Genomic DNA, 102,680 nt, shown 5'->3' on the forward strand with positions numbered 1-102,680 from the left:
CTTCAAAGCTTTAACCTTTTTCTTTTAGTGAGTAGTTTAGAAAAATATAAATGAGTTCCATCCAACATGCCCTGCAGCTCCACAGCCAATGGAGCTGGAATATTGGAAGACATGAATTTCCCTTTTTTTCCCCATTCCTCATTCCCTTCTCCCTCCTTCTCCTCTTTTTCTCCATCTCCCTTCTCCCTCCCTTCTTTGTCATTATGTTGTGCATAGTGGCATATAAAGCCCACCTCCATCTGCCTAGGTGCCCTGTGGGAACTTTTCAGATCTTGTAGCCATGAAAACTATTATTGGTATTCCTTGAAAGACCACTATATACAGAGCAAGCTATCTAGCCACTTTGTAGAATGGAGATTTTTTTCTCAGAGCACTTTAGACAACTGCACTCTCTTCTGAAAATAATCACACTTAGTGCCTCACCTCTTAATTGTGCAAAGTGGTATCTCTCCTCCTCCACTCCACTCTTTTCCCTTTCCGTCTCCTCCCCTCCTCTTCTCTCCTTTCTACTCCCCTGTTACATGTACCCAGGTCTTTACATGTGTTGGGGATCAGTTGTGGCTGTGAGATCATTTTACAGCAGTGCTTCAGGACTTATATGCCCAAAAATTTAATTTACTTTGGTTTAAAATATTTTAGGAAATAAGTTCAGATCTGAGAAATCATGGTGGAATGGGCCCAACCAGAAGAAGATATTCCAGACTTGTGAACGGCATAGACGGCTCACTGATAGCCCCAACTCCAAAAGTCCCAGACACACTTACTCATTCTTCAGAAAGATTTCAGGCTACCAAAAGGTACTGTACCTGGTGAGATGGAAGGAGGGATACTACTTAGAATAACAAAAGTGTCCTCTTTTAAGTCAATTAATAAATAGTATTGGGGGGATTGAAGGAGTCTAAACTCTCAGAGTGACTAGCATCTTATATAAAGACCTTGTATGAATACTGAGAGGGCTCAGCTCCTTCCAATATACTCCAGTCAATAAAGGACAGTGAACAGTTCCTCATTTTAACCCCTTCTCTTTTTCCTCCCCTCTTCTCTTTTCTCTTTCACTTCCCTTCTTCTCTCTCTGTATATTTTTCAGACTCCAAAGAGTGTATATCACAAGGAAGGCCTTTCCAAATTCTCCAAATCTATTTAAATTGAGAAGCACAGAACTGCCCTATTTTTTTTTTTTAGACGGAGTCTCGCTCTGTCACCAGGCTGGAGTGCAGTGGCACGATCTCGGCTCACTGCAACCTCCACCTCCCGGATTCAAGTGATTCTCCTGCCTCAGCCTCCCTAGTAGCTGGGATAATACGCACGCGCCACCATGCCCAGCTAAATTTTTTGTATTTTTATTAGAGACAGGGTTTCACCATGTTGGCCAGGATGGTCTTGATCTCCTGACCTCATGATCCACCAGCCTAGGCCTCCCAAAGTACTGGGATTATAGGTGTGAGCCACCGCACCTGGCCCTTTTTTTTTTTTTTTTTTTTTTTTTTTTTTATGATGGAGTCTTGCTCTGTCGCCCAGGCTGGAAAGCTGGAGTGCAGTGGCCTGATCTCAGTGCACTGCATCCTCCGCCTCCCATGTTCAAATAATTCTCCTGCCTCAGCCTCCCGGGTAGCTGGGACTACAGGCATGCACCATCACACCTGGCTAATTTTTGTATTTTTAGTAGAGATGGGGTTTCACCATGTTGGCCAGGCTGGTCTTGAACTCCTGACCTCAAGTAATCTGCCCGCCTCAGCCTCCCAAAGGGCTGTGATTACAGGCATGAGCCACCGCGCCCAGCCTGTCCTCACTGTTCTAACAAAGGTTCTAACATTGCTTAGAATAATAGGATGGTGAATTATTGTCAGAGAGGCACGACCTCTCCAGAGACATGTCTATAAATCAGAGATGCCCTATTCTGTCTGGATCTCTTCTCACCATGAGAGAGAAAGAGAGACATTCATACTCTATAGTATGAATTACTTTGTAATACTCTGTATGATACTCTGTCTGAATACTCTGTAAATCATACTCTGTAGTATGATTAGTCTGAGTATTTTATCAGGGCCTACCAATGACACTGTACTTGAATTCTGGCAAATTTAGAATAAAAAATAATAACAGGCAAAGCAACTCTACTACTCAAGATGCTGTTAATCTGACATATGGCCAGAGTTCAAGTGCATTAAAGTCCACATTTCCAATGTGTGGATGGAAGATTTAAGACCAATATGTCTAGTCAAGAGGACCCTTGGGAGGCCACTTCAATCTAAATATCCCTACAGTCAAGTCGAGGAGAATGCAAAGGGAGATGGGTAGTACAAATACTGGGCTTAGGACTGAGAAAGGACTGCTGAAGCATGCTTCAGGCACAGAGGGTCCCCAAGCAGGATGGTGACACATCCACATCCCTGGTGAATAATCAGAAACACCTGAAGCAGGCAAGAACCATGGAGGCACAGCCACCTGCCCTCCTGCTGCAATGCCCAGTATACACATTGTCTTTCTGATCCATGTCCATATACCTCCTGGCTTGGGCTCCCATGTTTCTGTTCACTTGTCAGGGCTCCAGAGGCCTTTGTGTCTATTCAACTGGAAAAGGTGGGGCTGCGGGACATGATGCTGAACGCCTTCCTCCTGAGGAAACAAACCATGGCCGACAGAACGAAGAGCCCTGTGAGTGTGTAGTGAGAAATGCTGCCTAAAGCTCTGGTCCTCTTTTGCATTTGAGCAAATGAAAATTCTTCACTTGGAATCTGGTGATCTGATGCTTTCAACCTATTTGGCTAGGATCATTGAAAATATATTGTAAAGAAGTGAAAAGGGAAGTTCAATAAGAAGTAGAAAGGAATCAGTTCAAGTGGATTACAGTCATGCTTTAAAAATGTATGCATTTTCCCAATGCTGCATTTTGTTTTGTCACTTTCTAAATGAACTAGTTTCAGCACCTGCACTGGAACATTAGCCTACTCTTGAGTGACCCACAGGGGTTCAGGGATTAGACAAGGTAAGCAATGGCTCTTACCCATCTGGTCACCTGATAACCATCTGGTTATCTTGGTTTTTCAGACACTACCACTATGTTTGTATTTAAAGTCTTTATATTAGCCTAATCTATTGAAAAATACTAAAACTCAAAACTTTAATCAGTAAAAATTATTCCTTAATTTTGTGAATATCATTTCATTATTAATTTTTTGATGAGAAAATCATTATGGTAATACATTGTTATTTAGGAGAAGAATGATAAGATTTATAATTCTAGGCTTTCTTCCCTGCTTATGACTTTAAAGGAAAGACATAAATTTACCTAACCTAGTTCTACAGATGGGATATGACGAGGGCCAGCAATTACTGCTCAGCCATAATAGAAGCAAAGGGTCCCTTCTAATAAGCAATTCTCAAAAAATATTGACCAAGTGGAAAAAATATAATCATTCATGAACTGCCCTTCAGGATTATTCAACACCTATCAGATCAGAAAGACCTCAGGCAATATAATTACCTGTATTAATTTTGTCAGGGTCTGGGGACTACTTACTGGCTAATAAGTTAACCTGTTACCGTTCCATGGATGCTGGCAGAAGGCACACAAGACTCCTTTGTCAGAGACAAAGAATTTTGTTATGCACAGCAGAGTAGGCAATGTGATCTTCATGTTTGTGTCAGTCCCACGGGGACAGTGTGGAGGAGCCTACATGCAGGTAGTGGCTTGTGTCACAAGTGAAAAGCACTGAGCTTGGGGAACCCACCTCTTTTATAATAAGCTTGCTCTTTTTCCTGGAGAGAGACATTACCTTATCACTCAAGATTGCTTTCTGCAAATACAACCCTGAGAAATGGTTGTGACGTAAAGTGTGGTCAGGGACTTGCATCCTTGGCATACTCAGCAAGATGGGTAGGAGCGGGAGAGAGACACAGGAGTGCCTCCCAACAAGCTTAACCCAGAAAGAATGTCTCAGCTCTGTAGCCTTTTCCTGCTTGAAGTCTGCTTTAAGTTTGTACACATGTACTAGGATGGGGAGTTCTTATAGCCAATTGTCTACTAAAACTATCATTCTCTTTTATCACAGGATGAAATTGGAAAAGTCTAGAGAGATGTTATAGTTGAATATTGTCAGAAGTAAGTATAGTATATGTGAATAACACATGCTGATTTCTCTGACTCTGAATGTAATAACTGGCAGTTTTATTGGGTAAAACCAAGTTAAACTGTCCTTTGACATGCAGAGAAGCATCGGAAGTGAAGGATAGGGGTCGTTATGAAGGGGTTCATACCTCTGCCTTCAGGCAACAGCCACCTGACCCAAATGGAAATTCCTTCTTGATAGAAGTACTCTCTCTTTGAAAAGTCCTCCAGGGATGTAGATTCTGGAGCTTCTGTGAGAGGTGGAAGAATTTGGATTCTCCTTCTGGACATCCTCTCTTCTGACTTTCAGGTTTAACCACCGCATGTCTCACTATGCTCTTCGGGGTCAGATCATGGCATACTGCAATAGCCTGAGAGATCTTCTGGAAGATTTTCCTACCATCAGGGACACCTTTTTCATGGTAGGGCAACCACAAGAGAAGAAGGGGTTGAGAGACTCCAAGGAGGGCCTCAAGGCTGACCCCAGGTGCGTAATTTGCTTCAGTGTTTATTACTCTCCTTCCCTGGCCCTACTTCTCCCTGAGGAGAGGCATGTTAAGTTTAATATTAAACCTTTGCTCCCTTTACTGCACTTGACCTTGATCTTCTTGTCCAAAAGGGCAAAAGGAAGAGTTAATACTCCAAGAATAAGAGTATCTTTGTATTTGAACCCAGAAGGGGTTCTTTGTTTATAGGCTGTTTGCTTTTTCAATCTTTTCGTCTAATGACTGAGGAAATTGAAGAAGCAGCTCTCTGAAGTTAAACATGTTATGATTCTTGGTGCTAAGTTATCTAGAGCATGATTGCAAGGAATAGGACTGCTGAAGAAGTACTTTATGGAAAGGGGCCATTTTTAAGACTGCTCAGGACGTGGCAAATAGGAATCATCCCAAGCCAGAGTTAACTAGAGATGAAGGGACAGAGTTGAGGAGTGAGGGCCATGGAGGAAAGAGGTCCTCATCTCATTCATAAAATAAGGGGTTGAGTTAGAATGAAGATAAGAAATAAGGTTTACTCTAAATGTCATTTCAAACAATGCATTAGTGGCCCTGCTGAGGATTCTGAGGCATCTCAAGTTTGTGAGAGTAATTGTAATTGATTGGCAATGTCTGCCATGCTCAAGGAAAGGCAGAAAGGTAATTTCCATGCTATGGGTTTGCCATCCTTGACTAGAAGAGCCCGTAAAATTCTATAATCCTACTTAATTCTGCAAAGGCTGTAATGTACTGTGTTTGGTTTAGCAAAGATACCCCTGTCCCGGTAGAGGAGGAGCAAAGGGGAGCCCTCTTCCTAAGCAGGAAGTCCCTTGAGGCTTCCATTCCCTTCATGGCCCAGAGGAGACTGGAGTCTGGGGCCTAGGATGACACTTCAGTCCACTCCAGGAGAAGCTGCATTTGCTGATGAACAGAGAGAGGATGCTAACATTAATTGAGCCCTTACTTTGTGACAGGTAGAGCCACTGTCATCCCATACAGCTACTTTGTGCAAATTAGAAGGCAGCACCCCTTCCTCTGGGCAGGTGTGGTCTCATCCCAGGGAAAAGCCTCTAGCAAGTAAAGTACAGGTTGGATCTTGGCCATCGCTTGTTGCCTCAGGGTACAACCTGAACAACAGTATATGGCAGCCTTGGTATCAAGTGCTGGTCCTTCCGCAGCAATGGGAAATAGGTAATTACAGTACACTGTGATAAAGAATAAAGTAAAATAAATGTTTAATGAAGGCACCCACCAAGAAACAGTATTATCTGAAGGATTGGGTTGATGGAGATGGGGAGCAAAAAAGGCTCCAGGGAAGAGGGGATGCTTAATGTGGGTCTTGAATGACAACTAGTGCTCCAGGGAGACAGGGAAAAGAAATTCAGCTCAAGCCGGGAGAATCGCATGTGCAAAGGAACAGACGTGTGAGACAGCATGTGGACTTGTGCGGGACTCATATCCAGAGTATGTGAGGGCAGCAATGGGAAGTAGAATGTATCGAAGGGTGAGGAAAGAGCCAGAAGGCTGTGTTTGTCCTTCAGGTCACTGGGAGAAGTGGAGCAAGATGATTGTCAGTGACATTATGTAGGAAGCTACTAAAATTGTACAGACAAGAGACGGTTAGAAGGTGAAATCAGCTAGGCCAGATGGCGGATATAAGAAGAAGCTGAGGGAGACGGAGGAATCTAGGATGTCACTCAGAATCTCTGGCTTGGGTGGATGAAAAGATAGCAGTGCCATTATTGTTTAATGGACACAGACTTTCAGTTTTGGAAGATGAAAAAGTCCTGGAGATGGATGGTAGCGATAGTTGCACAACCCTGTGAATGTACTCAGTTCCACGGAACTATACACTTAAAGATGGCTAAAATGGCTGAGAGGTGGGCCCTGGGGTGGCCAGCTGGGCTCGGAGCTGAGCAGGGTCAGGATAGACGAGGACGTGCTGACCACCCTGAAGAGCCTCATCATCGGCGAGAGTGGGGTGGGCCAGTTCAGCCTCCTCTTGAGGCTCACAGATGATACTTTCAATCCAGAACTTGCAGCAACAATAATATGATTAGCAAACAGTATGATTAGAACGTATGCCAGGTGAAACAAAGGGATCACTGTCATAGAAGTTGCCTCAAATTCCAGCTGTCTGGAAAGCAATGTAAAGTGGACCACCTGCCACAAAAAATATACTCAGTGAGCTCCAAGCAAGTTTTGGGGACTTCCCAAAACCAACGAAAACTTCAACTAAAAGTAGAATTTCAAAGTATTGTAATTTAGTTAGAAACCAACCTCCCAAATCAAACATGGACATCAATGTCTGTACTGAACAGCCTCATATGCTGGACACAAGATTTGTGTTATCGACCTGAATGTTACCAAGGATTCACGATTTCTGGCATCCATCGGTTTCATTTATTTATTTATTTACTTACTCATTTATTTATTTTGAGACCGAGTTTCGCTCTTGTTGCCCAAGCTGGAGTGTGATGGCACGATCTTGGCTCACTGCAACCTCTACCTCCTGGGTTCAAGCAATTCTTCTGCCTCAGCCTCTGGAATAGCTGAGATTATAGGTGTGCGTCACCATGCCTGGCTCATTTTTTTTTAATTTTTAGTAGAAACAGGGTTTCACCATGTTAGCCAGGCTGGTCTTGAACTCCTGACCTCAGATGATCCACCTGCCTCAGCCTCCCAAAGTGCTGGGACAGGTGTGAGCCACCATGCCTGGCCCCAACAGTGTTAATTTAAGAAAGTTGGATTGGCCAGGTGCAGTGGCTCATGCCTGTAATCTCAACACGTTGGGAAGCCAAGGCAGGTGGATCACCTGAGGTCAGGAGTTCAAGACCAGCCTGCCCAACATGATGAAACCCTGTCTCTACTAAAAATGCAAAAATTAGCTGGGCATGGTTGCGGGCACCTGTGATCCCAGCTATTCGGGAGGCTGAGGCAGGAGAATCGCTTGAACCTGGGAGGTGGAGGTTGCAGTGAGCCGAGATCGTGCCACTGCACTGCAGCCTGGGTGACACAGTGAGACTCGCCTTAAAAAAAAAAAAAAAGAAAGAAAGAAAGTCAGATTAAGTACCAAATACAGTAGAGCAAACCCAGCTGTGAGGCAAGGACCCCATCAAGTAGTCATGCAGTGCTTTGTTAGGGTTCTCGGAGCAAGTCTTCCTCATCCCTCCCACATCCTCCTGACCTCCCTGTAAACCTGAACTACCAGGTACCTCGATTTTCTTCAAGGCCAGACTGTTCTTAATGTTGCTAAATTGGTTGAGGGAATGGGTGAGCCATCTTGCTCTGCACGTTGTCCTCAGGGTGCTCTTCAGGCAGTTCAGCAGCCACATGGCTTTGGACTGCAGGAGGAACTGGCCCATTACCTAGGCCAGTTACATCCCAAGATGTGTCCTCCAAAGAAGCCGATCAGACAGAGGGATGCTCACTGTGGTTGTAGCTCAGGTCGAACGTTTTGTCCACTTGCCAGACATCCAGGAACGGGTTGGGGGACACACAGAGCCTCTTGTACCTCACGCACACCTGCTCGTACTGGATCTGGCTTCCTTTTCCCTGTGCCACACGTAGATCCTGCACCGTGCTGTCCAATTTACTGACTTTGCAAAGATGTCCGGTTCCAGCAGTGGGTTGCTGTGGGAGCCCACCAGAATCCAGGTGAAATTGGCCTGAGTGCACCTCCTGGAGGTGGAGAGGCGGTAGGAATCGTTGGTGGTGAAATAGCCCTGCACAAAGCGTCTCTCCGCCTTGGCCGGGCTCCCCACCGGGATGCACTGCTCCTGCAGATCTTCCTCTTCGTCCTTGGGCAGGTGAAGGAAGCCGGCGCCCAGCACGGCCGTCAGCATCATGGGCGCCAGCAGGAAGATCCAGGGGTGCGCGTCCACCTGCCACCTCGGCCACTGGAAGAAGAGCGGCGCCTCCAGGCAGTCGGTGTGGCAGTGGCGCCAGCAGACGGGGTCTCCGGGGTTTCCACCTCTGGCAGGGGTGCGTTGTCCCCCTCCAACGCCGGGGATGGCTGTGGCCCCTGCCCCTGCCCCAGCGACGGCCGCCGCTGCGAGGGCTGCCCTGAAGCCCCGCCCGGCAGCGATTCCGGTTCCTGATCCCACTCCGGGACCTCCCCGGCCCCGAACCTTGTGACGTCGAGCTATGCTCTGTCTGGGACCCCTGCGGCCTCTTGGAGCCTGGCCCTGGCCCCGGCTTCCCCTCTGACTCGGACTCCGGTTTCAGCTCTGACCCCGGCCAGACCCAGGCCCCGTTGCCCAGTCACGCTTCCTGGACGGCGACTCAGTCTTGGGGTCCAGCTGCGCCACGACCTTAGAGGAGCTGAAGCCCATTTCCGGGAAGCACAGGCGGCGTTCTCACTCGGCACAGCCGGTGAAGAAGCAGCTGCTGGCGGAGCTGCCACCTCTGCCCTATCCAACGGCTTCCTGGAGAAATTCTAGGGGAGCCTGTGTGAGCGCGCCTGGAGCAGAGGCGGCGTGGGGAGCACGTGGTTGGCCCTGTCGCTTAACTAATCTGAAATGTGTTGGTGGCATGCCTGGCCTCTCAGGGGGTTCAGCAAATACAACGAACACTTCTTCAAGGCCATCAAATGCGTGCCTGTCCTATGGGACTCGCAATGTATTGGGAGAATTTGAGTGTTTCTCCCCACAACACATAAACGGCACATAAATTCCACGTGTCGTGAGTAACAGATTTTACCTTTCTTGCAGTTCACCCAGTAGCAGTTTGAGGTCAGACAGGTAATGCGACGACGTTGTAACAAGGTTCGAGAATAGCACATCTCACACACACGTGTGAACACCCAATCATCAGGCTCATGAACTACAAACGAATCCTCAAGTCTTTTAAATAAACTTCCACTCCTGCTCTGAAAAAAACAAAAACAAAAACAGGCTAAAACGGTAAATTTTGTGTTATGCATATTTTACCACAATTTCTTAATGGAGGGGAAAAGACGGCAATGTCATTGGGACAAAGGGATATGGAGGGAGATGAGAAATCACAGCTCAGAAGCCTCAGCTGTGAATTTCTTCCACCAGCCTCCCAACAAGGCTCAGGTGCTTCTTGTTGGGCGTCCTCTGCACTGTCATAGGCTTCCATTAGCCATGCTGCTACCACAGTGTCATGGTTCCCAGCTGCCTCTGGAAGGTAGGAGCATGGAGGGCAGAGGCTGTCTTCATTTTGTATCCAAGGTGTGCACCTCTGACTTTGACCCTGGTTGAAAGGGAGGGTGTGTGTGTATTAGGGGTGGGGGTTGGGGAAATAGGCCATCAGGAAAGGGAGGGAGTTCCAGCAGTGGCCTTTAATTTGATCATGAAATAGCAGACCATGTCATCATCTGCTGGCAGGAATTTGGTATGGGGGCCTTAAAGAAGGCTTGGAATTATGAAACAAGAAGATGGGCACGAGAGCTGATCAAAGGAAAGGAAAAGGATTGTTCCAGGGTGACATACCTCAGGCTGGAAACCATTTCCATCAGTATAATTAGCAGTGTGATTTCCTCCAGCTGTGCTTAGCAGCATGCCATCAGAAACAGCAAGCTGAGTAGTTGGAGGGACCCAGAACTGGGGCTTTGATAGGTAGGTGGGTTGTGAGTACAAAGCAGCAGAGAATTGAAGGTGCTGGGGAGAGAGTGGTTCGCATGCTTGACTGTGAGATCCAGTCTGGGTAGGGAAGGGAGTGAGGTCAGAAAGGAGCTGACAGATGGAAGGGGAGACCAGAGGACTGGATGATGCCAAGGGACCTATTTTGGGGGAATAAAGGAAGGGAAGTTTAGTGAGAGTGGATGACTCAGAAAACTGGAGGAATAAAATATGGAGCTGGGAAAGTTAAGACTTTGGAGGTGATATGGTTTCAGAGGATAATAAAGTCTTGGGTGTGGCCCAGAAGTGGTCAGCTGAAGGGGAATGAAAAGGGACAGTGTTGAGCAGGTTGGGGAACTGCCAGGCCAGATAATTGGCAGGCCATCCACAAGGGGCAGGGGCAAGTCTGCTTGTGGGGCTGAGAACGAGGCTATGCTTCATGTACTGAGCACCTAAAGCTTTCTGCAGTCATCCCTGCTCTTCTCAGCCGATGGCTGCTCACTGCAGGCAGGACTGGAAATGGCAGGAAATAACAGATAAGAAGTAGAGGATAGCACTTGGTAGACAGCCCAGTGGCTCCAGGGACACATATGCTTCTCAGAGGCCAAGGAAGGACTGGTTCAGTCCTTGCTGCTAGCAGCACCTGCCAGCATGTGGATTGCAGTCCCATGTGCCCGGATGCAGACCCTGCAACTTTTTAGTTTTGATATTCATTGTTACCTCTGGGCAGGAATGAGCATGGTGAACTGAATAATAGAGATGAGACTGGATTACGCTGGTTTTGATCTGTTTCAGGACAGGAATTGTTTGACTTTGTGGTTGCTAAAAGAAAGGCAATTCTCCAAACTAAGACCATACTTTATTCCTGAGTTGAGAATTAACTGATTAAAATCCTGAGACTTATGTTTATTGTAGCACTATTCACAACAACCAAGATATAAAATCAACCTAATAACCCACAAATCAGTCATTTGCAGCAGCACGGATGCACCAAGGATTTTCCACCAAAAAAACCCAAGGAATTGATAAATGTAAAATTAATCAATTTTAATTATTTAAATTAAATAAATTAATTAAATATAAATAAATAAATTAATAAATTAAATAATTTAATCAAATTTAATTATTTAAAATTAATCATCAGGATGGTGGTTCATCTGGGGGCCACCAGTGAAGTGCACATCAGGCTTCAAGGGTGCTGGCAACATTCCTTTTCTCAGGCCAGGTGGTGGGTACCTACCTGGGCTTGTTTGAATCCTTAAACCAGACATATACGGACAATATGTTTGTATATAAACCTGCAACAAAGAGATGACTAAACGAAGAGATGACTAACCTTATTAAGAAATAATATGGTATTTAGAGGAGAAGAAAGAAGGAAAAGAAGACCAGAAGCTGGAGAACCTGGCAACAAATGTGATGTCAAGGCAAGAGGAAGCAGAGCCTGGTTCTGAAGCCCAGATTCTACAGTGGGACAGATAGATGTGCATTTGAATTCTCTTTTTTGTTTGTTTTGTTTTGTTTTGATACAGAGTCTTGCTCTGTCACCCAGGCTGGAGTGCAGTGGTGCGATCTCCGCTCACTGCAAGCTCCGCCTCCCAGGTTCACGCCATTCTCCTGCCTCAGCCTCCTGAGTCGCTGGGACTACATGCGCCTGCCACCGAGTCCAGTTAATTTTTTGTATTTTTAGTAGAGATGGGGTTTCATCGTGTTAGCTAGGATGGTCTCGATCTCCTGACCTTGTGATCCACCCACCTCAGCGTCCCAAAGAGATATTCATTTGAATTCTAACTTTGTCTTTTAGGAGCTGGGTAGATCTCCATAACCTCTCAGGGCATCAATTTCCTCATCTGTGAAAGAGGAACAAAAATAGATCCATCCTGAGGTTGCCAGATGAATTAAGTGACATAATATATGTACCACCTAGTGTGGTGCTGTCCATCTAATTAATGGCCTTCCTGTCCTTTCTTACCATGCCTTTTCCCTCCCTCCATCCCCACTCCTTCCCCCACACAGCTCTGGCTAAAATCAGCCTAACTGCTCTTCTTCCTGTTGAGTTATTTATAAACTGGCCACCTGGGAGTGGCATGAAAAGGGCTGCTGCCCTGGGGCGTGGATGCTGGGCCTATGGTGACGGGCCTGTGTGACGGAGGGCGGTGATTCAACAGGGTCATTCATGATGCCTCTTGTTTAGAGGGCAATGCGTGCTATGGGTCCTTTTTTCTAACACTTGCAGAAGATTTCAGCCCCGGCCACGATGTTTGCTGTCAGCGGATGGAAAAGTCTTCCTCAGTTTATGGTTCATACCCCATTCTTCTGAAGTGCTGGTTATGTTCAAAACTCTGCCAGAAAAGGTTTGTATTTTTTTGCATGTGTGCCAGAATGGAAACTGGCTGGTTTTTGTCTCACAGTTAAACATATCAATTCCAGAGAACATCCCTTCTTTTATTCAGACATCTAACTACTGAAATCTTTTCACAGTAGCCTTTTCTGCTTTATTATAATTTGTCTTGGGCCTCACTATGCTTTGATTTCTCTTTCTCCCTGGTCACTAATGAACATTAGTTCAAGCCTCTGACATTTCTTATTAATCTTCAATTTCTTTCCAACCCTTCCAAAAAACCCCACTGGTGCTCTGAAGTTAATGAGAGGTTGAGATCACACTTGTAACTTAGGGTTACTGTTTTCTGAGGGGTGCTCTGTGTAACTCACTTACTGATCAAGGGCAATGTTGGTAACAATTTTTTTAAAAAAGAAAACACAGAAACACATGAAACGTAAGTATTTGCTAAAGAAATAAAATACAATGTTGAAAATGGCATTTGGGAATATTCTGATTTTTCTTTGTAAGTGAAATCTTGTTTAGCAACCTTGGTTTCTTACCCCTACTTTCATTGAAGAAGTTTCAGATTTTTATTTTTAAAATATGGAAATACTACCTTCTGCAGTTAGATCATAATTTTTCACTTTTCCTCCACTTGGACATTGATACATAAGATCCATGGTTTGATTTTCAGTCATATGTTGGTTTAAACAATGTTGATAAATATCTATACCTTGCTTACAGGTATTCTCTCAAGATTGTTGTCTGAATATGAGTCCCTTCTATGAGTTGATTTGTGACCCTTGTAATTCATTGACGGCCATACAAACATTTTGATGTGTTCATGGCCTTCAGTGACTTTAAACAAAGAAACACATTGCTTTAACCCCCCACAGGAGTTCCCTTGTCCAAGGGCATGTAACCTTGGTTCATGAATAGGTTTATTGTTCTTTTTCTGATATTATCCTGTATATACTGTGACAATGTTTATTGAAATATTCTTGTTTAAAGATATCATCCCCATTCAGTGTTCATATATTTTTATATGCCTCTTAGAAACTTCCTAAAACGTATTTCCTTGTATTAATTTTATCCACAGGCAGCTTTTAAAGCCTTAAAGCGAACTCTACAGCTGATAGCTCCTCTGCATGATATCGTGGCCTACCTTGTCAGTTTTGCTAAGCTTGGCAATTGTTCAGCATGTTTTGAATTTCCTCGAAGTCCCAACCCTTTGAGAGGTGACTGGGGAGGAACTGAGGGCATTGGTGAGTGATTAAAGGTGATTCAAATCACCTTCAATATTCACTGGAAGTTCTATGAAGCTCTTAATACTTGGAAAGACAGAACTACAATATACTCTCATAAATGACAGCAATCAGAAGGGCAAAGGAAAAGTCCAAACTGTCTTATAGATTGTCTCCACACTGCACAGCTATCTGCTTGATTCCGCATTCACGGGCTATACCCCAAAGTGTACCAAGTTGGGAGTCTGGAGGCCTGGTTCTTACTCTGCCTCTGCCACTTGGTTACTGAAAGCTGGGTACTTTACTCTCTGGGTCTCTGCTTGTCCATCTATAAAATGGGGTGATAGTATCTGTCTCATAAAAATGTTCTGTGGATTGAAATTTATGTAAAAATTCTAGGATATATAAGCCCCCATTAAATATTAGTTTTCTTTCGTTCCCGTTTCCTTCCTGGCCTTCATAAACTCACATGGCAAGGTCAGAGCCAATCACTCCCTATTAAGAAGCTTGTAAACAGCCCTTGGTTAGCTATCAATGACCTAAAAGTCTTTGTGGTAAGAATGATTGAGGCTTTAGTTTTATATGCCCAGTGCTCATCAGCACAGGTTATATTATAAGATAAACACATGAGGTGAATTAAAGACACTAAAATGTTTACTAAGCTACATTTATCAGAATCAGGGAAAGTAATCTTGCCTTAATAATGTGACTACCATCCAAATAATGTCACTGGTCATGTAAATATAAATTAATAGCAAAATACTATAGTAGCCAGGGATTTTAAAGAACAAGAAGAGCCTAGGAAATGAGGCAACATGCCTATTTAAACCTAATTGCTGTTAAAACAAATGTCAGAGAATCTGAGGATATTCCCCTGTGGCTGGTTGGTGCATAAAGGAAATACATTTGTGGGAGACCTTGGAGCTGGTGGCAGGTATATTTGCATTGTGCTAAGGAACACTGAAGGGCTCTGTAAACATTTAGATGTAGACATAGGGAAGGGCATGAGTGCTGATCTGGGAGGAGGATAACGCCTGTGTCTAGGAGTGGCAGGATGAAGGGAGAGTGGTAGTGGTGCCGCCTCAGCAGAAGGCACAGAATTGTTGCAGACTAATGAGCTCTCAGAGTGACTCACAAGTCTTCAACATAAGCATCCGATTAGAGAAGCTCCAAAGCACTCTTAGGTCCTTTCCTTTTACTAGTTTGGGGACTGTTGTAAATGGGTCTTACTCAGAAAATAAGCTAAGACACTCTTAGGAGAGCTATTGGATGTCAGGAGGGTGTGGGGGCTGAGCTTTAGCTAACGCACAGGAAGAAGGAGTGTGGCCAAGAGAAATGTCCTGCCTGCCGTTGAGATGGGGAGGCAGGTGTTACATGGAGATGAGATAGAACTGAGAGAGCCAGAGCCATGTTTCCTGGTGAAGTCACTACTTAGGAAGTCCTACAGCAGCTGGGAGTAAAGGGTGCCCCCAGGCAAAACCTGCAGGGAGGTGATCTGGGGTGCTTCCCAGACTGAAGAGGAGTGGACTTGGATCAGTGTAGAAAATAGGAGGGACAGTCCTAGCAACATAAGAAAAGGACACTGGTGAAAGCAGCAGGCAGAACTGCATGTGGCCAGTCCAGAGTTGTGAACCTACCTGTGAACGAACCATGAGTATGGCTCTGAGGAACAATGGGAAATGAGGCCAAGTTGAGGACCTAGAATTCAGGAAGAAGGGAATTGTTTTCTTGCCATTTCTGCATTGTGAACCCAGAAACCATTGAGATATGTGGGGCCCAGGCTTTCTGAAGCATGCAGAGAGGCCCACATTGTCATGTTACACATTTGTGCTCCAGGGAAAATGTACAGTTTTGCATGCTCTGCTTTGCTCAAAATAAAGAGCAAACTTAAAAAAAAAAAAAATATCCTCTCCAAGATAATCTTTTTAAAAAGACCAGGCTGCTTAGTTCCTGGCCTGTTTCCCAGAGGAGGCAAGAAGAACTAAGGGAAAAGATGAAATGAGAGTCTCTTTCTTTAAGCCATCTCAGAACAATTTAGAGTTCGTTCTAAATTGTTAGTTCTAATTTTTAGTTAGTTCAAATTACTTTTGTGGATTTGTATGCTTTAAAGTATTTTTAAAACAAATCTTGAGGGAAACTCAAGATTTCAGCTTTTGGTCCTCCCCTTGACTAACGAAAACAGCTCTTAGACACTGTGGACCAGCTCTGTGTATACAGCCAATTCTCTCCTTCCCTGAAAGCCAGTAACTCCCTTTGAAGTCCACGTGAAGCAGAGGATGTAATCAGAATGTGGACGTTTACACTGTGACTTCCTTTGCAAAGGATAAGGAGGCCAATTAAAGCCCAAATACTTCACACTGAACTTAGGGTTTCAGGAACTCTCTAGACAAACGAGGAATGAAGTGTACGAGCTCTGAGTCTTCATTCAGAGACAGGGCCACTGTGAATCCTCTCTCTCTCCCTCTCTCTCTGGCTGCCTGGCTGTCTGTCTTCTCTGACTTCCCAAATGGGACCCTCTTGGGAAAGACATGAGCAAAGGCTCCTTTCCCGATGTTTCCTGGCACAGGGTTCACCCCAGCCTCACCACCATGGCTGCCTGCAACAACCCTCTGCCCTGTCCCCACCGCCAGGCTGCTTGTCCTGCCACCGCCCCTCCCACCAAGCCTCTTGACTCCACAAAGGAAGGAAAGTCAGAAAGAGGATTTAAAGATCAGTAAAATAACAAAGGAAAAGCAGTCCTGCCTCCACATCTGTATTTTAATGATAATACTACATATCAACATACAACAATTTTGCTGGGAAGCGATCACCTGCCAGTAGTATATAAACGATGGAAATGACAGAAAAAAAAATCACCTGTAAGCCAGCCATTCTAACAAGTGAAATAATGTTATTTATCTTTACTCCCTTCCAGCCCATGCCCAAATATATTCCATATTTACATTTTACCCAGCTTTAACCATAGGGTATGTGTAATTTTATATTCTCCTTTTTTCATTGTCGTTGCAGAGGATTAGAAAATTTTCCCCTGGTTACTGCGTAGCCTGATAGAGTATATTACTTTTAGACAGAACACACTAGGCCTTGAACAAATGAGGCTCCCTGACCACCTCTCCTCCCTCCCACCACCACAAAAGTTCTTGTACAATTCACTCTAATATGACTCTTTTTCTGGTGAACTCTTCAGTCCAATAGAACTATCAGATTTAGAGGAGTCATAAAAGAGTTTGCTGATTGGACTCTATTATTTGGGGCTGGAAACAAAAATAAAACACATTTTTTATTGTATAAAACAGCAAATGGATATGAAATCTGGACTGCTCATCTGTTCTTAAAGCCAAGAGCACATGTTATACATGTTAGCAACCATTCTCAGCCCTGGATCTGCCTGATCAAGCTCTCATGGACAGCTTCACCCTCCCACAACTCTCTGCTTTCTCAGTCGGTAGATGCTGGAGCCCAGTACTTGGCTAGGGAGGAAAGAAGGCTGCTTGCATGTGGACCAGCTGTCAAGATAGAACATCTCCAGAAATGCCCTGTGGGCTTCCTGTCTCACTCCTGCCTTGGACTGCATGTCGAGGCATTGTGATCAGTTTTCACAATCCTAATAACAGGGATGTCCTCTCAGGGTAGAAAACGATCACTATGTTCACAGGGATATTTCAGACCAGCTGACATTCTGGTAGCCCTGTAAGTGTGAGCCCAACCGTGTTCCCCAAGGGCTCATCGCTTTCCACTGTGCTATCCTGTTCTGACTAGCTCCTTCTCTATGCCAGTAACTAGGATATACATACCTAGATGCTAGGATGGTCATCCAGACTCAGGCTGGGTTCCACATCCCAGCACTGAGTGACCCACAGGCCCCTAAGTTAGATTTTTACCCAAAATGAATACAAATCTATGTATATGTAGCCTACTCTTGCAGTAAGGGTCTAAGAAATAAGGCAAATATGGATCCCTCACATTTACTCCTAAAATAACTAGAATCTCCTAGAGGGATATGTATGCGTATGTATATGCATGTGTATGTATACATATGTGTGCATATCTTTATATATACACATATACACGTGTGTTTTTTACTTGCTTTAGATGGTCTTGAGTCTTCTTTAATCCATGAGCCAGTGACAGGGAGTGCTGATTTGGATATAGCATGGCAATGAGAGATGAGTGCTGATTCATAATCTCTGATCGTTTCAAGTGCCTAACAGATATACTGAGGACTAGACTTTCCTATTCCTGTCACTTCTCCTTTTTGTTCTATTTCAAGACCATAGCCTTATAAATTTTAAAACTTTCTTTCCATGGCGTGCTCTTATTGTACTGAAAAGCCAAGCAGATTTTTATCTTCCTGAGGAAGGAAGGAGACATAAATCAGACCTTTGATTCTACAGCATAAGTCTTTGCTGGTCTTGCAAAACATATAATTAGTATACCCACAAACAAAACAAGGGAAGTCTGATTAGGTGACAAGTATGGGACAAAATGTTGGTTTACTGGTTTAGCTATAGTAGCCTATATTTCACACTGTCAGACTAAAATGTTGTCCATCTTCTAGGGTCTGAGCTTCAAGAGCTGCAGAACATGATTGACAGCCTCCAGAGCCCCCAAGACCCTACCCGGGTGGCCCAGGCACTCCTCCTCCGGAGGGAGGTTATGTTTTTGCAGTTTGATGCTGCAGTAAGGCATCTCATCCGGTAAGGGCTGGAGCACTAATCCTGTTCTAGTAAATTCTGCAGCGGAGGTGTTTGCTGAGTGACCATCTAGGGAGGCCACTCTTGGCAAGGTTAGATAATGAGCTTAAAATAGTCATGGGCACAAGCAGATCCAGAACGCCATGGCTACCAAACATGACCTGCCGCAAAGGCTGTCTGTGAGAATATGTTCTTGTTGGCTAATAACACTCTTGATTTTAGCAAATGTAATTTCAGAACAGTTCATATAATGATTGCTGCTTTCAGTGTACAGGGGGTTCTACTGGGAATAACATTTTTATACTTCTAAAGATGATTAGGGTTTTTTTTTTTCAACATTTGTTTACCTTTCAAAAAGACAGAATTTTTACTGCACCTCTCAAGCTAATGGAATTGGCTACCAGCGTTAAATTTATAAATAAATCCATCTACCTCTAGCCTTGTAGGCACTATTGTGTTAAGTACTCCACATACAAAAGGAATGTTTCATTTGGTTAATTAATCATGGTGCTGATGGGAAAATTAGCTTGGATTAAGTTTCATAATGTTTCCAGTATAAATAAGTTTTGTATGAGAGGGAAGGAGGGTTAGCCCTAAAGGTCTCTGCTTGTTTTTTAATTGTCAAAATTAACTTTTTTGGGTTAGCTCCCGGTGTGAGTATTTAGCCACTGAGAGGGCCTCAGAGGGCTGTCTGTGCTCTTACCTGTAGGTTGCAGCTGCTTTCCACTGCACTTGTGGGCATCCATGGAGAATGACAAGGTGGGGGTTGCACTAAACTGTCTTGTTCTTTTTCTACTCTCAATCTTCTTTACTCTGACATCAGAGGACTCTTGGATTTAGAATGTAAATTCAGCAGGACAAAAATCAGGCTAATTTGTTTTCTTTATATTGACAAATAGCTTCCTGAGCTGTAGCTTAGTCAAGCAGGTAAGATGTAAAGCCTCAGACAATTATCAGGATGGCCATTTGTTAGTCCTCTGGGCTCTGAAAGCCCAAGGTCAGAATTTGGAAGGATTTTACATACTGGTGAAAAAAAGTCCTTTTTGGATTTCAGCTATGAAGGATTCTGTTTGGTACTGCTCTCCCAGGGGAACCACTCTGCTTCCAGGAAATCCCCTGGAATTGCTTTGCCGGGGCTTTCTTTGTCCTCACACTCGGTCTACAGAAATGGAGGGCATTGTGTCCTATTTCTGGTTTTATGTAGTTTTCTGTGACCCTCTGGAGAGAATCACCCAGATGGTTCACCCCACTGTGTCCTCCACTGGTTATATTTCCCCAGCCTTTTTTCTTCAGAGCTGTTCAGGTTGTGTGTGTTTGGAATTATACAGCTAGTAAGTGGCAGACTAGAATTAGAACCTAGGTGTGTTTGACTCCAAAACCCGAGATCTATGATGGAGACCAAGCAGCAGCATGGACAGAGAAGAGGATGCTGAAGAAAAGGCAAGAGGCAGGAGAAAAAGAGAAGCTAAAAGATAAATGTCATCCTTCTTGATTGTTTTACTTAGTGCTGAACTTGTAAACAAGGGAAAGTCCTTAGAGAATGGAAAGAGATAGGAAGCTTGGGACAGTTCCCTGACCCTTCCTGGAGCTCACCAAGACTGAGCAAACCTGACTGTTTACCCCAGGAATTTTCTGCCCATGTAAGCTGAAGGCTTCTCCAGAATTTGCAAAGGAAAAACTGGACTCTTACCTGGAATAAGGGCGGCATGCTTCACAGATGAGGGTGGGGTGTAAGGGGGAGGAAGGATGTTGCTCAGGGATGACAGGACAGTAGCCCTGTAAAGTCGCTGAAAATTTTCCTCCTGCTTCTCTGTGGCATAGACCATCTTGGGTACTGGCTATGTGCATGTTTCTAGGCACAAAACATTTCACTCTGCCCGTCTCAACCCCCCTCTACTAGCCAAAGGGCTGATGGAAATTGATAGCTGTCCTCCGAAGGGTTGGATCACACTGACCAGGGCCCAGCATTCATCTCTGGACATGTCCACCAACCTGCAGGAGTTATTGATTAGCCAATTCAAGAAATGCCCGAGGATTGAGTTATCTTTAGTGCCAGGTGAATTAATCATTTGCATTGAAGGTAAATGCTTGGGTGACAAAGCAGTTCTATCCGATCTCATCTATTTAAGTAAGGAGTTGGCAAACTACTGCTGGAGGTCTCTGCCGATTTTTGTATGGTCTGTGGGCTAAGGATGGCCTTCCCATCTTTAAATGGTTGAAAAAAAATGTGTAAAAGAATAGTATTTTGTGACCCATGAAAATGCTATGGAGTTCATATTTCCATGTCCGTAAATGAAACATTGTTGGAACACAGTCATGCCCATTCACTTACGAATTGTCACCGCTTTCACACTACAACCACGGAGCTGATTAGTTGCCACAGAGTCCGTAGGGTCTGCAAAGATGAAAATATTTACCATCTGGTCTTTTAGGAAAAAGTTTAGGCTGGGCGCGGTGGCTCAAGCCTGTAATCCCAGCACTTTGGGAGGCCGAGGTGGGTGGATCACAAGATCAGGAGATCGAGACCATTCTGGCTAACACAGTGAAACCCCGTCTCTACTAAAAATACAACAACAACAAAAAAAAATTAGCCGGGCATGGTGACGGACACCTGTAGTCCCAGCTACTCGGGAGGCTGAGGCAGGAGAATGGTGTGAACCCGGGAGGCGGGTGAGCTGAGATCTCGCCACTGCACTCCAGCCTGGGCTAAAGAGCGAAACTCCGTCTCAAAACAAAAAAAAAAGTTTAGTTTTTTATCACCTGATTTAAAGAATACAATTCGTTTGCACTTTAGGGGTAGAAGGAAAGAAAGAAGTCCCTCAAAGTTACTCTATAGCATGGTATAAAATATATAGCATGAAACATGCCTCTAGTCTGAATGTATTGTTGATGTTCAGGGTGATTAGGGTAAAAAGGTGAAAGCTGAAGAGATATCCTGATAATATAATCCTTCCTGCAGCAAGCCTGCTTTAGGAGTACATCAAGGAATTTCTAAAGAAAACAACACGAGCCTCTCATTCCTTGAATGTTTGTTGCTTTTCTCTTCATTTTTGTTTTTGTTTTTGAGACAGAGTCTCACTCTGTCTCCCAGGCTAGAGTGCAGTGGCATGACCTCAGCTCACTGCCACCTCTGCCTCCCAGGTTTAAGTGACTCTCGTGCCTCAGCCTCCCGAGTTGCAGGGATTACAGATGTGTGCAACCACACCTGGCTAATTTTTGTATTTTTCGTAGAGATGGGGTTTCACCATGTTAGCCAGGCTAGTCTCGAACTCCTGACCTCAAGTGATCTGAGTGCTGGGTATAGGTGTGAGCCACTGCACCCAGCCTTCTCTTCATTTTTGAATGTGTTTTTATTTTCATGCTCACTTACTCAACTCTCTCTAAACATGCAGATATTTAAGTGTGCTTTGACAGCTAGGTGTGGTGGCTCACTCCTTTCATCCCAGCACTTTGGGAGGCCTATGTGGGAGGATCCCTTGAGCCCAGGAGTTTGAGACTGTTGTGAGCTATGGTTGTGCTGCTGCACTCCAGCCTGGGCATCAGAGATCCTGTCTCTAAAAACAAAAAGAAATAAAAATTTAAAAATAAAGTGTGCTTTGGGTTGTCTGGGGATTCCTGGGAGACACAAAGGAGCCTGGGCCCTCACATGAGCAGTGCTGAACTCATGGCCACGGCCCTCGTTTTTGGTATCTGATAAGCAAAGAGCTTTTGCCTGTCCTCCTCTGGGCCACTTTCCAGGTTTCATTATGTTGTTACCTGGAGGAAAACTCTAGCATGTGCCCTGTGAGTTCCCTGAGGTTCAAAATAGCTTTTACTGATGGCAAGAAGATTAAACTTTCCAATGCCACATCACTGACTCACACTTGGAGTTTAAAAGTGATCCGTTTGAGATTTAAAATCAGTTAATTCAAGATTCTCCCTCTTCCCCTTTGTTTTAATCACCTCTTCACTTGCTGGAGAGGGAAGGGTTCTGCCTTAGGGTCATGGGGATGGCTGAACACACAACACCCGACCCTGGACAGATGGGGTGAATGGTAATTTATTAGTCACAGACACAATCCAGAGGAAGAGGACACTGCCCCCCTACACAGGGCCACTTGGGAACAGAGTGAACAAGCAAGGGCTGTGGGAGGCAGGTTTTGTAATATCAGGAGAGTGTGATGTTCCGTGCTTCACACAGGAAGGGGTGATTGATTTGAATAATGCTGTGGTCTGGCAGGGAACTGAAACCGCTACTCAGGGATAAGCAGGAATTGCACCTGGTTCCTTTGATAAGGAAGGTCGTTAAACCTGGAGACCTTATCTGTGGGAGCAGAGTGGGGAGTGGGGAACTTTGTGGCTAAGCTATTTGAGGCCTCCTGGTTTTGCCAGAAGTCAAGGCAGCACAAATTTTGGACCTTAAGTTTAGGGCTCACACGACACTCTTCTCGTTCTTCCATCCGCTCAGAGGTGATCTAAGTTTCTGGCAGAGCTTTCAAATCTTCCTGGCAGTTGGGAAGACACAGCCACTTCCATTATCTCTGCTGTGGGTGAGCTGGCCTCTTCTGGTTAGCCTGCTGTTCAGCACCCCTCTGGGTACCCACGTGTGGGAGTCTTTCTCCCCACTTTGAGGGGCTGCCAGTCTTCCTGGGAGGCCACCTCACAGAGAATCCAAGCAAAAGGGACCTTCTGCTCTGGGATACCCTCCTCCAATTTATCCAGCATCTTTCCTTAGGCATCCACTAGAACTAAGCTCTAGAAATAGTCTTTCCTTGTTTAACTGTTATTTCCTTTAAGGCAAGAAAAATCATTCTAATCTATCATACATACTTCCTTCTCTCTGACTTATGGTATAAATTTCATGCTCCAGTCTTCAGGGTTTGTGGTTCTTGATATACAAAGCCACGTTTTGTTTAAAACCAAACAAGAACTTTTCTCCTCCAAACCCCAAGGAGGCTTAAAATTTAAAATTTAGTTTTTATAAAGAACTATTGTCTCAGCTGTTGGTCTTAAAATAATTCATTCAATAAACAATTGATAGCTTTTTTCTAGAGCTACAGCTGCACTATTCAGTTCAGTAGCCACATGTGGCTATTTAATTTACTTTAATTAAAATTATTATTAATTTAAATGAAAGAAAATTAAAAATTCAAGCTGGTCTGAGTGCAGTCGTGTTTACAACTGATTGATCACAACCAGTCGCAGATTGCTTTATTCTTTCTCCACTCACACTGCTTCACTTGACTAGCCTTTAAAAAAAAGAAAAAGAAGAAAAAGAAAATTAAAAATTCATTCTCTCAGTCACAGTAGTCACATTTCAAGTGTACAACTGCCACACGTGGCCAGAGGCTACTCTACTGGACAGTGCAAATATAGGACATTTCCACCATTGCAGACTCTTCTGGCAGACATTGCTAGTCGAGAGTATGCCAACCCTCCCCGTGAGGGCTACGAACTGTGAAAGTTGAGGGCAAGGGGCATGGGGGTTGATGTGGCTGAAGAAGGAACCTGTTAATATATCAAAATGTTTTCTTGCTTCTCTAACTTTGAGGAAAGTTTTGAACTTTAGAAGTGTAAGTAACTGGTTTTAATGAAATGCCCCCCCCATGTTTTGGTAGAAGAACATTTTTGGCAGCTGGAAATGTTCCTGCCTACCAGTCTGTCACAGACGGCATGTGCCATGGGCTACCAGCACTGAGCAACTCTCTCAGGAAGAGCATTTTTGCCTCGCAGCTCAGCCTGCCCCAGCCACTGGATCCACGGAGCCTCCAGGTGTGTTTCAGATGTATTTTTATACTGTAAATGGTGTGCGGTGTGTAGGGAATCTAGTCAGTTTGTTTCCATTTGGTTTAGATTCTGCAGGGGCTTTCAAGACTTTAATGCCCTCTGTCTTCACTGGCTCTGCTTCACTTGCACAGTGGAAGAGTCTGGGCCCCAGGGCCAGCTGTGATTCCCAGTCAGGGTCTTTGTCTCCAAACACTCAACAGGCTGATCGGGGCAACAGCTTGTCTGTTCACAGTTGATAGCAAAACAAACAATCTTCTCCACTTAATAAATAGTCATGATAGCAATTGCAATACATAAATGACGTCAGTAGCTGGGTTTTCAATAGCCCTGGTTATAGCACCTGTTATTGAAGGTAATCCTGGCAACTATTGTTGCTCCTAGGCAGGAACAATATTACCCACCTTCTACAACCAAAGAGTTCAAGATTCAGGAAGGCCAGAGATCAGACTATTCCAGAATCATGGCAGCACCAGGTTGCAAGCTGTATTAGTTACTTATTGCTGCACAATGATTTACCCTAAAGTTTGGCAGATTAAAACAATAGACATTCATTATCTAACATAGTTTCTGAGGATCAGGAATCTGGGAGCAGCTCAGGTGGGTAGTTCTGGCTCAGGGTCTCTCATGAGTCAAGATGTTGGCCAGGGCTGTAATCATCTCAAGGCTCGACTGGAGGACAACCTGCCTCCAAGCTCACTCCTATGGCTGCTGGTGGGCACCAGAAGATCCACTTCCAGGCTTATTCACATGGGCTTCTGCACAGAGCTTCCTTGCAACACAGCAGATGGCTTCCCCCAGCACAAACAGTCCAAGAGAGAACCCAAGATGGAAGTCGCAGTGTTTTTATTACCAGATTTCAGACTCTCCATCACTTCTGTCATATTCTTTTCACTGGAAGTGAGTCACTAAGTCCAGAACACATTCAAGGGGAGGGGAAGTAAGCTCCACCTCTTTACAGGAGGAGTGTCAAAGAACTAGTGGATATCTCTTTCAAACTACCTCACAATCCCTGGTCTTTTGACTCCAAAATTTCCAGTTTAATATTCTGATTTTATAATGCTAAGCCAAGGGACACCAATATCAACCTCAAGCAAGTCCCACATTTCTACCTTCAGTGGCTGCAAGACAGTGACTTTTGGCCCAAGCCATGGCCCTCATTTAGACCCAGAAGACAGGGTCGGACCGTGACCATTGGATCTGCTCTTGCTTCCTTTGGGTGTTGCCTGGGATTAGGTGGATACAGGAGTCCCGGCTCCTTGCTGTCAGAATCAACTCCAACTCCAGGACTTGACTGAAACCAGAACCAGGTCTGGAAGTGTAGAATGGAGTCAGATAGGCAGGCCCACGGGTTCCAGGGCTGCAGATGGTGTCACAAAGGACAGAGGATGCCTTAGCTGTTGGTTAGTGATATGGAGGAGCCAGAGACTCACATGTAATAATTTGTGGTGCTGGTCTTGAGTTGTTACCGAGAATTGGAGCACAATAATGATGAAGGACAACTTTTTAAGGTTCCTGATATTGAGAGCATTTGAGTAAATTTATTTTTATTGATTTTAAATATGTCCCATTGGTGTTATACTGTTCTGGAACTTCTGAACACTAATCAGTGTGCTGATTAGTTACACTGAAATCTTAAGTACTCTTCTGTGTTTCACCATCTGCTGAGAAAACAATTTAAAAAATAAATTATTACTCTCTCTTCTATATCTCTAGGAACTATCAAGAAATACTTACACATAATAAATAAGTCATCCAAAATTGTTTTGGGGTACAGACACAGATATCCTATTCATATACAGATATCTATTAATTTTGAACACAAAGTACAACCTTATCATGTTTATTATTTGGTTCTCTTAGGCATTTGAGCTGTTTCCTTGGAGAGCATTTCTGGAAGATGGAGGACCATTCCCAGTTATGAGTAGCAGCCCAGATACCCTAGAATATAATATGCAGGTAGGATAGGTCTTCTCCATTGTTGCAGAGAGAACTGAGTGCAGACTGCAAAGATGGTTGCCATTGGGTTCACAGGTCAGATCCTCCTACTCTCACCCACGATGGATAATGTGTGAGATAAGCAGGGTGTTTGATTTTGAGGCTGTAAACCCAGGGTCACGAGGTGAGTCACATTTTCTTATGATAGAAGGGAAGCATGCTCTCAACTGGCATGGGCCTGGGTTGTAGACTCAGCTGCAGTTTTCATAACAGTAGTGATCTGGGAGAATGGCCAGTCATCTCCAGTCATGGGCTGGGCCTCTTAGAGAAACTCCCAGGCTGGCAGCTCAGAGATGTGTGACTCCTGACCTGTCCATAAACAGTTGTGGGAAGGGAACTTTTTAAAGCAGGACTCGTAGGGAGAATTTCTTTTCATTGTTTTCTTTTTTGCTGTTAACTTCCTTTAAATAGTTAGATTCTTTTCATTATTAAATGTTTTCCCCTGATTATTTAAGTAAATATTGTTTTTATTTAAAAAATAGAAAGCATAGAAAAGTATTAAGAACAACATGAAAATCAACCATAAATACGCTTCAAAACAATATGGAGGTGGGGAGTGGATGGGATGGGGTAGCACTGGCCACAGGTTAATGGTTGTTGGGGCTGGGTGATGGGAACTTTTCTGTTTGATTTCTATATATTCAAAATTATCCATAAGTAGAACAGGTTTTTTAAGTAAAATAGTAAAAATGGTCTTAAAAAATTAACCATATGGCTGGGTGTGGTGGCTCATGCCTGTAATCCCAGCACTTTGGGAGGCCAAGGTGGGCAGATCGCTTGAGCTCAGGAGTTCAAGACCAGCCTGGGCAATAAGGTGAAAGCCTGTGTCTACTGAAAATGCAAAAATTAGCTGGGTGTGGTGGCACACGCCTGTAGTCCCAGCTACTCAGAAGGCTAAGGCATGAGAATCACCTGAACCCAGGAGACGGAGGTTGCAGTGAGCTGAGATTGTACCAGTGCACTCCAGCCTGGTGACAGTGTAAGACTCTCTTAAAAAATAAAATAAAATAAAATAAAATAAAATAAAATAAAATAAAATAAAATAAAATAAAATAAAAAATCAACCATAGTTCCACAACTAAGAGACAATTACAGTTCACATTTTATTTCCCTGGTATTTTCCCTCTGCACATGTGTGTTTATATCTGTACTTTTAAGGGAAAATTGATATCACACTATACATTCACCATGTACAGATCTGCTGTAAGGGCTGGAAACTTGGCATTTTCATACAGAGCCAAAAGTTTGATGTGCTCAAAGAAAACTTTAAGTTAGAAATGTTACTCTGGTTTTTATGAATTTTCTAGCAGTTGAGGGAATGGGTTCTTGTAAATACAGTTGCTCCTAGTTTTCTTCCTGAAAACCATATGTAAAAAATATATATGGTCTTCAAATGGAAGGTTTTTTTGTTTTTTTTAGCTGTGCCTCTGTGGGCTGAGTGACCGTGGCCGCAAGGTGGCTCATGGAGAACTGGTGGGTGTGCAACTGCTACTGGAAGATGTTCTGAGTAGCTATCATGTGAACATGGAGGCCCCCCAAAGACAGCAAGCCACACTGGGCAAAAATACACAGGTATTCTTGGGGTATCGTTTCCATATTGACTAGTACTATATTGGACTGAAGGACCTCTCTGTTGGGGAGATGGTCCGGGGAGTCATGTTTTCCCACAGCCTCTCTCAGTAGGTCCCAGGACTGTGCCAACGCCACCTGGGAGCAACAGTGGAGCAGGGGTAGCCACTGCAAAGCATTTTCTAAGTTCCATGATTATGGTATATCCATCTATTTTAATTTTAAAAATACGCCAAAAGTTGTGGGAGGTCTATTGAAACCAAATGAAACAAAAACGCCAACTGGATGCTTTCTTTGTGAGTCATACATCTAGGACTGGAGTTGGAAGGGCCAGAGGGGTCTGATAGAAGCCCCAGGTGGACATCTCAGGCCTGGGCTCTTGTCCTCATCACTCAACTACTGGCCTATGGTCTCCTGGGCAGGCACTGCCTCCTCTGGGTTTATCATTCTGAAGCTCTAAGGTGCAAGGGCCACTAGCGCTCCTAGTATCATGACTTTAAACGATTTTGCATGTATCCAGGAACTAGGCAGAGACATGTTTGGATGCTAGACAAACTAGCTGGTGCCCCCACTTGAAGAGCTTTTCTGTCCGAGCCAAACTTTCTGAGCAATGCCTAAACCCATCATCTCCATTTTCTTACCTTCCTGCCACTCCTCGAAGCACTGCAGTCTGTCTTCCCAATCTTGCTACTGAAACCTCTCTCATCAAGAGATGGTCTTTGTCACTAAATCCCCTGGGTACTTTCAGTCACCTTCCTACTTAACCCCTTGGCAGCATTTGACACAGAGTCCTTCTCAAAGCCTCTCTGCCCTTGGCTTCTACAGCATGAGTCTCTCCTAGCTTTCCTCCAACATTGCTGAGCCCCCCTTCTCAGACCCTTCTGTAGGGTCCTCTACCTCTGCCAACCCTAAAATTTTTTTATAATCTATCCCACCACTGCTACCAGGGCCACATTTTGACTTCTGCAGTCCCTAACACTTTTACCTTTGTGGGCTCTTCCCTCCTCCATGAAAAACCATTAAAAATTATATTTTAACATTGTGCTAGTACAAAGAAAAATATATTAATATCATATATTAAAGCATTTTATTTAGCCTAAAAGGTCTTTTTTTCTGATTAAAAAAAAATAAAGCATTTTGTGGGCCCTAGGCACTGTGCCTCCTCTGCCCAAGCTGTTAAGTCAGCCCTGAATACTATTAATACCACTACTATTATTGCCTAGAAGTTGAGGTCTGTTCAGATTGCTTTTTATGTATTCATTTATTTAGTCCTCACAATAATTCCATGAGATAGGTTGTTTCATTGTTCTCATTTTATAGATAAGAATACTAAGGCTTAAAAAAGTTAAGTAACATGGCCAAAGTCACATGGTTAATGAGGAAAGAAGTTCAGATTCCAACCCAACGGTCTGGCCCTAGAGCTCCCTCATCCTCTTCTCTACTAGGCTGCTCCATTCCTCACCCTCTCCCTAGGAAAACCCATCCACTTTTATAACTTTGATGACATTCACATGCAATGATCCAAATCTATATGTCTAGCCCAAATATCAATCCTATCAGACTCACATGTTCAATTGCCTGCTGGATATCTCCACTTATTCCATCTCAGAGACAGCGTTTCTCAAGCTAAGGTCATCTTACTCCCTAAATCTTGCCCTTCCCTGTCAGTTTACCACTACCTGCCCAGTTGGCCAAGCCAAAAACTCTGGGCACCATCTTTGACTTCTGTCCCACACCCCACAACCAGTCACCAAGTTTTACTATCAATTATTTTAATATCTTTCAAGTTTGTCTTCTTTCTCTGTTCCCCCACAGTACCCACTTCTATGAGTCCAAACCATCATCATCCCTGATCACTAACTAGGCTATGATCTTGACCTCCATTTGGATTCAATACACTTATTCTCACCTCCTTCCAATCCATTCACCAGGGTAATATTTTTAAATGCAAGCCTGATTATATCACTTCCTTCACTATAACTCTTCAATGGATTCCAGATGCCCTGAGAAGAGTCCAAATGCTTTCATCAGCCCCTCGTGACTTGACTCCTGCCAATATTTCTACCCTCAATGTCTTTCGATTTGTCAAATGCACCATGCTCTCTTCTGTACTTCTCCCAAACTGGTCCCTCTAATGGAAAACTTCCCTCTCCTTCCTCTTTCTGCTTCATCACCTGATTAACTCTTACTTATCCTTCAGATTTCCACTTCCAAACCACTCTCCTTAGGAAGCTTTTTCTGATCATCCACCCTTACCCCGATGCTTCTCTGTGCCAATTAGAGTGCTTCTGGTGCAAGTAACAGGTTGTTCCATTAGCTATAACTTAAATTAGGGAAGCATATTAATCCTCCATAATAAGAAGTCTAGAAGGAGGCAGTTCAGGTTGGTGTAGCCCCTTGACAGTGACTTCAAGGACTCAAGCTCTGCCATTTAGGTGTATTGGCAAACATCTCCCTCATGTTTGTAAGATAAAAACAGGAGCAAAAAAGCTTTCTCCTTGGAGATCTATCTTTTTATCAAGGAGCGGAATATTTTCTGGAAGCCCCCCCATTAGATTTTCCTTGTGTCTTTTTAGCTAAACTGAGTCACAAGTCCACTTGGGGCCAATTAGTAGAAAAAGAAGTGGTTTTATATGTGCCATCTACATTCCACAGCATAATTAGATCTTCACCCAGTGTGATCATTTGCAAAGCTGGGTATAGACCAAATTGTGCCAAGATCCAAAAACATGCTGGGCCCTCAGGTCCTTCTGTTTGCCATATTTTGGCCCTGTCTATGATGGATTACCATCTTTTCCTGACATTCCCCACCATCCTCCACCTTGTTATTTATTTTGGCTCCTGTTCCTTCTCTTGTCTATTAAATTAAAGCATGTAGGTAGAAAAGACTTCTCATCATATGAACATATTAACAAACAAGTTTGCTTTAAAATTATTATTTATTTTAATTAATTTTATTTCATGTGTTTTTATTTAGGAGTATTTAGCTATTCATAGACAATAGGAAGCAGTAGAATTTATACTGCCCTGAGAATCAGGACTCCTGAGTTCCTGCCCCAGTTATGCTATAAGTTTTTTGATCTCACTAGGCCTCAGTCTCCAGAGCTCCAAAGTAAAGGTGATGAATTGGCTCAAGGCTTTTAAAATTGTGGTCCAAGGAGCCCTGGGGTTCCTCAGAGACACTTTGGGGCTTCTTGAGCTGGGGAGCAGGGGCCGCAATTACATGGCCTCCAGGCTGTTCCCTTCATGTCACCATGCTTGGCCTTAGTCTGTTGAATATTTGGGCCAGTGTGTAAGAATTCATTTGATGAAAGAGCTCTGAGGATAAAATAAAATCTGGAAATCCATGCACTAGCTGATTGTTGGGGAGGCAGGCTACAAGACTGAGGAGTTACCAGCAGTCTACAGGAACTCACTCTCCCCTGGTTCTTGCTTATCAATTCTTCCTTGGACAATTTGACCAATGCTCTTCCTGGCAGGCAGGCTTTTCCTTAGATATGTTAATACCACTGCTCTAGGATCCAATTATACCAGGTTGTTCTCCCTGTTTCTAGCCAGGAAACATGAGTGTCTCGGGTACTGTCACCTAAATGCTCTCTAAGGCTCTTTTTATCATAACGTCACGGGATTTGCCATCCTGGTCTGCCAAGAAGAGCTCCTTTTTCTGTGACTGAGACACTGTGGACAGGCAGTGGGCCTGGACGTGATCCTCATTTTGTTCCTCACTCTGGGTGACCCTGGCCCTCAGACCGCTGGCTGCAGGACAGCAGGACAAACAAGGACCTGAATACCTTGTTTCCTCCATGTCCTCCAGGGCTTATAGCAGCCCCTCCACAATTATTTACTTAAGGAAAGCACCAGTGAATAAATGAAGAAATCATAATTTTAAAGTAATCTTTCTTATTGAATGATAAATTCTAATTAAGAGAAATGTTTCCTGCCTAACTTCTAAAAGAGGAGAAGAAACAGGAGGTAGGATAAATTAAGTTTCCATTTCTTTACCCATAAGATGGGTAAAACCCTCAATGGAAAGTCACTTCTTGGCTCCACCGTGATGGGAACTTTAATCTCAGGTATATTGAAGAGCACTTTCCAGAATGCAGAGGGAAAACACAAAAGGCTCAGTTTTTCAAAGGCAGATAAAACGTAGTATGCAAGTAAGCGAGTTTTCAAAATGAATGGTTCCAGACCCAAGCAAAAAGCTGCAGTTGAGACATTCCTATCCTTTCCATAAACTGTTCATGAAGGATGGTCAACCTCTCTCAACTCTATATGTGCTGTGGGCCTGTAAACCATTCCTCCTGGGGAAAAAGTTAATTCTCCAAAGACTTTGTTTTGCACAGGCTGCATGTGAAAGGTTAGCCTGTGTTGGTCCATGATCAATAAAGAAGGATTTCCATAATGCTTTCAGCCAGATTGATCCAAAGTGCCAGGATTCAGAAGTCAGTTCCGAAGCAGCCCAAAGACCTCTGAGCTGCTGGAGGGCCCGTGCGATGCGGTGATGTCCCTTGCTTTGCTGAGATCATTTCTGATACTGTGGAAGCAGCTGGAAGTGCTAAAGGAGCACTGGGGCCGACTCAAGCTGCAAGGCCAGGATATCAACTCTCTCTCTCTCCACAAACGGTTTTCAGAGCTCTATGAGTGAGTGTTGCTGATGCTGAAATTCATGGCCATGACTAGAACCTGGGGGATGGCAGATTCCTGCCTCTTAATCTGAGGGCGAGATTTGGTCCATGAATCCTAATATGACCCATTAGACCCACGGACTGAGTCTCTCAGAGCTTGTGGCATTGCAGCCAGAGATATACAGATGGCACATGCGGCACAAGTCTGAGGAATGGGAGGCATTCTAGCAGCTGCAGGCCCTGGCTCGAATGACGTAGCTGGCTGGGAAGGCATGTTGCTTCTGCCATGTGTCTGTTAACAAATGAACATTTACTAAGCACCCCCATACACCCTGGGCCTTACCAAGCTTAAGAACGTTTGCTTTAGGCCAGGCGTGGTGGCTCACAGCTGTAATCCCAGCACTTTGGGAGGCTGAGGCGGGTGGATTACCTGAGGTCAGAAGTTTGAGACCAGCCTGGCCAACACGGTGAAACCCTGTCTCTACTAAAAATACAAAAAATTGACCAGGTGTGATGGTGGGTACCTGTAATCCCAGCTACTCGGGAGGCTGAGGCAGAAGAATGGCTTGAACCCAGGAGGCGGAGGTTGCAGTGAGCTGAGATCGCACCATTGCACTCCAGCCTGGGCAACAAGAGTGAAACTCCCTCTCAAAAAACAAAAACAAACAACAACAACAACAATAACAACAACAAAAAGTTCACTTTGGTATAGCCAGATTGTTTATCTTGTGAAATTATTATAGTCAGTGTCCCTGATAACTAGGGAAGGTGAAGACTTGTCAATATTTTGAAGAATGAGGACTGAAATTATATGCACCCAATGGGAAAAAGCCTCACGATTTCATGTGGCTAAGGAATGATAACTGTGGTGAATTAAATGTTGATGTATCTGTGAATGGGTTAGGATACTGATGATAGGAAAGAGAAAATGAATGAAAATAATTATCAGATAGTTGAAATGAGAAAAAATATGTTTGCTAATTTCTGTCTTTCTTCTTTAATAGAACTGACGTTCTCTACCCCAGCATGAAAGCTATAGCCAGGCAGATGGGGAAAGAAGATGAATTTGAAGGATTTATAGTAAATAATCAGTCTGTTCTTCCCCCCAGTGGAGCCTCAGAAGTTGAAATAAAAACTCACCAGGTATGCAGGATATATTTTAAATTTGCCTTTGAAAATGTCCTTTATGGCATTAGCATGTAAAACTACAGACATACCCAAATGGTATTTTTTCTAAGAAGCTGAGTGTAAATTGCAGGGTTGTAAATCATTGAATGGGCTGGAGGGAGGGCAGGACTAAGTATTTAAAGCCATGTGGTGCTTCGATGAAGCAAATTACTACCCTTAATGTCCCTGTTCTATAAGTCTGGATTTTTATCATTTTGATTTTCCTCAAATTGATGTGTACCTTCATAAGAATGATCATAGAAAACATAACCACTATCTTAAGCATAAAATTTAGCATGCAAGTATCCACATGGAAATGAAATATTTGTAAAAGCTCCCTGTAATTGTTTTTCTGAGAATAAGAAAATGCCCATTTGGTATGTGTAAGATGATCTGTGTGGAGAAGTTGTTTTCCCGAGTCTTTGTTCAGCTTGATCCTGGGACTCACGCGCTCTGTGGCTGGGCTTATTGTACCAGGCAAGCAAAGCCTCGGCTGTTCGGTTGTCAACGCAGAGATGCTCATCCACTGAGCAACAAGGAGAAGTCAGCCCCTGTCAGGCCCCAGTGCCAAGCTCACTGCTTACCCTTCTGAGCCCTATTCCTTTCCAGTACCTAGGGGCCTTCAACAGGGAGAAACCTACGCTCTGCAAGCATAATGGATTGAGTGAGGGCTCACAGTTTTTGGAAGACTTTACTGTTGGTCCTACATGGAGTTTTAAATCTTGTGAAATCTTCCTTGGTATCTAAATCAAGTTTTATACCTGAGGGCCTCTTTTTTTTTTTTTTTTTGAGTCTTGCTCTGTCGCCCAGGCTAGAGTGCAGTGGCGCAATCTCAGCTCACTGCAACCTCCGCCTCTCAGATTCAAGCAATTCTCCTGCCTCAGTCTCCCGAGTAGCTGGGATTACAGGCGCCCAGCTAATTTTTTTATTTTTAGTAGAGATGGGGTTTCATCATCTTGGCTAGGCTGGTCTCGAACTCCTGACCTCGTGATCCACCTGCCTCAGCCTCCCAAAGTGTTGAGATTACAGGTGTGAGCCATTGTGCCCGGCTGAGAGCTTCTTTTGTAATGATAACTCACAGAATCCTAGCCACATTTAGAGACCCCAAAAGACATGAGGTCACCCCAGGGATTAGACACTTTGCAATTTAGCAAAACTTGGTTAAAAAAAAAAAGGATTGTATTTTATCAATGAAGATGTGAGCCAGGAAGAAAAGGTGTTGGTCTCCAGGGAGGTACATCTGTGTCCCCAGAAGCACTTGGGAGACCTAGAAGGGAAGTGTTCCTTCTTTCCCGGGAGAGTAGCTGAGGGGCAGGCCCTAGCCCAAAGCCCTTCTGCAGGAATGTGACATGGGACCCAAAATATAATCTGAATGTAGTGAGTGACCCTCAACCTATGCTTACTCTAGCTTCAAAAACTTCTGGAAAATTGTGAAATTCAAATGATCCAAGAGGTACTAAGAAAAGTTAACAGAGAGATGACACTGGTTTTATCAGAAAAGTGCAAGGAGGAGTCTTCTCTCCCTACAGGTAAAGTACATTTATTTTGTTACTACACAAAATAATGTTTATTGGTTTTTCCTAATTATGAAAGCAATTCATGTATCGACATTTGTTGTAAAAACAAGCAAAAACCAAAACATCGGTGCGATGCCCGGAAAATGATATAAAAATGACCTTTTACCCTTGACCCTGTGCAATGAACGGGCAAGCCTCTCCCCAGCTGGGTGTCTCTAAATGCCACCAGAGAGCTGAGTGTGGTTGAGCTCTAGTTATAGAACCTGCAACAAGACACAAAGCCCTTTGGTATATTTCTTTCCCTGTACAAAGGCTTTTTTAAACAAATGGAAAACATAGTTTCACTTCAGTTTCAACTCTACTGATTAACTCATAACTGAAATAAAGTTGAAATGAATGGAAACCTAAAGCCTTTCTTATTTGTAACATATATAAGTTATGATATGTCAAATTTGTATATTTAGGGTATGAAGGCAATCAGAATGGTTCCTTCCATCTGAGGTCCAAACTTGGGGCCACTTCACGGGCATGTGACACACAGGATGCAGAGGGGCACTTGGGGTTTCATGTTCTGTGATCACCATCCTGAAACTTTTAATGGTTTACCTTTGAATTTGTTCAAAGTTACAATTCTAGGTACCTAAAGTGGGCAGGAGGCTTACCCTTCCTGAGCTACTCATTGAACGCATGGTGTTGCTGCCAGCCTGGGACCCCTGAGATGCTGCTGGGTGCAAATGTCTGACCTTGACCCTCCCTGTACCCAGAGGGGACGGGGACCTTGGCACAGGGAGGATCAAGGTCAGGCGTGTGCACCCGGCAGCATCTCACGGGTCTTAGGCTGGCAGCACCACCATGTGTTCAATGGGTAGCTCAGTGAGGGCAAGCTTCCTGCCCACCTTGGGTACCTAGAGTCTCTCAGGACAGAGGTTGCAGTACTCTTGAGGGTTGCCTTTCCACAGTGGATTGGGGTGGTGGGAAGGGGAGATGCCTGACTCAACTTCTCATCCCCAGGCAGGGCCCGGTGCCTCAGTCTGGTAGCTGGTGGGTCATGCATATTCATGCACTGAGACACAGGCAGGGCCACTGGGTGCTTATGGGGGTCTCACTCCCCCTGCACATATTCCCATGACCAAGAGAGCGCAACGTTAAAAGCAAATTAAAAACACCATGACAGGTCAAGGGAGAGACTGCAGAAGAAAGGGAAAAGCTTTATCTTTTAATATCGGTGTGACACTTTTTCCTGCTTTTTAAACAAGAGGTCCTACATTTTTATTTTGCACCAGGCCCCTGCGTTATGTAGCTAGTCCTGTCTGAACTATAATATCTACTCCTAACTTTGGATATTCTGTAGGAAATTCATAACCTTTGAGCTAGGGAGGAGTTGTCTGACTACGAACTTAAATTAGGTTTTGCTTTTGAGACAAAGTCCACAGACATTGTAGTGTTAATTAATAACCTCTGTCCTCACCTAAGACATAGTCGTTTTATTAGTGCTTCGAGTAACTGAATTCTGTAAACAGGGCCCTGTGCAATGAAAGCGTGAGCCTCTCCCCAGCTGGGCGTCTCTAATGCCACCAGAGAGCTGAGTGTGGTTGAGCTCTAGTTACAGAACATTCAACAAGACACAAAGCGCCTGTTGTTTGTGCTGTGTTTGCTGCATCCAGGCGGCTCCCTTCCGAGTCCTTGGAGAAAATCCACAAGCCTGCAGCAGGTGCAACCATCTGCACATGTTGGGGCCGTGGTTCCTATGAGACACCTGGGGTGAGGGGCTGTGGGGAAGCATCTTTGCTCTGTGGTTGTGCTGCCTTGCACAGGGTGCCTGTCAGCTGTGCTTGCAAAGGGCCTTCAATGCAGTGGGGGGCAGGCAGAGGGGAGGGATAGAGTTATTTTTAACAGTGGCTAGGTTGATGTTACCAAGCCTCACTTTGGCTGGAGTGTGCTGACCAGTTCTAAACTCTTGTTTGATTCTATACTTATAAGACTTTTAAACTCCATGCCAATATCAAAGGGGAAGGGTTGTTGTTTCTGGTTCTATTTTGTTTTGTTCTTTGGTCTGTCAGGCATGACTCAGTGTGGAGACCTGGATCTCCACCTCTACTGAGTTCTCCTAATTCAAGCGATTGAGTCCTTACTGTGTGCCAAGGTGCTTTGGTATACATTTCTTCAGTGTCATCTTCCTGAGACCTCTGTGGGCTTGGTACCTTCAAAAAAGGCAATAACATATTGGAATCCCCACCTTCCTACTATTTATCTTGGCCGTAAGAAGTAGCCATAGTGGCCAGGGCTTCCAAGCAAGGGTTGCCTCTTCATGCAGAGATCACCCTTTGTGGTCAAGATTAGCTTGGGGCTGGAGGTTTTTCCAGAGGAAGTTAGGAATGGAGAGTATTGAGAACCAGGGGGACAGCAAAAGCCCTTATCCTTTTCCTCAGGGTCTTCTCCTTCCTTATGGGCTAACTGACTCTGGTGTTTACATTTACAACGGCCAAAAAGAAACCCTGAGCCAGGTATGGTGGCTCACTCCTGGAGCCCAAAGGCACTCTGGGAGGCCGAGGCAGGCGGCTCACTTGAGCTCAGGAATTTGAGACCAGCCTGAGCAACATGGTAAAACCCCAACTCTACAAAAAATGGAAAAAAATTAGCTGGGTGTGGCGATGCACACCTGTAGTCCCAGCTACTCAGGATGCTGAGGTGGGAGGATCGCTTGCGCCTAGGATGTCGAGGCTGCAGTGAGCCAAGATTGTGCCACTGCACTCCAGCCTGAGTGACAGAGTGAGACTCTGTATCCAAAAAAAAAAGGAACCTTGGAATACTTCTCTCCCTCTCCCTCCTTCTTTCCCCCTCACCTTGTCTTGGAGCTTGATCATACAGCTTCTGAATGAGTTTCCGGTTTGTCATTGAGCCTCTGAGGATGTGGCATCCAGACCTGGCCCTTGTATTAGGTCTCGGTAGCTGAACTAGTAGTCCCCTGAAAACTATCTAAAGTGGATCCAGACATCTTTGTTCAGCCCCGGGGCTTATCTTAGCAGAGATGGCCCCGTTGGTTCACAAAGATTCTGCCATCCCTCATCTTTGATGTTTTGGCATTGAAGTGATTTTTAATTGATTTTCTAATTTTCTCTGAGCAGTTATGAGGCCAACAGTCTCCAAAGTGGAATGCATATATCCCAGGGGTGTGGGAAGAAAATATGAGAACTTCTAAATAGATTAGAGCCATATGTAAGGAGTCACATGCCACACTCTACACTGAGGTGTCCTGAAGTGACCATGGGCAGGCAATCCACAAGTAATGAGAAACTAGTCGAGGTGACACTGTAATCCTAGTGCATGCTTATCCTCAGCCACATTCTGAGGTCATAAAAGATAATCTAATCATGTCTGATAAGAAGACAGATAATAAATTTTTGCTGCTTTTTTTTTTTTAAAGATACGATCTCATGCTGCCACCCAGGCTGGAGTTCAGTGGTGCCACCATAGCTCACTGCAGCCTTGAACTCCTGGGCTAAAACGATCCTCCTACCTCAGCCTTCCAAGTAGCTAGAATCACCGGTGCACACCACCATGCCCAACTAATTTTTAAAAATTTTTTGTAGAGCCATCCTCTTGCTATGTTGCCCAGGCTGGTCTTGAACTCTTCAAGTGATCTTCCCACCTCTGCCTCCCAAAGTGCTGAGATTCTAGGTGTAAGCCACCTGCCTGGCAGACAAAAAAAAAAATTGTAAAAGGTCAAGGAAACTATTGGGAATGCGGATTGAGATCCATTCTCATTGTTGATGAATCCTTCCCTAAGTATATCATGCTTTGTGATATTCACTATTGGTAGTATTGTAGGTAGTTATAAATACATATAAATAAAATAAAATATAAAAATATATTATAATAATGTAGGATAATAAATATAATCAAAATATAAGTGTACATATATTAAAGGTGAGAGATCAACAATGTTTTGCTTCAAGAGAGCATATCAAAACAGTTCTTACAAGAGCATCGTGTCAGCCAGCATTTCCCCAGCAGTGCCATGGAACACAAGTTCCTCAAGATATTACAGCAGTAGTTCTCCCAGCCCTTCTTCGCTAACAGGCTTCTGGGTTACCTGACACTTTCCGTTCTTCTGGTAACATGAGCCAGCAAAGTGCTCACTAATCACAGGCTTTGGGTTGCATGTATTTTACCTAGCATCGCTGATCATTGTTTGCTCCAAACCTGTTTGTGCCGGTTTTAACTGTCATTGTATTGAGATAATTTAATTAAGAACTACGTAAACCGGCGTAATAGGAATACAAAAAGAAAGAGATCTGTTGATTCTAGAAAAACTAAATTGAAATTGATCATCTGTAGCACATCTAGTCAGTGAAACATTATTAAGCATTAAAAAGAAATGAGCTGTCAAGCCATGAAAAGACACGGAAGAAGCTTAAATGCATATTACTAAGTGAAAGAAGCCAATGTGAAAAGGCAACATATTGTATGATTCCAAATATGACATTCTGGAAAAGGCGAAACTATGGAGAGAGTAAAAAGATCAGTGCCTGCCACCATTTAGGAGGGTAGGAAGGAGGAATAGGCAGAGCACAGAGGATTTTGGGGCAGTGAAACTATTCTGTATGATACTAACATGGTGTATCCATGTCGTCATATGTTATCCAAGACCATAGGATGTAGGACACTAACAGTAAACCATAATGCAAACTATAGGCTTTGGATGATAATGACACGTCAATGTAGGTTCATTGATGGTAACAAATGCACCCTCTGGGGCAGGACATTGATGGTGGAGAATGTGTGTGAGGAGCTCATGGGCACTCTCAATACATTCCCCTCCATTCTGCTATGAACCTAAAATTGCTCTAAAAAAATTAAATGTATTTGAAAAAGAAAATAAAGTAAAACGCCCGGGCATGGTGGCTCACGCCTGTAATCCCAGCGCTTTGTCTTGGCCAACATGGCGAAACCCTGTCTCTACTCAAAATACAAAAATTAGCCAGGCGTGCTGGAGGGCAGCTGTAATCCCAGCTACTCAAGAGGCTGAGGCAGTGAGCTGAGACTGCGCCATTGTGCTCCAGCCTGGGCAACAAGAGCGGAACTCTGTCTCAAAAAAAAAAAAAAAAAAAAAAAGAAAAGAAAAAAGAAAAGAAAAATTATGTTGAAAGGATTTGGAAAACCTGAATAAAAGGCTAGTTGTATAGAAAAAATAAAAATTATCAAATTGGTTATGAGACAGATGACTGAAACGACTAGGTAAAATTGTGAAATTGTACAAAATGATGTGTTTGGATTTTCATGGTCTTTTTCTTTCTCTAAAATCAAACAAACAAAAGTAGAAACTATAGACCAAGATTTATAGAAGAAAGATGGTGCAGAACTTCGGTCAATGGGTACTTACAAAGAAAAGGCCTAGGCCCTATGTTAGATGACTGGCAGATGTTTGTAAATTTATGTATTTTTAAGTTAAATAAAATGTTTTAGATAGTACATGTTATTTGTAAAGCATTCTCTGCTTTAACTGACTTTTTTTTTTTTTTTTAACTAACCAACTAACTCTTAGTCTTGATTGCATTGGATAGGAGGATTTCTACCATGTTTTTCAGGGTTGGTGGAGAAGGGTTTTGTTCATTTGTGTTTTGTTCAAAATAAGTTTGGGAAACTCAGGGTAAATAATGCTAAACAGTTTCCTCTACTCTAGCGCCTTTACTATCCAACTGTGCACTGTGAATCTCCAAAGGAGAGAGAATATGCAATGTTTTTTTATTTTTTATTTTATTTACTTCTTTATTTATTTGACCATAGAACCTTTTCCTCTCCTTGGAAACATTTATTATCAACACGAAGAATTAGTGTTCTGGGGAGCAGTTTGAAAACCACAAGAGTACAAGATGCATACATACTCTGCAATAAGGCTTTCAACCTACCCACTTATTGGGGCGCCCCAGCTGGTTGGGAGAACAGCCTTGATTGGCAGTTGTATGTCTTCAAGTTTCAGTTCTGCCTTGGTTTGGGACCCAGGAACCACTGAGGCACCAAAGGCTAGTGGTTGTGTTAGGGAAGTGGAATGTTACCCAGCCAAGATGTCCTTCCTAGAGGAAGGAGGCTTGGGGGTGGTGTGCAGAGGAGAGAGGGGAAGTGGTTTGGCTAACAGGAAGTCAAAGTTTCCTCTAGTCAAATGACCTGGAACAGAGTGAGAGGAGAAAATGGAGTCCTAACTTAACCCCCAGTGTGCTGTCTCCTTCTTACTTCCATGCTTCTGTCAAAAACTGCTGCCTCCTCTTAAAGAAGCCATGACCAAACACACACTGAAAATGAGACCCATTTGGAGACAGCCAACTCCTCTTTGCCAGGAATTGTTTCTTTTGGATGGATTCTGCTTTTCCTGGCTCCCTGACTCCTGCCTGCAGATGCAAATGCATGTCTGAACCTGAATTCACGAGCAAGGAGAGAGTGCGGCCGAGTGCTCTGTTAAGTTTTCCCTTCAGCTGAGCGCAGAGCTAAACCCCAAACCAGCTCACTGGACATCTGCCAGGTGAGGGTCCCCATACTAGAAGTGTGCAACAGATGTGGTCCCTCACCAGGCTTATCTGTGAGCTGGAGACCTGCCACAACAGCACCCTGGAAAAGATATCCAACTTCTCATCTGAAATACGCATGAGCCCTGTCTTGTCATAGCTTAGACTTTTAAAAAGTCTTAAACATCTTAAGAAGTGTGAATTGCTGGGCACATTAACTCTTGGATTTTCCATTTCAGCTGTACTGGGACAGTGGCAATGTGTCTTCTGGCCTTTATTTCCTAAAGGAAAAGCAAAAACAGATTTATATGTTTATTATGGAAAGTAGTCAATTGTTGAAGAAACATAGAATCCCATTTTCAAAACCAGGACTTGGCAGTAAATAGCATAAGTACAGATACCAGAGGCTCTGGCTCTGTTGTGCCCACATTTCTGGGTGGACTGTGCTAGGTGTTTCGTCTTGGGAGCACTGAGCCTCCTGTCAGTAAATTGAGTGTGCAGGTAGGAAGTCTCATCTGAAATTAGAAACAGCTGGGGCAGGAGCAGGCTGGCAGGTGTCCCTGCTGATGACCAGCACCCCCCACTAACAGAAAACGGAGTGAGGTGGAGCGTGGCTCCTAAGTCCAACTCCATAGATCGCTTCCCTTCAGTATTCCCCTGGGACCACCACGAGGAGGTAGGCACTATCCAGCCAGTTCTTACCATTGTAATTAACATGCACATGTGCTTTTGCTCTTCCTTGTGGATGGAAGTCAAGCAGTGTTGACATTCTCACATCGTTCCACCACTGTCATGTTATTTTTAAGTATCTTATTTTTAACAGATAATATATGCACATGGTTCCAAACTCAAAATGATGAAAAATATACATTTAGAGTCTTGTTGTCACCATGAGCCCCCTTGCACCCTAGTCTGCCACCTGTACGTAACTACTTTCATTAGTTTTCTGCATGTCCTTTCAGTGCTGCTTTGTGCATATATTCATTCTTTCATTCAATAACTATTCAATAAATATTTACATTCTTTCATTACAGGAACTATTCCATGTCCTAGGCTACTATATTTTAGGAAATATTTTAGGAATATATTCTTCCTTTCATTGAGTTTATAATCTAGGAAGGGGTAGACAACAAGCGATAACATAAGAAAAAGGAAAACAATGGAGTAAGGAAGGGTGGTGTTGTGGAGGTTTGAAGGGGGTCCATTGCAAATTTAAATTGGGTGATTAGGGTAGACCTTACTGAGTGAGTGATGTTTTGAGCAAAAGTTTGAAATAAGGTGAGGAATTGAGCTATGAGGGTATCTAAGGGAAGAGCATTCCAGACAGAAGGAACAAGCCATACAAAGGCCCTACGCAGAGCATGCCTATTACATTCAAAGAACAGCAAGGACCTAAGTGTGGCTGGAGTGGAGACCGTGAGGGAGAAAAAGTAGTGAGCGTTGAAGTCAGAGAGGGAGGGGGCAGGGGGGCAGACCATGCAAGGCCTTTTGAGGCTTTTGTGTTTACTCTAAATGCAGTGGGGACCAAGTCTCAGATTTTGAGCGTCATGATCTGGCTTATATTTTGACAGAATCTCTCTGGCTAAGGTGTGAAGAATAGGCTGTGAAGGAAGACAGGGTGAAAGTAGAAAGAAGCTGGTGTGGAGGTTACTGCAATAACTGAAGAAAGGAGTGATGGTGGCTCAAACTTGGGAGCAGTGGAAATAGTGAATGGTCAAACTCTGGGCTTATTGTGAAGTAGGCACTAATGGGTTCAGTATTATTAGGTATGTGAGAAAGAAAAACCAATTATGACTCTGGCGTTTTCAATTGGGAAGATAGAATTTCTATCAGCTGAGAGGAAAACTGTGAAGCGAGTTAGGGAGGGAAGATTGGGAATTTGATTATGCACAAATTAAGTTTTAAATGCCTTTTAGACATCCAAGAAGACATGCCAAGTGAGTATTGGATCTAAATTTGCGAGTTGTCAGGATATGAATGGTATTTAGCTGTGAGACGAGATGAGAACGCCAAGGGAGTGAATATATATAGAAGTGAGGAGGTGGACCACGGCTGAGCCCTGGGACACTCTAATGTTAACAGCTGGGGGTGGTGGGGGAGGAGAAATAGCAAAAGACATCTAGAAGGAATAGAAAGAACAAACGTTGAGTTAGGAAAACTAGGGCACCGCAGTGTCCCAATGCCTAGTGAAGGAGATTTCTCAAGCAGGAGGAAGCGACAAATTGTGTGAAATGCTGCTGGTAGTTGAGTAAAACCACTGGCTTTAGCCACGTGAAGATCACTGGTGTTTGTGACAAAATCAGTTTCAGTGAAGTGGTGGAGGTGAAAACCAGGTAAGTGGGGTTAAGAGAGAATTTGTAAGACGTCAAAGGCAGTTTAAGTATAGACTTCTCTATCTGGGAGTTTTGCTACAACAGGGTACAAAGAAATGAGGCAATAGCTGATGGGTGAAGTGGGGTCAAGAGAAAGGTTTTTATGAGATGAGAGAAATAATGTATACTATTGTGAGTGATCCAGGAAAGAGGGGAGAAATGATGATAGAGAAGAAAGGGGAGTTTCTGGGGTAGTAATCCTAGTAGGTTTGAGGGGATATCCTCCCCCTTTATTATCATTTTAGTTATCTTTCTTATAAAATGTGGCATTTTATGGCCACTGTTCTGCACCTTGCCTTTTTCATTTAACAATCTGTGCTTCTTTTCGTAACAGTATATGGAGAATTTTTCTTTTTTTCACAGCTGCGTACTATTTCATTGGAAGGATATGCCATAGTTTAAGTATGCCCTGAAGGGTGGACACTTGCGTGCTTCCAAGCTTTTGCTGCCATAACCAATGTTCCTCTGAATAACTCTGGTTATTTTCTTTAAATTTTTATATTTTTTCAAATTTATTTATCTTTTTTATTGCAGAGACAAGTGAACATTTATTTTTGTGCCTTTCTTCCTATGTGTATTTCAAGTCTTTTTCAAAACAAGGCCCCAGGAATCTCTAGATTCAATTATGTCCCCGGGCTTGGTCGACTGCTGCAGGAGTCTTAGGGAGCCTTGTACAGATGCTAGAGTTACTCATTTACCAACATTAAACCCTGGGATAGACGATGCAGCAAAGCGGATGCCTTCCTCCATGGAATGTGCTGATTTCAGACGGGGCATCAGCCAATGTAGAAAACACTAACATTTTTTCTTGGAACTGGATTGTGATGAGAGGTGCTTGCTGTGAACATAAGCTACTATCTTTTGTTTTTTGGGTTGTTTTTTGTTTTGTTTTGTTTTGTTTTTTGAGACGGAGTTTTGCTCTTGTTGCCCAGGCTGGAGGGCAATAGTGCGATCTTGACTCACCACAACCTCCGCCTCCCGGGTTCAAGCGATTTTCCTGCCTCAGCCTCCCGAGTAGCTGGGATTACAGGTGTGCACCATCACGCCCAGCTAATTTTTGTATTTTTAGTAGAGACAGGGTTTTTCCATGTTGGTCAGGCTAATCTTGAACTCTTGACCTCAGGTGATCTGCCTGCCTCAGTCTCCCAAAGTGTTGGAATTACAGGCGTGAGCCACCGTGCCTGGCCAGCTGCTGTCTTTTCTTTGGCGCTTCCTTTCCAGTTTTTGAAGATAAGGCAGGAAATAATCTTCTCTGAACATACTTGATAAAAATTCCTCAAAAAACAAAAACACATGCTTCCACTTCATTGACAAAAATTTACTGCAGTTTGGCACCTGGGTCTAGTTCAGCTGGCGGATAAGCTGATTGATGCGTTCACCCCGATAGCCAGGTGTGCCCATCTCCTTGAGGAAGCCCACTCTATTTTTGGTAGCATGACAGGCCACTGAGAGGTGGAAAGGGTGCAAGAACCATGGCATCTCCTGGAAATGCTTCCCTGGGGAGGCAATTTCATGAATGAGGTCTTCCAAGCAAATGATGCCAAACTTCCTCAGGTGCTCCTCAGTCACTGTGTTGTCTGTCAGAGGGATGGTCTTATTCTTGATCTCGGATTCTCCATGTTTCAAAATGAGTTGCCAGACAGACTTCAGATTTGGAAATCCAAAGGTAACATAAGGTTCCACTATACGCAGCATTTTTAGGTTCTAGGGGGTTACTTTTACAAGACACCACTAAAAATTTTCTTTAGGTGAAGTGTTGCAATGGTTCTCTGCACCAGTAAACTCACACCATTAATCCTTTCAATGCGTTCAACAAAGGCCAAGGGATGTTTATCTGGCAATTCCAAAGTGTGAAGTTTCACTTCTAGTCATCTGAGATGCACCTTGTCACGTTTCTGCCACCAGGAACCATGCAGGAATGATTCCAGTCATTTAAACCTGAGCCCTTTTCCTTTCCTCTGCTCCTTCTTTTCCAAAAGTGCCTGCTTTGCCTGGGTGGCTTTGAGAGCTTGATAAGCCTTCCTCTTTTTCAGGAGATTTTCTGGAACCAAAGGGATTTTTCTTTGCTCTTGCTCTGCCATCTTTCTAGTGTTGCAGCTACTGATCACGTGCAACCCTTTTAATTTTTTTTTTTTTAGAGTGGGGACCTCAACCTGTTTCCCAGGCTGGAGTGCAGCGATGTAATCATGGTTCACTGTAGCCTTGACCTCCTGGGCTCAAGGGATTCTCCCACCTCAGCCTCCCAAGTAGCTAGGACTACATGCATGCACCACCATGCCTGTCTATTTTAAATGTTTTGTGGAGATGGGTTCTCACTATGTTGCCCAGGCTGGTCTGAACTCCTGGCCTCAAGTGAACTTTGTATATGCCTCATCCCATCTGTGTCAGCCATATTGCTGCTTCAATCTTGGAGCTAAAGTTCAGTCTGTCAACATTTCTAATCTGTAACTCTAACTTCTCTCTTTTGAATTTCCTCTCCTTTTTTTATCACTATTGTATATTCAAGTTAATTTTGCCCTCTAGCACGAGGAGCTTAAGCAGATAAATATAATAGCTGTTCATTTATTTCTGATCATTGTTTTAGACCAAAATAATTGGCAGATACATAGAAGGCCTTAATGAAAATAAAGATGATGTAGGATTGATACTAATATTTGATTTGGGGTTTTTAGTTATGGTAATGGAATATTCCCTGGATTTCATAGGTGCTCTTCCAAATCTTTGCATTAGGAGTCAGGTTAGAGATCTTCCTAGTTCCCATGTTCCAGAGGGTCTTGGATCCCCAGTTGCCCAGCCCCCATTAGTTTTTGCATACAGTTGACCTTTGAACAACATGGTTTGAACTGTGCACGTCCACTGATACACAGATTTTTTTTCAACCAGATGAGGATAGAAAATACAGCATTCGGGATGTGAAAACCACGTGTGCAGAGGGCAGATATTTGTATCCACGAGCTCCCCAGGGCTGACTGCAGGATTTGAATATGCATGGATTCAGGATCTGAGGGTGTTCCTGGGAACAATCCCCAGTCCCCTGCATGTATCAAGGGGCAGCTGAGTTTAGAAACAGCTTATTGTGTCCCATGTTCTGTCTCAGAGAGTTGCCATTTTATAGCCATTAATGACAGCACAATGTTTTGTGGTACTAGTGCCAGTATGTTTTTCCCCCTAGATCTCTGGAAACACCAAGTCATGAAAGAAAACTTTTCAGTCTCAAGACCACAAATAGTTAAAAAATTTATACAGAGATTAATGCAGAATTATCAGGATGATGGAGTAGAGGTATGTATTGAAAATTAGTCATTCTGTTGGTTTTTATAACATCATCCCAAACAAGGAAAACTTTCTCATTTAATGGATCTCCTAATCCTTCCCTTATTCCCTAAGAATGATTATATGAATACTGAGGCTAAGCCCAAAATAGAGCAATTGTTAGTTGTTTTTTTCCTTTTTTTTTTTTTTTTGAAATGGAGTCTCCCAGACTTGAGTGTAGTGGCACGATCTCGGCTTCACTGCAACCTCCACCTCCCGGGTTCAAGCGATTCTCCTGCCTCAGCCCCCTGAGTAGCTAGGACCACAGGCATGTGCCACCACACCCAGCTAATTTTTGTGTATTTTTAGTAGAGACAGGGTTTCACCAAGTTGGCCAGACTGGTCTCGAACTCCTGACCCCCAGGTGATCCGCCTGCCTTGGCCTACTAAAGTGCAGGGATTACAGGTATGAGCCACCATGCTCAGCTGTAATCATTAGTTTTTAATTTTGGAAAAAAATTGATTTCCACTAAAGATCTGAGTAATTAGAATACATACGTTGGCAAATTTCAAATTTGGTCAATTTTTTAAAGTAACCTTGGAGTTTGTTTATGAATGAGTTGGTTTTTAGCAACATATTCTGTTGTTGATTTGTTAGTATGGAAAGCCTGAATGAGGAAAACCAAAATAGCCTATAATGCTGTTACCTAGAAAACATTAAAATGTAGCATATGAAAAAAAGCCAATAGCACAGAAAGCTAGCATTTTCACCCGTCCCCATGCCACCATCTCCAGCTTCCTCTGCAAAGGAAGCCAGCTTCAGCAATCTGTGTGTGTCCTTCCAGAAAAAATATTCGAATCCGTGACAACTCTATATATTATATTAAATAATAATATACATTTAATACATACACACATGCATATACACAGTCCTTGGAGTTTTGAAACATGTTTATTCTTGGCAGGAAGTGCCTTGCTAAATCAAAGCAACCCACTGAAAAGGCAGGATAAGAGAGTAGACGTAGATATTTGACCATAACAGAGTTTTGTGGAGTGTTAACAAGTGCTTTTAGGTAACTGTGAATCCAGTTTCCTTTGAAACTCAACCATTTAAAGAAATTTGACTTGGCAAAACATACTTCATTTTTTTAAATGTCTTCTCCAAATTTACATGTTTCCAAGTTCTTCAAATGTTCTCCATTATTTTATAATACACATCTCAGTTCTTATGAGGTAGAGAATTCACAAGCTTGGTTGGGGATACATTTTTCCTCAGAACTTGATGACTTACATGTATTAGTTTAAGCTTTCAATCATAAACAAACATGGTACTGGGTACTCTGAGTGGGTGAAGTAGTTTCCCATCCTTGAGATAAGGAAGTGGTTAGGGTGGGGCATATCAGAAAAATGGATGGAAAAATTTTGTGGCTCACCTTATAAAGGAAGGAAATTCTGGCCTGACGTGGTGGCTCATGCCTGTAATCCCAGTACTTTGGGAGGCTGAGATTGGCAGATCACTTGAGGCCAGGAGTTCGAGACTAGCCTAGCCAACATGGTGAAACCCCGTCTCTACTAAAAATGCAAAAATTAGCCAGGTGTGGTGGCGCGCCCCTGTAGTCCCAGCTATTTGGGAGGCTGAGGCAGGAAAATCGCTTCAACCTGGGAGGTGGAAGTTGCAGTGAGCCGAGATTGTGCCATGGCACTCCAGCCTGGGTGACAGGGTGAGACTCCATCTCAAAAAAAAAACAAAAAGGAAATTCTGATACATGCTACAATGTGGATGAACCTTGCAGACATTATTGCTAAGTGAAATACGCCAGTCACAAAAGCACAAATATGCTATGACTCCACTTATATGAGGTACCTAGAGTAGCCAAATTCAGAGAGACAGAAAGGATGGTGGTTGCCAGGGGCTGAGAGGAAAGAATAGGTAATTATTGTTTATCGGGTACAGGGTTTTTGTTTTACAAAATGAAGAGTTCTGGCGGTGGATGGTGGTGATAGTTGCACAGCAATGTGAATATACTTAATGCCATTGAACTGTACCTTTGAAAATGGTACAGTGGCAAATTTTATGTTTAACACAATAAAAACAACAATTTAGTGACTGAAGTCCTTCTCATTTCTTATCTGTATGCTTCACCCCAACATTGAGGTCTTGTGGGAAAGAAGCATGAATGACAGTAGGCAGAGCAAACCCATATCAGGTACACCCCACACTAGTAGGCTTCTAGCCTTTTCTGGATCATCTGCAGTAACAGGGAACTTACTCTTCCAGCCACCCCCTGTCTCCATCATGGAGGTGGTGCAATCTTGGCTCACTGCAACCTCTACCTCCTGTGTTCAAGTGATGCTCCTGCTTCAGCCTCCCAAGTAGCTAGGATTACAGGCACATGCCACCACACCTGGCTAATTTTTGTATTTTTAGTAGAGGCAGGGTTTCACCATGTTGCCCAGGCTGGTCTTGAACTCCTGACCTCCAGTGATCTGCCTGCCTCGGCTTCCCAGAGTGCTGGGATTACAGGTGTGAGCCACTGCCCCCCAGCCCACTGATGTGTTTTGTCAGCAGAGGTGGGTGTTTTAGAAACATCCTCAAGATACCTCATGTATGCCTGATATTAAACAAATTGTTACAAGGGATTCCAAGATGAAGCAAACCACAGAAACTCAATTGCTGCTGGCAGGCCTCAGGGCTAGACTTTGGCCATAACGAGGCCCAGTGCTTGCCATGCTTCACCCCAGGCTGGTTCTCTTGAAGAATCCCTGGGGTAATCTGCTGCTCTTCCACCCAGTGCCATCCATCATGGTTCAGATTTGAATGATGGTGACAGAACAGCCCAGTGGAAGGCGGTGCTGCTTATTGGGCAGAACTGGGCCAATAATCTTAGTCTGCAGCTCTTATGCCACCCAGGGTCTTGGAGAAGAAACTGGCCAATGGTACCCACTCATGCTGCATTTTGACACAAGCACAGGTGACATTTACAGTGACCCAGGGAGGCAGGGGTAGGTTGCAGAGCAAGTTTTAGGAAATAAATTGCTCCGAGAGCCCAGAGAAGGCTGAGCCCATGGAAGCCACACCGGCTGCTTCATGTGCTGCTTCCAGAAGGCCAAGTGCACAGGGTGCAAGACCAAAGCTTACGTGGAGAGAGGGGCTGCTGGGAGCCTGAGAGCCTCCCTGCACCCCTCCCTCACTGGCCACTCACTGCTTCCTGTCTGCCCCTCCTCAGACATGCTCCCTGTCCCATGTCCCCTGCAGGTACTCTGCCTGCACCCTTCTCCCTCTCCCTGCTTCCAGCCTCTCTCCCCTTGAGCTGTTCTTTCAGCTCAACCTCTTGAGGCCTCAGTAGAGCCCTGAGAGAAGGAAGCAATAGAACTTCTATGGCCTCTGGAGATGCTCAAGGAGAGTCCTACCTTTCCCACCTCTTTGGTGTTATACAGACTCACCATAGACTCCTCCTGCTGGCCAGGTAAAACATCATATTGGCTCAGAGGGCATGGCAGAGGGCCACTGTGGTCCAGTTGTGTGTTTCTGTGGGTTTGGGATCCTATATCTGCAGAGGCTATGGTGGCATTACTATGAGAAGTGTTTGCCCTGCATAAGAGCTGTTGGATGCCCTGTTGGCACACCCATGTCTGGGCACTGATACCCAGGATAGTAAAGACTGAGTTGCTGTGGCTGGCTCAGAGCACTAGGCCCAAAAGAGGTCACTGGCCACACCTTGCTGAACTCCAGTAGGGTCTTGTGACTTCTCATGGCTGCAGGCTTTCATTACAGTCAAACCAGGAAGTGCTTCCTTTGTCATGACCAAACCCATGTAGCCTTGCCCTTTCACCAGGAGGTCAAGGTCCAGGGGTGGAATCTTGAGTTCTCTTTGCCTTGTGTCAGCAACTAAACCATGGCTGTCCTGGTGCTTGCTCTCCAGAGACTGGGTGGGGCAAGAAGGGTAACGGGCAGGTCATCCTGCCCTCACCCCACCTACTAATGCAACCCCTTGAGGAGGGCCCTAGAGTGTGAGTGGGAGACACTGAGTTCCTGCCCCTCACTGCCCTGTCCACTGCTCATTAAATCCAGTGTGAGCAGAGGTTTCCATCTGCTGCTTTATTGCCCGTATCTTGATCATATCCTGCCAAGCTGATATAGTTGATGACTTTTTAAAAAGCTCAACTATCTTTAGATTACTATATGCATTTTATTTTTACATATATTTACATAATTATTTTAATTATATACATTTTATGATTATATTGTAGTAGAAAATATACTCATAATCTTAGTGCTCATTGATAACCATTATTATTATTATTATTATTATTTTTATTTTTTTTTTTTTAAGAGACAGGTCACCCAGGCTGGAGTGCAGTGGCCTGATCATAGCTCACTGCAGCTTCAAACTCCTGGGCTCAAGTGCTCCTCCCACCTCAGCCTCCTGAAGCTAGGACTACAGGCGCACGCCACCATGCCCAGCTAGTTTTTGTATTTCTTTTTTGTAAAGATGGGGTCTCACTTTGTTGGCCATGCTGATCTCAAACTCCTGGCCTCAAGTAATCCCTCCTTGGCCTCCCAAAGTGCTGGGATTACAGATGTGAGCCACAGCACCTAGCCTCCACTATTATTATTTTGACATATTTTCTTCCAAACTTTATTTATAACATTTTTCTACTCATGCACTTTGATATAGGTTGGCTGTGTCCCCACCCACACCTCACCTTGAATTGTAACTCCCACAATTCCCACATGTTGTGGGAGGAACCCAGTGGGAGGTGATTGAATCATGGGGGTGGGTCTTTACTGCACTGTTCTTACCATAGTGAATGAGGCTTACAAGATGTGATGGTTTTAAAAATAGGAGTTTCCCTGCACAAGCTCTCTTTCTTTGCTGCCATCTATGTAAGACGTGACTTGCTCCTCCTTGCCTTTCACCATGATTGTGAGGCCTCCCCAGCCATGTTGAACTATAAGTCCATTAAACCTTTCTTTTGTAAATTGCCCATTCTCAGGTATGTCTTTTTCAGCAGTGTGAAAATGGACTAATACACACTTTTTTTTTTTACAAAATAAGATTATTCTGCATGACCTTTTTTTATAACATGCTTTTTTGTTCACTTGACAATATGTTATAAAGATCTTTCCTCATCAATAAACATATGTCCATTTATGGTGGCCATTCAGTATTTCGTCATGTCTGTGAGCCAGATGGATTCAACTTGTTTCCATTGTTAGGCATTTTAGGTCGTTTCCATTTTTCTTTTCTATTGGAAAAAATATAAAGACATATATAAAATATGTAAAAATATGTAAAAATATAAAAACATACATAAACATCTGTTTACGTATGTTTTTGTGGATAACTTTTATTCCCTAAATTCCTAGAAGAGGAGCTACTAAGTCAAAAGTCACAAGCATGTAAAATCTTGTCATAGATACTGTCAGCTTGCCTCCAAAATAGATTCTGTCTCCTCTCCCCAGCTGCAGCGAGTGAGCCACTGTCCTTACTCTCCTCCATCAGGGCTCGTCTTATTGCTATTTGCCATCTCTGCTAGTTTGCTTCAATAACTTACCTTGACCAAGCCCATGGTAGGCTTTCCCTGGAGGTCAGTGGAGCACTGGGGTTGCAATGATAGGACAGTGCCCTGGGCCTTCCAGGACAAGCAAATCAGAGCCAGGAGGATCCCCTAGGCTCAAAGGACAGGCTGGCTTCAATGGTAGATGGCCAGGGAGCAGGAGCCGGCCTGACCCCAGAAGTGTCACAGATAAAACTCACGTTACAGTGTAGGCTGGGTCTTAGACTTGGCCCCATAAACTTTCTCACCCCCCCATCCCTGCAGATAGATACACACACATACACGCACACACACACACACACTCATTGATGCACAGAGGGACAAACACACTCGCATAGATATGTAGGTCCTAGTTGGGTAGGTCTGTCCTACCTTCCAAATATTGGCTCCCATTTCTCTCCAGAACCTAAATCTAAGCCTGCCTTGGAAGGTTGGGCTGTTCCTTAATTGCCACCTATTCAAAAAGTATGCTCAATCTCCTGGAGAAAGGGAATGAGTGGAATTGCCTAGAGAATGAGCTGTGTGGCCCTTAGACCAGAGCAAGAGAAGCCCCTGCCAGATACCCCATATACCAGAGGGCCCCTCTCTGGCCTTTCTCCAGCCATGACCTTCCCCACAAGGTAAGAAATCCCCTGGGCCACAGGGACATATCCACTCAGAGCCCTGGCCTTCATTTTAGACCATGCTCCAAGTACCTGGGACCTGGAATTCCCTGAGTCCCTGGCCTGAATGGGCCTCCTCCCTGGATCACCTTCCCCAGAGTGAGAGTGGACCTCATCACTAGTGTGCACACCCCTGGCCTGGAAGTGGCCAAGAGGCGACTGGGCATGTGGATGGAGTTTGGACATGCAGGCTAGGATGTCCACTCACAGGCATGTGAAGACCTCACAGCATGACATGAGGCCAGAGCTGGGAAGAGAAGGGGGTCACACTGTAAACTACAGGTTGGGGACCAGCCTTCCCCAGGTCACCACACTACAGCATAGAACTGAGAATAGTCGGCTGGGTGACTCTCACGCCTGTAATCCCAGCACTTTGGGAGGCCGAGGCAGCTGGATCACCTGAGGTCAGAAGTTTGAGACCAGCCCGGCCAACATGGTGAAACCCCATCTCTACTAAAAATACAAAAATTAACCGGGTGTGGTGGTGCACCGTTGTAATCCCAGCTATTTGGGTGGCTGAGGTGGAAGAATTGCTTGAACTTGGGAGGTGAAGGCTGCAGTGAGCTGAGATCACACCACTGCACTCCAGCCTGGGCGACAGAGCGAGACCCCGTCTAAAAAAAACCAAAAAAACCAAAAAAACTCAGAGTAGTCCAGGAATAATAAATTCAAATCTGGCTTTCCAGGTCATTTTTCAGGTCTGTTTTTCAAGGTAGGAGAATTAAACATTTCATTCTGATATTTTGTTAGTTTGATTTATAACCTTTCAATGTTTTGACATGCACTATGTGGGCTTCCATTGTCCTCGTGTCCCTACAAGTGTTCAAAGCTGACTTGAAAGAGAGGCTTGCAAGGCTAGAGCCCATGGTTGGATATAGAGGAGAAACAAAAGTGGGTCTGTGAGCCAAGGCAAAGAGTGCCTGGGGCCCTGGCATGATGAGGCTGCACTGCTGGAGTGGCTGTGAATAATGAATGCCTCTTTCCTTTCAGACCACTTTCAGGAAAGATCACCTTGAGGCCTGCCTCCTTTCCCTGGGTTGTGATGTGATGGCAAGAGAACGCAGCAACTTTGAGACCTACTCCATGTGCTATGAGCATGTGTTGCATCATGCTAGGCAGAGGCTCAGCCAGAAAGAGCAAGTAGGTTCCCAGAGAGAGAAGAACTGCAGTGGGGAATGGGCATGGGCAGGGAGGCTCAGGAGGCACTCAGAAGAGAAAAGTAAAACTGAGGGGGTTGGGATACATACAGTGGTTCTTATGCCAGAACTGAGGGTGAATGGTACCCTCAAATCTCTCTACTCATTGGCTCAATCATTCTCCTGGGCTCTGGTATTCTCAGTTGCACACTAGGTTATGTGCTTTGGAAGTGTCCAGTGGAGAATACAAAAGGTGAGCAACAAAGGGGCTGGCCCTCCAGGGGAAGGTACATAGCTGTCCTTTCCACCCTCAGCAAACACAAGGCACCGTGCCTTGTGCTGGTCTGGGAACAAGCTGTTGTTGCTTGTTTTCTTTTGATGCCAGCAAGGCACCGTGCTGTTCCTGGTCTGGGAAAGAAGCCAGGATCCTTGAGTAAACTCTCTCTTCAGGATGCATGTCATGGGTCAGTCTCACTGGGAGACTTCCTTAAAATATGAGCCCACTGGTGGGATGGAAGAGTCAGTCCTCCTGCCCTGGGCTGCCCACTATTGTGAAGGTAGATTGCATCAGAGGTTTAGTGTGATTTTAGTTTATACCTTAGAAAAGTTCAAAAGTCTAAACCACTAGCCAAAACACCAAATGAAGCATTAAAATGATGAACAACGAGCCTTGGAGCCACCCCCATTTTGGGCTATCCCCATTACTCAGTTCTTGGCATCAGTGTGGGTACCTGGAAGTCAATGTTGTCTTTTGAGGCTGTGTTAGGCATCCTGAAGTCCAGTGGGGCAACTCACACAGTCTCAGCTCCAGGCACAGCCTAAGGTTCTCAAAATGGGGCTCCATTAACACAAATAGGAGGTGTTTGGAATGTGTTGTACTGACCTGAGCCATGGTTGGAAGACTAAATGTTTGAGTTTGGTTGTGTACTGCTTTCTCCTGCCCAGGAATTAGATGCTACACAAAGAGGCCGGGGTCCACCTGAAGACAGTGCTGGCCAGGTAGGTCATTTCCTATTAAAAGGTTCTCTTCTCCATTTCTCACATCCATACTCTCAGGGCTAGCCAGCTATGGGATGCCTTAGAGTCATTTGCTTGTGTCACCCGTAGAAGTCCCGTCAGTGAAGGTCCACTGCAGGAACACCAAGGAGTGTGCTTTCACTTTTGGTGAGCACCCCTCCTTAGGGTGCATTTTTTTTTCTTGAGTTTTTTGGTCGCTTTTGTTATTTTGTACTGGTTTTGTTTTGTTCTGTTTTTGTTGTTACTTTGGGGAGTTTTGTTGTTGTTGCTTGTTTTCTTTTGATGCCAGTTAAGGTGCATTCCAGGCCAGACGCGGTGGCTCACGCCTGTAATCCCAGCACTTTGGGAGGCCGAGGTGGGTGGATCACCTGAGGTCGGAAGCTCCAGACCAACCTGACCAACATGGAGAAACCCCGTCTCTACTAAAAATACAAAATTAGCCAAGTGTGGTGGAGCATGCCTGTAATCCCAGCTACTCGGGAGGCTGAGGCAGGAGCATTGCCTGAACCCGGGAGGTGGAGGTTGCGGTGAGCCAAGATCGCTCCAGCCTGGGCAACAAGGGCAAAACTCTGTCTCAGACTAAATAAATAAATAAAATAAAATGCATTCCAAAAAAGAAAAGGGATGTTTGGGCTGAGGTGTCAAGGGGAGGCCAGTTTGGAAATGGAGGCCAAGACAGTTGAAGTATTTTTCTCTAACTGAAAAGGGCCTATGTAGTGGCTTTTCTGGGGTCACTTATTCACCAGTCAGTGTCTGGCACTGTTCTGGGACCTTTGAATTGTCCTTAAATTCTTCTGCCCACATTTATTTAGCAGAATGTTCACTCTCTTCATTAGGTTTAAAATAGAAGTGAAATTCAATACTGATCTATAAGAAACTATTTTGTAGTAGCAGTTTGAAACTCCTAAATTGTTTTTCACTCACACACACACACACAGACACACACACAGACATTTTCTCATGCTTCTAGATTGCAGAGCTCAGTCATGATATGATCATGGAAATCACCACTCTGAGAGCCCAACTCACAGACTTGGAAGAGGTGAATCTGAATCTCAAGAAGCAGATTAGAAAAGAAGTCCAAGAAGAATATGAAGCATTAGTCCGAGCTTTGTTTGAGACCTGTTTACACATAAAAGTAAGTGTCCCATGTTGAACATCTGGGCCACCCATTGGGTAGCCGAGTGTAACGGATTCCCATGGTGGCTGCACACCCAGGGATCGATGACAGAATAATGGGCTTTGTGGTAACAAGAGATTCTTAGGCCCAAGAATTTTCTAGCTCTAAGCTTTCACTGCAGAAAGAGAGTCAGCAATGGGTTGTCATTAACCACGATAGACACTGAATTTGGGGATAATATAGAAGTCTATCTTTTACCCTCTATTGACAGTTGCCATTGTCACTGTCTGATTGCTGTTGGGAGGACAGAGTGTTCTGCTCCCCACAATCCCTCACCTCCCCGGTTTCTATCACCATTTTATCTGTTAGTGTGACTTTCCAGACTACAGTGCCTGGGCCAGGCCAGACCTTATGTAGGTAGCAGCAGGTGCCTCTGGAGAACTCCCTGGACACATTCAGAATTTGAATCAGCTTCCACAATTTTTTCCAACCCTCAAAATGCCTGCCAGCCTCACTCTCACATTCAATGTCAGCAAACTGCTGACCTGTCAGCAAAGACCCATTGCAGAAGTGATGGGGTACGCATGCACCCGCAGCACTGTGGAAGCCAATCGCTTTCATCTGATGTTTGCACAGCCATAAGATAGATGCCCCATGCCTAAAATGGGCCATCAGGGAGACTGGTCCAGCTGACTCACCGGTGTGAATTTCAGTACAACCTACCACCTGCAAGTCCACAGCTTCCCCCAACCCTGTCCCCTTCCCTGCTATTGGATACACCCCAAAGCCAGCCCCATTTGGGTCCTTGAGTCTCTCCCCAGGGATTGCAGAATGGCCCTGAGGGTTGTTAGGTTAACAGGAGCTTCCACCAGTACTCACCTTGGCCTGGTCATTCCAGCGAGAATTTCCTCTTACTTGCAGTGTAAATGCTTACACATATTAAGGGATCGAACCCAAAATGTATTAGGTCTGGTGCTGCAGGAGAAGGATGGGCAGACAGTGACAGCTGGAATTTGCTAAGCCATCTTTCAGGTGTGAGATTGTTGAGAAATGTCTTAAGTTCCTTTTAGCTTCTGCCAGATTCCCAGTTAAAAAGTAGATTCTCTCTGTTTCCCAGGCTGAAGTAGTTCCACCAAGCCTCCTACAGTAGGGAATCCCTGTTATATTCCAGGGTCCCACGAAGTTGCTAAAGCTTCTGTTGTGTGGCCAGAGCCAGGCTTCCCTCCGTGGCTCCCAGCTGGGCACCCTCCTCCTGCCTTCCTCTCCAGGGAAGTGGTTTAGAAGTGAGAGGACACCCCTACCCTACCTCTCACCCCAGAGACACTGGGTGTCTTAGTCTGCTCAGGCTGCCATAACAAAATATGATAGGCTGCACAGCTTAAACAACAGAAAGTATATTTCTCACAGTTCTGGAAGCCAGGAGTCTGAGATCAGGGTGCCAGCGTGGTCTGCTTCTGGCTGAGGGCATGCTTCCTGGCTTGCAGGTGGCTGCCTTCTCACTGTCCTCACATGGGAGAGAGGGAGAAAAAGAAAGGTCTCTCTCTCTCCCTCTTCCTATAAGGCCACAGTCTATTGCAATAGATCCTCACCCTTATGTCCTCATTTTAATCTTAATTACCTCCTAAAGAGCCTATCTCTAGATACTGTCACATTGCTGGTTAGGGTTTCAACATATGAATCTGAGGAAGACACTATTCAGTCCATAGCACTGGGTCTTCAGTCGTACTTACCATTGATCAAGCTGTTTCCTCACAAGCCATTTAGCCAGAAGCCATTCAGAACGGAATATTTCCTAATGAGGTTTCTGCTAGATCCTAAATAGGAAGGCAGCCAGCCTGACTCCCTCCTCCACTTTATCTATATTTAACAGAGCTCCTCAGGAGTGGCTCATCTACAGTGTCTTGTCTGGTCACATTCTGCTGTGAGTCAACATAGCAGCAAAAATCTTTGGTTCAGCTTCCCAAGTAACTCTTACCAGGGGCAGTTTGGTCAGCAGGTTTTCTACCTGTGTGACCTTCCACTATCCTCCTGGCTCAGCTTGCCTTGGTGTTGACAAGGAAGATACAATCTAAGATGTGCTGGTGTCCAGATGATGAAGCCCTGTGAATAAAAGACAGCACTCAGGGGGCCGCTAAGTGTGACTTCCTTACAGTACATGTCAGAATAATTGTCTGAGTAGGTGATATCTTAATGTGAAATTACTTACAAAAGTTAAGCTGTAGAAGGCAAAATGGCTTTTCTTCAACTGCCCTTCATACTATCCAAATCCATTTTACTTCCTTGACTTGATTCTGCAATTTGCAGGAGAAGCTGGATGAGAATCAGCTTAATTTGATCCAGAAAGTGTGTGAGCTCATCGGTGAAGTGAGAACAGAAGGGATTGACAATATGAAGGGCCTAAAGAAAAAATGGTGCTCTGCCAGCCCCGATGAAGGAATGAAAGAAAACCCAGCCAAAGTATGTGATTTCATTTAGCAATGGGATATCAGCGTTTCATCCTAGCATCTGACTCTACCATTCACCCTGTTAGCATTCCAGCCTGATTTCCCTGAGAAAGCATTGCATCAGGCATTTTAAAGGGGGCACAGGGACGCACTGCACAATTGTGTCATCTTCTGGAAGGCATGTTTCTGATGTTAGGGTTTGTGCCCTTCTTATGAAAATGTTGGGGGCAGCCTTTCCTGAAAATGAGCCTTCTTAGCAGGAACAGCTGTGGGCCTTGGAGCAGGACAACTGCAGCCTGGCCAACTTGGTGTGCAAAGTGAGGAGCCTGGGCCGCTGGAGGCTGGCTGTGCAGCAGGCGCGCTTCCAGGCCCAGCTGAGCAGGGCAGAGAAGGTGAGCTCTGGTGGGGGAGACCCAGACAGTCCCCAGGATGGCTGATCCCAAGGCTCCATGGCTGCAGCTGCCATGGTGTCACTGTAGCTGTGAGTGGCACTGGTGTCAGGTGGTAGGGCCGACCATCCTGAAGGACCTGACAGTTGGCGATTTTTCCTGGGAACAGGCCATGTGAGAACTTCAGGAGAAACAGAAAGGGGGCAGAAGCAAAGGGGGCAAGAAAAAACAGATCAGAGAATTCAGCATAAGGGAAGGAAGTGAAAAGATGGAGGAAAGGCTTCACCAAGGGCTTGAGGCTGCTTTGTCAAAATACCGCATATCTTTGGGTTTCATACATGAGTATCTGAGGAAAATGAAGTCACAAAATAATAAGTGAGAAATCTGCTTTAAGGCAAATTGAATCCAAAGCTCATATTGATAGCTATTTGGAAACTTTCACATCCTGTTTCTGAAAGTATTTACTCTGATATGTTACCCTCTTCTGAATTAAAATCATGGAAGCAGGCTGGACATGGTGGCTCATGCCTGTAATCCCAGCACTTTGAGAGACCAAGGTGGGCAGATCACCTGAGGTCAGGAGTTTGAGAGCAGCCTGGCCAACATGATGAAACCCAATCTCTGCTAAAAATACAAAAAGATTAGCCGGGTGTGGTGGTGGGCACCTGTAGTCTCAGCTACTCAGGAGGCTGAGACAGGAGAATTGCTTGAACCTGGGAGGTAGAGGTTGCAGTGAACCAAGATTGTACCACTGTACTCCAGGCTGGGTTGACAGAGAAAGACTCCATCTCTAAATAAATAAATAATAAAATAAAATAAAATCATGGCAGCAGTGACTAGCAGGAGCTCCCTTCTACCGGAAGTTTGAAAGAAGAATGGATGGGAAAGTGGTTTAGATACTGCTTTTGAAACTAAAAATCTGGAAGGGAAACCTATTTCCTATCTTACTGTGTTTGGGATGTTTACAGGAATCTATTCAAAGTAAAAAAGAGTATTTGCGCATCAAGCTGATGGCAGAGCGAGAAGTGGATTTATTTCGTCAGCAGGTCCTGGCTCTCAGGCAGGCCCTGGCCAGGGCACAGGCTGACAGCGCGAGGATGTGCAAGCAGCAGGACAGCCAGGTATCTGAACCTCAGAGCCTCTTCCTCATTCCCTTTGCAGTTAACTCTGCAAAGCTGAACGTGGCCACCACACTGGGTGCTGTGGCTGCCAGGAGCAGTCACCAGAGCACCACAGCCTGAAGCCACACAGATGGCACAGCCAGGAAAAGATAGCCTGGACTTGGGCTTCCCTTCTCCTCCCTCCTCTCCAGCCCAGAAACCAAGGGCGGTGGCCAAAAGGCTATTGTTCTTACTCATATGTGGCTGAGAAAATATTACTCCTAAGCAAGATCATTATCACATACGTGTGTGTGTGTGTGTGTGTGTGTGTGTGTGTGTCCATTTCTCTGAGGATCTTTTTGCTAGAGGCTGTCCTGGGATCCTGTGATCTAGGCCTCTGCCTTGAACACAGGCTTTCATGGGGCAAGCACGCTTCCAGTTGACAACAATCCTTGGCAAGTAGAGTGTGGTCCAGCCTTGCAGTATTATCCCCCATGCGAGACTGTGTCCTTTCCCAGTGATCCATACTCTGTCTCACTTTCAGAAGTTACTGCTGCGCGATAGGGGCTGGCACCAAAATAAAGGCATTCTAAGCCTAAGCATTTCCTTACTGTGCCAACCCTCTGGGCATGAATGAAGCAGGGGGACTCTAGGTTTAGAGTGAGAACAGCTGAGTTAAAGTAACAGCCTGGGAAAGCTAGGCGTATTTAAAGCATGAAATTTAATTTGTTCATCTTGGACCCTAATTCCTCCATGATTCTGCATCAGATGAGTTAACTATGTAAAGTACATTATAAACTGTAAAGTCATCATACAGATATGAATAATAATTAATATTAAGTATTGACCATCTAGTACTTAGGATAATACTTATTAGAAAAACTTTGGAACAGAACGAAATTATTTCTACCCTTATCCTTCTTTAACTATCTAGAGTCTGACTTCCCCAGATTTTTGGAAGGGAAAACAGAGCCTAAATCAGAACCTCCTTTCTTCGCTCATTGTGTGTATGGCATGGCCCCATCTCCTTGGTGTTAAACGCTTCCATGGCTACCTCCTGACAAAGGCTCCACGACAATGTAAATGTTGTTTGTGCTAGATATGATTATCTGGTTAGTAAGCTAACATACATATTATCAAATCTGGGTATTAAAAGACCAAATTATTTGCCCAGGCACTGCTGTACAGTGGCATGATTGCATGCCTTGCTTTTGGTGTCTGTTCTGCTTCCCTCTGACTGTCACTGCAGGGCTCACAGTGTAAACGCCAGGCTAGGCTAGATCCTGGTGCTCTGGCTAGCACAGGACAGAATCATTGGGCCGCATTTTCTAGAGCCCAGGAATACACCATGTAGTTGTGTCCCTGAGCCCCAAAGGAGGGGATGGTTATTATGCTGTCCAACCTCTCCCCGCTTCTGCTGGGAAGAAAGGCTCCCTGCCTTCTTTCTTTTGGCGTTTACCTGCCACAGGCTCAACTGCTGAAGGAGTTCGAACATAGAGTGACCCAGGAAGCTCTTACCCAGCAGCAGCTGCATTTTATGAAAACATCCAGGATGGAGAAGCTCTTGGAAGATGTGGGGCAAAAAGAACAGCAACTGCAGCTCCTTAGCAAAGAGGCTGAGAGGGCTTCTAAGCTGGGCCAACTGCAGCAGAAAAAATGAAGAGGGACCTCCACCAGGTAAACCTCAGTAAGAGGGAGTGTCCAACCAGAGTGCACCTGGTGCCCCAGTGAGGGCTGCTGCATCCTTCCCCTGCATGCCCATGCCTCTCTCCTGTCCCCCACAACAGTGTTTCTCAACCTCTGTCACTTATAGGCAGCCCAGGAGAATGGTAGCATCTCTCCCCACAGTGTCTCCCCACACCACAGGGATTGCTGGGCAGGCCATGGTGGCTTGGCTGCCTCAGGGCTCGGAATCTCAGCACCCCTGTAACCTACTGGAAAAACCTGTTTCTACCCAGCTCTCATCTTTGAACTAGGAATCTTTTAGAAAATTCCAAACAGTAACCTGGAAAAGCAGCAAGTGTTAATGGAGGCTATGACAAGAAGATTTTATTCAAGTGTTTCAGGAACTGCAGAGACAAAAATGAAAGGCAAAAGTGGTTTGCAGATCCAAAGTATTTTGTTAACTATACCTAATAACAAAGAAATAGAAGAGAATAATACTAGAATGTAGATGTGGATTAATGCAAGTTTCAACAAAGCAGAAAACAATGTAATTCAATAAAAAAGGAAAAAGTAATTTCCAAAGCAGGCACCTCACACATATCCATTGAATGAGCATATCACTGAATTCATTCATCAGAGATAGAAGGAGATGGAAATTGAAAGACAAATTATTGGTCAAGTGTTTTTTTTTTCTTTTTTTGAGACAGAGTCTCACTCTGTCACCCAGACTGGAGTGCAGTGGCGTAATCTTGGCTCACTGCAACCTCCACCTCCCAGATTCAAGTGATTCTCCCACCTCAGCCTCCTTTGTAGCTGGGGCTACAGGCATGAGCCACTATGCCCAGCTAATTTTTGTATTTTTAGGAGAGACGGGGTTTTACCATGTTGGCCAGGCTGGTCTCAAACTCCTGATCTCAGGTGATCCACCTGCCTTGGCCTCCCAAAGTGCTGGGATTACAGGCGTGAGCCACCACACCCGGCCCCTGGTCAATTAAGTGCTCAAGCAAGAGATCAATAAGGAGAATTCTATCTATAAAAATGACAAAAAAAATTAAAATTTGAATTGAGTAAAAGTTAAAGAAAATATTTATATAGAAATGGGGAGAGAAAATGAGTAGCTTTAGAATAAAAATTAGAATTTCATATTTATTGCCTGAAAAGTAAACAAAAATACGACTCAACCTATAAGAAAACTGGTATCCCAATTTTGTGTTACAAATCATGCTTTTCTAAAAGCCACCACAAAAGCAGGGAAGTTCGTAGATTCATTTTTTCAAGGTTTTCTCTAGTTAATTATTTGTTTCATGGCAGAGATTCTAGAGGTGGTCAAAACAAATATTTTGAGGTTTCTCTCAACAAATGTGCACTTTACCATATGTATGTATAAGCCATTGGCCCTTTGTAGAGTACACCTCCAGCTCTCCTGACAGCTCAAGTGTCCCTGCGCCTACCTACTCTAAACAGCAATCCTCAGCCAGCAAGACCCGAGCCCCCCACCCTCACCCCCCGGCCCCTTCCAGCCAGAAGTGGCTTCTTTGATCTATCTCCGGCCTCTGACTCCATGGGCAGATATTCACTGTCTGACCTCGGAGAGCCTCAGTGTCCTAACCTGTTGCCTGCGCCTGGTTGAGGTCACTTATAGTAGGGGTTGCCAACCCCCAGGCTGTGGACCGGCAGGGGTCCATAGCCTGTGAAACTGGGCTGCACAGCAGAAGATGAGCAGTTGGCAGCATAATTGCCTGAGCTCTGCCTCTTGTCAGACCAACGGAGGCCTTTGATTCTCATAGGAGCACAAACCCTATTGTGAACTGCACATGTGAGGGATCTAGGTTGCCGGCTCCTTATGAGAATCTAGCTAGTGCCTGATGATCTGAGGTAGAACAGCTTCATCCTGAAACCATTTGTCCCCACCCGGTGGAAAAACTGTCTTCCATGAAACTGATACCTGGTGCCAAAAAGGTTGGGGACCAGTGATTTAGAGCACAGGCCCTGGAGTGGAACCGAGTGGTTCATACCGCTGGCCCTCCAGCGGTGTGGCTTTGGGCAAGGTCTGTGGCTTCTCTATGCTTTGATTTCTTCATCATTACAATGGAAACAATGTACTCACTTCACTGAATTTGGGGGATGATTAAATTAGGGAATTAGGTAATTCAAATAAAGCCCTTAAAACCAGGCCTAAAACAGGCATGCCTGTAGTCCCAGCTACTTGGGAGGCTGAGGCAGGAGGATCGCTTGAGCCCGGGAGTTCAAGCCTGCAGTAAACTAAGATTATGCCACTATACTCCAGCCTGGGTGAAAGAGTAAGACCCTGTCTCTAAAAAATAAAATTAAAAAATAAAAAGTAAAAAATTAACAAAAATAAACAGGCCAGGCGCGGTGGCTCACTCCTGTAATGCCAGCACTTTGGGAGGCCAAGGTGGGAGGATTGCTTGGGCAACATGGTGAAACCCTGTTTCTACAAAAAATACAAAAATTAGCCAGGGATGGTGGTGTGCATCTGTGGTTCCAGCTACTCAAGAGGGCTGAGGTGGGAGGATCACTTGAACCTGGTTGCAGTGAGCCAAGATTGTGCCAATGCACTCCAGCCTGCATGACAGAGTGAGACTTTGTCTCAAAACGAACAACAGCAAAATCACGGTGTGATACATAGCTCTCAGTAAATGTTGGCTGTTTTTATTTTTGTTGGGAATGTGAAGGTAGACAGCCTTGGAAACAGGTAGGTAGACCTGGACTCAAATCCTGGCTGTGTGGCCTTGGGCAAGTCACTTCACCAGCCTCTGTGACATTGGGGTGAGTGACCTAACACAAGGAGGTCCTGAGGAAGCACGCTTCCTTGCTGGTGTTTCTTAGGTTTCCTAGTGCCAGCCTGGCTCAGGAAATCTTGATATGTTTCCTTGGCACCAGCCCGTAGGGAATGAGGATCCTACACAAATCCCTACAGTATGGAGAGGGACTTTGCACCTAGTTTATATTAGGAAGTTTTCCTAACTCTGGAGCTCTGGTAATCTTCTGAAATTTAAACTATGCTTGGGGGCCCCCCGACATAAGGAAGAGCCCACTTTAACGTTTAGGGCAATACTATGCAGGGGCCTTCCGGCTGGGTCTGTATAGGCGGAGTGGGATGTACAATACACATGGCTGAATGCTTGAGATTAGCACGTGTATTCATTTCCTAGGGTTACCTTAATAAACTATCACAAACTGGGTGGCTTAATAGAATAAAAACGTATTCCTTCACAGCTCGGGAGGCCAGAAGCCTGAAACTAATGTGCTGGCAAGGCTGGTTCCTTTTGGAGGCTCTGAGGAAGAATCTGTTCCATGTCTCTTCTTAGTCACATTTTGGTCTCTGGCATTCCTCAGCTTGTAGTTACCTCACTCCAATCCTGCCTCTGTCATCATGGAGCTTTCTTCCTATGTGCTCCTCTGAGTTTCTGTATCCTTATCCTATCTTCTTTATAAGGACAACAGTCATTAGATTCAGGGCTCACCTAAATCCAGTATGACCTCATCCTAACAAGTCCATCTACAAAGACCCTATTTCCAAATAAGGTCACATTCTAAGGTTCCAGGTAGACATGAAATTTGGGGGGTACTCTTCAAACCACTATAGTATATATTACTTTTCTACAAGTAAAAACAATTAGGGGATTATAAATTGAAAAAGCAAAATCACCTGTGATCTGTGCAGATGAGATACACTTTGGACCTGGGCACTGCCTGGCTGGGGAGTGTGGGCTAGCCGTGCACGGGGAGAGCCATACAAGTCAATACAAAGGTTGCTTCTGGAGATGGGCTTGTCAGAACAGGGCATTCCTGGCAGATGCTGAGCTGAGAGCAGAGATTTAGGAGATAGATCAAGTCTTTCCTCTGTTTGAAACTGTCCAGGGGCTCTGACAGGTCCTCACTGTAGATGCAGTGGCTAGGCCTCCAAGGCCCTGTGTGCACTGGGCCCTCACTCCCCTCTTCCTCTACCTATCTGATGAAATAAACATGAAAGATATAACCTTGTGAATAAGTTCCTAGCTATTATAAGGTATAAGGGATTCCATGGACTGTTCCTTTTTGGTTAAGTTCTTGGTCTTCCTGAAGTTCTTGATTCTCAGAAGGCTGAGTTCAGCCTAATCAGGACTTTAAGAGCCAGTTCTCTTTGCAGGGTAGCCTGGGACACCCATTCTCCCTAGGAACCCCCTGTGAACTGAGGAAATGAAAGTGAGCACAAAGAATCTCTGCTTCTCATTTTCCCCTCAGATGAGAAGCCGGCTTGCCCAGGAGCGCAGTGTGAAGCTGGATGCTCTCCAGCGTGTAGAGGAGCTGCAGGGTCAGCTTCACGATGCCCAGCGGTCAGCTGTCCCCACGGGCTCGTCAGGCGGTAAGGATACCCCCTGCTCTGGCTAGAAAACCCTCCCAGTCTCTGGGGTCTGAACTGAGGAGGGTCTCAGGGACTCAGGGAGGACCGAATCAATAACTATCCAGTGGTTATTGAGTGGGTCCTCCACAATGTTTGTTGAATGACACATAAATGGATAAACCTTAATTCTGATTTACAGTCAAAACTTCCTACTTTAGTACCTTGGAGTACTGACATCCAACACTAAAAGGTTTCAGTCATAAAAAACTGGTCTTGGCTGGACACGGTGGCTCATGCCTGTAATCCCAGCACTTTGGGAGGCTGAGGTGGGCGGATCACGAGGTCAGGAGATTGGGACTATCCTGGCCAATATGGTGAAACCCCGTCTCTGCTAAAGATACAAAAATTAGCTGGGTGTGGTGACACACACCTGTAATTCCAGCTACTCGGGAGGCTGAGGCAGGAGAATTGCTTGAACCTGGGAGTTGGAGGTTGCAGTGAGCTGAGATGGTGCCATTGCACTCCAGCCTGATGACAGAGCGAGACTCTGTCTCAAACACACACACACACACACACACAAACAAACAACAACAAAAAAACTGGTCCCAGAACCAGTTCATTGGATTTTGAGACATCTTAATGCTTTGGGATACCAATGACCCCATTTCTCAGAGTGATTCATAAAGTACATGATGATTCTTGGGTGCTGGGGGTTTGGGGTGTCCTTGAAAATAACAATCAAAATAGCTCTCTGAGCAGTGCAGGCAGCATGGAGCTGAGGCCAGACCCCAGGATGTCTCTAAACCAGCTTCCTCCTCTGTAAGATGAGGACTAAATACATTCTAAGTTCTCTTCTAGGTCTATTAGAAATATCACCAAATATCACTAACCATGATTGGCCTGTTGTTATGATTTGCCATGTCTCTTCTTTCCTGTTCTGTACATAGCCTGATAGTTAGTTGAGTATATGGGCTTTGGAGTGAAACTGCCAGAATTCATGCTCTGGCTCTGTCACTGCTAGCCACATGACCTTAGACAGACCTTAATTAGCCTCTCTGTAAAATGGGAATACTCACCTCAAAGGCTTGCTCTGAGATTAAATGAAATAACTCCTGTCTGACACCTTAGTATAGTGGCACTTAGTAATTGTGCAAGTGTTGGTTACTATACTTGCATACATGTGTTTAGCCCTTTATCTGTGTTTCCTTTTGGCTACTTTCCAGCATGAATGAGCTGAGGAAACACAGCCTTTCAGGAGCACAAAGTCACAGATGAAATTACTTTGGGTTTACTAAGAGCAGAGCTGGACTTGGCAGTAAAGCTCACAGGGCCCTCCTTCCTGCTTCTGGGTTGCTGCCGGGACCTGACATTGGGAGCTGGTGTCCCCTGCCCCAGCTACTGGTTGTTGCTGCTGCCCCAGCCCCAACACAAAGGGCATCAAGAGCACACAAGGGCCCTACTTTGGCACCTGACCCTATGCAGTTCGGTACCTTACACTGTCTTCTCCATGTGCCAGGGGATTTTTTCCTTCTCTCCCTTTCACCTCTGCCTGCAGCTTAGCCAAGCATCTTTCTAATCCCTTCCTGGGATAATGCGTCCTAGTGAACTGCCATCCACGTCCTCCAACACCTGCCTATTGTGAAGGAGAACCAGAATGAGGCACGAGGCAGGTGGGGGAGACCCTAATTCCCAGGATTGGGGTGGGAGCAGGAGTGGGAAGGAAACTTCTTTCCCAGGAAGAAGTAGAGGTAGACGTTACTCCCGGGCCTCAGCCCTCTTCTGTTCCCCGGTGCAGGGAGAGGAGGGGTTTGAGGGCACAGTCAGCTATCACCATACTGTTAATGCTAAGCAGTAAAAGTCAGCCATATTCCCACTCCTCCTTCCTCCGCTGTTGCCCAACTGGAGTCTCAAAGTGACCCAGGGGTCTTCGCAGCAGCAGCCACGGCAGCATTCCTGCCTCCCATGTTGGAAGCATAGGTGCACTCAAAGGGCGAGCTCTCTTTCCTTGCCATTAACGTGATTCCCCTAGGATTTTGCAACTCCTGAGAAATGAAGATTTTTTTTCTAAATCAATTATTTTAGACATGCTTAAGAAAAAATGAAATCACTTGGCTCATAAAACTGTAAAATGTTGAGAGGAGGCCTGGCTAAAGGTAACTTCATCAAGGTTTGACCTACTTCATGAGGACTGCTTTCACTCTCTCCATCTCTGGCTCTGAGGAGGCTGGGAGCAGAAAGGAAGCAAGGCTCTTCGGAAGCAAGATGGCAGCCACCTCTGTAGCTTCCGTCTCTGTTCATGCTCAGCATGGCAGGAGCAGGGTATGGAGATGGGACAGTCAAAAAGAATTGGGCTCTGCCTGGACTGACTTGGGTCATGTTGCCAATTTTGAACAAATTGGTGGAGCCACAGACTAAGATGTCTGGTTGGCTTAGGCCCAGCTTACCTGCTCCTCCACTGGAGCTGAGGGTTGGGGTCAGCTCGCTCTCTCCTCCTCTCTGCAGCAACTGTTTTAAATCTGCCTTGTCTCCTCAGATCTTCATACGCTCCCCCCAACGCCTCATCCTTTCATCTCCCACTTCACAGAGAAATTAGAAACCCTCAGACAGGAATGCCATCTTCTCCCTGTCTCCCAGCCTACCTACATCTGTACTCTGCTGCTTCTCCTTCCCTCCTGTGAACATGGAAACGATGTCCCTTTTCTTCCCCAGGGCAATCCCTATGTAAAGGGCCCATCTGCTGCTACCTTCTCAGGGGCCTTGAACTACCTGCTTCTTTTCTACATACTTGGATTTCCCATCCATGCATCCCTCTAATCTTGCAACCAACAATTACTTATTGATCATGTATGTGCCAGGATCATAAAATCCACTGTAAAATAGCTCCCCCCGCCCCTGCTGCCTTGACAACATATTCCTTCCCCTGCTGCTGGTCTTTCTCTTCCCAGTCAGACTTCTTAAAAGAGTTGCCTATACTCACTTTCGTGATTCACCTCACTTAATTTCTCTCAGGTTTTGCCATTCTCAACTTGTGGCTTCCAAATGTTGCTCACTACCTCATGGTCCAATATGATGCTTAAGCTTTCTGGCCAATAGGAAGGAGGAAGGCAACAAAAAGGGCCCACCCCTCCCTTGAAGCTTGAAGAATGCTTCCTGGAAGTCACTTGTGACACTTCTGCGTACATTCCATTGGCCAGCACTTAGCCCCAAGACCACACAAAGGAGACTGGGAAATGTAGTTTTTATTCTAGGATGCCGTGTGAACAAAAAATGTGAGGTCTATTTCTAAGAAGAGAGGAGAGACTTGCAATTGGGGGCCAAGAATAGGTCTCTGCAACACCACCAGCAATCTGATTTTTCTTACCACCATTGCATTGCAGTTGCTCTTGCCAAGATCACCTTCACTTCTGTCTCCAAGTCCAAAGGACACTGCTGAGTTCTCACTGATTTCATGTCTCAGCAGCATTTGAAACAGCTGACCACACCCTTCTCCTAATTATTCTCCTGGCACTGCTCCTTGTGGTTTTCCTCTTCCTCTGGCTGCTTTTTCTATCTCCTTTTCTAGTTCCTCCTACTGTATCCAACCTCTAAACACTGAAGTTGTTCGGGGATCTTTCTGGCCCCTTCTTCTCTCACCTCACATTGTCTCCAAATAATTGCATATTTCCCACAGCTTTAATCATTGTTTGCTAAGTCTACATCTGCAGCTCAAAACTCTCCTCTGAGCTGTAGACCCCTATATCCAGTGACCCATATGTCCAATGAATAATGTCTGTGTTCACGTGTCTCAGGCTCACAAGTTCAACAGGAATGGAACCCGTCTTCCTATCCTTCTCCCTTCCTACTTTTGGGGTGGGGGAGATGTTCTTTCAGCAAATGGTAGTGCCAAATATCCAGTTGCTTAAGCCAGAAATTTGGGAGCTATTCTTTGTCACCCTGCAAATCTGGTTAATTCTCAACTCCTACTAACTTGAGTAGCTCTCAGTCTATCCGCTTCTACCTACCACAGTCCAAGTCTCTTGTCACCTCCTTCACTTTTACTTGGTCATGCGACTATTGGGCAAAAAACTCTCTCCAAGTTTTGACACATTTGCTCAAAATTGATGAAGCTGAAAAATAAGCTGAGTTAGATGCCAATTTTAAGCCCTAAATTTTATGAATTAAATCTAGATACAGGAATTTGAGGTTATAGTGAGCTAAGATCGTGCCACTGCACTCCAGCCTGGGCAACAGAGTCCCCCACTCTCAAAAAAATAAAACATCAAAATAATCTAGGTTTATCCATTGCAACCAGAGATATAATTTAACATTTTTAACTTTATAGACCTTATATCCCAGGCTCAATACTCCCCAACTTCTGCTTCCACATCATCCAGATACTCCCAGCAACGCTTTTTAAAGACTAATCTCAAAGGCAGTAAAATAACAAGATGGATTCAAAGGCCACAGACTGTAAGTAATAATAAGATTGATTACATGCATTAAACAATAAAGCCTTACAATTTGATTTCATGATTTTTGGGTCACTTCAGACTTACATTAGAAAAATTATATATCAGGAGCTTATGTAGATGCCTTGAATCTGGATAACAAAATTCTGATGTTGAAATAATCCTATAACAGCACCTTCTAAATTACAAGTCAATAAATGGGTGTGGAATCAGTACCAACACCTTGCTGTGTTCCATCTCTGAATTTCTTTTTTCCCCCAATCATCTTCAACAATTAACTAGCAGCATCAGACTCCTTATCTGAGTTCCCCAACAGAGCAGAAATAGTTTCGGAAGTCATTTTAAAACACGTGAGAAATCTACCCTCCAAGAAAATTCCTGGGATGCAGATTAGCATGTATTTGAAGAACTCGTAAAATCTTTCAGTTTTTAGTTTATGTAAAACAACATATACTTCCTCTTCCACTGCCTCCTCTCTACTGCTTTTTTTTTTTTTTTTTTTTTTTGAGACGGAGTCTCGCTCTGTCGCCCAGGCTGGAGTGCAGTGGCGCGATCTCGGCTCACTGCAAGCTCCGCCTCCTGGGTCCACGCCATTCTCCTGCCTCAGCCTCCCGAGTAGCTGGGACTACAGGCGCCCGCCACCACGCCCGGCTAATTTTTAGTATTTTTAGTAGAGACGGGGTTTCACCGTGTTAGCCAGGATGGTCTCGATCTCCTGACCTCGTGATCCACCCGCCTCGGCCTCCCAAAGTGCTGCTCTCTACTGCTTTAATAAGTATTTTACTCTTTGCTCCATTTTCTTTCAGAATCCCTTCTAGAGATTCACATATCTAATCAACACATTTAAGAATTCCTGGCTGGGCACGGTGGCTCACACCTGTAATCCCAGCACTTTGGGAGGCCGAGGCAGGCAGATCACCTGAGGCCAGAAGTTTGAGACCAGCCTGGCCAACATGGTGAAACACTGTCTCTATGAAAAATACAAAAATTAGCTGGGCATAGTGGCAGGCGCCTGTAATCCCAGCTACTCGGGAGGCTGAGGAAGGAGAATTGCTTGAACCTGGGAGGCAGAGGTTGCGGTGAGCTGAGATTGCGCCATTGCACTCCAGCCTGGGCAACAAGAGTGAGACTTCATCTCAAAAAAAAAAAAAAAAAAAAAAGAATTCTTTCCCATTACCTGATGAAAAATTAAGAGGAAAAGATTTAATCATTCCTTCAGAGAAAAGTATGCCATTCCAAGTCATTCGATGGTGTAATTCCGCAGCTGGTGGTCTAGTTATAAGGATCAAAAGTTTCAAGATTTCTAAACATGCAGTTAAGAAGGGGGAAAGACAGGTTGGGAAGATACCCAAACACCATCTTGACCAAGTGAGGGCCACGTTACTAATGTCCACCATTTGCTTGACTCACCAATCTCTGTGCAGTCATCTTTCTTGAAAATGTGAAATTGTATTATATGTCTATGTTTCTGCAAAAGGCCTTTTCAAAAAGAAGCAAAGTTCACTTTTTATGGGTGGGATTTGACAAGGGCTTTCAAGAATCACTTCATCTCTATTTCACCCTGAAAGCTGCAATACCATTGGGGGTGTTGGTGATCGTGACTTGTTGAAAAGGCTGCTAAGCAGATAAGTGCATTAGTGAAGATTTATATTTGAGAGATTCAGAAGGGTGATAGGCTAAAGCTAATTGATGAACATTGCCCTACCAAATAAATAAACCCTACAGTGAAGTGTCTTGTGGGCCCATTGGCCCAGTGGCTATGTACAATACGGGAACCCCAAGCAAAAAACCTCAAGGCCAGGGAAGGTATACAGTTAGCTGGAACTTCAGATCTCAGGTCTGACTTCTTAAACAAGGCCTATGAGACAAGTCAGATAAATACTGATTGAAGAGGAATTTATACATGGCTGAAATGTAAGAATACAGTTAATTTTCTAAAAATTAGCCCTGCACTAACACAAATGATAAGAAATTAAGGAATTTTTAGATTACTTGAAGTATGAGCTGTGTTTTCTTCCTTAACTGGAAATGGCTTTCCACTGATGGATTCATTCTTGACCAATTCCCTTTAGGACAAGTGGCAAAATACAGACAAGAAGGCATACTATATGGCCTAACCCAGACTGAATCAATGATCTTGGTCTCATTAATAACAGTGACTTTTTATGATGCTATAACAAGAATTATTCACCATGTTCTTAATAAACACCAATATCTACTTATATTACAGGTACCTATTAAACACAAAAAAAGAATTGACGATGTTTTCCTACCCAATATGGCAGAAAATGTTCAACTGACAGCTTTTCAGGTTCAAACAGCTCCATCCAGATTCCCATTTAGAGCTGACTGGTGATATCTTCTTTTTCCAACCTTTATTTCTATGAGTATTTGAATAAATAAAAATGACTCCAAATGCCATTAAATCTCTTATTTATGTATGAAATTCTCTTATCTGTACTTGGAAGACAGGGTTGAAGGACTAAGATGATTACATCTTGAACCAACCCCAGGTGAAGTAGGGGTTGGTCCCAGACTTTAAAACCTAAGCATTGATTTGCATTTCTACAAGCTAGCCTTTGCCTCTGGTCAGCCAGCAGCCTCTCAATATGAATTCTAGAGTTAGTGGGTAAGCAGGAAAGCTAAGATGGAGGCCCTTGCTTCTAAGCAGTGTTTACTAACAAGTGAAAAACCAAAGTACGTTAATAGAGATTAACACAAATGAACGTTAAAGCATTTGTTTCACTTAGAAAACAATTTGCCATCCTCTATTAACAATCTTTTCATTCTTCCTACAAATGCCAAATATTTCCTCAGACTTTAGTATAAAGTCCTAATCCAAGTCCTTTGTTCAGACAAGAAAATCTGTCTTGTGTAAAGCAATTAATAAACAGATGAATGGAACAGAGCAGAGAAACATATTTACATGCATAAATTTATATACGATATATGTGGCTTTTCAAACTAAAGAGAACATGGAGGCTATTTGGAATAAATTAAATCATCACCTTACCCCATACACTATAAATTCCAAATGGATTAAAGATCTAAATGCACATACATACACATGCATACAGACACACATGCCACACATGCACAAACTGATTTTTTAAACAGAATATAAAAGCCAATAGGAAAATTGATAACTTTGATATCAGAACTAAAACTTCAGTATGATAAAATACTGTATCAGTTATCAACTTATATCTCAGCTCCAAATTCATTCTTTATTGTCTGTTCTGCAATAACAAATATGGACCCTATAAATATTTCCTCTTTGCCAACTGGCAAGAAGTTAAGCTCTCAGTAGAGGGTGCTGGAGGGACCCTGTAGGAGGTGGCAGGGTTTTTTTCCAGGTTACCTTGTGCTCCTCTAGGCAGGCTCTTGCAGTGTGCATGGCTTCTGCAGCACCAGGTTCTTGTAGTATATACAGTTTCTGTGGTGCTGGCTCCAGTGATGCATGTAGCTCCATGGTAGAGTGCCACTTGCATGGCACCTCCTGTGACAGGTCCCCTACAGCACCCCTTTGAATAGCTTTGCAGTCTCTGTGAATTTCTCAGCCATCCAATAAGCTTTGGCCAGATCCTCTCCAATGAGGTCTGGATCTCAGCCCTGAATGGTAGTGGCTGGTCCCTACATCCGCTATCCTTGTATTCTTTAGAGTTCTCTTTATTGCTTACAAGCAGTATGCCAATCCTTTGTTATAGTTAATAATTCTTTATATCAAACTTTCCCTGTTTGAATTACTGTGTGCTTTCTGTCTCCTGATTGGCCCATGACTGATACAGAACTGGTACCAGGAGCAGGGTGTTCCCAGAGGATAGACCTGCTATGGTTTGAATGTCTGTCCTCTCCAAAACTCATGTTAAAATTTAATCCCCAATGTGGCAGTACTGAAAGGTGAGACCTTTAAGAGGTGATTGGGTCATGAGGACTCTGCCCTTATGATAATGGATTAATCCATTCGTGGATTAACGGATTAACCCATTCGTGGATTAACGGCTTAACCCATTCGTGGATTAACGGACTAACCCATTCGTGGATTAACGGACTAACCCATTCGTGGATTAACGGACTAACCCATTCGTGCATTAACGGATCAATCCATTCGTGGATTAACGGATCAATCCATTCGTGGATTAACGGATCAATCCATTCGTGGATTAACGGATCAATCCATTCGTGGATTAACGGATCAATCCATTCGTGGATTAACGGATTAATCCATTCGTGGATTGATGGATTTGTGGGTTGTTAAATTAATGGACTATCATGGGAGTGGGACTGGTGGCTTTATAAGAAAGGAAGACTTGGGCTAGCATGCTCAGCTCCCTCACCATGTGATACCCTGTGCTGCCTCAGGTCTCTATGGAGGGTCCCCACCAGCAAGAAGGCTCTTACCAGATGTGCCTCCTCAACCTTAGACTTCCCAGCCTCCATAACTTTAAGAAATAAATTCCTTTTCTTCCCAAATTTCCCCATTTCAGGTATTATGTTATAAACAACAGAAAATGTACTGAAACAGAACACAGATGGAACTTGGGATTTGGTTGGTTGCAACCTTAGGCTTGAATACAGTGCTGAGCCAACAGGAAATTGGAATGTTAGTATTCTTTGCATGCAGTGGCATCACAATCACGTTATTACCTGTGGCCGATTGTGCTAAAGTACCTGCTGAAGCATGTGCCTTTAGGAGCCTAAATTGCTACTACATTGACTATAATGGTAGCCATGCTGACTACAGAGACTGTGGTGTGAGGTGGATTTTTTTTGAATGCACTTCAGCACTTCTGGAAGACAATGACAAGTCATGACCTTTAATTCTAGGCTTAATTCATCGTCTGAAACCAGAGAGCTTCCATGATACCCCTAAAAGTATCTCTTATTTCTCATAGTCACAGGGATAATATTGCTAAAAATCAAGCACAAATTTTTATTAGGGGCATGCTAAATTACAGTGACAGTTGTATTTACAAGCTCATCAAGTTTCTCATTGCCATTGAGATGGGCCCTGTGATTTCAATGAAGAAAATGCAATTCCAAAGTGGAAGAGCGAAGTGGCAGGCTTTAACTGGCAAAAGACAAGGTGGGCACATCCATTATAAAGGGCAATAGGGATGTATCAGTAGTCAGAATCCCTTGGCCTGCAGAGATCTTTGGTAGTTAATGTGTCCCCAGGTATGAAATCATAGATTGCTTAATGTATATAACAGAAATTGCTTAATGTATATAAGATTGCTTACTGTATATAACAGAAATTGCTTAATGTATATAAGATTGCTTACTGTATATAACAGAAAATTGCTTAATGTATGGAACAGAAAAATCTATAGGTCTAGTAGCCAAAACTTGAGTCACCACAGTGAAGAGTCACAGCCTCTGACCCAGGTTCCAGATTTAAGTCAATTCACAGACCAGAGGCCCTTGACCAAAGGGGGGGATGGATCTCCTTGAAGAAGGACCCTTCACTGCTGCAGGTTCATGTTATAAATCTTCCAAACCGTTCCCTAAGGGACCTGCAATCATTTTCTTAAATTACTGTCCTTCAGAGAAAAGAAAATATCCAGACATTTTGGTGGTTACTAGACCCAGGGCCTAAATTAATGCTAATTCTTGGGTACCCAAAACACCACTGTGGCTTACCAGTCAAAATGAAGGCTTACAGTGGTAAGGTGATATAGAAGGAGTCATAGCTCAGGTCTGAATTACCGTGGACCAAATTGGTACATGGACCCACCCTGTGACTACTTCCCCAGTTTCTGAGTGAATACTTAGAACAAATACAATTAACAATATGAAGAATTGCCATATTGGTTTTTTGACATATGAGCTAAGAATCAATTATGGTAGGAAGGGATTACTGGAAGCCCCTGGAACTTTCCCTCCCTATCAAAAAAGCAAACCAGAAGCAATGCCATAATCCTGGGGAAATGGCCCTGGGCATTAATGCCACCATCAAAGACTTGAAAGAAGCAAGAGTAATGACAACCATCCCTTCATCATTTAACTCACCACTCTGGCCTGTGCAGAAGACAGATCTTAGAAAATAACTAGGGAGTATCAGTTCCACATCTTAATGAGGTGGTGATTTCAACTGCAGCTGCTGTCACAGACTTAGTATCTTTACTGAAACACATTAATATGCTCCTGGGACTTGACATGCAGTTATTTCCTTAAAGCCTTTTGTACCATGAGAGGCAGTTTGCTTTTACCTGGCAAAGCCACAGTATACCTTTATAGTCTTGCCTGAAAGCTTTGTCAGTTCTCCTTCTCTCTGCCATGATATAGTCCACAGAGACCTTGTTCATCATGATAATCCACACAATATCACATTGGTCCACTACACTGATGACATTATGCTGACTAGAAATGAGCAGGATGTGGCAAGTACTTAGGTGCTTAATAAAACATATAAAAACTAAAAGGTGAAAGAAAAATCCCATAATTCAGAAACTCAGTGAAGTTTCTAGGGGTTCAATGATTTGGAACAAATTAAAATATCCCCCTCCAAAATGAAAGATAAGTTGCTGCACTTCACACTGTGCACCATGATTAAAGAGACATGATGCTTGGTAGGTCATTTTGAATTTTGAAGGCAACATATACTTTATTTGAGTGTGCTATTTCAGCCCATCTAGAGTCACCCGTAAGATTATCATTTTTGAGCGGGTACTAGAGCAAGAAAAGGCTCTATTCCAAGTTTGAGTTATAGCACAAGCTGCTCTACCATGTGGGTCTTATGATCCAGCAGATCCAACGATACTGAAAGTATCATGGCCTATAGGGATATTGTGTGGAGCCTCTTTTAGCACCAGTAGGAGAATCATGGGGAAGCAAACCTATGTCTTCTGAAGATTACTACTCTGCTTTTAAGAAAGTTTGTCTTACTACTGTGCCTTGGTAGAGACTGAATACCTAACCACGGGATGGCAGGGGATCATGTGGCCTGAGCTTCCCATCATAATGTGGATGTTGTTAGCTAGCCTAGTCATGAACTTGGACATGCAAAGCAGCAATCTATCATCAGACAGAAATGGCACACAATAGACTTAGCTTGCTTTAGCAGGTCTGAAGACAGAAGTAGTGTAGCTTGCTTGAACAGGTGGCTGAGACTCTTTCAACACCAACTCCGCTTTCATTGCCTTCTCTCCCTCAACCCATACCTATGGTCTCCTGGGGGTTGTTCTAACAACCAACTGACCAAGAAAGAAAAAAAATCAAGTCTGGTTTACACATTGGTCTGCATATGCTGGTTTCATGCAAAAGTGGATAGCTAAAATACTATAGCCCCACCCGAGGGCCACCCTGAAGGACAGTGGTCAAAAAGAAAAAAAAATCCTCCCAGTGAACAGAACTTCAAGGAGTACCTTTGGCCACTTGTCTGAACTGAGACATGGCCAGAAATACAGACTTACACTAATTAATGGGTAGCTGCTAATGGCTTGGCTAGATAGGGACTTGGAAGAAACAGGTCTGGAAGGCTGGTGACAAGGAAGTCTGGGAATTATCTGTGGATGGACCTCTGGGAATGGGCGCAGACTGAAGATATCTGTGCCCTAGGTTAATGCCCACTGATATGGTTTGGCTCTGTGTCCCCACCCAAATATCATCTTGTAGCTCCCATAATTCTCACGTGTTGTAGAAGGCACCCAGTGGGAGATGACTGAATCATGGGGGAGGGTCTTTCCTATGCTGTTCTTGTGATAGTAAGTCTCATGAGATCTGATGCTTTTAAAAACGGGAGTTTCTCTGCACAAGGTCTCTCTTTGCCTGCTGCCATCCATGTAAGACGTGACTTGCTCTTCCTTGCCTTCTGCCATGATTGTGAGGCCTCCCCAGCCATGTGGAACAACTGTAAGCCCATTAAATCTTTCTTTTGTAAAGTGCCAGTCTCAGGTATGTCTATCAGCAGCTTCGGACTAATACACCCACCAAAGGGCATCCATAGCAGAGGAGGCTCTTATTAATCAAGTTGACAAAACAATGTGCTGAGGTTATCAGTTACATTAATTATAATATCAGTGCACATTCCCCAGCTACTATACCACTTGCTCAATGGGTCCATAAATAATGCAGCCACAGTAGCAGGGATAGAGGCTGTGTGTGGGCTCAACATCAGGGGATTCCCCTTACCAAGGCTGACAGGCACTACTGCCAACTGCCCAATCTGTCAAGAGCCAAGACCAATATTGAGGCTGCAATATGGCACCAATTCCATGGGTAACAGCCATCTACCTGGTGGCAAATTGACTACATCAGATCTTTTCCATCATATAGGGGGCAGAGATTCATCTTCACTGGAATAGACATGTATTCTGGATATGGATTGCTTTCCCTGCCCATAATGCTTCTGCCAGTACTACTATCCAATCCACCTACTCACAAAATGCCTTGTCCACTACCATGACATTTCCCATAGCATTCCTTCTAAGCATGGAATCAGTTTCCCAGCAAATGAAATGCTGCAATGAGCTCATGCCTATGAAATTAACATGCTCCAACACCCAGAAGTGGTTAATCTAACTGAAAGGTGGAATGGTTCACTGAATACCCACTTATGATGATAGCTGGCAGATACCACAGTGAAAGGATGGAGTTCCACATGACAGTACATGCTTTGAGCCAGAGTATACAGTTCTAGGAATCACAGGGTGGAAGTGGGAGTGGCTCCTTTCATGATTATACTTCTTACTTTAGCAAACTCAAGCTTGCTGGTTTGGCAGTCTTAGTTCCCAGGGGATCCTTCAATCAGAGACACAACAATTGTTCCACTGATGTAAGATCTAAGATGAGATTGCCATCTGGGTTTCTGATGCCACTGAACCAATAAGAAACAAAAGGTGTAACTATACTGGCAGGAATGATCAATCCTGATTACCAAAGTGAGTGTATTGCTAGTACACAATGGAGGCAAAAAGGACTATTTCTGGAACACAGGAGATTCTCTGGGTGCCTGAGTATTTCCACATCCAATAGTAAAGGCTCATGAAAAATTACAGCAACCAAAACAGGTAGCACAGGAGGACTCAAGATTCTTCAGTAATGAGTATTTGGGTCACTCCACCAGGTTAAGAACTCTGACCAGCTGAGGTTCTGGCCAAGGGCAAAATAAATCTCAAATAGGGAGTTAAAAAAGGTTGAAGGTTTGTAGAAATGACGGCTATAGTAGCTTTGAATGTTTTCCATTTTCCTCTTGTATGTATTTATTCGTATGTTCTAACCATTTTCATTTTCTCCTTCCATTTTAATTTAATATACACGTTTTTGGAGGTTAAATTGACAATAAGGTTTATTATTTATTTATTTTTTGAGACAGAATCTTGCTCTATGGCCTAGACTGGAATGCAGTGGCACAATCTCAGCTCACTGCAACCTCCGCCTACCAGGTTCAAGTGATTCTCCTGACTCAGCCTCCCGAGTAGCTGAGATTACAGGTGTCTGCCACTATGCACAGCTAATTTGTGTATTTTTAGTAGAGATGGGGTTTCACCATGTTGGCCGGGTTGGTCTCAAACTCCCGACCTTCAGTGATCTGCCCAAGACAGATTGGTCTGGATGTGGGGCTGCAGTGCTTTAGCTTTCCACTTTTGGATGAAACCAATGTATCATGCAGACCAATCTATCTCGACCTCCCAAAGTGTTGGGATTACAGGCGTGAGCCACTGCACTGGCCACAAATCAGTCTTTTGATAACAGAGCATTTGGTGGAACAGTGACAGAACTTGAGTAATTCATACAGCCAACAATGGATACAATGACTGCTGGTACTGGGCTTCTCCTGTTGGGGAAAGGAGCAAACGTGACTTGTAATAAAGTATAGCTGTATCCTGTTAGGTGGAAATGTAGAGCTGTTCCACTGTTGTTCAGAAGCGTCAAAGTGTGTAGATGGGCAAATGTGGAAGCTGAGTAGCCAAAGGGGTGGACTGTGACTATTATCAACTTCTTGCCTCAGCTCCCAATCCACCTGTCATTGTCTGCTCTGTGATAATGACACTGGACCATATGACGATTTCTCCTTTTATACACAAGGCTGGGGAAAAGGTTTAGAGAAAACAGTACTTGGAGCTCACACAAAGCTAGGAATTGAGCCTGGTCCTTCCTACTAAGCCACACTAGAAAGCCTCCTCAGGGAAGTCTGGCCTCGGTATTGGGGAAGCAGCATGATGTTTTGTAAGGGAACTGGCAGGATGCTGGAAGGATTTCTTTTCCTGGCTCTGGTTTGCTCCAGTAGGGAGACACCCTCAGTGCCCTGCTCCAGCAGCTCACAGCTTTACAGTGGAATGCCACTACTGTGGCAACCTCCTATGTATGGCTTACCCCTCACCACCTTGGATGACTTCCCAGAAGATTGCCACTGGTGTGACAAACATGGATGGCTTCCTTGGCACTCTCTCAGATGGATTTGCACCTACCATGAGCTTCCCCACCCGGAGGGCCAGGACTGTATGCTCGCTAATGAGTTCTGAAATTCAGCTTGAGGGAGTGGGTGGGTGGCTGCTTCCTACATCTGCTATCTCTGTATTCTTTAAAGTTCTTTTTTGGCTGGGTGAGGTGGCTCATGCCTGTAATCCCAGCACTTTGGGATGCTGAGGCAGGTGGACCACTTGAGGTCAGAAGTTCGAGACCAGTCTGGCCAACATGGTGAAACCCCATCTCTACTAAAAATACAAAAAAATTAGCTGGGCATGGTGGCTCATGCCTATAATCCCAGCCACTCGGGAGGCTGAGGCACGAAAATTGCTTGAACCTGGGAGGTGGAGGTTGCAGTGAGCTGTGATCGTGCCACTGCACTCCAGCCTCCAGCCTGGGCAAGAGAGCAAGACTCCATCTCAAAAAAATAAATAAATAAAATAAATAAAAAAGTTCTTTTTACTGCTTCACGAATTTCTTAAAATTCTGCAGATAATATGCCTCATCACTGCAAACCACTGTTATAGCTAATATCTCTTCATATCAAACTTTTCCTGTTTATATTGTGTGGCTTGTCTCCTGATCGTACACTGGTTGACACAAACCATTATCAGAGACACAAACTTCAATTTTTTTTTTTTTTTTTTTTGAAACGGAGTCTCACTCTGTTGCCCAGGCTAGAGTGCAGTGGCACGATCTTGGCTCACTGCAAGCTCCACCTCCTGGGTTCACGCCATTCTCCTGCCTCAGCCTCTCAAGCAGCTGGGACTATAGGTGCACGCCGCGACACCTGGCTGATTTTTTCTATTTTTAGTAGAGACGGGATTTCACTGTGTTAGCCAGGACGGTCTCGATCTCCTGACCTTGTGATCCGCCTGCCTCGGCCTCCCAAAGTGCTGGGATTACAGGTGTGAGCCACCGCACCTGGCCAAGAAAATATTTTAAAAAATCTATTCATCACGGATTAGCAGCCGGCATATTTTCAGATTAAAACAAAACAAAAACCCCTACAAATTGATAAGAAAAAAAAGAAAAATAGACGATTCACCAAGGAAATCATTCCACTCACCAGAATACTGAAATTTAAAAACTGTTCAGATATCAAGTGATCTGCTGCTGGTGAGAAGTGGAAAGCAATCTCTGTGAAAATCCTCAGTGTGGAAACCCTATGAAGCAGCTTTCCACGCCTCCACTTCTACTCTGGAGGAAGTCACACATAAACAAGGTGGCAGGTACAAAGATGGTCTGTAAAATTGTTGCTGTGAACTAAAAACTGCAAAAAGCTTGTCTTTCAATAGGTAAATACCTGTGTCAATTATGGTATCCATACTACATATACCAACACAGAAATTAAGAATTTGGTATAGCCCATTCTGGACATAGGCATGAACAAAGACTTCATGACTAAAACACCAAAAGCAATGGCAACAAAAGCCAAATAGACAAATGGGATCTAATTAAACTAAAGAGCTTCTGCACAGCAAAAGAAACTATCATCAGAGTGAACAGGCAACCTACAGAACAGGATAAAATTTTTGCAATCTACCCATCTGACAAAGGACTAATATCCAGAATCTACAAAGAACTTAAATAAATTTACAAGAAAAAAACAACCCCATCAAAAAGTGGGCAAAGGGTATGAACAGACACTTCTCAAAAGAAGACATTTATGCAGCCAACAGACATATGAAAAAATGCTCATCACTGGTCATCAGAGAAATGCAAATCAAAACCACAATGAGATGCCATCTCACACCAGTTAGAATGGCAATCATTAAAAAGTCAGGAAACAACAGGTGCTGGAGAGCATGTGGAGAAATAGGAACACTTTTACACCGTTGGTGGGACTGTAAACTAGTTCAACCATTGTGGAAGTCGGTGTGGCGATTCCTCAAGGATCTAGAACTAGAAATACCATTTGACCCAGCCATCCCATCACTGGGTATATACCCAAAGGATTATAAATCATGCTACTATAAAGAACATGCACACGTATGTTTATTGTGGCACTATTCACAATAGCAAAGACTTGGAACCAACCCAAATGTCCATCAATAACAGACTGGATAAAGAAAATGTGGCACATATACACCATGGAATACTATGCAGCCATTAAAAAAGGATGAGTTCATGTCCTTTGCAGGGACATGAAGTTGGAAACCATCATTCTCAGCAAAACAGAAAACAAGAAAAGAAAACCAAACACCCCATGTTCTCATAAGTTGAACAATGAGAACACATGGACACAGGGAGGGGAACATCACACACTGGGGTCTACTGGGGGCTGGGGGGCCGGGGGAGGGATAGCATTAGGAGAAACACCAAATGTAAATGACAAGTTGATGGGTGCACCAAATCAACACAGCACACATATACCTATGTAACAAACCTGCAGGTTGTACACATGTACCCTAGAACTTAAAAAATTAAAAAAAAAACTTGGTATAGCCACATACACTACCTTTGAAAGATCTCCAAAAAGTGAATGAACATTACAGGATTAAAAAAAAAAACCTACATGACATTATTTTCCAAAGGTACATACAATTATGTGATTATAAATCCATTAATTGTAAACCAGTTACAGTGATTACCTCTGTATCACCACTCTGGTAAGTGGAGGAAGGCAAGAGGAGAAAAGGGCTGGGGATGGTCAAAGCAGACTGACACCGCATCTGTAATATTTAAATGCAATTTGTTTTCTAAGAAGTATATTTAAGAAAATCTATGTACTAATTGAAAATTTTAAAAATAATACATTATAAACCCTATGTTGAACTTTTTCTTCCAGCTGGGATGAAATGAGGCTAGATTCTTGAATGACTAAAAAACACTGGACAAGGCCAGGCACAGTGGCTCATGCCTGTAATCCCAGCACTTTGGGAGGCCAAGACATGTGGATCACCTGAGGCCAGGAGTTCGAGACCAGCCTGGCCAACATGGCGAAACCCCATCTCTATTAAAAATTACAAAAATTAGCTGGCCATGGTGGCGGGCGCCTGTAATCCCAGCCACTCAGGAGGCTGAGGCAAGAGAATCGCTTGAACCTGGGAGGTGGAGGCTGCAGTGAGCTGAGATCGCGCCACTGCACTCCAGCCTGGGCAACAGAGTGAGACTCCATCTCAAAAAAAAATTTTTTTTCTAATGTTTACCAGAGTCACTAAGCTTAGCATCAAGTTTTGTATTACTTAAACCAAATGTGACTATATTTAAGGCTAATACAAAACCCAAAATTCATGATTTCTAAAGTGAATTATTCAGTCCACCCTTACAGGTTTTAAGGCTTACAGAGGAGTAAATTCTTAGTTCAAGTCCACTGATTCAAAATAGAACATAATTTTGCCCACAAAATAACAAGAACCACACTTCAAAGTCACAGCATGTGGCTTGATAGTAATTTATACCAAATAGTTCTTGGTTTTTACTTTATATGCAATATGAACTAAAAAGGCAGAAAGTCACAGACTAGCTTTCAGATATATAAAAACAAGATAGTATTCCTCTCAAAAATTATTGGAAAACTACAGCATAACTTCTATTGATTTGTGGAAGATCAAATTGCAAATCACTCCCACAAGTGTACCAAGTCCTCCCTCCACCTATTACTTCCAAGGCTCTGCTTTCTATTGATATGAACATGTGCCTTAGTTACTATCGGCTGGTCTAGAGGTGCAATAAAATGAGTAGAAAGCCCACCCCAAGCGGACTAAGATAAATCCACTAAGCATTAAATTTTATAAGCAAAACGCAGTAACACACTATTAATTCAATAAACATGTAGATTTATTTTAAGTCAGTTTGGTACATGATACAGATTGGTTTTGCAGTTTTTAATGAACTGAAATAGAAATGTCTAAATACAGCAGTATCTGCCTGTGCAACAAATATCTGTAAGGTAAAATAAGGTATTTGATAGAAGAACATCTGCAAGAACAAATCAGATGAAAAATCTGAAAAGGTTTCTATATACCTTCTGGATTTTAAAAAAACCCAAAAATTAATGGCTCAAGATACTACATTGCTAAAGTTAGGGGAAAAAAGTAAAAAGGCTGTGAGTTCTGTTGCAAGAGCTCATTTGTAGACTTGCAAAATCTAACTAATTTTATATTATGCTTGTTGTTAGAGCAGTGCTCAAAATTACAGAAGCTTCAAATTGTTACATTTTCACAAAATTTGCTACATATGTTGACATGAATGTGTGTCAGGGAATTCATACCCAGGTAAATGACAATTACATCAGTATAGCTAATTTTTGCCACCTTGGGAGGAATGGAATTCTGCCTATTTTTGAATTAATCCTACAGCACTCACTAAAAACTAACAGCCATGGCACCATAATACATTTTGTGAGGTACCTAGAATATTACTAATGGAAACAAAAAATGTGAGGTAAACCGACCTTTCCCCAAGAAACTTTGAAGCCAGAGATTTTAAACAATTAAGGCACTTGAAAACATTAAGTATATGTACAAATGTGCAAGTAAAACAAACAGCTGTACCAACGAGTAACAAAGAAACAGTAAATCTTCCTCTTAACAACCTTTAATAGTTATCTAAATGCAGAGTTTCAGTTTATAAAATGAACCAAAGCAGTTTGTCGTTTCTTACTATAAAATATTGAAAATCAAGTGCGAAACTCAGCCACTATTGGCTAAAGAAACTAAATAAAAAACGTTAATGACCTAGAAAAGCAAAAGCCCATTTTAAACTACTTAAAGCCTCTGCACTAGTCCAATGAGTCAAAGGCAAGGGAGAAGTAAACCTCTAAAACTGAAGAAGACCCTCTAAACGAGAAAACTATAGAAGTTAAAGTATGCATGCTTATTATACTATGGGAAACCAAGAAGGAAGGGAGAGAAAAAGAAAAAGCACAGTCTATTCATCCAGGACAATCAGTAAAAATCTACAGTAACCTGATCAACCAAAAAATCCTTAGGTGTTGTGAAATTACATTGGTCACTTCTGTTATCTTAAAACTTAAAATGATTGTCTCATTTAAATAAATGATTCTAAAATAATATGATTGTCTCATTTAAACAGTAAATGATTCTAAAATAATGTATATCCTTCTTGCCTCGCCAAAGAAGTCACTACTCAAGAAAGTCTGGTGGAAATCCTTTCAAGGTACAATAGTGCTAGCATACTTTTTTTTAAAGTACAAAGGAAAGTGTAATTAAATCAATTTAGCTCTATACTTTTCAACAGCCATAAGAAAAATGTTGGGAGGTTCAAGATACGAAGGCTTTCAATTCTGTATAACAGACTTTAGCTTAAGTTTCTCCGCTCTGAAATAAATTTTCAATAAAATATTAACAGTACGATATCTAAAACAGGTTTACTACTGCTCACATCGTTACATCCTCTGACCAATCCTCATCTTCCTTAATGTCAAAGAACAAATCATAGACATTAAGCTACAGCTTACCTTTCACTGTCTTCTAAGGCACTGTTCTTTATATTCTCAATGACATAAGGTGCTTTACAAGTATGAACAATAATCTGTTATACACACTAATGGTATCCTTTCATTTCTTTAAATCTGGAATGTAATTCCTTGTGTGGCATCTTATTTCTAATGTAGAAAAAACAGCTGTTATCAAGCACAAAATTTTAATCTAAGGATACCATTTAGTACTACTAAATTAATAAATTTATTCCACTTTTGAAATGACAGCCAAAAATCCACCTAATTGATTCTCATTTGGCACGTTCTTCTCAATTCCGTTCACTAAATTAAAATTACTAAATTTAAACTGCCAAGAGTCATGATGTTGTCTGCACAAGACAACATTTTCCATCACTTTCAGAAAGTTATATTTGGCATGTTAAGGAAAAAAAAATATAATCCCACAGCAGCAGCTATTTAAAATAAGACAGCCACAGGATTCATGCAGAATATTCTAAATATTCCTGTTGAACACAATGATTTAATTGATTTTTTCTTCACGGATGATGCTCCCAAACATCCTATATGCATCCATGGAAATTTAAAGATCCTGGAATAGCGTCTTCCATGTGGGACATCTTAAAAGATAGTATTTTGGTTTCAGTGAGTTACACAAATGAATCACCAGTCCTTATTAATTCAATGGGTCTGTTTACAGAGTGTGGTAATTTCGTTCTTTAGATTTGCAGAATTTATAAAGAAAGAAAATTACAGCCTGCACACCCAAGACCAGGACAATTCCTCCAATGAAACTGGCTGCATCAAAGGTAGACTTTCGCACAGGTTGTGAGGTTGGAGTCACAGTGTTATTTGTTGTACCTGTTAGATAAGACAAAACAAACAACAATCCTAAGTTTCATGGTCCTCTATTGTAATTTAAAGACTCACCTGAGCCTCTATTTTGCCATGTGTTAAATTCTATAAAATATTTCCTCAAGTCTTTACAGCTAAAATTTATCCCTAATTGAGGAAGACAACCATATCCCATTTTTCATTCCACCCAAGGATACAAAGTGGTCAATGCTACTGTACTAGTACAAATATAAAAACAATGGGAAAAATTCTCCTAGTATATAAATTGTGCCCTGGGAATATTATCAAACACTTCTAAAATATGCAACAATTTCTTCAGACTATGTACTTTTAGTTAATTGTGAGTGTAAACGTCAATAGTGCTGAGAATTCACATGACTTTTGAATTTACTAGTGTAAGGTAAAATATTTGGTTGCAATTTTTCATGTTACAAAAATAATCTTAATAATATGCAATTTATAATTTCAACAAGTAAAATAACTGTTTTTAAAGGCATATCCTGCCAACAAATTTCATATGAGAAAGTATTATCAAGTAATAAGGAAAAAACAAACATCTGAATTCTTTTCAGGCAGTAAAATGTTTCAAGAGGAAACAGAAAAAGCGATTTCCCATTTAAAATAATCTAAGAAAAAAGTAACAGTTATCAAAGAACACTGGTTCTGGTGGCTGTACAAGCTGGTAACTTTAATGACAACTGTTTTGTATTCCTTCTTGTGAAGACAGAATGGCTTTACTGAAACTGAGAAAAAGGTGGCATAAGCATGAAGAAAAAGAAATCACAAAAAGTACGTAGAAGATTCATTAGCATCAGTTTTTTAAAAATACGGAGGGAGGAAAGGATTCCTAACCTGTGTACCTACAGTATCCTGTGGCGTAACCTAACTATGAATTAAATTAGATTATGTCAAATCATCATTTAATAACAAGCTAATTTTCACGTTACTGAGCAATGTTAAGAAATGGTTAAGAAAGTGAGGTGCACATCTGGTAGTGATTCTGGCTTTTTAGACCTTTCTCAGTGAAAAGGACGGATATATTATCTTCCCTCAAATCGCCATGCTCTCCCATACAGCACACAACCAATCCCTAACAGTAATCAGAAGTTACAAATTAGATTTTACATACAAGTTGTACTGAAATGTTTGGAAAAACATTATTACTTAATTCTAAAGTGTCACGTCAAATGTGATTACACATTTAAAAATGAGAAGAGGAATCTCAGCAAAGCTATCATTATTGTGTTAACAAAGCACTACCTTGATCCCCCCTAAGAGTAAGAAGAATTTCAGTTCCATAACCATTAACGAAGAAAGCTGGAAAATGATGGTAGAAATTGTAAAGGGCAACATCGTGCACACATCCTGCATCATTGCTAATCTAAAAACCCTCAATTACCTGATGTAGTAACTGTCTTGGAAGTTGTAGAAGGGGAGGGCTGAACTGTGGGTTTAGCTGGAATGAAAACAAAATGTCTTTTTAAAAAACCTTAAATTTCTAGCTTCCCAGTTATCTAACAGCTTTAAAAAATAATCCTGTCAACTTCAACATGCTTTCAATTTTTTAGAGACCAAAAGCCAAATTTCAGTTAATGGTTCACTAACATAGCTATGCACCCAAGAATACTAGGATTTAAGTGTATTTTAAAACAATAAACAATCATAAAATTGTTAATATCTATGTATCTATCTTGTATAAAATCTATGTATACATCCGGATAAAATTTGCAAAAACTCTTATCTTGCTCACTGCCAAGGGCAAGAACATTTAGGTGAGGAAACTATAGGTTCTTCATAATCTTTCTCCTAACACAAAAACTATTAAAGTCATAAGTTCTCTCTTACGAGGGTATTGAGATTTGCCTATCTTCTTCATTTCAGGAGTTGGCAAACTTTTCTTAAATGGGTTGAAAGCAAATATTTTACTCTTTGGGCACTGTGTGATGCAAAAGCAGCCAAAGTCAACATGCAGATGAATGGGCATGGTATGTTCCAATAAAGCTTTATAAGAACAGGGGCCCTGGGCCCACAGTTCCCCAACATAAGATTCTAAGAGCCCAAGGTTAAGTAAGCTCCAGTCCACCACACTGCATGAGGCCAAAATACTACTTGAGTTGCCATTACTAAAGGCAAGAACTGCAATTACTTTTGCACCAACCTAATAGCTGATGATACTGCTAAAGAAATGTACACTCTGAGAAGGATTAGTTTGAATGTAAAATCATTTTAGGGACTAAAGCACTCGTTTTTTTTTTTTTTTTTTTTTTTGAGATGGAGTCTCGCTCTGTCACCCAGACTGGAGTGCAATGGCGCATTCTCAGCTCACTGCAACCTCCGCCTCCCAGGTTCAAACGATTCTCCTCCCTCAGCCTCCTGTGTAGCTGGGATTACAGGCATGTGCCACCACACCCAGCTAATTTTTTTGTTTTTAGGAGAGACGGGGTTTCACCATGTTGACCAGGCTGGTCTTGAACTCCTGACCTCAGGTGATCCGCCAGCCTCAGCCTCCCAAAGTGCTGGGATTACAGGCATGAGCCACAGCGCCTAGCCTAAAGCACTCTCAAGAAAGGAACATTGAACAATGTGTATTACAAGTTGTTATCTGTAAGAGTTCTCACAGATGTGGATATAGTTTATACAAATTAACATTTTTCCTAGCATCCAAAGAGCTACTAAATAATTAGTGTATCACCTTTTTTTTTTTTTTTTTCCCCCCGAGACAGTCTCTCACTCTGTTGCCCAGGCTGGAGTGCAATAGTGCAATCTCAGCTCACTGCAACCTCCACCTCCTGGGTTCAAGTTATTCTCCTGCCTCAGTCTCCCAAGTAGCTGGGATTAAAGACGTCTGCCACTGCGCCCAACTAACTTTTGTAGACAGGGTTTCACCATGTTGCCCAGGCTGGTCTTGAACTCCTGACCTCAAGTGATCTGCCGCCTTGGCCTCCCAAAGTGCTGGGATTACAAGCATGACTCACCACGTTCAGCCAGTATATCACCTATTAAGTTTCTACTGGTAGTATGAATACTAATAGAAGTCTGACCAAGGCTTTCAGAAAGGAAGGATGTGAATATAGTTTCTACAAATTAACATTTTTTCTAACATCCAAATGGCTACCAAATAAATTCAAAGTTTGCTGGAGCATTTGAGAAAGGTTTCATTAAGAGGTTGTCCTAAGCGTAGGGTTCAAATTTTTGGAAAGTGCACTATAGGAGTCACTAGCTAAGAGAGCTTATTTTGTCTCAGGAAATCATTAGGTAAGTCAGGCTTCAGAGTGCAAGGGCTTCAATATGAGGATATGCTTATGCTGGTGGGCAGCTAGGAATAATCTGGGGAAAGATGAGGAAGATTAATCATATGAGATTTATATTTTTATAAAAATGTAAGGTGCTATGCAAACATTCATTTTTGTACTATTTCAGAAAAAAGGATTTGAAGGCTAAAGAGAATTTGGAAAACAAATGTTACTTCTGTTTAAAGTACGTAACTGAATAGACTTCAAAGTGATATGCTTAACCCACGGAAGACAGGGAAAGGGTGCCAAATAACTGTTGATGAAGCACAGAAATGAGTAATCTTTTCACTGCATTAGACTTTCAAACAATCGAACAAAAACCTCAATAGGAATCAGCATCCTCCCAAATTCTACTAATATAAAAGAGGAAGTTCTGTGCTTTAACAGTAAATATACACTAAAAGAGCAGGGCTTGACAGTTTTCAGATATTGCTAAATATCTGAATTGTTGCTAAAAGTAGATCTTTAAAGACCAGCTGACTACCCATAATCCCAAGGTTGACTGAATCCTAGGAAACTAAGGTATTCTAATTTTCACATGACCATGAGTCACAGAGAACTTAAGGCTTCTTTTATTAATATTGATACTACTTAGAAGCTAATAGGGGATATACAAATAATACTGATGGATATGTTCAGACCCATTTGCTTTCTTTTTTCCCTCTTACTTCCAGCATTGTTGTACATACTTCCATCCATCCTGCTCTTGATTAAACAGTTCTCTCAACTCTCCATGCTGACAAAATCTTACAGGAAAATATTTGACCTTATCTCTGGTAAGACTGGTCCTTACACAAAATTCTTAGATTAGAGGCTGTGGTTATGTTAAAGCTCATTATTTCTGTCAAGGTTTTTACTGCTTCCGTGTAACCACAAAAAACACACTTTACAAATTAAACACATCAAATTCTGTTCAATCTCAAAACACTATTACCAATTGTTTGACAATGTTAGGAAAAAAATTCTGCAAATTTGCAATTTGGTTCTCATTACCCAGCCTCAGAACAAGGTAAAAACTATTTCTTTTTAATAAGTAGGCAAAATATTTTATTTTCAATTTTGAAAAAAGTATTACATTGACAACATTTTCAAAATAAAAGCACCACTTAGGGAATATACCTCTGTTGACCTACTGTTTCTTTTACTGAAAAAAAAAGATTCATTAGGAAAGGTTAAAAAAATAATAATAAGTTATAAAAGTTGCTATTAGTGCTAAGAAAATCTAGAAAATGCCAAAAAAATACTGAATTAGTCCCATCAGAGTAACAGGTTACTTCTTGCCATTTTTCTAGGCATGTATATAACAAAAGCTAAAATTGTATTACAATTGCTTAATACAGTTCATCTTCCACTTCATATGAACATTTTCCACTGTACCTGACATATTTTGGCTATTCTATTATTTGTACTGAAGGAGGACCATTATAATTAACCTCATTATACACCCTTCTATATAAATTAGATTCTCCTTGCATTGTTTAACTACCCCTTCACTTCTCACTTGCTCTCTTCGGCAGACGGTACACATGCCAGGAAAAGAAACCGCCTAAAGGTTTGTTCTTCAACTAGTGTCAGTCAACTGATGCATTTTCTGCAGATAAGCCCTTGCTGCTTTCCCCCTTTACAGCACCAAAGAGAGCTATAGCACAAAAGACTCATGGCAATTCACAGGAGGACCCAGGGTGGAAAAAGCTGCAGAGAACTACATCAAGAGTGAACCCAGTTCTGAAGAAATGAACAACAGTTCTGAATAAATTGTTCCCCCACTCCCTGCACCCCATTTTCTTTTCATAAGCAACCTTCTGAAAATTACTTTTCTCCAAACACCTCTGGTTTCAGCAATCTTCAACATCCTACTTAGTCAATGTCTTCTAATGAGTGTTAAACATTTACGACCACATCACCATATAATCATCAGCTCAAAATAAGTTTTGTATCATTTGCAGACTTCCATGGCATGACTATTTCCACGGTAACCAGTTTCAAGTTACCAACATGGTATCACTGAACACGGGCTGGGAAGAACTACTACACAATAACTGGCTAGCAAAAGCTGGTCCAAGCCAGCGCCACACACCACTGCGTAAGTGTTTCAAGATGAATTGTCCTTGTTATAGCACTTGACTACTTCTTCCTTTGAAAAACTATGCCCACAACCACATACTGTTAGTTTCTTGCACATACTTCTCTGGGCTTTTTTACTACCCTACCCCCATCCCTATTTCCTCCCCTGTCCTCTTCCTAGCCCTTAGACATTACTGTTTCCTAGAGTCTGGTCTTCAAGCCCCATCCCTTCTTTCTATATGCTCCTCCAGTGCCTCTACTACTGCCTATGCCAATTTATATTTTTAGCCAAGAGCTCTTGCCTGACTTGCAGTTTCCTGAATACTGAACAGATCCCACTTAAATGGATTCTAGGTATCTTAAACTAAAATCCCAAATGACAGGCCCAACCATCAATAGACTGCTCTTCCTCTTTCTTGCTTACTTTGGTGAAAATTCCTCCCCTTCTCCCTATCGCTCTACCTCTCCTCCTCTCAGGCATGAAGTCCTACCCCTTCTACTTCCTAAATCTATTTGCAAACATCTGCAGCCCACCTCTATCTGTTCTCTAGAATTACTGTAACAGGCTATCTAATCTCCTGAGTTCCTTCTGGCATTGTTCCAATCTACTCTCCACAATGCCAGAATAAGTTGTTTTATTAAAATGCAAGTCTGATCATATGACCTATAAACTTTAAAATCTTTCAGGATAACATCCAAGTCTACCAGCAAGGCATACAAAGGTATTTCCCAATTCTGCTCACCTGGTGAGCAGCTGGTGATGGACCAGCTTAACTCCTTCTCACCTTGTACAGGATGGGACACTCTTTGAACTCACCGTACTACTTCACATCTCCTCCACATGTGCTGACCCGCTGCTCCACCTCGGAAGCTCTCTCCAAGTTTTCCAGTGCAGTTTCACTACCAAGCTATCACCACATCTGCATCCCACCCAACACACATTCCTTCTTACAGATTTCCCAATACGCTGTGCTCACTGAGATCTTTCATTGTTCCTACAGTAGACAAAATGCTGGCTTAACCCTACCATTTACCCTAACTTGTCTTGGAATATACGCATTTAATACTGGTAAAATGTTAAATATTTAATATTTACTCTTCCTATCAAGTTAGTAAATTTTAAGGAGTTCTTATCCATGCTGTTGAGGGGATGGTAAAAACTTTCCAGGTTGATGGGAATGAAAATAATAAATCTTTCTGGAGAGCCTTAAAATAATCATACCCTCTGACCTAGAAACTCTGTTTGACTCAAACCTATCAGAGATAAATACAAATGCAATTCCATGTAAGATGTTCACTGCATGGAGAATGAGAGACGGCCTAATTCTCCAATCAAGAGCAGGATGGGTAAAGTGTATACCATAATGCTTACATTAAGAGAGAAAATACAGGCTGGGCTCGGTGGCTCACACCTGTAATCCCAGCTCTTTGGGAGTCTGAGGTGGGCGGATCACTTTACGTAAGGATTTCAAGACCAGCCTGGCCAATGTGGTGAAACCGTGACTCTACTAAAAAAACAAAAATTAGTTAGGCATGATGGCAGGTGCCTGTAATCCCAGCGACTCAGGAGGCTGCGGCAGAAGAATCGCTTGAACTTGGGAGGTGAAGGTTGCAGTGAACCGAGATCGTACACTGCACTCCAGCCTGGGCGGCAGAGCAAGACTTCGCCTCCAAAAAAAAAAAAAAGAAAAGAAAAAAAAAAGAAATACAAAGGTGCATGAGCGTTATCGTACAATTTCATAAAAAGTGTATTTATTTAGATACACATAAAAAAGACTGGAAGAAATTAATCACTGAAAACATTTTGGGTGCTCTGGATGATGAGAATTATAATTTGCTTTAGGCTTCTATATTTCCCAAGATTTCCACTACATCTATAAAAAGTACTTTATAGACTCAATGTACACAGCCTCAGCAAATCTGCTCACATTCACCAACTATAAAACACTGGAGCTATGTGTCACTGTCACAAAAGGTAGAGATTAACGTTAATTGCTGTGGTCCAAGACTTTTAAGTTTTTACTCATCTTTAAAATTATACTAACAACTTTTACACAATTATTTAAAATTAATCCATCAAGAAAGCTTAAAAATACTGAAGGAAAAGGAAGAAAACAGTCATCTTGAATTACCTGTAGAATTGGCTGTTGGCACTGGAGTGGCCGTGGAAACTATTAAAAAAAGAAAAAAGAAAAACCATATACATCAAAGCTATTTAAAATATCACAATCTATAATGCTAGTTCCTGACCTGCAATCATTTGAGTACTTTCCACAATTTTTACAGCACTTAACTACTACCTGTGGAGGAGACTGACAGTTGCCCCCAAATACCAGTCTCTTCTTTAGAAATAGAATCACCAATTTTTATCAACACCTCCCTTCCTCCTGAAAAGACATTTCCTAGTCTCCAATGCATCCAGGCCATCACGCATAACCTCTAGGAAGCATCATTAAAGTAAGATACAAGCCTCTTTCATTCCCTTCTTCATCCTGCTGGCAGGAAAATAATCAATGTGATGGCTGGAACATAAGGACCCACCTTGGACAGTAGGGTCAAAGCCATTTTTGAGAGGTGAAAGAGTAAAAACCTAAAGAAGCCTCAGTCCCTAATGGTTGCAGAGCTGAACTCTAGTCCAGACTTCCTTTACGTGAGAGAAAAGTAAATCAGTCCACTGCTTAAGCCATTGTAATTTGGGGGTTTATGTCCTTCATAGCTGAAACTAATTCTAACTGGTACATCATCAAATAAGCAGCATTACAAATACAGTTTTCCTTTAAATCAGTTTTCAAAAACGTTCTAATACTAATGAAATCTTCATTACTTAATCTTGTCTCTAAGCAATATTACAAAACCACAGGTCTGACAGTTATTAGTTTATCTAACACATATTAAAGTAACTACTTAAAATGTTTCGGCCAGGTCCAGTAGCTCAAGCATGTAATTCCAGCACTCTGGGAAGCCCTGTGGGAAGACTGCTTTAGCCCAGGAGTTCAAGACCAGCCTGGGCAACATAGTCAGACACCATCTCTACAAAAAAATTTTTAAATTAGCCAGCTATGGTGGCATGCACCTATAATCCCAGCTTCTGGGGAGGCTGAGGCAGAAGGATTGCTTAAGCCCAGGAATATGAGGTGGCAATGAGTTATGACTGTGCCACTGCACTCCAGCCTGGGCAACAAAGAGACCGTCTCAAAAAAAGTTTGTTCGTGTACCATCTAACTATATTATGCACCCTGTGTGAAGTAAAACTGATCTAATACTAATGAAATCTTCAGTTACAAAATTCACATTGGGATGGGGCAACCCCTACCAAAATTAAAGAGTCAAAGGTAGTCTTTCAAGGTTAGACACACTCCACAAAACTCTTTTTCCTATTCAATTATTATCTATGCATCAAATTAGGAATGTGCCTTTCCCACTGATTTACAATCTCATTGGAAAAATCAGCAGTTTCAAGTAGAATTTTAACGTTTTACTGGACGAATAGTAAAGGTTAAAAATTAATCAAGTTACTCAGATTAAAATACAGAAAATGGATGGGTATAGAAAAGCTCATTTAACCACAGCACCAACTATGCTGCAGACTAAATTTATCAATCAACAATCCCCAGTATCGTAACACCAAAAGTGCCAGAATGAGGTTTCCCAGACCTGCAAGATGCAAACATAGCGTCTAAACTGTGATGAATTCCTAGAAAAGTTTAAAAAAAAAAAAAAAAAAGTGTGGAGGCAGACAACGCATCTACACTTACAGCATCCACACTATAGCTAAATCACTAAACCAAGCTTCAAATATCATCCTTTAATCAATCAATATGAATATACTATTCACATTCCAATTCTAACAAGATGAGAATTATGGCAATGCTTCAAACAAAGCACTGAAGCAAGGCTTTCTGAGGCAATGATCTTCCTCACCTCTCTGCGGTCAGCTTCCAAGCAGCCAATATGAATACTTACCAGAACAGAAGTCTGTCGTGTTCCCCACTTGACAATCACTAACTGTTGAGTTATGTGAACAATAGCTCTCATCTGTTGGGGGGCAGGGGAAAAGAGACAAACAGCATCAACCACCCATTTGTATTATCTTTGACTCTGCTACTAAGCTCTATGAAATTAAACCCAAACACTTTAAAAGTGGGCAGGGGGAACCACTTTAGGTGTTTTGACCTAAAGTTAAACCCACAGACCAAACCCTGTCATTCTCCTTTTCCCATTGACTTAGAAATTACGCAGGATCCTTCTAACTTTTATCCATTAAAAATCCACATTAATATACTGAACAAATAAATCTGCAACACTTAGATCTCAGAACTGTGGAAAGACTACTGTACAATCAAGAAAGGCAGCCATCATCTAAAAAGTGGGCAGGTGGCTCACGCCTATAATCTCAGCACTTTGGGAGGCCAAGGTGGGAAGATCACCTGAGGTCAGGAGTTCGAGATCAGCCTGACCAATATGGTGAGACCCTGCCTCTACCAAAAATACAGAACTCTGTCTCAGGGGAAAAAAAAAAAAAAAAGGCAGAGACAGTAAGTTGAAGTGGTCAGGGTCTGTATTAAGAGGTTAGTAAACAGAAGAGGCACCCCATAACACTGTAGAAACTCTATTCCAAATCTCACTGCTTTAGTCTTCTATACTTTCTAAAACAACTTTCCTGGATAGGTAGACTTGGAACAAGAGTAAGGGGAGAACCTTTCCCAACAAATCTTAAAGTAGAGCATTCCATCTCCAAAATTCACCAACTCTTACATACTCCCATATAAAGGGGAAAGAGTACGCCCTTAAATCCCATTTTATGACCTAAAAAAAAAGAGACACTTCTATAACAAAAAAGTTAATTTGGCCCAATTTAGTTAATACCTTAAAGAGCTTTTTGAAATTTATGTAGTGATATAATTTCTAGAACTATTAAAATTTTTACCAAATAAAAAAACTTACGGTTTGTTCTAAAAAAAAAAAAAAAAAAAAACCGCCAAAACAACTAGATTGTTTTACTGATAAGTGCAACCACTTTACATTAAAAAACAATTAAAATAATGTATGCAGTAATATCATGGTTCTAATAAGAATCTTATTGAATTTCAATGTACGTCCCTTTAGCACTCTACCTCTTGTATTAACAAAAGCACAGGAAGTCAACTCTCTCCCTACCTCTTTCTTCTCTACACCTAAGCATCCAACAGTTTCATAAGGTCTCTTTATATTTCATGTTGCAGGACACAGTTTTCAACACAACCTTCACTCACAGCTAATTCCAGTGTATTAAAGTACTCTCAATCTTTAGAACAGGCTTCAAAAAAAGCCAGGTGAGGAAGCACGCACCTGTAGTCTTGGCTACTAGGGAGGCCAAGGTTGGAGGATTGCTTGAGCCTAGGATTTCAAGACCAACCTGGGTAACACAGGAGACTCCATCTCATAAAAAACAAACTACTGAGCTTTAATTATCAAGTCTTAAGGAATCTAAAGGGAGGATGGGAGACAAAAAGAGATTTTCAGGGGGAGTGCTAGGCAACTGGCACTTTAAAGGAGTACTGGATTTGCAAAATAAATAGTGCACAATATCCTAAATGTCCTACATAACTTTCAAGTGTTCAAGAGTTACTGTATTTTAAAATGCTATAACAAAACAGTTTTGCATCCCCAAAGTTTCTTACCTTTACATTCTATCCAAAAGCAGGTAGTATTAACAACGCTAACATTAAAACAGGAAACGCAGCTGTTTCGGCCTTCACAGGTTTCTGGGGGGTTGGGGTGAGAGATGCATGAAATCAATGATTTTATTAGTATCTTATTTGAATCTGTATTACTTATCTTTTTGAACAATAAGCATTACATACAGCATCAAAATTACTAATTCAGATAAATGATAAAACTTTATACTGGTTTACTAAGAAATTCCAATCATTACAAAGCTGTAAGTAAACGCATTAGAAAAACAAGCTAGTGGTCACTCTCAGTACAGTGCCTGATGGTATCTGTCTAACCAATCCTTTTTCACAGGACAACTATTGGAAGACACCTACAGCCATTAAGGATTTAGGCATTTCAAAGCATCCTTAATACATAAAAATATCGAGAAAAAGGCTTTGATATAATGCCAACACTACACATAGGAAAACCACTACCCCCAAACATCAGATAAAACCCTGAGATTTTTAGTAGTAACAGTAGCAGTTTAACAGGTTGAACCCAAGCCCTGATGATGCCCATTCTGCTGCAAACAAAGATAATTTCCCAGGGATTCTCGATTCATAAATGATCCACTCTCGACAGGATCCTCCACAACTGGAGACAACATCTAAAAGCCCACATTCAAGTGCATATAATTCAAGTTAACAAGGTATTTGTCAATAGTTCATCCTAGGCCAAACAATCCAGAAACAAGTACTCATCACCATAATTCAATTTCTGGAGAAGAACGGACTATAAAATCGGGCTCTATTTTCCAGTGAGAAAAAGCAGCAAAATAAAAGAAAAAAAAGAATTGGGCTCCATTCATTTTCCTAGAAACTAGATGCCTCCAAACATTCTCGTTTGCTTTGCTCCTGCCTAAAAAATAGTTCCGCAGAGGCACTGCTTTAAATACTTCATCATTAGTACTTATTAAAGACTGGGACATGTACGGTGGGGTGGGGAAGGGTTCATAAAGTAAAAATAAATTTTCTTAAGTTTGTATAGATAAAACATGCTGTTTAAAAACCTTTGTGCTTGATGGGTGTAACAGAGTGAAATGTCTGAAATGTTCTTTACAATGGACTAAACTTGCTACCTTTCAGACCACACCACATCCACTTACGATTTCCAGAAAATACATACCTCCTTTGCACGCACTTCAATTACACAAAGACAAATTAATTTGGTACTTCCAACCTTCTCTTACACACACACACTACAATTCTGAAAGGAAACTGCCAAATTAAGACTGAGACAAACATATTCTGCTCTATCATCTTAAAATAGTGCGGTTAGAATTCCCAGTATTATACTGCAATTTACTTCCCTCGTTTTGAAATGTTACCATTACATCTTCCTTAAACTAAAAACAAAACATTAAGTTTACTATATACTTTATTAAACTTTTATAAAATACTAAAACTACAGGAGAATTTGTAGAATATGAATGCCGTGATAAAAATCATTACACTTCGGCATTCTTCGGTCAAGAAGCCAATGTTAACTACGTAAACATTACTCAACTAATGTTAACTAGAATAACCAATCATACGAGACTGCAGGTTTTAAACCTCTAGTGTTTCTCCCGCTTATTACCTCAAACTTATCTTCCTTCTCTCTTTTGTGTTGTCACGGTATATGGCAATTTCTGCTTTAAAATGTATGTATGCCTTAACCAGCCCTATTCGACTGCACATAAGAGAAGACATGCTCCTGATGGGGTTTTGGAAAACCCACAGACCTGGGCACAAACCCCCGTTCCACGACCTACTAAACATACGCTATCTGAGCACAGGACATAGTTAAGAAAATTTTAAAAACAATTGAAAAAAGAATAAACATACAATGTCAGGAGAGTTTACTCATCTCCGTCTCTGCATCTACCTCTTAGGTTTCACTACCTACCTTCCAGTTTAGCCTTAGGATACGTACGCAAAACACCCGGTACATACATGGGTACTTTTCTTCCTTTTCGCATACTTTGAAGTGTGAAGTTTTCACTAACTACGTGCTCAAACGTCAGCTACATTCTATTCCTATCTGCAAAATCAATGTAATTAAATCTCAAGCGACTTTCTCAGACTCAAGTCTGAGACAGGAACGAGCATTACCATTACCGTCTTTAAGTTTCTCTTTCCCGGACTTCCGGAGAAGGCTACCTCCGGAGAGAGGCGCCGGGCGGGTAAACGACCAGTGACAGGCAGAGGCAGCTCGGCCCCACCGCCAACCTCAGAGGCGCGACGCCCGGCCCCATCCTCAACCCCACCGCTGCCCCAGCGGAAGGAAGCCACGTCCCCATTTCCGACCCCAAGTGAGGCTAGGAATTACGATGCACTTTTAAAAGGCACCTCGACTTGCAACACTTCGAGGGGGGCCCCAGCCCCGCAGCCACTGGGAACCGCGCGTCCGCTTCCCCCCAGCGCGCTCCCCACCCGGCCCGACCGCGAGTGGACTCCGGGCTGGCCGCCATGTTGCCGGAGTCGCCGCCGCACCCCGAGCGCGGCCGGCCCGCCCGACCGTGGCCCGAACCCGGGCCCCGCCCGCACGGCGAGGAGGCAGTGCGGCTCGGCTGGGCAGGGGAGGGCGGGAAGCCCACAGGGCCCGCGCCCACCTGGTGCCGGAGTGGTGACCAGCGGGAGGGACGTCACCGGCGCCGAGGTTACGTTGGAGATGGGCGCTAAAGTCGTCACGTTCGGGTGCTGGGTCGTGTTGTTGTCCGCGGACAGCACGCAGAGCACGCCCAGGCAGGTGGCGGCCCAAAGCAGCGAGCGGGAGAGCCGCGACATCGTGTCCTTAGCGCTGGCGTTCGGGAGAAAGCTGCGGCTCGCAACGCTCAGTCAACCCCTCAATCCCCTGCGGCGCCGCGTCCGAGACTACGCTCCCCCGCGGGAGCGCGCAGGGGTCACGTGAGAGGCCCCTGTTTTCGGCGTGCGGGGGCGAAGAGGAGGGAGGTGGGGCTCGGGCGATACCAACGGGAACCCTACGGGGGGAAGCACGGGAGTCGGGAGGAAGCCGAAGGAACCTGGCCCTCAAAGCGACTGTGCCACAGCCAAGAAAACTGGGGGCCTCTGCAAATCGTTCTTCTTGCCCTCAGATTACCACACACGACGCAGCTGGACTTGTCTCATGCCTGCGATAGGGACGGCCCCCACCCTGACTTGCATGGAACAGTCGACATGATGTGGCCTACGGCTTCCACCTGAGCGGCCCGCCAGGCCGTAATTCCGCGGGCCCACGTGACCTCCGGGGCCGCGCCTTCCGGACGCAACTCCGCTGGGGCGGAAGTTGGTTTTGTGCGGCTCTCAAGAACTAAGTTTGTGCTGTGCTGCGGGATCCCCAGGGTGCTTCCTTATATCTTCGGCAGGACCCCTTCTTTTTTTCTTGAAGATTGATTTTGCTAGAAGTTAGCCTGTGATGGGACTCCCTAGGGGAATGGAGGCACCACGTGGTTAAGGAGTTTGTGCTTTGCCGCCCACATAGTGTGGGCAGCTGAGGCGCCGCCCGGGTCAGAGCCGCAGGGCGTCTACTCTGTCACTTTCTCAACCTGACTTTTCCGGATTGCTATTTCAGACGGCGGTTGCAGCAGCCGACCTGTCTCAACTCCACCACTGTAGTCAGAGAATCAAAAGCGGTCTGAGTTGCGAGGCCATTGGGGCGGCCCCCACCCCCACATAACCAGTGAGGAAACTTGAGACTTAGAAAAGTGACCTGACCTGGACACGGGATTGCCTGGCATCAGAGCTGGATTCTTAAGAGCCTGTTAGTGTTCAGGTGCTGCTCAGACTTTTAGTAAAGGTGAGCGCCATCTACTGCCAAGTCTCAAAATATTCGCAAAATTTGATACGGTTATCACATGGTAAAAATTAGACTTTAAAAGTTGTATTTAATGCT

The 102,680-nt window shown here is 43.3% G+C and overlaps 3 protein-coding genes, 1 non-coding gene and 1 pseudogene across 5 annotated transcripts in view; 2 read left to right on the forward strand and 3 right to left on the reverse strand.

Moving 5' to 3' along the window:
- The first annotated feature begins 2,558 nt into the window (after positions 1-2,558).
- LOC129534261 (coiled-coil domain-containing protein 162-like) lies at positions 2,559-26,529 on the forward strand. The gene is made up of 8 exons (XM_063707172.1): positions 2,559-2,655; positions 4,053-4,102; positions 4,419-4,595; positions 12,406-12,523; positions 13,592-13,757; positions 18,295-18,433; positions 24,028-24,181; positions 26,057-26,529. Exons 3-8 carry the CDS (start codon positions 4,432-4,434, stop codon positions 26,159-26,161), a joined length of 846 nt encoding a protein of 281 aa, XP_063563242.1. The 5' UTR covers positions 2,559-2,655; positions 4,053-4,102; positions 4,419-4,431; the 3' UTR covers positions 26,162-26,529.
- LOC115935178 (small nucleolar RNA U13) lies at positions 9,317-9,420 on the reverse strand. Its single transcript, XR_004070878.1, has one exon. It is a non-coding gene; the product is annotated as a small nucleolar RNA U13 (small nucleolar RNA).
- A 5,395-nt stretch (positions 26,530-31,924) lies between the features above and the next one.
- Positions 31,925-73,518, forward strand: LOC101132561 (coiled-coil domain-containing protein 162). Its single transcript, XM_055390745.2, is given in 15 exon segments — positions 31,925-32,401; positions 33,390-33,528; positions 34,961-35,081; positions 47,114-47,223; positions 54,408-54,557; positions 55,499-55,552; positions 56,541-56,708; positions 58,995-59,147; positions 59,392-59,526; positions 60,492-60,644; positions 62,092-62,272; positions 62,275-62,300; positions 66,537-66,657; positions 70,958-71,085; positions 73,315-73,518. Coding segments are annotated over 15 exon segments (1,905 nt in total). The 5' UTR covers positions 31,925-32,261; the 3' UTR covers positions 73,441-73,518.
- On the reverse strand, positions 45,271-46,043 carry LOC101126763 (ribosomal protein uL30-like; annotated as a pseudogene).
- Positions 73,519-85,255: 11,737 nt separating the features above from the next.
- Positions 85,256-102,680, reverse strand: part of CD164 (CD164 molecule) — a 17,851-nt gene continuing 426 nt past the window's right edge. The window contains exons 1-6 of one of the 2 annotated variants that reach the window (XM_019029339.3): positions 101,401-102,680; positions 98,771-98,854; positions 97,074-97,145; positions 95,243-95,281; positions 89,153-89,209; positions 85,256-87,759 (exon numbers count right to left, since the gene is read on the reverse strand). The exon at positions 101,401-102,680 is cut by the window's right edge and continues 426 nt beyond it. In XM_019029339.3, coding sequence (XP_018884884.1) covers positions 87,593-87,759; positions 89,153-89,209; positions 95,243-95,281; positions 97,074-97,145; positions 98,771-98,854; positions 101,401-101,575 — 594 coding nt within the window. In that variant the 5' untranslated portion in view covers positions 101,576-102,680 and the 3' untranslated portion in view covers positions 85,256-87,592. The remainder of the gene's footprint in view (positions 87,760-89,152; positions 89,210-95,242; positions 95,282-97,073; positions 97,146-98,770; positions 98,855-101,400) is intronic. The other variant, XM_055390761.2, reaches the window with a different exon arrangement.

This window comes from Gorilla gorilla, chromosome 5, assembly GCF_029281585.2.
Source record: "Gorilla gorilla gorilla isolate KB3781 chromosome 5, NHGRI_mGorGor1-v2.1_pri, whole genome shotgun sequence".
Lineage (NCBI taxonomy): Eukaryota > Metazoa > Chordata > Mammalia > Primates > Hominidae > Gorilla > Gorilla gorilla.

Bases quoted from the DNA above. Each gene is read 5' to 3' on its own strand.
- LOC129534261 (XM_063707172.1), top strand. From the start codon at position 4,432: ATGTCTCACTATGCTCTTCGGGGTCAGATCATGGCATACTGCAATAGC. The intron at 12,524-13,591 runs GTTTGTATTTTT...TTTTATCCACAG, and splicing joins TCAAAACTCTGCCAGAAAAG to GCAGCTTTTAAAGCCTTAAA. The intron at 24,182-26,056 runs GTGTGTTTCAGA...TGGTTCTCTTAG, and splicing joins TGGATCCACGGAGCCTCCAG to GCATTTGAGCTGTTTCCTTG.